The sequence below is a fragment of the Diabrotica virgifera genome, chromosome 9 (genome assembly GCF_917563875.1).
Source record: "Diabrotica virgifera virgifera chromosome 9, PGI_DIABVI_V3a".
Taxonomy (NCBI): domain Eukaryota; kingdom Metazoa; phylum Arthropoda; class Insecta; order Coleoptera; family Chrysomelidae; genus Diabrotica; species Diabrotica virgifera.
Window position 1 is genome coordinate 33,195,533 of NC_065451.1, and position 144,179 is coordinate 33,339,711.

At 32.5% G+C, this 144,179-nt stretch overlaps 3 protein-coding genes across 3 annotated transcripts; 1 reads left to right on the forward strand and 2 right to left on the reverse strand.

Moving 5' to 3' along the window:
• Positions 1-40,676: 40,676 nt before the first annotated feature.
• Positions 40,677-41,381, forward strand: LOC126890916 (zinc finger BED domain-containing protein 5-like). Its single transcript, XM_050660083.1, has one exon. It carries the CDS (start codon positions 40,677-40,679, stop codon positions 41,379-41,381), a length of 705 nt encoding a protein of 234 aa, XP_050516040.1.
• A 2,087-nt stretch (positions 41,382-43,468) lies between these two features.
• On the reverse strand, positions 43,469-62,731 carry LOC114329943 (APOBEC1 complementation factor-like). Its single transcript, XM_028279230.2, has 3 exons — positions 62,220-62,731; positions 55,507-55,681; positions 43,469-43,687 (listed from the first exon to the last, which is right to left on the reverse strand). Exons 1-3 carry the CDS (start codon positions 62,729-62,731, stop codon positions 43,469-43,471), a joined length of 906 nt encoding a protein of 301 aa, XP_028135031.2.
• Positions 62,732-89,247: 26,516 nt separating this feature from the next.
• Positions 89,248-124,656, reverse strand: LOC114329942 (uncharacterized). Its single transcript, XM_050660084.1, has 6 exons — positions 124,404-124,656; positions 118,134-118,138; positions 110,780-110,963; positions 106,913-107,018; positions 101,928-102,123; positions 89,248-89,277 (listed from the first exon to the last, which is right to left on the reverse strand). The coding sequence occupies exons 1-6, from the start codon at positions 124,654-124,656 to the stop codon at positions 89,248-89,250; spliced, it is 774 nt and encodes a 257-aa protein (XP_050516041.1).
• Between the last annotated feature and the right edge of the window lie 19,523 nt (positions 124,657-144,179).

The window sequence follows — 144,179 nt, forward strand, 5'->3', positions numbered from 1 at the left end:
TGTTAGCGAAAATTGCTTTATTAATTTCGTTTTAAAAAAAATCTCGTCGTTTGATTAAGATCACACAGTAACGATCAACAGGTAGCAACAAACGTGGTCCAAGATTGCGAAAGTTCTGCGAACTTTCAAAAGTGAGGCAACAGTGCGTCAGTAATTCTACACTGACAGTGACGTTTATACTAGCAAAAATAATAATTTTTATACACATAGGCGCGAAATGTTGCCAGTCAGTGACGTTCGATTTTTTGTTATAACGAAATCGATTTTTAGTAGTTCCAATGTGACACAAAATCTAGGCACGGGATAAAAAAGTTTATTTAAAGAAAATTTATCTTTTGTCTTTCTTAATGGCGGTACAGGCTCCTTTTTTCAATATTTTATTTAGTTATAAAGTAATTTCCACATACTAACATATTTCTGAAATTGGGCTCTGTACCGCCATTCTTTATTATATTACGAATGTGTGCCAAATATCTCGACAAAATATTCAAAATTAGAGCCGCAATCTTGGAACGCGTTTGTTGCTACCTGTTGATCGCTACTGTAGCCTCTTAAAGATGGGTATCAACTCCACCGTTATCCAAGGTTTTAGTATTCATATTTTTTTATTTAACCGTTGTATCTCCCTAGAGGTTGGTATGCAATTTTTTAATTTATTTTTAAATTATCTATTTTGTTCGTATAAATATCATTTCAATGTTCATTTTTTAAAAGCTCTGTTAGTTTTCCGATATTAAGGTTTTTAATTATGACTGGATTGTTACCGATTCTAATATGAATATCCTTAACGATGGAAGAATCACAAGGTTCAATATTTCCGCCGGAAATGGGTCACCAGTAGATTTATCCCTTTGTGACCCTGTCTTACAACCAACTCTGTCGTGGGATGTGACATCTCATTTGCATGGAAGCGATCATTTTCCTATCCTAATTATTAACAATAACCATATCTCCTCGTCAGTTCCGTCCAATAAATGGTATTTGAAAATGCAGATTGGTCTCTTTATTCCTCTTTAATTTCACAAAAAATTTCTCAGTTGGTTTAGCCCTTCGATACAGATATTGATATCAACTCCAAAGTAGTCCATTTCGTACAGTTTTTAACGTCAATAGCTCACGAGTCCGTAAGTTATTCAAAATTTCCAAAAAAACGTGCCCCAGTCCCGTGGTGGAATTCTCATTGCGAGGCAGCAATTAAGGAGTCAAAAAAGGCATTTTATAAATTTAGAAGGCACCAACTTTAAATAACCAGCTAGAATTCATAAGATTAAGGGCGTACTGTAGATACACCTTAAAGAAGAGTAAGAGAGAAGCCTGGAAAAAATATGTATCATCTTTAAATTCATCTACCTCGACTTCTGATGTTTGGCAAATGATAAGCAGAATGTACGGGAAAAAATCATTTAACACCATTCATTACCTAGAACATGAAAACCATATTTATTCAACTAAGCAAGAAATAGCCTCCGTACTAGCAAAGGTATACCAACAACATAGCAGTGACGAAAATCTATCTACAAGTTTCCTAGCCCATAAAAATGAAGTTAATAATGCCTGTATAAATCTTGATGATCACAATAATTTACCTCTAAATGTTACATTTACGATGGACGAACTGTTAGAAACGTTAAACAAAGTTAAAGACACTAGCCCAGGGCCTGACAACATACCTACGACATTTTTAAAAGCTATGCCAACGGAAGACAAACAATATCTTTTGGCTCTCTATAATTTCATTTGGACAAATAATGTTTTCCCAATTGATTGGTACGATTCCATTATTGTACCAGTTTTTAAACAGGGCAAAAATAAATCGGACCCAGAGTCTTACCGACCAATCTCTCTGACTTCTACTATGTGTAAAGTACTTGAAAAAATGGTAAGCAACCGACTAACGTGGTACCTAGAAGATCGACAGCTACTTAGCTATATACAAAGTGGATTTAGAAAGTCCTGGTCTACATTAGACAACATAGTGGATATTGAAACCGTAATTCATGAGTCATTTGGATGTGGTCAAGTATGTTTGGCTGTATTTTTTGATATAACACGTGCATATGATACAATTTGGAGATCAGATATCATAAGAATTCTGTCAAGTTGGTCGATTAAAGGAAATATTATCAAATTTATTAATAATTTTTTATATAGGCGAAACTTCAAAGTTCGAATACATAACTTTCTTTCAGACTCCAAAATCCAATTAAACGGTATTCCTCAAGGGTCTACTCTTAGTGTTGTACTTTTCCTTATTGCCATCAATGACATCGCTAAGTCACTTAGCCCATTAGTCAAAGCCCGTCTATTTGCTGATGATCTTGTTATATTCTGTCGTGGTAAAAATATATCAACAATGACGACCCATATACAGCAAGCCATTTACAAATTAGAGAACTGGTCTAATAGTACTGGCCTAGAATTTTCACCTACTAAAACGAAAGGAATGATTTTCAGTAAAACTCCAAAGAAATACATAAATCCATCTAAACTGTACCTAAAAAATATACCAATAAGGTATTCAGAATCGATTAACTTCTTGGGAGTAAAACTAGATAGCCGACTATCTTGGCAAGACCACATCCACTCTCTCCGTCTCTCAGTTCAAAACGGCCTTAACTTAATGAAAAGTATATCTCATAAACAATGGGGTGCAGATTTCCAAACTCTTATAACTGTATACAAAACCCTAATCCGTTCAAAACTAGATTATGCTGCTGTTGCCTACAACCCAGCCAAAGGTTCACTATTGAAAGTGCTAGACACAGTTCATAATTCAGCAATTAGAATTGCACTGGGAGCACACTACACAAGCTCAGTTGAGAGTATGTATGTTGAATCAGGTGAACCATCCCTTCAACTCAGGAGAGAATACCTTAGCCTCATGTATGCCTCAAGAGTATCAACTAACCCACAGCTACCTGTTTATAAAAACACATTTACAGATAAATTTCCATCGTCATTTAATAGGGGGAAAAGATTGGATCCTCCGTTTTATCATCGAGTAAGAGCAACGTTACAAAGCTTAGACACAATAATTCCACCCACATACAATATTTTTAAAGTCAGTCAAAGCATGCTACCATGGACAATTGCTCTCCCTGGTTGTAATACAAACCTATCTGCATTCAAGAAATGTGACACACCAGCAAAAATATTCAATCAGAAATTATTAGAGGTATTAAATGTAGTAATGAAACAAAGACTTACTCACAATCATTTAATTATACTTTGACGACCGGTTTCGATCTCTACATTATTCAGATCATCTTCAGGTCGGCGTTACAAGTAGTTAAATGCTACAATTAAAGAAGACCAGAGTTAGAACATTGTCTGGTTACACAAATGTTAATAGAAAGCTAAACCCGAAAACATTTTTTTGAAATAAAGGTTTGCAACTGTTGACATTTCAGAAATTCGATACATACAAATGCACACTTATGAATAACAGATACTCATAAGCATGCATAAGCAAATAGGTGCTTGCAGTTTATGAATATTTGTTGAAAAATTTTTTAAATAAAAACTAATGAAAATATTAATCAGAATTAGATATGCTTCCAGAATTCAAAAAATAATAATAATAGATAGTAATATTGCTCTGATCTACTTACATGCCGTTACAAGGGATGCGTTGCCACTTAGTTGTTAACATGTTAATACGTCCAATTTATGCTAATAGATTAGCTGGGAGAGGTATAGGGCAAACAGATATGTTACGTAGTTCAAAACACAGTAAACTTTTGAAATTTAATTTAATTTAATTTTTTAATTTAATGGCGTAGTTGGCAGAGCGGTGGGACAGAGAACGGAAGCACACGGAAAGTCGCGGGTTCTAATCCTGGACGATTCATACTTTTTTTTATTTTTCGTTATTTTAATAAAAATTTTTTGAAAGTGGTAGATAAGAAAGTTAGTTTAATTTTTAAATAAAATACAAATAATCTGTTAAGTATATTTACTTCGTTTAAATTACCTATATAATAGAAGAATATCTTCTTACGTGCGTACAAAGTACACACACATTCTTTTTTTTTATCTCTTTGTCTAGAAACTGATACGCAACGTAGTCTTTCCGCTTGGATTCTCTTCTTCTGTCCATCATCTTTAATATACCGTCGTTCATCCATGGTTTTTTCTTTTCTGTCTTTTTCGGTCGCAGGTATTGGTCTAATATTTCCTTCCCAATGGTTTCTAAGTGGTTTATTTCTGTGTCAACATCATAAACTACTTCTGACTTAGATATGTTGTTCTTCAGATATTCCCGTACTTCTTGCTTTATGTCATCATCTCTTAGTTATTTGAGATCGTATCTTATAGGATTAGGTTTACGGATTTTTTTAAATTTCAGACGAAACTTACCGACTAGTGGGTTATGGTCTGACTTAATATCTGCACCAGGGTAGGTTTTCACTGATGTTATTGAGTTTTTGAATCTTTTATTGTGAAATGGGTCCTAGTAGATGATAAATATCCTTGCCGAAAAGCATTCACGACTGGACCAGGTTAAACACACCGACGCTTTTCAGAAAACCAGAAGACAGAGACGAATTTGCAGTACTTATAGCCAACCTTCATTAGTGGAGTCGGCACTAGAACAAGAAGATTTTGATTCAAAGACAATACTTACGTTAGCAAGATCTCTGGAGCTCCTTCCATAAAATCTTCCCATCGATGAGCGACTGCTTCGTGGTTCGGCGTCTGATTGTGTTCTGGATGTTGTAAATATAGGAGAGTTTGGGTACGATTCTCCATGTCTATATCTGTAAAACTCACGAGGAAGGTGTCCAGCAGGAGTTAGTTCTACACCATTTGACCAATCATCATTCTTCCTTACCGGAGTACTAGTGTGCCGTACGCCATGTTCTGGACTTCCTAATGATGATGAAGCAGATGGAGATAGTGTTGAAGGTCTTGCCGTATTAGATGTTATTTGACTCCTAAAAGATTTTAAAAAATTGGTAATTGTATACTACTGAAACTAAACTCAGTGATGTGTGGAAAAACAAAAAATAGCAATAAATCTAAAGGAAAGGGTTGTATTCTACCAGTTATGACGTATGGAATGGAAACCCTGACACTTACAGAGTTGTAAAAACAACACAGAGAGCCATCGAACGAGCTATGTTGGGAGTATCTCTGAGAGACCATATCGACACCTGATATGAAAAACATTGTAACTCCCCTTACAATGTTTTTCAACTATAGCTTAAATGATATCTATAAAGGATAACCTTCATTTTGACCTAAAAAATTTTATCCTATCTTATGTAAATATAAAGTTATTTATTAAAATATCCTCATTGTAAGTGCAAATTTTACAAAAGACAATATTTATGTAGATATGTTCTCAGACAAGAGACAAAGGTTGCAAAGTTAAAAGAGTCCAGAAGAAACTGGACATATGCATATAATTTGCAGTTAGCAGAACATCGACAGCGACTAAAAGTTTGTAAGACAACGCCATTAAAAAAATCATAGTCAGGAAGGTGGAGGGGGTATATCTGGAGATATGCGTGGTCGCCATAAGAATAGAGCAAATACTGTAGACAGGAAAATTCACAGCAAAACCATACGATTTACACGGTCTCAGTCAAAATGATATCTAGGTTTTTAAATCAATGTTAAACAAAATACCGAATTGCGATTTAGACATAGATAAATTCCATGTTATCAATTTATACAAATAGGTAAAGAACAACCCCATATTCTCAATTTTCAGTACAATTTTACTTCTGAGCAATTATCATTTAGAAACCTAGAATACAAACCAAAATTAAGCAAAAGGGCTACCAAATCCGGGAATAAAAATATAAGTAGGTACAAAATTTATGGGAACTTCAAATGCCTTTAGCATAGAATGGATTACCTCCCATAACAACTTAAAAATATAAAGATCTTGTTGCTTCGTGCTCTAGGAAAGCTATACCCGAGCAATATTGCAGTTTTTATTTGAATCTTCCACACTCTCAACAAACACAATATTTGGATGATGACTGAATAAAAGTTTGCTGGGGATTAATTTTGTTTTTTAACGAAAATAATATAAACTGTTTTATACAGTTGAGTCCCTGAATCTTTACCCGTGCGTCGTCGTTTAAGGCACACAAAATAAGTCGATGATAAGTCGGAAATTGAAATTTACTAAACGCAACAGCAAGTCACTTTCTCTCGATCTCCGGGACCTCTCGATCTCCGGTCACACGCTCTACCACTGAGCTATATTCCGTTTGCTTTGACAGGTTACAAGATTTCTCATACATAGTGACAAATTTAATAGACCAAGTGAAGCATACAAAAATACTTTAAATATACTTACTATTATTATAAAATATTTTATTCCCGAGGAAGACAAATCCAAAGACACAAAAATTATAAAAAATATTACATTTACTAAAAACACTAATACAGTAAAACCTCTGTTAACCGAAATAATTGGCCGTTTCGGATAACAAGAATTTCGGTTAAAAATAACATTGTTTTTTGTATTCTTCTTGTATCAAATTACATGATATTGGAGATATATAGCTGCAAAACCTCGTTGTCAAAGGAAAATACAAAAGAAAATAGAAGATTTCTTAAAAAAACACTCTAAACATGTTGATTTTCCTTAATTTTATTGATTTTTTGAAATTTACATTTTATTGACAAAATTATTGAAACTGTCAGCCATTTCGGTTAAACGATGTTTCGGTTAAAAAGGTTTCGGTTAACGGAGGTTTTACTGTATATCCTTTTAATGACTTATTTGCGCTGACAGCGCTGATACATACATATCTTGAAAGATTAGCAACGACCTACATACTCTCTGTGTGCGCATGCGCCCAGTAATATAAAATTTCACTCTCGATCGTAAAGAAGTATAACTTCAAAAAATCACGTTTTAAGTAAAATCAATTAAAAAACTAATAATAATCTCTTTATTTTGATATTTACTCATTAGTTACCATTTATATGCACCTAATCAAAGACACATACTTTGTTGAAATATCATTATATATGTTACAGTTCAAGTTGATTCTCAGTTAGAGTTGACTCCAACTAGTTGGAGTCAACTCCAACTGAAACGAGCAGTAAAAGTTGATTTTAAAAATTTAAATCAACTTTTACTAGTTGGAGTTGACTCTTCCTGGATCGATTCAGTAAATGTTGATTATACGAGAATCTCAAGTGCATTTTTGACGAGTGTGCGTTTCTTTGTTTTGACCGTTTCAACTACTTATTAGTCCAGCTGTACCGTCGCCCCCGTTAGGTAAATTATTCTGATTCGATTTTTTGCACAAACTTACTCAAAGAAATACATCCGTATAACAATCCTTATAACAAATACACAGGGGGTCACGCGGTACCGCGGTCGAAAAATTGTTTAACCAATTTTTGTTAACCAAATTCACAAAAATAATCTTTATCTACTCTATCTCATATTATGTAAAATGTAAAGGTTTTATTGTGTGAAAATTGTAAATATAGATAGCAGTACTTGAAGGGTTTAAAGTGTGTCTGAAGTAACAATGTATTTTAAATCGGTTTTACTTTTTCGCACTGTTTTTTAGCACACTTTCATATAATTAAACATCCTTAACTTTCGCCTTCGGGAGGAAATCAGACACGCCCTTGCAACGGCAACTGAAATGCTCACATAACAGCGACCACGGAAGCAAAGATGGATGACAGAGGAAATATTGGATTTAATGGACGTCAACTAAAAAACAACAAATCTGTAGGAAAAGATGAAATACCAGCTGAGCTATTGAAGTTAATCAACGAGGAAAACTTAGACCTTCTTCTTGGACTATTTAATAATGTTTACAATACAGGGACTATCCCTAAAATATGGCTTGAATCAGTCTTCATACCACTGCCTAAAAAGAAGAATGCCAAATTATGCCAGGACTTCCGCCTTATAAGTAAAGACTGGATTATATGCAAAATGCATATGCATATATATGCTGCATATTTCTCATGTTTTTCATAAATGCATATGCCTTGCATATTTGGAGATTTAAGAGCATATAAATGCATATTTTGATGGGAATTTACTCTACCCCATTTAAAAATAAGGTATATATTAGTAACATCAACATCCATTAAAATAAAATGTGAAAGTAAATATTTTGCTGTTAAGCTCCTTTGTTGTTGTACCCATAAACATAATGGGCGTTATTTATAGCTGCAGGTATCATTATCCGGATATTTAAGATTTATAGACTTCTCAGAATTTACAAATTACCTAAGTAAATACCGATTATATTTTGAATAATATTACAAATATTACCTGTACTTTCTGCTGGTGTCGGCCAACTATGAATTATTCTGGGAAAACCAACCAAAACGAAATTTTAAGCATTTTAAGGGTAGGATAGATTATTTTATTTTATGAATGGTTAGTCTTAAATCAATCGCCGATTATTCAACTTTTGTGATTGCAAGTTATTGACTATACTGTGTAAAAAAATCATTTTATTATTATTGTGAAAATGCCTAAAGTAGCAAGGGAAAAATCAAGTCTTCTCAGAAGTTGGATTGGAAGTAACAATCATCTAAAAGTTATCGACAGTGAAAGTATGTTTTGCACCATTTGTGATAAAAAGGTAAGTTCTCCACTTCAATAGATTTTTAAACTTATCAAACTTCTTTGCACATCTATGTGTCTGTCTATTCTAAAATGACAAACCGTCCCATTTCTTCAAAAACTGTTTTTTAAAGTTCGCAACGGTTTGGCTTATACAGAGCGAGGTGTTGAGAGTGGCCCACCCTGTATACTACGGTACACTGACTGTACTTTATTGTTTGACGATTTCAATTTCACTTTGAGAAATAAAAAAAAATTGGGGGAGGTTTAAAAAGTTTGATCATTTTAATGTAGGTATCTATTTACGAAAACATCTAAAACATCATTATCATTATATTCCAGATTCCATGTCAAAAGAAATTCCAAGTAGTTCAACACATAAAAACTTCACTTCACCAAACTAAGCTATCAAAAAATGATAATAAACCTCGCCAGCAGATTCTACAGAACAGTTTGCAGATTCAGAATACGTCAGTTGGGCAAGAAACCTTTGCAAAGGATTTATGCCATTTTTTTTTGAACTGCAATATCCCTCTGCACAAGTTAGAACATAAATCGTGTCAAAACTTTTTAAAAACTTATTGCAAGATTAAAGATAAACCAGCTCAAATACCAAGTTCTTCAACTCTTCGGAAAAAATATGTCAGTGCATGTTACAAAGATGTGATGACGAGTATTAAAAATCAGTTAAAAGCCGAATATCTTTGGATTTCCGTCGACGAAACAACGGATACAAAGGGTCGACAAATTGCGAATCTAATTGTTGGAGTTCTTAACGACTCTGGCGATTTTAAAAACTCATACTTAATTAGTGTAAAATGTTTGGAAAAAACAAACTATGCTACAATAGCTAGATTTGTTAACGAATCCCTAACAAATTTTTTTTTACCTGATCAAGTACCATTTGAAAAAATATTATTAATGCTTAGTGATGCCGCCTCATATATGATGAAAGCTGCATCCAATCTTAAAATCTTTTTCCCTAATTTAATTCACTGTACATGTTTGGCGCACGGCCTAAACAGAGTTGCAGAGAAAGTTAGAATTGAATTTCCCAATGTAAACACCTTAATAAATAATGTAAAAAAAGTATTTCTGAAAGCACCACTACGTGTACAGGTATATAGGGAGATGCTTCCCGATATTCCTTTACCACCAGAACCAGTATTAACCAGATGGGGAACTTGGCTTAAAAGTGCTATATTTTTATCTGAACACTACGACGACATCAAAAGCGTTATTTCAAGTTTTGATCCGACTTGTACCGCTATTGATAACTGTCAAAATATTTTTAAAGAAAAGTCTATTAAAAATCAATTGTTGTATATAAAATCGAATTTCGATATCATTGAAAGTTCAATTACAAAATTAGAGGCTCAAAATTTATGTCTTCACAATAGTATGTCTATTGTTGATTCGGTTAAACAGAAAATAACAAATCTGAATGGGGAAATTGGAGTAAAAATTAAAGATAAACTTGATGACGTTTTAAACAAAAATGAGGGTTTCACTTTATTGCGTTCAATAAATAATATAATCAATTTTGGAAACTTCGATGAAAATATTAATATGGATCCGTCTCTAATAGCAAAGTTTAAATATGCCCCAATTACATCTTGTGACGTTGAGAGATCTTTTTCTGCCTATAAACAAATATTAACAGATAGAAGACATAATATTAGTTTAGAAAATATGAATCAATATATGATTATTTATTGTAACAATAAAAATATGTAAATTTGTTTTATTGTACTCTTTTTATAATATTAGTTTAGAAAATATGAATCAATATTGTAACAATAAAAATATGTACATTTATTTTATTGTACTCTTATTTATCTTGTGGTCAAAATAAAATATTTTGCCGTTTTATTTGTCACAAAACCTGAAGTTAAAAAAATATATTAAGAAATAATAATACAATTTGGTTTAAATTCAAACCTATTTATTTATTTTTATTATTTTTTATTTATTTATGTATTTAACGTAAACCATAAAATTATTCATATAAAAATAAGTGCATATATAAATGCATATTTGCATGTTAATTGTGCATATTCAGCTTGTTTTAAAATGCATATTGCATGCATATTTTAGACATTTTTTAGTGCATATTTTCCAGTCTCTACTTATAAGTCTATTAAATAACATTCTGAAGCTTTTCTTGCGTATCATACAGAACAGAATATATTATAAAATATGTGATGAGGTCACCGGTCAAGAACAATTTGGCTTCAGGAAAGGTATGGGGACACGAGAAGCAATATTCTGTCTTCAAACTCTGGCACAAAGATACAAAGATCAGCAAGCAGACCTTTTTATCTGTTTCATAGATTTTGAGAAAGCGTTCGATAGGGTGAAGCACAAGACCTTGATAGAGAGATTGAACGACATCGGAGTCCACAAAAGAGATTCTAAAATTATAGAGGCTATTTATTGGAATCAGACAGCAATCATAAAGACCAATGGTAATACCTCAAGGCCAATTGAAATACAACGAGGTAATAGACAGGGTTGTGTGCTATCACCCATACTTTTAACGTCTACTCTGAGGTAATATTTGCAAACTCTTTATCGCATTCTTCAGAAGGAATCAGGATAAACGGGCAGAGAGTAAATAACATCCGGTATTCAGATGGCACAGTATTAATGACTGATTCGGACCATAGTCTGCAGATACTGTTGGATAGGGTTACTGAGAGTTGGGAAAAAATGGGGATGAAGATCAATACTGCGAAAACCAAAGTTATAAGAATATCAAGGAACAAAAACTTACCTCTTCCAATAAATATGTGAAACACCAACAGCTTGAATACGTAAGCCAGTACAAATATATTGGTTGCTGGTTCAACAATCAACTTGATTATAAACAAGAAGTCAAGAGCGAGAATAGAGGTAGCCCGACAGGGGTTTATCAAAATGAAAAGCATATTTTGTAACAGTAGCATTAATATCAGCCTTAGATGTCATTTTCTGCATTGCTATGTGTGGTCAATACTTTGGTATGGAACGGAGGCCTGGACACAGCACAACACTGATGAACAAGTTGGACGCCTTTGAACTCTGGCTTTATAGAAGAGACTTAAAAATACCTTGAACAACCCACACCACCAACGAATATGTTCTGAGGAGAATAGGTACAGATAGGGAACTGCTAAAAATCATTAAAGTCAGAAAAGTTAGCTACCTGGGACACATAATGAGAAACAAAAAGTACCGCCTCACGCAACTGATCATCCAGGGTAAGATTGAAGGAAAACGGGGTCCCAGTAGGCGCCAGATTTCATGGCTTACAAATATCAGAGATTGGACCGGCCTTGATTCAACATCTTTGTTTAGAGCCGCATTGGACAGAGACAGATTTGCCAGTGTAGTTGCTAACCTCCGCTAAAGGAGAAAGCACCACAAGAAGAAGAACTTTCGCCTTGTCATGGTGATGAAATGTGAGCAATAAATTACGAAAAAAGTTTTGACAGTTTTGTGGTTTGACAGAAGTTTGAATTTTTAAATGCCAAAATGGTGCAATGGTGCATCTCACTCGCACTCACATTGATAGCTGCGTCAATACGCTCCTAGCACTCATTGTTAATAATTAAAAATAACCGCTTATTAATAAAATAATAACAAAAATTTCTTCAGTATCTTGTAGGGGGGTCGTTAAAATTCGTATGACAGTAATGACAGATGACTTTTGCATATTGTATACCTACCTAATTACTAAATCTGTAAAGTTTTGATTTATTTTGTATGAATATAATTGCGAAACACTACAGAATTTTACTTTTTGACATAAATTTTATTAATAATAAGATAAATTTTGTACAATATTTTTAATAATTAAAGTAAATAAATTTTAATTTCACTCAAATAAATAATCGATTGCTGCCATTGACCACTTACATTCAATCTCGGTTAATTTGATTAATAATCGCGGCCGGTAAAGTAACATTCTTCTTTCAATACAACAAAGTGTTACTTTACTGCCGAAAATGAGGCAAATGAGTACAATAATGGTTGATTTTAGAGACGTTTGGCGATAAACAATGATTTTAAACAAATTCGCTAAAATAATTTTTTCACTTCGTACAATTTTTTTTTAGCTCCTTTGGGCCTTTTTTCTCTAAAATTGACTGTTGTCGAGTGATTAGCGACTTAAATTTTGAAAAACGCCAAAATAACCATTTTTAAGGTTTAATAACTCGGTTAAAGAAAATTATTGTGAAAGTCGAGCGAGCGGCTGTGGAGTAACGGCATAATTGCTGGCCTCATACGCCAGTGTACGTGGGTTCGAGCCCTGCCAAAGACAAACCATTTTCATTTCCAATAATGACACGAGCCGTCTCACCGTGCCTCGGAGAGCACGTTAAGCCGTCGGTCCCCCTGGGCTAGTGTACATCGACACTAGTTACTTGAAACAGGGTTAAAGATGTAATTGGCGCTGGAACTGTCCAAAAGGCAAAAATGCCATACGATATTATATATTATGAAAGTCAGAAACTAAAAAAAATCAAAGATTAAAGCTACCTCTATAAGATCCTGAAGAAATTTTTGTCATTATTTCATTAATAAGATATTATTTTTAGTTATCAACAATGAACGCTAAGCGTGTATTGAGGCGGCCGTCAATGTGAGTGGGAGTGAGATACACCATTGGACGGCCGGAATGGTGCATCTCTTTAGCACTCATCATTGACGGCCGCCTAATACGCACTTAGCACTCATTGTTAATAATTAAAGATAAAGCTTAGTAATAAAATAGTGACAAAAATTTCTGCTGGATCTTGTAGAGGGGGCTATAAACTTTGGTTTGGTCACTTTCTGACTTTCATAGTAATGGATTTTAACCGAGTTATTAAGCCTTGAAAATGGCTATTTTCGCATTTTTCAAATTTTAAATCGCGTATAACTCGACAACAATCAATTTTAGAGAAAAATCACAAAATACCTTTTTTGCTCAGAATAACACAAATGATCTAAAAAAATATTGTTCGAAGTGAAAAACTTATTTTTGTGGATTTGTCTAAAAAAAATTGTTTAAACAATTTATCGATCAAGGTACTGCCTGGCACCCAGTAGATTTGTTATAAGGACCTCTTTTTGAGTAAGTTTGTGCAAAAATTTCGAATCGGAGTAATTTACCTAACGGGGGCGACGATACAGACTAGACTAATGTGAACATTTTCAGTAACATTTAATTTCTAGAATCGGCTGTTTGTATGAATCAGAATCAACTTTTACTAAATGGCATTGGGAAGAGTATACTTTTCCTAGTTGGAGTCTACTTTTACTAGTAAATGTTGAATATAAATCTTCATTTTATATTTATAATCAACTTTTACTGAAACCAGCCGTTAGAGTTGACTCCAACTAGTTGGAGTCAACTCCAACTAGTTGGAGTCAACTCCAACTGGATAATCAACTTGAACTGTAACATATATACCACTTACAATGATCTTCACCTAAAATTCTTTAAAAAAGTGGTGTTGTAACTCGACCTAAATCAGGACCAGTAATGTTAACAACAATGTGATACCATTGATTATAGACACGGATAATCCGTGTCTATACTCAATGGTGATACCTAAAAGCAAAAAGCTGTGAAAAAGTTATAAAATATGGATTAAGAACATTACAAAAAATATAAAATCTGACGCATTAAAAAATAAAATGTTTCTTTAAATCGCTCTCCTGTAAACTAAGCAAAAGTGAGTTACAATGTTTTTCATATCAGGTGTTGATATTATACGAAACGATGACGTGCGATGCAGGACAAAGGTGTAAGATGTAATTGGAAGAGTTGAGCAAATGAACTGGAACTGTGTAGGACACGTGGTACGACAAAACAATGACAGGTGGATGTGAAAACTTGTACATTGGAGACCACGCGAACACAGCCGTAGTAGAGGAAGAGCGCAAAAACGATAGCTAGACGACATCAAAGCCATAGTGGGGAGAAACTGGCACCAGATGGCACCAAACAGAGATAGTTCAGAGAAATAAGATTTTTCTCGTGACACATCCCTCTCCAGGCCGAGACCAAATTTTTTGAGTAGTATCATTGATTAATAACTGGGTTTGTTTATAATCAATGGTAGTATGGACATCTATATTATTAACCTATATGTTTCCTGCAGCCGATTTTGATGATATACATAGTTATAAACAAATGAAGATCAAAAAACGGTAAATTTTCGCATTTTTCGTCTATTACCAAAAAGTTAAGCACTAAACAAATTTGAGAGCAAGAAACTCATAAATCGTATAAAAAACTTCAATATAACGTTCGCTGAATATGTCCATCCTTATTGGTTGCTTAGAAAATTGCAAAATAAATAATAAATTTTGAGTTTTTATAAATATTCATAACTTATGTAAAAATTAACTTAGAACCTTCTTATCACACGGAATGCTGGGACTTCTTGTACTTAAATTATATTTTAAATTTCAAAGCAATTGGTCAAATAGTTTAAAAGTTATTTAATTTGTTTCTCCCAAATTCATCTTTTTGCAACACCAAAGTCAGAAAATTATGAGGTTATGAATACAGTAATACTTCGGACAGTTTATGAAAGAAGAACATTTATACTATTACCTTAATTAAAAATAAATGACAAAATATGATTTTAGACAGTGTAAAATTATTTTGCAACAACATGTCGATTTTTTGCTTGCTTATAAACAATTAGAATAACTTTTTTTAACCCGTAGAAAAATTGTTTTTTCATATTTAGAAAGACTGAATTTTTATACACATTTAGAAAGAAAAACAACTGTCCTAGGACAATTAGGAACAAAGTTAGCCCCCCCATTTTTTTAATTCACATGTTTTTGCAAAATAATTTTGCAATATTTATAATTATTTTTGTCATTTTTTTTTAATTAAATTAACACTGTAAATTTTCTTCTTTCATAAACTATCTAAAGTATTACTGTAACTTCATCATTTTCTGACTTAGTGTTGCAAAAAAAATTAATTTGGGATAAACAAATTAAATAACTTTTAAACTATTTGACCAATTTCTTTGAAATTTAGGGTATGATTTAAGCACCATAATTCTCAGCATTCCGTGTAATAAGAAGGTTCTAAGTTAATTTTTTACATAAGTTATGAATATTTATAAAAACTCAAAATTTATAATATTTTTGCAATTTTCTAAGGAAGCAATAAGGATAGACATATTCAGCGAACGCCATATTGAAGTTTTTTATACGGTCTATAAGTTTCTTACACTCAAATTTGTTTAAAATGCCTAATTTTTTAGTAATAGAAGAAAAAAGCAAAAATTTACCGTTTTTTGATCTTCATTTGTTTATAACTATGTATATCATCAAAATCGGCTGCAGGAAACAGATAGGTTATTATAATAAATGTCCATACTACTCAAAAAATTTGGTTTCGGCCTGGAGGGGTTGTGTCACCAACAGGATATTTTTTTCCTTATTTCTCTGAACTAAGACGAGTGGAGAGCTCTTGCGAAGGCCTTTGTCCAGAATGGGATGCAAACAGGCTGACTAAGAAAAATGAACATATCTGTTTTTGAAAAATAAACATATTCGCCCGCGAATAACTCGAAAAGTATGGACTTGGTGAAAAACTGTGTAGAACAAAAGTTGTTTACAATCAAATCAATCAGATAATCGATTTTCGGACTTATTTTGAACGTATTTTTTTTTCACCCCGAGAAGGGCTGAAACTTCTCCCCTGGGCAAAAGCACACATCCACCAAATATCATTTTTTTTCTTTGAGATGTTAGCTGTATGCTGTATGTATGCCAAATGTCATGTTTGGGGCAAATTTTGCAGCAAAAACCATGAGTAAATGGACTAACATAAATAAATAAAACTAAAAACAAATAAATCAACTTCATACCTGTATGTAGAAGTAGTAGTAGAAGTCGGTGTAGATTGATTGTACCATTTATAATCATTCCCGAGAAAATCTAAATATTTTTCTGTTTTTGTTGAATCCTAAAAACAATAATGAGTTGAAAATTAGTTAAAGGTCTCAAAGGTATTTTATCATATCATATCAAGATATTTTACCAAATATCGTATGGATATCGTATCGAAAACCAATACGATACCGATACAATACATACCCTAGCAATTAATATTAATGTCGATACGATACTCATCTGAAATCAATGCAGTGGCGTACTGAGCATGGTTCCGCGGATTCCCGGGCTCCTCAGGGGCCCGCTCTAACCCGATTTTTGCTCCTTTTTCTTTCTAATTTGATGGGGACATTTTGAACTACACAAGTACGCACTACGAAATGTAACTGCTTAATAAATTTTTATTTTTGTGTAGGTACAATACTTATAAATAAAAACGAAGAATCAGGCCTATTTTACCACTAGACCCTTGATGTCCCTTCCTCGGGCCCGCATTTTAATGAGGCTCCGAAAAGATCATCAAAAGAAAATTTTTATTGCAAACACAAAATAAATTTTTAAAATTATTTCATTTTACGAACAGGAAATGATATACATGAAATAAACAATAAGAGTTATATCCTTATATTCATAAACCATAAAACATTCTTATCATAAAACTGCAATAAGGGTAGGTAGACTGCCTTGTCGGCAATATCGGCAATAAGCAAATTTGTTAGACACCACTCCGAAGGATTAACAAGAGGTAAGATTATAATAGGTATTGTCACGTTTTGTCATAATATTGATTCAGAATGAACTTTTAAATTTAATAGTTACAATAGTTAGATTTTGATGCCGTTTTCTGCAAATATAAAGTATTGCTTGCTCGTGTTATTTTTCAGTCCTGTGATTTTTAAGTTAGTTCAATTAATCAATCCATTAATCATTTAGTCGTTTTATTAAATTTCTTAAAAAACTTATTTTTATTTACTAAGTAATCGTTTCGTTATTATCATAAGTTACAAACGTTTAAGTGGCAGTGAAAAGCGAAAAAATCAAAAATTAAGAAAACAAGAACGGCATGCAAAAAAGATGCAATATTATCATATTTTATGGTTGATGATCAATTTATGGTGACTAGTGAAAGTGATAGTGAAGATAAAATGTGAAGAAGGGCGAGTAGCAATCAAAGAAAACTATGACTCCACTGTTGATTTTCAAGCGACTTCACCTGGTACAAGTACATCTCCGTGGCGATATAGCGGATTGACCAAAACATTTAAATCTTGAGTTTCAACAATATTTTATAAATAATAATCAACCGAATCAAAATATTGATAAAATTGGTATGGTGAGTGTGTTACACAATTCGATAATAGTAAAACCAGACATTTGCAAAGTGCGATTTTTTATAAAACGAAAGCTAATGGGGAAAAAATTCTTCTCGAGTGGTTAGTGTAGTCCTAAATGTAGCCGTGTTTATTGTTAAGTTTGTAAACTGTTTTATACGAAAATTGTTCTTCTAACTTTCGATGGGTATGACTTGAAAAATATCATGAGGACAGCAGTTATTCAACATAAGCGATGTGCTGAACATATTTCCTCAATTGGTACGTTAGTCAAGAGAAGTAGTATAGCAAGTCAAATTGTAACATTAATGGAAAAAAATTATTTAGAAGAAAATGAACATTGGACAAATGTTCTTGTGCGTCCCTTTGACGCACTAATGTGAACATGTGTCTCCCTTTTTTTCGAAATCTTAAAAAAAAACTAGTTATTTTTGAAAAATTTTAACGCAGAATGAACGATTACATTATTACCGAGGGCCAAAAGTCCCTTAGAATAAATAAAAAATTTCTTTTGAATGAGACATTTAAAATTAAAAATCACACTAAATCTTCTCTTTTTTTTCACCCCTGTAGCTGATTAAATAAACATTAAAGAAGTTTTCAAGGACTTTCGGCCCTCGGTAATAACCTAATTTTTCATTCTGCGTTTAAATCTTTTAAAAATACGCATTAGTTTTCTCAGGATTCGAAAAAAATTAATGGATTTAAAATGAATTGGAGCCGAAATTTGCACCTATTCCCTTAAGGCGAAAATTACTTTATTAATTTCTTTTTAATAAAATCTCGTTGTTTGATTAAATATAGATATCAACCCCACCGTTATCCAAGGTTTTATTTTTGCTATTATTTTTTTATTTGAGCTTTTTATCTCCCTAGGAGGTTTGTATGTAATTATCTAACTTATTTATAAATGTATCATACATAATATATTCAATTTGAGAATCTATTTTGTTCATTTCTCAAAAGCTGTTTTGGTTTTATGATATTACGGTTTTAATTATGATAGTCCTGTCGCCAGTGGGGGTACAACGGCCTCCTTAATTCAGATGGACTTAACCAATTTTTTTTATGTATTTTGATCCGTAGTACACGAATTTTTTGGGTAACAGTCGATCCGGATGTCGATAAGACTGTTATAAACAATGAACTTGAGGAATCACATAACAGCGATTTTTTGCAAAACAAAACATTTTTTTGTATTTTTTGGGTCAATCTAAGCAAAAAATGTTTTTACAAGTTTTTTCGTAGGATGCATAGTTTTCGACATAAGCGCGGTTGAACTTTCAAAAAATCGAAAAATTGCAATTTTGAACCCAAATAACTTATGATTGAAAAATAAAATAGCAATTCTGCGTACCGCATTTGAAAGTTCAAGTCAAATTCTATCGGTTTTGATTACTTTCATTGCTAAAAATTAATTTTTTTATTGTTAAACAAAGCTATAAACACATAGTGATTGAATCATGTTTTCAATGCATTTCTCATTTCAAAATCCAACGAGTAGGCGTGCACAGAGAATTTCTACGTTGATTACGTACATTAAAACGCATGCATTGGGCACGGGAAACACTATGTGTTTATGGCTTTGTTTGACAAATAAAAACTTAATTTTTAGCAATGCAAATCATCAAAACCGATAGAATTTGACTTGAACTTTCAAATTCAGTAAGCAGAATTGCTATTTTATTTTTTAGTCAAAAGTTACTCGGGTTCAAAAAATTGCACTTTTTCGATTTTTTGAAAGTTCAATCGCGTTTATCTCGAAAACTATGCATCTTACGAAAAAACTTGTAAGATCATTTTTTGCTGAGAATCACCCAAAAAATACAAAAAAATGTTTTGTTTTGCGAAAGATCGCTGTTATGTAATTCCTCAAGTTCTTTGTTTATAACAATCTTATCGACATCCGGATCAACTGTTACCCAAAAAATTCGTGTTCTACGGGTCAAAATACATAAAAAAACTTGGGTAAGTTCATCTGAATTAAGGAGGCCGTTATACCCCCCCTGGCGACAGGACTATGACTGGAGATTTAGATGTAGAAAATTTTTGAGTTTCATTATTTATAAAAACAGCTGGAGTAAAGTGATCAGTCATGTCAGTATGGAAAACGATAGGATTAATTTACTGTTTTAAATTAGTTTGAGTTTTTATAAATATATGATGATGTATATTTAATGTTTATTAAAAACATTTGATATACAATGTGTGTTTTTATTGGGCGGGGGGCCCGCATCCCAACTGGAACCAGGGCCCGCTGATATATCGGTACGCTACTGAATCAATACAATATTATTGTATTGTCGATACGCTTGCCCCGATATTATTGAAAATATTGATATCGAGAAAAAACAATAAAACGCCACAGTTTTGTTTGATTATATTATTTTGTGGAATAGGTATTTACATAAAAGTATGAGTGATCTGCAACCCAAGCATCAGCTGTTAATTTTACAGTTGTGCCTGAACTTGAAACTCTTGAGAGTGAGTAAGTATGCTTACACTGTTTATATCATGTGGCATTTGTGGCAATATTATGGAAGTGAGTGATGATGACGCAAAAATAATTTTCAACAAATACTGAATTGCGATTTATTCCGAATCTCCGGGAATTTCCCTATCTTTTCAAAAGTAGTTTTTAAACAATACAGAATTAGTAAGTATTAGTCGACTTTCAAACATTTTAAAGAAGCATTCAGCCATATTCAATTTTTATAAAAATCTATGTTATATATAAGAAATATTCGTAATATTTTTAGAATAATGTCCATTTGCCAAGCATGCAAAAGAGGACATAAAGAGCCTACACAGCTCAGATGTATAATCCTTTTTATGTCGATATTTTATCGAGTATTGTATGGATATCGTATCGAAATCAATATCAATACGATATTTTTATAAGAAAGTATTGCCGATATCGATACTCGATACGATACTTCATTGGCACAACCAATACAATACTCAATACTTAAAAAGTATCGATATTGTATCGTATCGTGAAGCTCTAAATATTTGGTTAAGTTTTGGCATTTCTCTCAACATTTATTAAAATTATCTACATTTAGATGCTTTCTTTAAATTCATAAAATTATTTTTTCTATGGCCGTGCTAAAACAGCAACTTTTCTCATGCATTTCGTTTTCGAAAATTACATACATTACACCAGTGCGGGAAAATAATTATTTCCGCACTGGTGCGGGTAAGTAGAATACCTTGTATTATGGCTTTAATAGTATATTATAATACATGCAATGCAATAAACTAATATTTAGATATTATTTTACTAATTTATTTCAAATGTATCTTATTGTGTTAATGTTTTAATGAAATTAACGCGATTATTTCATTTATAGAGATTATGACCAATAGAGAACTACAGAAATAAAAATTAGTGATTATTTTTTAATGATTTTAACTTCCAATCGTATAGTAAGATTTTTGATCACGTGATTAATTCTGTCCAATCAGATTATTGTTACATTGGTAATGTTCTACTGTAGAAAATTACAGTGAGAATTTTTTACCGCTATCGCGTCGTTCGGGTCCACGGCAGTCTCGTGCGGGAAAGTATCACTTTCCGCACTATTTAAGAAAATAACTACCTATTTCCTGCGAATGGAAACATTCCAAACTACACCACGTTCATTTATTATGTTAATTACCAAGATGAGTTCAGACGCAAGGTTCAGACACGTGCAGGCCCGGCCTCAGGGGTGGGCGAACTGGGCGTCTGCCCAGGGCGGCAAATTTAGGGGCGGCAAATTTTAATTTTTTGAATTAAGAAATAATAAATTATGTTTTTAATAGTATAAAAAATCAATATTATGAACATGAGCGGCAAAAATGCAACTGTAAAAACGAGAATTAAATAAGTCAAAAAATAACAATTGCAAGGTTCATTCGACGGGAAATCGACAACACCGCCTTCTTCTTCCTCGCATAAGAATTGTGGGTTCAGAACTACCCCTCTCAGGATATTATTAAGTGTTTAGTGTTATTAAAAATAATTGTGTACGTGCAGTAATGGATGATAGAAAACGTCTTTCTGGTAGTCAGTACAGGAAAAAGAGGGCAGAGAACCAGAGAAGGAGATTGAATCAAAAAGGCTTAAAATTTTTATAGGTAAATTTTTAAAGCCGTTACACACTGATTCAGACAATATTGCTCAACCTAGAGAACATGCAGCAGTTGCCGCTCCTTTTGAGTCTGTCAATATTCACCCAGACCTAGTCCTATCATCTGCATCCACGTCTGCTGCCGCCCCTCCCAGTCCAACGACAGTCACCTAGGACATCATCAGCATCAACGTCTGATGCCGCCCGCTCTCAGTCTAACGATAGTCATCTAGCTAGGACAATCATCAGCATACACGTCTGCTTCCGCTCCCTCTCAGTCGAACGAGAGTCATTTGAGACAATGATCAGCATCTATGTCAGCTACTGATGACACGACTACTGTCACAGGTAACAATGTTATTATTGATGTGATGAATATGTGATGCTTTAACTTTTGATGAGTCAAAAGATCTAAATTATGCTGATCTAAAAGATGAACTTAAAGTACTTTCCACGATTGTGAAGCCCAAGAGTACACCCTAGAAACTCTGAAAATGATTAGAGATTATGATTTTGGTTTCGCACCCAACGTTAGTGTTGCTTTGAGAATTTTATTAGCCCTACCAGTGACAGTAGCCTCTGGACAGAAAAGCTTTTCAAAAAGCTTTTCAGGAACGTTTAAGTGTTCTAGCGACAATATCTAACGACACGAAATAGCTCGAGTCCTTGGATCTTGGAGAATTATTAAATAATTTTCTTCCCGTGCCAAGGAACGAAGAGTTATACTTACTTAAAAAAGTAAGTGTGTAATTATTGATATGGATAGTGAGTTTTTGGATATTAAAAGATGTTAATTTATAGTAATGTAGTATCATTTCATGAAAATATTGCAAATAGATGTGTTTTTAAGCGTGTACCGTTCAAATAAAGTGGAAATGGCGTATTAAATAATTTAGCACAAAGCACACATCAATAAAAATACAATCGCAAGTTGGCGAACGCTGAAGGAAGGTGGTGAGTCATGGATCTACCAAGGGGGAGCGGGCAGCGGTCGCCAATCTTGCCCAGGGCGGCAAAATCCCTAGGGCCGGGCCTGGACACGTGATCGGTGGGTTTGTCATCATCACAGATTGTTATTGGTTAGAAATTATTTCTATCTAATCTTATGGTAGGGGAGCCCAAGCGGGGATTTTCGCAGAAACCTGGTACCCTGCAGATCTACCTCTACCATATATTGGCTCTTAACACAGGGGAGTTCGTTAAGGGGGGCCCGAAAGAAAAATCGATCCTTAAAAATACTCGAAATTGTCAAATTAAGATAAGGTAAGTTAAGTTGAAACAGGCTAGAAGAATCACAATCTAAATATCGCAAAAGTCCGTCTCTGTCGTTATAGATAGAAGTAAGACGAAATGTACTTCCCAACGCGTTTCTCTTAGGCCACCCACAAGAAAGCGGAAGGATTAATATTTTAAGAAATTCTAGACGCCTAAGCTGATAATTTAGCTATTGCAGGCAGTAAAATCACAAAGACACTTTAGAGCTCGGAGACAGCTTTCCTAAAAGTATTTACTTTGCACAGGATATGCCTCATAAAAAGAAGAATAGGAAAGATTGCTAAATGTTTGAGTGATAGAAATCTAGGAATTCCACAAAATTACAACGCAGTAACTTTCCTGGGAATCCTTAAACGGTTACAAAAAGGACACTCGTGGTGATTGGCCGAAAAAGAAACGTATGATCATAATAAGGCTGGTCTAAACATTATTTTCCAGCTATGTGATTGGTACGAAAATTTCGGAATGATGATTATTGGTCAAATTAGGTGATAGCTGTGAAAAAGGGAGGTGAATATAGAGAGCAGAGAGGAATCTTGTCCGAGATTAGGACAAGAATAAATCAATTAAGTTCTAGCGGTCATGCAGTGAAGACCTGCATTTTTTCTTGTCTGTGCCTAAATAGGTAAAATGGAATCTTAAAGATTCTGTCGTGAAAATCGCAAGTGCGATATGTTGTCTTAAATACCATACCGGTATATTCTCTGTGTTGTGTCCGGTACGATAAAATAATAGTTTTCTTAGTACGGCGTGTAATATGTTTCGTTCAAACAGAACTTAGTTCAACTTTTGCGGATAAGATTTTCGTTTAATATGTCTCATATAAACCGCAATCTTCGAGGAACGCAGTTCCATTTTTCTTTTGAAGACAATGGTCTAAATAAAATATGTTTAATTATCAAGTCAGTGAGAAGTATCACTAATAATCATGAATGCAGTTATTTTCTTTTCATAAAACAAAATGAACTATGGAATTTTTATTTTTCGTATAATATAATAACAATTATGTAACAGTACTTTAACTCTAAAAATGAAAGTGAAAAGTGAAAGTGATTTCGTCGTATCCACAACTCTGGCGAGCTAACCCGATTCCAGCAATTCAACAACAATGGATCATCACCAGGTATTTTGCAATAAACTGTTTCGTTCCTTTTTCTTTTTTTTTCGAACTTTTAAGATGAAACGCGAAAGACTTATTTTTTTTTATTTTTCTAATCAACTCAGTTTAATGACAATTTTCTATCTAAATAAATGGTAACTATGTTAAAACTTATTTCGTCTTTTTCTGTTCGCACAATCCATCTATGTATCCTTATTGTATTAGGAAACGCAGCCTACCACAGACAACAAGGGTAAGTACCATTACTAGCCAAAGGGATACCATTTTTTTCGTAACATTTTTGTAATTTTTATATAGATAAATAGCAATAGATTCTGATCTATTAATGGCGCCCAAAAAATTAAGAATTTCTTTTCTTTAGCTTAAATATTGTTGTATGAACTCACACCCTAAAATCTCTTGATGATTAGAGCCGCCGGTGCGATTTTAAATTATGTAGTACGAATTTTTTCAAGTTTATGTACATCACATGTTTATCTAATTTGTCGTGCATCATAAAATGGCGCGCAACATGTGGGGCTATCTCTTGTCTAATTCTTATTAGTTTGTTTTCTTATTTTGTCCACGTTGTTCTGCTCATTATTGATTCATAAAATAACGCTAAGTTTTTCATCTAACTCTTAATTAGTAATATCACAAAAAGGCTTTTTTATTTTTAACGCAACCTAAGTTTTATTCATAAAACGGCGACCGCACCTAGAGGTTTCTGTCGTTTTTTGTTTCTTTTTGCTCCGTGTTAACGAGTACTTAAAAACAACGTCATTGCATTCCTTTTTTTGTTTTACACGTAAATGGTATTTTTCCCAGCACTAATTTAAAATGTGGCTCCTTGTTGTCTAAAGGTGTCTGAATAGAGATTTTATACTGTTTATAAAATTTCGATGGATGCGCAGATAAGAAATAAGATAGTAATGTAAATATGAAAAGAGAAAATTCCAAAGGTAAATAAAATAACTGCTAGTTTTCAATTCCAAGTTTACAGTAAATTTTGAGTTTAAATATTTTTGTTGAATTTTTTTGCATAATTTTTGAAAGTATATAATTCAAAATGGAATCCTCCGTGGTTCAATATTTAAAAAATGACGAAATTGATTATGAATTGTTTATACGAGGGGTTAAGACTAAGAAAAATCTTAGTGACAAAAAAACAATGCGTCGTAAATTACTTAGTAAAAAGGCCGTTATTGATTTAGAGGAAAATAGGTTAATATTCAACGATGAGAAGAAGCAGATAGACGAAACTGCTGTTGACATCCGTAGTTTAATTGGAGATTTCGAAGGAGACGTTAGAGATTCGGTCTATCGTAGGGCAAAGGCTCATCTTACGCATTTATCTTTTAGAATAGCTAGGTTACCCGTAGAATTTGAGGAAGAAGAAGAGTATAAGGCAGAGGCTTCTGCAGATTGTTTACTTTTAGAAGGGCAATTAGATGACAAAGTCGTTCCTGTTGGGCCATCAGTTTCTTCGAATATAATTCCTTCACAGCCGGTCGTTAATATTCCAGCTCCCGTCGTTCAGGTGTCGCATCCAACTAATTTAGCTGATTGGAACATTAAGTTTAGTGGAGATTCTAAAGGAGTTTTCCCTTTCATAGAAAAAGTTAGAGACCTGGCTGAATCCCGTAATGTAGGACAAGAGGTTCTTTTCAGATCAGCTGTCGAGTTATTTACAGGTAGCGCTGCTGTGTGGTTCAGGAGTGTTCGTAGTACCGTTTCTTCATGGAACGAATTGATTGGTCTTTTGAAGGCTACGTTTCTTCCCCAAGACTACGACGAGGATTTATGGAACCAGATCAAATCCAGGAAGCAGAAGAAAAATGAGTCGTTCGCTTTATTTCAAGCACAGGTTATGTCTTTGGCAAAACGGCTGACGGTGCAGCCTTTAGAGAAAACTATCGTGAAACACTTGAGGCAAAATATTATCCCTGAATATATTCCGTTGATTGCATTAGTCGATACCAATACTGTTGAGGAGTTGTCTGCTGTTATTCGTAAACTAGAGAATAATGTGGTCGTGCCTAGTGTCAAGAAGGAAACGTCCGTCGCTTATGTTAATCATGAGTTCCCCGGTCCCTCCAGAAAAGCCAATGTTCCTAACGGAAAAGCAAATTTTAAAAATAATGACGACCGCTCGGCTCCGCGAAATTCTGAGGCGAAAAACCCTAGTAAAAGTACTTCGAATAAATCGAAGATAATCGTTTGTTTTAATTGCCGAAGACGCGGGCACAATTTCAACGACTGTAAACAGCGTTTTGATAGATATTTTTGTTTCCGATGTGGCGCAGATAATGTTACGGTAAGGACATGCCCAAACTGTGTCAAACCTTCAAAAAACGAATAACCAACACCCTTAAGTTCGGTAAGAGTGTTCACAATAAAATTTCAAACCCCGAACATTCATGTTTTGCGGCCGATAATAAGTTTCCAGAAAATTTTAATGTCTCTGATTGGTACAAATGGCTAGGTACAGTAAAAAATTTTTATAAACATTCGTCAAAATTATCTCCGGTCATTGCTTCAAAGCCATTCGATAACAGACCTTACTTGGAGGTTCAAATTCTTTCGCAACCCTTTACGCTTTTATTAGATACCGGGTGTTCCACTACTGTAGTCGGATCCAAGGGATTGGATTTTCTTGAGAGAAACAACATTGAGATCGATTTACCGTGTAGTCAGAATGTGTCTTTAGCCGACGGATCGAGTAAAAAGGTTTCTGGTATTGTAGATTTGACGTTTGTGGCGAATGGAATTTGTCATGTGATTAGTTGTCTTGTAGTGCCATCGCTACCAATAAATTTTATTTGAGGAAGTAACTTTATTTCAAAATTTTCTTTAGCGATAAATTTCGAACAAAATAAATGGAGTGTCAGAAATCCTTGTTGCGAGATAGTAACTTCAAAACCTGAAGGCGATGTTTCGTTCCCACAATCTTTGTGTTCGATTGATTCTCTTGCCGCCGAGTTATGACCTCTAGCGGATGCTGTCATCCATAGTTTTCAGGAGGTAAACAAAAAGAATGGTATAGGAAGAACAGATAAGATCAAAATGACTATCGATGCGGGTGACGCAAAGCCTTTTCGACAACGTCCTTTTCCTATGTCGCCATACATGTCAGATATTTTAAATCGCGAATTAGATGAGACGCTCAAACTTAAAGTTATAGAACCGAGTAACAGTCCTTGGTGTAGTCCAGTCTTGCTTGTAAAGAAAAAGACAGGCGAGTTTAGGTTTTGTTTTGATGGCAGGAATCTTAATGAAGTTACTCGTCATGACACATATCCTCTCCCCAATATTGACCGAATTTTGTCATTATTGCGTAACGCTAAATATATAAGTTCGATAGATTTGAAAAAAGCTTTTTGGCAGATCCCTCTTGATCCATCTTCGCGAGAAAAAACTGCTTTTGCTGTTGTTGGCCGTAGATCTTTTCAATTTACTGTGATGCCTTTTGGTCTTTGTAATAGTGCTCAAACCCAGCAAAGATTAGTAGATCAAATTTTTGGACCAGAATTCGAACCTTTTATTTTTACTTACTTGGATGATATTATTGTTTGTTCTTCCACTGCTGAGGAACACGTTGCCTTGTTACGACAAGTGCGAGATAAACTAAAGGATGCTAACCTTACGATAAATGTAGACAAATGTGAATTTTTCAAAACAACTTTGAAGTATTTAGGCTATATCGTTGGTGATAACTCTCTTCGGTCGGACCCCGACAAAATTTCCACTATGGTTAATTATCCCCGTCCAACTAACACAACGGAGATTAAACGTTTTATTGGTCTTTGTTCTTGGTATAGACGCTTCGTCAAAGATTTTTCTACCCTTGTTTCCCCTATCAATGATCTTTTGAAAGGAAAGAAAAAGAAAGAACCTATAGTTTGGACATCAGAAGCTGAGAATGCTTTTATCGCCATAAAGGAAGCTTTAGTATCTTCCCCAGTTCTAGTACAACCCGATTATTCTCGTCCCTTCACTATTCAGTGTGACGCAAGTAACACCGGTCTAGGAGCTGTATTGACTCAAGAAATAGACGGTGGAGAAAAGGTGATTTCCTATGCTAGTCGGTCTTTGACAAGAGCAGAACGTTCGTATGGAACCACCGAGAAAGAGGCCCTTGCAGCTTTGTTTGCTGTTGAAAAATTTCGTCCTTACGTAGATGGTTTTGAATTTACCCTCATCACTGACCATTATTCGTTGTTATGGCTTAGAAATTTAAAAAATCCCACAGGCCGTTTAGCTCGTTGGGCTATGCGTCTCAAACAGTTTGATTTCCGAATCGTCCATCGTAAAGGAGCATGTCATAAGGTGCCTGATGCACTTAGTAGGATTCATGAGAATGATCAAATTGCTTATCTTGAAGTTGATACTGATCGCATCGATCCCTGGTACGATGATTTGCGTACAAAGATTTTGTCTAACCCAGAAAGTTTTCCACAGTGGAAAGTAGAGAACGACCTCATATACAAATTTATTCCAGCTTGTCTTCCTTTTAATTAAAATTTAATCGAGTGGAAAGTCCTTGTTCCCAAACCTCAACGTGAGGATGTTATTAAGTCGTGTCATGATCCTGCAACTTGTGCCCATCCTGGTGTTTATAAAACTCTTGCTCGAATCCAAGAAAATTATTACTGGCCAAAAATGCGAAGAGATGTTGTTAAATATGTCCGTGCCTGCAAAACGTGTGGAGCACAAAAAGCACCAAATATGGCGCAAATGGTAAAATGGGTAAAGAGAAAAAAGCCGAATACCCATGGCAAATTATCGCCGTTGATTTAATAGGCGCTTTAACCAGAAGTAGAAACGGTTTTACGTGGTTGCTGGTGGTCTCAGATTGGTTTTCTAAGTACACTTTGTTACATCCTCTTCGCAAGGCTACTGCTTCAAATATCTGTAAATTTTTAGAGGAACAGGTGTTTCTCATATTTGGAGTTCCACAACATCTTATGTGTGATAATGCCTCTAATTTAAATTGTAAAATAATGAAAGATCTTTGTGAGAGATATACAGTCCAAAAAATCTGGTTCTCTGCGGTTTATTCTCCCCAAGTAAATTTTGTTGAAAGGAGCAATCGTACTATTGGTACGGCAATCAGAAGTTATATTGACGAACACCGCGATTGGGACAAACACAAACATGAAATTCGGCAAGCCATAAACGCAGCGAAACATGAAGTAACCAAATATTCACCGGCATTTTTAAATTTTGCTAGACACGTACCGTTGTCGGGAAATTATTACGGTCAAATACCCCATGATTTTGTTGATATAGAAATCCTACCGGGTGATCGCGATAATTACGCGTCCGAAGTAACGGGAATAAAAGAAGTTTTCACGGCCGTGCGTAAAAATTTGTCTCGTGCATATCAGAGAAATGCAAAAACATATAATTTGCGTAAACGCGACGTACAGTTTAACGTTGGCGATCAAGTTTGGAGAAAAAATATGGTTTTATCTAGCGCCCCGAAACATTTCATGGCAAAATTGGCTCCCAAATATATTTTATGTACCATAATTAAAAAACTATCCTCTTTAGTTTACGTTCTTAGGAATCCAGATGGTTCCAATGCTGGAAATTGGCATATTAAAGATTTAAAAGCTTATTCATCCGTCAATGTTTCGTCAGATGCTTCAGATTTGTCCGATAGCGAATAGAAATGTATATTCCGTTATTTACAGGGCGATATGAACCAACTTTAAATATAATTTTTTAGATATTTTTGATTTTTTCTATTTTATAGTACAGGTGCTTAAAGTTTTTTTTGAGAGAAATAATTTTTTTGTTTTGTGCACCAAATTTTTTTATTAGTCGAAATTCTTCAATTTTGGAAAGTGTGATTTCAAATAAATGATTTTGGACATATGAATTTTTGATCTGAAAGCCTATTATAATCTAAATACTTCGGTAATTTTTTTTAGCGACACCCCATTTCCTCCGTGGTCCGTGTTAAAGGAAAAGTCGTGCAAATTGCGAACTTTTTCCTGGAAGGGATTTGTTTCTCTTCCAACAAATTTTGGCGTGGGATCAGTAATGCACTGATACCCTAGTACGTAGTACGTTGAATACAACTTTGCTTCGGCAAAACCGTCCCCAAGTGCCTCGTTCCCTTCAGGACGAGAGACGCGCATTAATTTTTTTTAGAGCTGTCTCGACAACCTTTTTTTTGATGTGTGGTGTAGACCAATAGTAGGGAATTGTCCCGCTGCGGTCAATGTTTATCTATTTGATATATTTTTTTTGATGTTGTCGCGAAGGAGACGAGCCTCTGGAAGTAGTGTAGGGGATTCCGCACGTTGATCTCCAGAGCAACTCAGTTTGGCTCACACCCCAGTTCTTTGAACTGTTTTACCTAGTTAATAAAAATAAATTTTTTTGTTTTGTTGAAAGGACATATTAAAAATCCTTCTTCAAATGTTTTTATGTCGTGCGTTAGTCCGATATAGAAGTAAAACTTTTTTTTATAATAAAAGGTTGATTTTTTATTTTTTTATTTTTTTTATTTTTTTGGTATCCTTCTAGGATATACTACCTTCGCTTATATGCAATCCAACTTAAGCTTAGGGAAAATGTTTTTTATATTTTTTTTGAAAATCGTTTCTTATTTTTTTTGGTATCTAGATTGATATCAGAAGTCCTTAGTACAGTTACTAGTGATAGTTCGTAATAGAACCTATTTGTTTTGCCTAAGTTTATTCTTACTTCAAGGACCTATGAATTTCAGCCCCCTCTATTAAAATATGTTGTCTAACCCCCTTTACGGTATGGATGGCCAGACACTGAGAAAGGCTAGGGATGAAGTGAGCGGATTCCCGCCAGTTGACTCGTCGGAATGAGAAGCCATTCATAATCGCAATTTAGCCACAGACCTTAGGTGATGACTTCCTATGTCATTTCCTAAAACTTCCGTTTGGTTGTGTAACTTTGAATAATAGACTCTACCGACTATGACCCTACCTTAAGTTGACCCCACCGAAAATGTTCCTATGATAGGCGTATGATACGCGTCAGTTATCGCTTGTTCTGGTTACCACAACGAAGTTAAAATATCAATATTTTCCTAATCCCCCCTGTTCTTGAATGAGTAGTAAGTTTCTGAAAAGCAATGTGTCCATTTTTCCACAATAAACTAATTACAGGCTTATCTTTATAGAATTACAAGGTCCAACTTAGAACTATCAGTAACTCCCTTTTTTTTTGTTTTTTTTTTGGTCCGTAAGTAATAACTGCTTATGGCGTTATTATATTGTGTTATCTCTGGAATAAGTCATGAATGAGAGACTTTATGCATCCAAGTCAAGGATAACATGTTATTTTTTTTTTATGGCGTTAATGATGCTAAGACATCATTATTCTTATGTTATTCGTGGTGTTAGTCTAGGTTGAAAGAAACCTATGCATCCGAAAAAACGTTAACATATCTTGCCCTATTTTTGTGTTTTTATTTTTTTTGTGTCTACGATGACGAATTGCGTCGTTGTATTCTTGTGAATTTTTTGTGTTATGATTAACGCGTCCATGTCTAGATTGTAAGACATGTATTGATCGTTAGAGAAAGCCTAAGGCCTCTGAACGATATTACGATATGGTGACTAACAAATGTGGTTTTCATTTTTTTTTGCTGTTTCATTTTTTTATTTCCGTTTCCGATTTCAAACTGGTTAGCACGAAGTTGAAATCGTGGGGGAGGCAGTGAAACAGGCTAGAAGAATCACAATCTAAATATCGCAAAAGTCCGTCTCTGTCGTTATAGATAGAAGTAAGACGAAATGTACTTCCCAACGCGTTTCTCTTAGGCCACCCACAAGAAAGCGGAAGGATTAATATTTTAAGAAATTCTAGACGCCTAAGCTGATAATTTAGCTATTGCAGGCAGTAAAATCACAAAGACACTTTAGAGCTCGGAGACAGCTTTCCTAAAAGTATTTACTTTGCACAGGATATGCCTCATAAAAAGAAGAATAGGAAAGATTGCTAAATGTTTGAGTGATAGAAATCTAGGAATTCCACAAAATTACAACGCAGTAACTTTCCTGGGAATCCTTAAACGGTTACAAAAAGGACACTCGTGGTGATTGGCCGAAAAAGAAACGTATGATCATAATAAGGCTGGTCTAAACATTATTTTCCAGCTATGTGATTGGTACGAAAATTTCGGAATGATGATTATTGGTCAAATTAGGTGATAGCTGTGAAAAAGGGAGGTGAATATAGAGAGCAGAGAGGAATCTTGTCCGAGATTAGGACAAGAATAAATCAATTAAGTTCTAGCGGTCATGCAGTGAAGACCTGCATTTTTTCTTGTCTGTGCCTAAATAGGCAAAATGGAATCTTAAAGATTCTGTCGTGAAAATCGCAAGTGCGATATGTTGTCTTAAATACCATACCGGTATATTCTCTGTGTTGTGTCCGGTACGATAAAATAATAGTTTTCTTAGTACGGCGTGTAATATGTTTCGTTCAAACAGAACTTTGTTCAACTTTTGCGGATAAGATTTTCGTTTAATATGTCTCATATAAACCGCACTTAATTCAATCTTCGAGGAACGCAGTTCCATTTTTCTTTTAAAGACAATGGTCTAAATAAAATATGTTTAATTATCAAGTCAGTGAGAAGTATCACTAATAATCATGAATGCAGTTATTTTCTTTTCATAAAACAAAAAGAACTATGGAATTTTTATTTTTCGTATAATATAATAACAATTATGTAACAGTACTTTAACTCTAAAAATGAAAGTGAAAAGTGAAAGTGATTTCGTCGTATCCACAACTCTGGCGAGCTAACCCGATTCCAGCAATTCAACAACAATGGATCATCACCAGGTATTTTGCAATAAACTGTTTCGTTCCTTTTTCTTTTTTTTTGAACTTTTAAGATGAAACGCGAAAGACTTATTTTTTTTATTTTTCTAATCAACTCAGTTTAATGACAATTTTCTATCTAAATAAATGGTAACTATGTTAAAACTTATTTCGTCTTTTTCTGTTCGCACAATCCATCTATGTATCCTTATTGTATTAGGAAACGCAGCCTACCACAGACAACAAGGGTAAGTACCATTACTAGCCAAAGGGATACCATTTTTTTCGTAACATTTTTGTAATTTTTATATAGATAAATAGCAATAGATTCTGATCTATTAATGGCGCCCAAAAAATTAATAATTTCTTTTCTTTAGCTTAAATATTGTTGTATGAACTCACACCCTAAAATCTCTTGATGATTAGAGCCGCCGGTGCGATTTTAAATTATGTAGCACGAATTTTTTCAAGTTTATGTACATCACATGTTTATCCAATTTGTCGTGCATCAAAGTACATGCAAAAGAGTGTACATATATTTAAAAAATCTGGCTATTTGAGTGGGGCGTATGGAAATGGGTGAGTCACAAAGTTTCACAAAATAAAAGCGAATATTTCGCGAAATGAACGTCAGATCGAAAAACTAAAAACTTCGTTTTCAATATTTTTCAAAATCTATCGAATGATACTATACATGACCCCCCAAGGAGAGGGGTGGGGGGTAAATTTAAAATCTTAAATACAAATCCTGCAATATTTCGCAAAATAAACATGAGATCGAAAAACTGCAAAATACACTTATTCAATATTTTTGAAAAATCTATCGAATGGTACCAAACACGACCCCCAAAAAGGTGGGGTGGGGGGTTACTTTAAAATCTTAAATAGGAGCCGCCAAATTCTTATTGCAGATTTGGATTCATTACGTAAAAATAAGCAACTTTTATTCGAAACATATTTTCGAGTTATGGATAGATGGCGCTATAATCGGAAAAAACGATTGTTGGAAATGGAAAATTAAATTAAAAAATGACAAGTCCCCACTAAAATGGAAAATTTTACTTAACTTTTTTTCGTTTTATGGCCTCCTTTTCACAACAAAATAGGTCCCCAAAGCGCGAGAGTGACTGCACATTTAGCATACTTTGCTCCCCTACCATTATTTAAATGACTTGTCAAACAAAATTTAAACTTACCGGTGATGCCATTGGTTTGAAATATTGATTGTAGAGTGATAGTGATCCAGTAGGAGATGGTGATTTATTATAATATCCTGGGTAGTTCACTCCATGTCTGTTTTGTGAAGCTTGTATAGGTGAGGGTGAGTTTACCATCAGGCCAGAATTACTTCTTGAATCTTTTTCGGGTGAATTGGAAGATGTTGAATTGTATCTCTGACCACGTGTCAGGCTGTTCCTTCATAGAATTATATAAATATAAGCAATTAAATTAAAATAAAAAGAAAATAGATGGGAAGAATATATAAAAGAGCTATTTGAAGACGATTAAAGAATGGAGAAGACCGACTAGAGGGAAAGATGAGGGGTGGAAGGAGTAAAGGAAGAAGGAGAATGTCATGGTTGAAGAATTTAAGGGACTAGTTTAAATGCAGTTCGATATAACCCTTCAGATCAGCGGTAGATAGAGTAAAGGTAGAGGATGATGATTTCCAACCTTCTATTGGGAGACCGCACTTAAAGAAAAAAGAATGGGGAGAGTAGAACCAAGAGGTAGAAAAAATGGACATATAATTACCAAAGGGGGAATCAAAAAATCACTAGAACCTAGAAAAAATATAAAGAATAAAATATTTGTAAAGCCATGGGACCGAATGAAATACCTACAGAAATTTTAAGATTACTAACAGATAGCCACATGGATATCTTCTTCTTCTTCTTTTGCCCTTTAATTCGTCCAATTTTGAACATAGGCTTCCCCCTGTTTCCTCCATTCGCTTCTGTTTAGTGCTTTCTATTTCCAATGCGTTCCTCCTATCTTTTTAATATCGTCTCCCCATCTTATCTGGGGTCGTCCTCTTGCTCTCTTTCCTGTCCATGATCTCCATTGTTGTATCGTGGTATTCCACCAATTGTCCGTTTGTCTAGCGTTATAACCTGCGAAGCTCCATTTTAGCCTGGCTATATGTTGTCCTGCGTGTTTGATTTTGTTTTATTTCTTACCCAGTTGTTTTGCTTTTTGTCTGTCAATTTTACTCCTAACATTGCTCTCTCCATGGCTCTTTGTGTCTTCATTATTTTATCCATGTTTGTCTTGGTCAAGGTCAATGTTTGACATGCGTATGTGAGAATTGGAAGTGTGCACTGGTCAAACACTCTTGTTTTAAGTATTGTAGTATTTTTTTATTCTTCATTTTACCTCCGCTGTTTGGTTTTCCTTATTTATTTTTATCATCTGTCCCAAATATATATAATCATTAACCACTTCTATTGTGGTGTCGTTTAGTATTACGTTTCTATTATCTTGTGTGTTCGTCATTGTTTTTGTTTTGGCAAAATTCATTTTTAGACCTATTTTTCGGATTCATTTGCCAGTTCGGTTAGCATGGTTTGTAGTTCTTCAAAACTTGATGCTATGACTACTACATCGTCTGCATATCTTAGGTGGTTTAGTTTCTTTCCATTTATGTTTACTCCCATGTTTGTCCATTCCATTGTTTTGAAAACATCTTCCAGTGCTAATGTAAATAGTTTAGGAGAAATAACATTTCCCTGTCGCACTCCTCTGTTAATTGGTATGGGTTTTGTGGTTTCTTCCAATTGTACTGTCATTGTTGCTTTCTTATATATATTGTGTATTAGCATTCTGTATCTGGAACCTATTCTACAGTTGTTTATAGCTTTTTCTATTGCCCACATTTCCACGCTGTCAATTGCTTTTTCGTAGTCAACGAACGCTAAGTGCAGATCTATATACTATTCATTAGCTTTCTCTATTAGTGTCCTAATTGTTAGAAGATAGTCAGTGGTGCTATAACCCTTTCGGAATCCTGCCTGCTCTACTGATTGATACGAGTCTAATTTGTGTGTTAGCGTGTTGTTGATAATCCTCATGAATAGTTTATACGTTTGCGACAGCAGTGAGATGGGTCCGTAATTTTTATCTCCTTTCTGTCGCCTTTCTTAAATAACAGTATTGTAAGACTTTCGTTCCATTCGTCGGGTATTTCTCCTTTATATAGACACTGATTAAATAGATTTGTTAATGTTTGTAACATTTTTTCTTTGCCTTCTTGGGAAACATAACTTAACATGGATATACTAGTAGAATTATTCAACGACATTTACCATACCGGGGAAATTCCAAAAGAATGGCTAATATCTGAGTTCATCCTAATACGCAAAAAATCCAATGCAATGAAACCCGAGTTTGATGAACCACATTTTATAAGTTTTCTTGAAAGTGGTCCGGGAACGCGTCTACAAAAAACTAGACGATAGCATAACAGGAAACCAACAGTTCAGAGAAATAAGGAAAAAATATCCTGTTAGTGGCACAACCCCCTCAAGGCTGAAACCAAATTTTTTGAGTAGTATGGACATCTATAATAATAACCTATACCCTATGCCCTATACCTATCTGCCGCGCTTAGCCAAAACCCCGTATTTTCAGAGACATCACATTCGAGTAAATTTTAGTTTAAGAATTCGTATACATATACACAGGATACGGCATAAGACATAAGACGCGGTGTGTTTAATGTGTTTTAGTTTAACTGACGTCATTTTTAGTACGCAAATAAGATAGATATGCACATTTTTAGAAAGAAGTAAAAATTTCATTTTTTCAGATTTTTGCAGATACGGCGTTTTCGCTAATACACGACAGCTGTTTCCTGCAGCCGATTTTGATGATATACATAGTTATAAACAAATAAAGATCAAAAAACGGTAAATTTTCGCTTTTTTCGTCTATTACCAAGAAGTTAAGCATTTTAAACAAATTTGAGAGCAAGAAACTCATAAATCGTATAAAAAAACTTAAATATGGCATTCGCTGAATATGTCTATCCTTATTGGTTGCTTAGAAAATTGTAAAATAAATCATAAATTTTGAGTTTTTATAAATATTCACAACCTTCTTATTATACGGAATGCCGAGACTTCGGGTACTTAAATCATGTCCTAAATTTCAAAGTAATTGGTCAAATAGTTTAAAAGTTATTTAATTTGTTTATCCCAAATTATTTTTTTGCAACAATATAAGTCAGAAAATGATGACGTTACAGTAATACTTTGGACAGTTTATGAAAGAAGAAGATTTACACTATAAATTAATTAAAAAAAATTACAAAAAATAATTCTAAATATTGCAAAATTATTTTGCAAGACCATGTGAATTAAAAAGGGGGAGGGGGTTAATTAAGTCAATAGGATAAATGTTCTTCTTTTATAAACTGTCCGAAGTATTACTGTAACCCCATAATTTTCTGACTTAAGTTTTGCAAAAAAAATGAATTTGGGATAAACAAATTAAATAACTTTGAAAATATTTGATCAGTTGTTTTGAAATTTAAAATATAAGTTAAGCACAAAAATCTCAGCATTCCGTGTATTAAGAAGGTTCTAACTTAATTTTTACATAAGTTATGAACATTTATAGAATCTCAAAATTTATGACTTATTTTGCAATTTTCTAAGCAACAAATAAGGATAGACATATTCAGCGAACGCCATATTGAAGTTTTTTTATATGATTTATGAGTTTTTTATTCTCAAATTTGTTTAAAATGCATAACTTTTTGGTAATAGACGAAAAAAGCGAAAATTTTCCGTTTTTTGATTTTCATTTGTTTATAACTATGTCATCATCAAAATCGGCTGCAGGAAACATATAGGTTATTAATATAGATGTCCATACTACTAAAAAAATTTGGTTTCGGCCTGGAGGGGGACGTGTCACGAGAAAAATCTTATTTCTCTGGACTACAACTGGGATTTAGAAAAGGATTTGGGCACTAAAGAGGCATTATTTACTGTACACTCATAGAATGGTGTTGAGATGTCAACTGTGGCGTATTCGTATGTCTGGTTGACTTTGAAGAAGCTTTCTATAAAATACAACACAATGAGGCTTTTGAAATGTGGCTTTATCGTCGAATCCTGAAGACATCTTATACCAACCACATTACTAAAGTAATTAAGGTGTTTTGCTGAAAATTCCACACCTGTAATTTTGAACCAATCAAAATACGTTATTTTGACAGATCACCATGGCAACGGAGGTATTTTATCGGAAATTTTTTGCTCGTGGGGTACCCAACAGCGAATTATAGTGGAAATTTTTTGACGTTTACAATAACAGAACATTTTTGACAGACTGGTTTTTATTTGTTTACATAATTTAGTTTTGATTCATTTTCTATCACTTGTAGTTACTCAAAACTTATGTAAAATTGAAGAATATACTATTTTCTATCTTGAAATGGTATTCCCATGCAACTACAATGAGTAGAAATTACGAATTTGAAAGCCTAAATCATTGCTGACAAAGCTATGGCGCGCTATTAATCTGTTCATGCAGCTTTGGATTTTCAAATGCAAATTTGGTGTGGAATTTTCTTACCGAATACCACGCGAAGTCAAATTAATATCCGGAAATTTTTTTTGATCATGAATATTTTTAGAAAATTTCCCTCGTCTGCGACTCGGGAAATTTTCAAAATATTCATGATCTCAAAAAAATTTCCGGAAATAATTTGACCTCTAGTGGTATTACTAGTGAAAATTCCACACCTGTAATTTTGAACCAATCAAAATACGTTATTTTGACAGATCACCATGGCAACGGAGGTATTTTATCGGAAATTTTTTGCTCGTGGGGTACCCAACAGCGAATTATAGTGGAAATTTTTTGACGTTTACAATAACAGAACATTTTTGACAGACTGGTTTTTATTTGTTTACATAATTTAGTTTTGATTCATTTTCTATCACTTGTAGTTACTCAAAACTTACGTAAAATTGAAGAATATACTATTTTCTATCTTGAAATGGTATTCCCATGCAACTACAATGAGTAGAAATTACGAATTTGAAAGCCTAAATCATTGCTGACAAAGCTATGGCGCGCTATTAATCTGTTCATGCAGCTTTGGATTTTCAAATGCAAATTTGGTGTGGAATTTTCTTACCGAATACCACGCGAAGTCAAATTAATATCCGGAAATTTTTTTTTGATCATGAATATTTTTAGAAAATTTCCCTCGTCTGCGACTCGGGAAATTTTCAAAATATTCATGATCTCAAAAAAATTTCCGGAAATAATTTGACCTCTAGTGGTATTACTAGTGAGAATGCAAAAAGAAAAAGAGCTGTTAATTAGAATAAAAACAGCCAAAATGGAATACCTCGCTCACATCATGAGGAACAGTGAAATATATGGACTGCTGCAACTAATTTTACAAGGAAAAGTAGAAGGAAAGCGAGTACCAGGAAGGCAAAGGATTTTGTGGCTGAAAAATCTACGTACGTGGTTCAACACGACCACTACAAATCTTCTTAGAGCAGCAGTGTGTAAGTACAGATTGCCATGATGGTCTCCAACATCCGAAACGGATAGGCACTACAAGAAGAAGAAGACAAAGTAATATCAAACTAAATAAACTAATTTGGTATGGCCACGTACAACGCATGAACAAGGAAAGACTACCAAAACAGATTTTGGAATGGTCACCAAGAGAAAAAAGAATGAGGGGAAGGGGGAAGATCTAGGAAAAATTGGAGAGAAGGCATAGACAGAATATAGTATTAGAAGAAGAAAAATCTTCTGGCTGAAAAATCGAGACCATGGTTTTCACAAATAGGTATGTACTACACGGCCTTTCTACAATACAGTATGTTGCTACAAAAGGTTGCTATGTTGATCGCCAACATTCAGTTATAGAAAAACAATGATGAAATATTATACTTACACTCTTTGGCTTCTGTATGATGGTGAGGTGTATTTTGATGGAGGTTTCGCCCACTCGATTTCAATTATGTCGTCTCTATAATGCTCTAAAAGAATATAGCAAACATTTCTAACAAATATCTAGTTAGATCCATTACATAAATTAGGTATAAAGTGGTCGCTAATATTTGCCAGAATGACTAAGTAGTAATGGACTAAAATATGAAACAATGATATAAACAAACTTTAATGAAAAATAGTTATAACCTTAGACCAGTGATTCTTAACCAGTGTTCCGCGGAACACAGGTGTTCCGCAAATGTGTTGCAAGTGTTCCGCGAAAAATATACGTTAATCTCGCAGACCGAAGTGAAATTACATCATATTTTAAAGAACATAATATATCATGGAATATGTGCGTTGGTATTTGTACAGATGGGGCACCATCAATGTTAGGCTCTATTAAGGGATTTGCTACACTTGCGAAAACGAGAAACCCAAACGTAATAATTACGCATTGTTTCTTGCACAGAAAATCACTAGTATGCAAAACGTTGCCAAATGTTTTAAAAGCTCTGTTAGATCAAGTAGGGGGAATGGTCAATTACATAAAATCAAGGCCATTAAAAACACGCCTTTTTAAACAGCTTTGTTCTGCAATGGAATCACAACATGAAGTTTTGATTTTGCATACTGAAGTTAGGTGGTTAAGCAGAGGAAAAGTCTTGAATCGAGTTTTAGAGCTTAAATGCGAATTGTTAGCATTTTTTCAAGGAGAAGGTGCAGTAACAGATAAATTTGCAATATATTTAGAAAATAATATTTGGCTTGCCAAATTAGGACATTTGACTGACATTTTTAAATACCTCAATAATATTAACACGAGTGTCCAAGGAAAATCTGAAAATATTTTGTCTTGTACTGAAAAATTCTCAGGGTTTCAAAAGAACATATCTCTTTGGAAAAATCGCATATTAGAAAAAGGTACATTGGATATGTTTCCCAGTATTTGCGCAAATATTGAAGAGATGAAATCCGTTATCATTGAACATTTGACGCTATTAGAAGAAAAAATTGATCACTACTTTCCTTCCCTAAATACAGATAATTACGATTGGATTCGAAATCCTTTTATCTCGATTAATATGTCGAAATACCAGCTATCATTACAAGAGGAAGAAGAGTTAGTAGGCTTATCAACGGATCGCACTCTGAAACTAAAGTTTTCTGAAATGTCACTTGAAGAATTTTGGATTTCTGTGCAAGCTGAATATCCACTTCCTTCTACAAGAGCATTAAAGGTATTACTACAGTTTGCAACTTCATACTTGTGTGAATTATGGTTTTCAACTTCACAAACATAAAAACAAAGAAACGTGAAAGATGGGAATATTGATAAAGAGATGAGGGTAGCGCTATCGCATATTAGACCGTACATTGCTAAAATTTGCAAAAGTTCAAGTGTCGCACTAAATTTGTGTAATTTTTATGTTATTATGTTAGTTATACCCATGCATGTAATTGTAAAATAAAATGTAATAAAATGTATTTACTAATCTACATTTTTTTTGTTAATTTCTATTGTTAGAATATGTTTTTATTCTTCTTATATTTTGTTTTTGCATGTATTTGCAGTTAAAACACGTGTTTTATTTACATTTGTATTTACATTTGCACCCCTTATTTAGTGTTTCCTATAAAATACCACAATGGTGTTCCGCGACTTTTTCAAAATTTGTCAAGTGTTCCCCAGCTTTGAAAAGGTTAAGAACCACTGCCTTAGACCATAAAAACTGATAGACACGCCGTAATGCTATTCTCTCGTCTCGAAGAGTGAAGCCAACATAAAACGATTCATACAGCTGTGCGTGACGTCAGTTTACGGCAGAAAACGTTAGAGATTAGAAGTGTTTATAGGCGTTGTAAACTTTTTAAAGTGTTCCAATTTAAAAATTTTCCAATACACGAATTTTTTAATTATGGTGTTATCTTGCAGAGCATTTAATTGTACGCAGCGACAAAAAAAAGGGAAAACACCTAAAATCCAGTTTACAGCAGCATAATAAACAAGCGATTTTTCAAAAAATTGAAGAATTTATAAAGTATCTTAATTCACTCAAATATTCCAACAATGGTGAACCACTGCATCTAAGCCAAAAATAAACGGGTTTTATTGGTATGATGCGAATGCGAATTTGGAAAAATTACGTGAAGGATCATATGGATGGAGGTCTGAAGTATCTTTCGGCCTATAAACTTTCTCAGTATCACTTAGAAGTTTTCTTTAGTTCTATTATAGGAGTCATGGAGGTTACAACAACAACCCAACGGCAAAAAAATTTGAAGATGCATATAAAAGACTCTTAATGCACACAAGTGTTACAGGATCTACCCAGGCTAATTGTATAGAACAGGCACCTTCCACAATTTTAGCAATGAGCACAATAAATACTGTGAAAATGAAAACTGTTGATCATCAACTCATTGACAACTCTAGAACTGATGAAAATAATAGGGAAATAATAACTAGTAACCATGATTATACTGTAAATAATTTAAGTTTTTCAAAAAGAGTCATCTTATGTTTGTGATGTTGTTGACTATATCGCTGGGTTTGTAGTTAAGAAAGTTAAGAAACCATTACATTGTGACATATGTTTGTGTGCAATTGAATGTGATAATTTAGAATGTCCATTCATAAACACAAAAATTATAGCATATCAAAAAATTTTTTAATTCAACCTTCTAAAGACGTCATTCATATTTGCAAAATTGCTGAAAGCGAAATTAGAATTATGTAGGTACAATTCAAAAAAATTGAACGATTCTAAATTATTGACAAAATTGATCTTAAACGTGCATGGTTCTGTGTTTAGCGAATACAAAAAACATGTTTGATCATGATTTTGAAACAAACCATTTGTTTAATCGAATAAAGATAATTTGTTCGCATTATTGATACATCAGATTGTACCACGAAGGTGAAAAACTAAATAATATAATAAGAGTTAGAAGTAAGTTAACAAAAGGTATTTTGTTTTGTGGTCATTAATTAATAGATTTCCTACATATTTTTTCACCTAACGTGAAACTAACACCCAAAAGAAAATTACTCTCCTTTAAATTTATTTTTGATTATCAAAGAAGAAGAGATATACCAACGATATAATTTCAAATAAAATATTTATTTTTACAAAATTACTTTAAGTCAAAAATATTTATTAATTACTTTGCTAAATGATTTTTCTTCCATATTTTTTACAAAATATTAAGTTATACTACAAAACTACTTATATTACAAAAGTTATACTTTAATTAATCTAAAATTGGGTAATTTTATTAGTGCTTTGCTAAGAATCCAAACGAGTTCTTGCCGTATTGTGACGTCACTTTCGCGGAAGGTCTTTGCTTCAACAGTTCGGTACAAGGCGTGTCTATCAGTTTTTATGGTCTAAGGTAACCATAAAGTTATCTGAAGCTTGATGTCATTACCTTGTAAAATTTTCATTAATTCTTCAGCTTGAGATCTCTCGAACAAGTGAACAAAAGCGTAGTTTTTGAATTTGTATACTCTTTGGATATTTTCTTTACGCATCAACTTATAAAGTAATTGCTGAAGCTCCTCTCTGCCAAACGTGACAGGTAGATTCCTCATAAAAATAGTTGTTGCCTTAAAATTAAGAAAGTAAATTACATATTGGATTAGCAATTACAGCTATAGGGAAGTCAATCGACTTTTTGCTTACGGAAAAAATCAAACAAGATAGAACTTTTTATAATTTCATTAAGAAATGAATAATAAACAACATATCAAAAGGGTCTACTCCAAAAGTGGGTGCTTAATTTTTTATTAAGCGAATGAACGGCGAAAATAGTTGTTTTTTAAATAGGTATGCAAAGTCCGCACAAAGTGTGTTATTTTGTTTATTAACAAATTTCTTCTCGACAAAAATTGTTTATAACGTTTTAAAACGTTCCTGGGGCTGTTCAAATAGTCTAATTTCAATTCTGTAAAGTACGTTAGATAGATATGTAGCCATTTAATACAAAAATCATAGTTGTTCTAAATTGGGACCCTAAATTCTTAATTTACAATTTAATTATTGCTAAACTGTTTGTCCGATTGTCACCGGGTTCCGCAAATCAGGACCTCGGAGGTAAACTACACTATGTCATTTCAAACAATTTTGTTTAACGTATGTTTGCAACAAAGTTTAGAGCACTTAGGATGTTAATAAAAATCTGATGGATCCCATAATTGGTTGAGAGACAATATGACAATATTTTAGAGATAATAAATAACCAATTTGTATAATCCAACTAATAAAATAAGTGGTTTAAAAATACTTATTCAAAAAAACGCTATGTCGACATAGTGTAGTTTACCTCCGAGGTCCAGAAATATAATCTACTACAAAAAGGTTTTTGTCACAGAGTTATTTAATTATTGATAAATAATTACTTAGTCCATAAAGACACTGCGCATTAGCTAGGAAAATATTCTGATTCGGATTTTTTGTACAGTCTTACTCAAAAATGACCCCTTTTAACAAATTTGCATGTTGCCAGGTTAAAAAGTGGGTCAAATATTTTTGAACGTTTTTTTTTGTTTTTTTCCTCAAAATTATTTTTTTTCGTAAGTTTTTTTAGATTTTTTGGATCATTCCAAACAAAAAAGGTCTTTAGTGACTTTTTTTAAGTTGACAGTTTTTGACATATAAGCGATTAAAAATTTAAAAATTGCTACTCAACTACTAAAAAACTATCACATTTAGAGAAAAGTCTCTCAAGATCTTTTCTATTTGGAATGATCCAAAGAAGCTAAAAAAATTGTGCGACGCAAAAAAATTAGTTTTAGGAAAAAAACAAAAAAAAAAACGTTTAACAAATTTTTGATTGCTTTTTGATCCTGGCAACATGCAAATTTGTTAAAAGATAGTGAAAAAAAAATTGAATCAGAATATTTTTCCGCACATATATTTACGCACATTGCATATACATTAGGGATGGGAAAAACCTATCAGTTATAACATAAAACCGGTTTTTTCCTCTGCAATAATCGATTTTTTTTGTGCCGGTTATAACCAGTTTTTTTATTTTAAAGTAATAACCGGTGAACAACCGGATAAGTGAAAAAGATACCGAATTCAGAGAAAAATGAGAAATTTTAAGCTGACTGAAACCGACTTCACAACACTGATGACTGATTTCTATACTGATATGGACTGATATCGATTCGAATGGAGTATCGCAAACTAAAGCGCAATGTAAATGTAACCTACTGGGTACTGACTATGACTAAAAAAACCGAACACCGGTGTTTGGAATAACCGGTTTTTTTGACCGGTTATAACCGCCAGGTTAAACCGTAGATAAAAAAACGGTATAACCGAAAACCGGCGTTTTGTGAACAACCGCCGCCATCCCTAATATACATGCAACAGTTGAAAATAGTGCCGAGTCCGATTGATTAGCAATTAGGAAACAAAGGGTTTTCGATATTGTATTGCAGAAAACTCTTAGATTTCATCAATCGATGTTTAGAGAATGTGTACCTAGCTTGGTAACATTGAAATTTTCACCCGTGTTGAGCTGCCCCCCCCCCCACTTGCAAAAATTAAAAAACAAATAGCCCTGATTTATGAGCTATTTATGAGCTCTCATATTCCGCAAACTAAAAATTTTGAGCTCGTTCCACTGAGCAGGAATTTAATACCCTAGTGGGGGGGTTGAGTCAGCCCCCCCCCCACTACTTAAAAATAGGAATATTGAATCGGTTTTTGCGGCAGAATTACGAGCTATTTATGAGCTCTTGAAATTATATAGTTTCGATTTTTGAGCTCATCCCCTTCACCCCCAAACAACCCTTTAATTGATTTAACTTAAGAGAAAGATGCTGAGAAAACTTAAAATATATCGTATTGCGGATATAATTCCTATAGCTTATATACTCTAAGAATAAACTAATAAATCAAGGGCATTTCGATTATTGAGCTACAACCCCTTCGCAAGAAAACCACCCTATCTTCCCGGCTTAAGAGAAAGTTGTACTTAAAATGCGTTAAACTAATTATTTGGCGACTACATATCACTTAATAATTTATAAGCTTCCAAATTACGCGCATTTAGATCAGTAAATTGCAATTTATTTTGTATAGTGCAGTCACTGAAGGTAAAAATCAACGATTACCTTCAATTTCGGTGAACCTTCATCGATTTTCACGAAAATTGGTCAGTGGTTAGAGGATACGCAAGAAACAAAGGTGACATGATACCACCTTGCGCCTTTACCCTGAGTGTGGATACCGCCCCTTCTCCGGGGTGAAAATTATTTTATAAAAAATAACTGCACAAATCAATAAAAGAACAAATTAAAAGCAAAATTAATTATATAAAGTTAATAAAATAAGTCAATACTTTTTAAGTTATGAAAGATCAAAGATTTTAATTATTTGTGAAAAAAAATGCATGTTTTGAAGAGGTTTTTTGTAAATCACTGAAAAACTGTAAGTTTTTACAAAAAAGTTAATAGTAGTTTAATTCGTATAGCTTATATTCTAAGAATAATCTCTAAAATCACGCGCCTTTCGATTATTGAACTACAACCCCTTCGCAAGAAAACCATCCCATATTCCCGGCTTAAGAGAGGGTTGTACTTAAAATAATTTAAATTAATTATTTGTCGACTATATATTGTTTAATAATTTATGAGCTCGCAAAATATACGCATCTCAATTATTCAATTGCCATTTTCTTTCTATAGTGCAGTCACTGAAGGTAAAAATCAACTATGACCTTCGATTTCGGTAAATCTCCATTCATTTTCACGAAAATTGGTGAGCGGATTTGGATACTATCAACTTTTTACTTAGTACCTAAGTGTTATAAATTGCATCTTTTTCCCGTTATTTAAGCTTGAACCCTTAGATTTGAACAGTCGCGGAAAAAAATGTACATTTAATTACCAATAACTTACTTTAAATTAACATTAAAAGTTTTTCAAGTAAGCAATTTATTATATTTTTTATTAGCTTCAATTTTGGTGATGAAAACTTTTTTGTAAAAACTTACAGTTTTTGAGTCATTTATGAAAAATCGCTCTAAAGCATGCATTTTCTTTCCAAAAATTAAAATATTTGATCTTTAATAACTCAAAAAGTATTGATTTATTTTAATCACATTATGTAACAAATTTTGCTTACAATTTGTCCCTCTCTCGATTTGTGGGGTTATTTTTAATAAAGTAATTTTCACTCCCGAGAAGGGGTGACATATACCCCAGGCTAAAACCCCAAGTTGTTATTGTCAATTCGTGAAAATAAATGGAGATTTACCAAAATCGAAGGTAATAGTTGATTTTTACCTTCAGTGACTGCACTATAGAAAGAAAATGGCAATTCAATAATTGAGATGCGTATATTTTGCAAGCTAATAAATTATTAAACGATATGTAGTCGCCAAATAATCAATTTAAATTATTTTAAGAACAACTCTCTGTTAAGCCGGGAAAATGGGGTCGTTTCTTGCGAAGGGGTTGTAGCTATATAATCGAAAGGTGCGTGATATAAGAGTTTATTCTTAGAATATAAGCTATACGAATTAAACTACTATTAACTTTTTTGTAAAAATTTACAGTTTTTCAGTGATTTACAAAAAACCTCTTCAAAACATGCATTTTTTTCACAAATAATTAAAATCTTTGATCTTTCATAACTTAAAAAGTATTGACTTATTTTATTAACTTTATATAATAAATTTTGTTTTTAATTTGTTCTTTTATTGATTTGTGCAGTTATTTTTTATAAAATAATTTTCACCCCGGAGAAGGGGCGGTATCCACCCTCAGGGTAAAGGCGCAAGGTGGTACCATGTCACCTTTGTTTCTTGACGTATCCTCTAACCACTGACCAATTTTCGTGAAAATCGATGAAGGTTCACCGAACTTGAAAGTAATCGTTGATTTTTACCTTCAGTGACTGCACTATACAAAATAAATTGCAATTTACTGATCTAAATGCGCGTAATTTGGAAGCTTATAAATTATTAAATGATATGTAGTCGCCAAATAATTAGTTTAACGCATTTTAAGTACAACTTTCTCTTAAGCCGGGAAGATAGGGTGGTTATCTTGCGAAGGGGTTGTAGCTCAATAATCGAAATGCCCTTGATTTAATAGTTTATTCTTAGAGTATATAAGCTATAGGAATTATATCCGCAATACGATATATTTTAAGTTTTCTCAGCATCTTTCTCTTAAGTTAAATCAATTAAAGGGTTGTTTGGGGGTCAAGGGGATGAGCTCAAAAATCGAAACTATATAATTTCAAGAGCTCATAAATAGCTCGTAATTCTGCCGCAAAAACCGATTCAATATTCCTATTTTTAAGTAGTGGGGGGGCTGACTCAGCACTAGGGTATTAAATTCCTGCTCAGTGGAACGAGCTCAAAATTTTTAGTTTGCGGAATATGAGAGCTCATAAATCAGGGCTATTTGTTTTTTAATTTTTGCAAGTGGGGGGGGGGGCAGCTCAACACGGGTGAAATTTTCAGTTTTTCACGTAGTTTTTAAGGTTTAAAATGGCCGATTTCGCAATTTTTAAATGTTTAATCTCTTAATCGTCAAAAACTATCAACTTATACATATAAAAATTTTATCGTGGGATAGTGGACGGTTCAATATAAAAAAATAAATTTTACACAGTCAGTATGGTGCAAATGAAAGGAATAAATTCGTAATGTCACAAGCTGGCGACTTTAGGGAAAAATCCCGAAATAGGTCGATTTATAATTTTAAATTGTAATTTTTGGCATATATATCATCCTAGTGACGTCATTCATCTGGGCGTGATGACGTAATGGATGATTTTTTTAAATGAGGCTATAGGTCGTGTGTTAGCTCATTTAAAAGGTTATTGAATTCTCTGTTCAGCAATATAAACAGTAACATATTATTGTGTTTTCAATTTATCAATCAAAAGCAAAATAAAAATTAACTTAAATTTTTTTTAAATAACGCGGGCACATAAATTTGATACACCCTGTATATTGAGCTGTAAATATTTATTAGAATTTAGTTTGGATGTAAGTGGATTTCTCTTTTAATGAGCTTTCCGATGAACCATTAAAGACTTTTGTGAACAATTAAAGTGAAAAGGTCGATGTATTTAGATTTAAACTGGAAATAGATTGTTTATTACGAGAACTATAGAATCCACAGGTAGAGGTAATTATCAATTTCTAGAAGAGTGGTTTTAAAAGAAAGTTTGGAATTTTAATCTTTGTTTCAAACCGAGTAAATATTGTAGGGTTCTCCGAAAGTAATTAGGATGGTCGGAATAATTTTGAAAATGACTGTTTGTTTGTCGAATGGAAAAGTCGATGTTCCTGATTCTTGGCAATGTGGAAGGGGAAAAGTGGATTGGATGATTGAGAGAGTTTGAAAAAGAAGTCAGTATGTTATTTGGTAGCGCTGAGGAGCGGTCGACGTTTTGGTGGATAAGTAATTAGCAAATACCAGTGGTTGTTTGATAGTGGAGAATAGTGTTGAAAAGTGGAACGAGAGACAGATCAAATTGAGACGAAATACCTCTTTGATTCTGGATTATTGTGAGAAGGAGAGCAGAGAATTTTTGGAGTTTTGTTTGCATCGAGTACGTGTCAAAAGAGGCCCGGCTTGTTGGAGAATTGGTGCTGGTATGCTGATAGTTTTGAAGCTGGAGAACGGAGAGGGCTTTGATGAGTAGCCTTTAACATAGTCAACGAGGGAGAGCTGTTTTGGGTCACGAGAAGACATCAGAGTGAGTGAAGCAAAAGGTCAGTCAACTTATGTGAAAGATATTTTTATGTTCGGAAACTAAAATTTTGAGTAAAAGTCATATGAATTAAAATTCCAATATTTCTAAAAGTAAATAGGAAGTATAGCTAATCTTGCGAATACATAAATTTGTTTTGTTTAGTTTGTTTTACCAAAGACATTGGGAACAAGCCGATAAATTGTTTTTTTTAACTATAATAAATTTAAGTGGTAAAGATTTCATTCGGACATCTGTGTCCACAGGTTTTAGATTTGATAGATTTTAGAGTATTGATTTTGACAAATAAAAGACAATTCTGTATGTTTATTTTAATATTTTGCTTTATTTCTTTTCCCTATTTTATCCCGATTAGGATCAACTAAGAGATACTGAACCCACGAGAGAAGATAAGTATAACGTGAGATAATTTAGATTTTTTTTTAATAGTATAAAAAGGCACCCTGAGATTTTTTATTCATTTTTATGTATGATTTGCGACAATTAAATAATTAATCAGATAAATAATAATTAATATAAAATTAATAAAAAGCAAATCATAACAATATATATTTATATAGGGCGTGCAAAAAAATTTTTTTAAATTAAATTAATTGACAAATAAGAAGAATGTATGTAATTTATCTGTTTCTGGCAACAGTAAAATCTATTTTAAATTAAATAAATTTCTCATTCTTAAAGTTCCCTCTCCTATCGGAGGTTGGATATCATAATGGCTATGGTCACTTTGTTGGCTGCTGCTCTGAACAGTTGTAATTAACTACAGTTAAACCATTCTCAAAGGTTCCTCAGTCAGGAGATGCATCTTCTTCCTTGGATCCTTCCTTGCATAATAATTCTCATCAACTCTTATTTTTCTCCTCTGGTAATGTGACCCAAATATTCCAGTTTTCTAGTTGTTATACTGTTCATAATTTCTAACTCCTTATTTAAACGTCGTAGCACTTCAACATTGGTAATCCTTTGAACCCACTGAATTTTTAATATTCTTCTGTAACACCACATTTCTTCTTCTTCTTCTTCTTCTTCGCGCGACTAGGATTACTCCTGTTTGTCTGCCTCTTATTCTGCTTCAGTTGTTGTTTACTGTATATTGTCTTTCCACCTTTCCATCTATCTGGTTCCATTCGATTTACATGTTCGTTCCAGTTTTTCTTTCTTGTTTTTATCCACCTTTTAATATTTTGAATTTTGCATCGTTCTCGTATACTTCTGTTGCTTTGTCTGTCTCTTAATGATATGCCCGCTATTAATCTTAATACTTTCATTTCGATATTGTTGATTTGTTGTTTCGTCTTTCTTGTATTGGTCCTTGTCTGCGCTGCATATGTTAGGATAGGTCTTACTGTTGTCTTGTATATTTTGATTTTGCTTTCCGTGGTCAGATATTTGTTTCTTCATATGGTTTCTCGGAGGCAACCACTTACTCTTGCCGCTTTTGTCGCTTGTGTTGTGGTCTCTGTTCTTATATTCCTGTCACTAGTGATCTCTACTCCTAGGTAATTGAATTTCATTCCTTGTTCTACAATTTTGCCGTCTATTTCTAACTTTCATCTACGCGGCTCTTTACTTATCACTATACATTTAGTTTTTTCTACTGATATTCTCATATTAAGTTTATTTGCTGTGATATTGAAAGTATGGAGCTGCCTTTGTAGGTCATCCTCGTTATCAGCAATTAGTACTGCATAATCGGCATAGCATAGTATCGTGATTTTATGGGCTCCCATGTGGTATCCATGTCGTTTTCTGACTTCGTGAATTATTTGATTCATCATCATATTGAATAACAATGGGCTGAGCGAGTCTCCTTGGCGGATTCCTCCTTTTAGTTCTATGCGTTCTGTTTCTCCTGTTGACATTATAACTCTGGTCTTGTTGTTCCTGTTAATTTCCTTAATTAGCCTTATTATCTGGTGGTCTATTTGTTCAGCTTGTAATAAATTTAAGATATAATTTCGCCTCACCCTGTCAAAAGCACTTTTTAAATCTACAAAGCACATGTATGCTGGTTTTCCATATTCAATAGACTTTCTTGTCTATTGAATATGGAAATTGTTCGCTTTTTCCTCGATTTTATCTTTTATGACTACCGTCAACAATTTTAATGTGCTGTTCATCAGACTAATGCCTCTATAATTTTCAGGATTTTTTGAGTCTCCCTTTTTGAGTATCGGTAGCAGGAGACTTTTCTTCCATTTCGCTGGTACTACTCCGATATTTATTATATCGACAAATAATTTTGGGAGCCATTTGAGTAGTGTTCCTCCTCCATATTTGCAGTTTATTATTTATCTTATCATGACCAGGTGCTTTTCTATTTTTTTATTTTTTTATTCGTTCTTGTAGCTCTTCTTCTGATATTAGTACTCTATCGTGGGTTTCATTAATGTTTATTTCTCTGTTCTCTTCTTCTCCTTCTCCATATAATTTCGTGAAATGCTCAGTCCATTGTGTCTCCGTAATGTTAACTATCCGTGTAAATTCATTCATTTCTGTTTTTTGTCTCCTTATCATCTTCCATACCTTTTTCTGGGATCCATAGAGGTCGTATTCCATATCTTTGGTAAATTTCTCCCAGTGTTCCTTTTTGATGTTATCTATTTCTTGGTTTACTCTATTCCTGATTGTCACGTAGTCGTCTCGTGCCTCCGGTGTCTTCACTCTTTTGTATGTTAGGAAAGCTTGTTTCTTTTGATTTGCTAGTGCTTTCACCCTTTCGTCGTACCATGGAGTTTTGTATTCACGTATTCACCACATTTCGAACGCTTCTATTTTTCTTATGTGTTGTCTCTTCAATGTCCAAGCTTCCATTTCGTATAGTAATAGAGAAAATATGTAGCGTCTTAGAGCCCTCAATCTTAGAGGCAACTGAAGGTATTTGTTTGTAAGCAGTATCTTCATTTTTATAAATGCTTGCCTTGCAGTTTCAATTCGGACTTTTAATTTCTTTGCTTTGGTCATTTTTGTCATCTACCCAGGTTCCCAGATATTTGTATTTTTGTATAAATAAATAAGATACCTTCGTCTTTTTTTTTGTTAATTAATTTAATAAAAAAAACTTTTTGCCACCCTGTATAAATAATTATATTATTGTTTATTCATTACTGAATAGAGAATTGAATAACCTTTCAAAGGAGCTAGCACATGATAGCTAATCTCATTTAAAAAAATCATCGATCTCGTCATCACGCCCAGATGAGTGACGTCACTAGTGTGATGTTATGTATGCCAAAAATTACAATTTAAAAATAAAAATTGACCTGTTTCGGGATTTTTCCTTAAAGTAGCCAGCATGCGACATTACGAATTTATTCCTTTCATTTGCACCATACCTACTGTATGTGTAAAATCTATTTTTTTTTATATTGAACCCATCACCATCCCAAGATAAAAATTTTATATGTTATTTACAACAGTACTATGTATTTGTAGGAATATTATGAAAATTTTAAATTATGTACTTATTGGAAAAAAACCTAATGAAAATATATTTTTTTGTTTGAGAAAAATTTGTTTATCGTATCATCATACTGTATATATCACTGTAAAGAGCTTTAAAAATGCTGCAAAATGACACCTCTCCCAGCATTCTAGCTTAATTAGGACAGCTTCTACAGCCATTCCAATAAAGTATGGTCGCGGTGTTTTGGATTTTTTTGGAAAACTTTACATAACCATATTTCGGAAACGGCTTGAGATAAAAATTTAAAATTTTGTATTTTCTTCTAAATTTTAAGAAAATCTAAATAGATCAGGAAAAAATAATTCAAAATGTGTTGATTTGACCTGGAGTAGCACTACAATAAAAATTTTTTTATTGTTTGATAATTAAATAAATTGATTACTAAAACGGACTTGTGCAATTTTCATATTATACTTAATTGTGTACAAGTGGAGATATGCACAGTTAGTTTTTTGTTTCTCCTGTAACATCAGGTATGTTGGACTTAAGCACTTTTCACATTAGGCCGATATGAATAGGTATTAGGTACTAATGCAATAAGATTCGATTCCAGCAATAAAATAACTGCTAAACAACTTTTCCTTACTTTTTAGTAATTTGCCAAGAGTAATATTGGATTAGCAATACAGCTCATAGCCTAATAAATGCCCGTTTTGGAGTTTAATTTTCAGGGACAACTCCGAATTGCATGAAAATTTGGATTTAGGTTCTACCGTTGATTGAATACACGGATCCGTGGATATAATCAATTGTTCTACTTACCCTCCAGTTCAAACTTGAATTTGTGCCGTTGGTTGCTTTTACTTGTGGGCTAACAGTCACCCCTTCTCGGGGGTGAAAAACCCGTATTTAAAATAAGCCCGGAAATGGATAAATTGACAGAATATAAGCAACTTTCGTTCCATACAGTTTTTTATATAAGTCAATACTTTTCGAGTTATACGCGATTGAAAATGTTGATTTTTCGACAAAAAAAACTACGTTTTCAGACGGTTTTTCGCATATAACTCAAAAAGTAAATATTTTATCGAAAATTCCTCCGAGCAAAAGTGTAGCTTATAAAAAAGCGAAAAAATGGTGTATCAGTAAAGTCTATAAATTGAGTAAAAGCTAAGTTGTAGCTCATGAAAAATACGTTCTTATTCGTCTAATTCCAGATCGAATAACTTAACGTGAAATCACCGAAAAATTAAGCACTTTTCGGGAAAGTTTATTAACCTTCTTAAAGCATTTAAAAAAGCTTTATATTTGTTTTTACAAAAGTTTCGAGCACCAAAAACAAACGAGTTACACTGAAAAAAACAAGTTGGCCCCTTTTTTGGTAAACAAATCTTGAAAATCTCCCCATATTTAGCACCCTAAATAAATTAATCGTTACCGCTTTACCATTTACTTCAACTGTATGTATATTGTTTATATGATCTGTAAGTTTGATTGGTTTGAAGTGCTTATTAAAAAAAAATTGATTTTATAAAAAAATTTTCTAAACATTTTTGAAAAATTTCCTATTTTCAAAATAACTTAAAAAGTATTAGTGATAAGAAAAATCTTTAAGAGTACCTAAATAAATGTAGATTTTGCTATTATAAATATTCTAATTTCATTTTGTTTTTCCGTAAGACAAAAATTTGTTAAGGTATGGCTGTTCAAAATTTGCATACACTCGTGATTAGTGACCCGTTCAAATTTTTTCAACTATACCCCTTTCAATAATAATCACTTTAAACCGGTGAAACTGGGAGATCATATAAATAGATGTAAATTGTTTGTAAAGCGGTAACGAATAATTTCATTTTGGAGAGTTAAACACGGGGAGATTTTCATGATTTTTTTACAAAAAAAAAGGGGGTCAACTTTATTTTGAGCGTAACTCGCTGATTTTTAATACTAGAAACTTTTAAAAACAATTAAAATAAAGTTTTTCTTAAACACTTTAAAAAAAGTTTAAATGGGTTTTTCCCGAAAAGTGTTTAATTTTTCGATGATTTCATCTTGAAATATTCAATTTGGAATTAGACGGATAAGAACGTATTTTTCATGAGCTACAACTTTGTTTTTTACTCGATTTATAGACTTTACTTAAACACCATTTTCGGTAAGTAGAACATAAATCCAAATTTTCATGCAATTCGGAGTTGTCCCTGAAAATTACACGGTATCGCCGTATTTCCCGTTTATGTCCTGGGCCATCAATAAAAATATGTTAAGTACCTGATCTATTTTAGAATCATCAACAATGGGTAGAGGAACAGACCAATCAATGATAATTTTCTTGTCCCACAGAAACAATTGGTTTTCGAACCTGGCACGGAATCCAGCGGCTTGCTCGTGTCCTTCAAACTCCACAAAGACAAATCCTCGATTTTGAGCTCGATCTGCATATCCCCTAAAATAGTGTTCGCCTTTTGTACATTATGTTAACAAAATACTATATTTTAATATATGTGAACCCACGAGAGAAGATAAGTATAACGTGAGATAATTTAGATTTTTTTTCAATAGTATAAAAAAGCACCCTGAGATTTTTATTCATTTTTATGTATGATTTGCGACAATTAAATAATTAATCAAATAAATAATAATTAATATAAAATTAATAAGAAGCAGATCATAACAGTATATTTTCTAGGTCTGCATCTCCATCCCTATTTATAAAAAAAAAACAACATTTATAAATTACAAAAATCTACTTTATACATTTAAAACAGGTTTATCTAGTCTTTTAATATAAATTGTGGCGAATGGATTTAGTGTCCGCAGTCATATAAACCCAAACAAACAACAATATAAATTGGCTATTGATTATGTATTTTAGAAAGGAACTACATAAAACTTTAACGGGGTTTTATTGTTTTGTAGTCAATGAACCTGTAGGTATGAAAAACCCGCGGGGTGCTACCATTTAAAAGGGTGCGTTTTTGAGAAAAGGGTAAATTAGTCCATAGGCACAGGGCGAATTAGGTTGACTTCTATGCACTTTTGGTACAAACACGTCTACAGGAAAATTTTTCCAGGTTAAATTTACTATCGAAACATTACATTATAAAGTCAAAAATATTTTTTTTTACAAAAATATATTCAAAAGAAAAGCAAGAAAAAACACGAAAGATAGCAATTTTGTTTCTTGCTCCATAACTTTTTTCCACGGAGATATAGGTTCCGGTATTACTTCACAGAAAAAAAACTTCCATCCTTTCTCTTTAAAATTACGTTTAGAAGAAGTCTCTGTGATATACAGTTTCCAAAATATGACTTTTCAAAGTTCGCCACTCACAGAGATTTTGGCCCATTTTCCTTGTTACTTCTCAAACATTGATTTGTAGCTTTTTTTCTACGTAGCTTTAGGTATGTATATGCAATGTTACATTTAATAGGAAGAACAGTCAATTACCTTTACAATGGTCGATTGTAGAAGGCTGTATGGCTATTTTTAAGCAAGATGTGGTTGTTCAAAATTTTATACTTTTAATGATTTTTGATATATTCTACGATTATTTTTAAATTTCTCATTATAACTTTTTTTATTGTATATTTAGGTATATACATTGTACAATAAAAAATACAGCTTATTTTATTTACGTTAAAACTGTGTATTGTAAAAAATTCTAGGACTATTTTTAAACAAGATATGCTTTTTCAAAATGTGACATACACCTGCAATAGGTCCGACTAATTTGGAACCATATGGAAAACTTTTATTACCATTATACAAAAAATATTATTTAGAAAATGCTTTGCATAGTCTTAAACCTAAGATGCAATCATCAGATATCAAATATTATCAATAGTGTACGAGGTATGTCAAAAATGATGAATTTCGCTCTAGAGTAAAATACATCTATATTTCACAATATCGAAAAGGGTTAAAATTACGGATACCCTTGGATTTCATACGGATATCTTATTTAAAAACAGTTCTAGAATTTTTTGCAATACACCATTTTATAGTAAAGAAATTAAGTTTTTTTTCGTTCGACAATATATATACCTAAATACAAGAAAAGAAGTCATATGGAGAAAGGGTACTCCCGTTAAGATAGGCAAAATGCCCTCACTCTCAGAATTCATTTTTTTTAATTTTTTTACGTTCTGTGCAATTAAAAAATGAGATAACGCGGATTTTTAGCTCGCCACCCCCCTTACCCCTTCCCCCAGAGCCAAAAACGTAGATTTTTAGAATAAATTTTTTTTAGTTGAGTTGCAATTGATTTAAAAATTCCAAAAAATTCACACGTGTAGCTGAGGCTTTTACAAAACATGTCCATTTTTTATGGACCCTTAGGTCGAGTGTACATAACCTCAAATTTTTTTTTAACTTTTTAGAACCTATAACTTTTTTTTGGAGGGGGCTACAGGTCCAATTTTTTTTGAATTTTTTGTATTTTATCAAAACCTATCTCTCTGATTTTTTTCAGATTTTTACGTCAGGTGCGCCCTCTTGAAAAATCCGGAAAACTGTTTTTTTAGGGGGTTTTTTGGTATTTTCTCCATTTTATAGACTGCAACATAGATCAACTCAAGGTTTTGTTAATAGATTATGTATAATTTGAAATAACTGATATATTAGGATATTCAAAAATTGGGTGAAACACTTTTAAACCCCCCAAAAACCATGTTTGTTTAAAGATTTGTAAGGATTTTGAGGGTCTAATTATTTTTTTTTGAGGTCGATACAGCCTGAATATTTTTTAAAATTTTCTTACGTTCTATATGATTTTAAAAAATTAGGACTCAACGCAATTTTAGCTCACTTCCCCTATTCCCCCTCCCCCACAGCCAAAAATGTCAATTTTTCGATTTTATTGTTTTTTTAAGTTGGTTTGCAATTAAATTATAAATGTTGTTCTGAAGCTATTTCTTTGTGGCATTTTTGTAATTAACTATTCTAAATGGGAAATAAGCCACAATTTAACTAAAAAATGATTTTATTTTCCATCTGTAATGCGATAGAGAGAATTCGATAATCTGTGACACACTGAAAAAATGGTTTGGGACGATCTATATAAATAAGTCAGATTAAATTAAATTAGAAGATTTTTTTACCAAACAACATTTTTGTTTAATTTATTAATATTTTGTATTTTGACAACGATGTCCGTGGCGGACATCGAAACGTTAATTAAATCATTTTTTAGTTAAATTGTGGCTTATTTCGCATTTAGAATAGTTAGTAATTATTAAATTATAAATTATAAAATATTCACACGCACAGCTGAGGCTTTTAGAGAACATCTATTTTTATGGACCCGAACGTCGAGTGTACATATTATAACCTCATTTTTTTTGTTTTTTAATAGGTACGTATAACTTTTTTGGCGATAGCTGCTAATTTTTTTGTGTTTTGTGTATTTTACAAACTATCTACGTTTGTCTCATAATGCAAATAGTCCCCGCAGTATGCTTGTTCCGTTAGGTAAATTATTCCGATTAATTTTTTTGCACAAACTTACTCAAAAACAGGTCCTTATAACAAATTCACAAGGTGCCAGGCAATACCGCGGTAGGAAACTTTTTTAAACATTTTTTTAAACGAATTCAAAAAATCAATTTTTTCACTTCGGACAAATTTGTTTTAGATTTTCTGGATCAAGCTGAGCAAAACAGGTGTCTTGTGATTTTTCTATAAAATTGACTGTTGTCGAGTTACATGCAATTTTAAATTTGAAAAACGCGAAAAGGGCCATTTTCAAGGCTTAATAACTCGATTAAAAATTATTATTATGAAAGTCATAAAGTGACCAACTCAAAGTTTAAAGCCCCCCCTGCAATAGCCTAAAGAAATTTTTGTCATTATTTTATTACTAACTATTATTTTTAATAATTAAAAATGAGCGCTAAGCATGTATTGAAGCGGCCGTCCGCGAGAGAGAGATGTACAATATTCATTGGACGTTTTAAAAAATATCGATTGGAAGTCAAAAATACGTTTTAAAAAAATAAAAAAGGAATTTTGAGGTTATATGTATTGTACACTCGACCTACACGGGTCTATAAAAAATAGATATGTTTTGTAGAAGCCTCATAAAATTTTAAATTAATTGCAACTTTAAACAAAAAAAAAAAGGAAAATTGACGTTTTTTGTAAGGACAGGGGGAGGGGGTGGTGGGCTAAAAATGCGATTAGTCTTATTTTTTAATCCCATATAAGGTAAAAAAATGAAAAAAAAATATTCAGGCTGTATCGATCTCAAAAAATATCATTAAGCCCGCAAAAACCCTTACATAACTTAAAAAAACATGTTTTTTTGGGGGGGGTTTAAAGGTGTTATGCACAATTTTTGATAATCCTTAAATACTCATTCATTTCAAATTATACATAATCTATTAACAACACCTTGAATTTATCTATGTTGCAGTCTATAAAATGGAGAAAATCCCTAAAAACCCCCTAAAAAAACAGTTTTCGGGATTTTTCAAGATGGCGCACCTGACAGAAAAATCTGAAAAAAATCTGAGAGATAGCTTTCAATAAAATACACAAAATGCAAAAAAAATTGGACCTGCAGCCCCCTCCGAAAAAAAGTTATAGGTTTTAAGAAAGTTAAAAAAAAATTTGAGGTTATGTACACTCGACCTAAGGGTAAATAAAAAATGGACATATTTTGTAAAAGCCTCAGCTACACGTGTGAATTTTTTGAAATTTTTAAATCAATTGCAATCCAACTAAAAAAAAATTAAATCTAAAAATCTACGTTTATTTTGAATAAAATTTCATAATTTTTATATAATTGGAGAAATAGGGGAGTGCATATAGATTTTCACTTCGGAAAAATCAAACAAGATAGAACTTTTTGTAATTTCATTAAGAAATGTTTAATAAACAACATATCAAAAAGTTCTACTCGAGAAGTGGGTGCTTCATTTTTTATTAAACAAATTAACTACGAAATTCGATGTTTTTCTAAATAACTCCGAAAATATAAATTTTAGAAAAAAAACTGACTTGACCATTGAAAAATTCAGAAAATTTTACAAAAAAAACCTTATATAAAGAATTTTCTAAAGTTAAATATGTATCTTCTATTTGAAGAATTTTGCAAATTGAGCATGGAAGAAGAATAATTAAGCTATCTTATGCTTATAATAGAAAGAAATAAAATGTATGGGCATAAGTTCGGTGTGGGCGGAAAGTGAGCCTTACATGAATTTTGTTAAAAATGATTTAAAAATGTGTAACTACATAATTCAATTTTTCTTAAAAAACTCTCAATTTTGCACAACTTACCTTTCAATCATCTTACTAAATGATGTTTTATTCAAAAAAAATCTTAAAAATTTAATTCAAATGATATGACGTCTCAAAAAATGTGATTTTTGAAATTTTCGTAGTTTTATAGAATTACCGCCATTTTAAGACGGTATTACTAAAGTTTGAACAGATCTATTACACTTTTATAAGTGCTTTTTTAAAGAGTAGGATGTAATCTTTAAAATGCACTAAATTATTTTACTTTAGAAATAAAATAAAATATTTCTTTTTAAGAAAATTAAGAAAGATAACAAAAATGTAATACAAAAACCGAAAATTACCAGCTACAAAAATGTTTATACAAAGTGATCAAAACTTTTTTCTGTAAAACTTACCTAAAATATATTTAATAATAAGCTTCAACAATAATAAATGTTCAGCAAAAAAATTTTTTTTAGCTCTTATACAGTACATAATATGTCTGCGTATCTTGGAACCTATTGATAACTTTTTTATTATCAGTTTTACGAAAAAAAGTTATTCTTTTTAAAACACTCTGCATCGTATATAGTCTAAGATGCAATCATCAAATATCAAATTTAATTAATGTTATACGAGTTATGTCAAAAAATATGAATTTCACTCAAGAGTAAAGTACCTTTACATTTCACAATATCGAAAATTGTTATTAAGAAAAGTTGTTTGTAATTAAAGAATTGTTTTAGTGTTCAATTACACCCTTCTAATTAAAATATAGTGAATAATAAAGGCACTTAACTCCTAAGAAAAATTCATATTTTTTACATACCTCGTATACAATTAAAAAAGTTTGATATCTGATGGTTGTGTCTTAGATTTTAGACCAGGGATAGCATTTTATGAAGAATAACTTTTTTTCGTAAAAGTGATAATAAAATAGTTATCATAAGTATAATAAAATGATGATGAGTATCCGTAAGTTGAGAAAAAATTGATTTTTGTTTTTGATTAGAATGATGTAATTGTATATTTAGACATAGTTTCTAATTTCAAACAACTTTTCACAATAGCATTTTTTTATATTCTGGAATAAAAAAGTACTTTACTCTTTAACGAAATTCATACTTATTTTTGACATAACTCGTATAAACTTGATAAAATTTTATATCTATTGGTTGAGATTTAGATTTCTGACTATCCCGAGCATTTTATTAAGAATGGGTAATTATTTATTTTCGTAAAATTGAAAATAAAAAAGTTTTCCATGTGGTTCCTAGCTAAGCAGACACACTGTATAAGAGCTTCTGTATAAGAATTTTCAAACAGCAATACCATAGTCGGATTCAGCATAATCAAAAACAAAATATAAACATATTTGATCAAAGTAAAATGATGAATTTAACGATATTTTTAAAATTATTTATACAAAAAAATTGTTGTAAATGGCGCTAATAATTATTCCAATAAACAACAATGTAATTTGCAATTTAGTTTCGTTCTTCTTATTTTGCACAGTAAAATATTCGTTGTCGAAGTAATCCAAAACAGGCATATGTTCGTGGAATAGGGTATAAACAATTAGCGGCCAAATCTGCGAGTAGAACTTTTTACTTTAACATGTATATAAACTAACAAAACAGTTTTAGAAAAATATAAGTTGTTTGAATTTTTCCGAAACAATGCATGTTTTCGTTCTAATTGCACTCCCCTATATCGGATCCTCTAGTACTTATTACAAAAAAAGGAATAAGCTTACCTGTACATAATGACGTCTGTGATATTCGTAACACCATTTTTCACCAATTCTTTCCACACGTCGTCTCTACTCTTGGATAATGGAATATTTCCCAGGAAAATACGGCGATTATTGTACGATATTGAAATTCGCAGAAAACAATCAGGTCTAAATGGTACACAGTTGAGATAGAGGCTGCTCTTAGCCACTTCAGAGTTCATGAAAGTCACAAAACAAAAGCCTCTGTTTGTATTACCATTAATCAACATCACTTTCAGCTTAAAAATGTTTCCACATTGTTGGAAAAACTTCATCAGCTCGGAATCTGTAGTGTCGCTTGGTAAACCCTGAACATATATCTCGGAGTTTGATTCTGGAGTATACCCACAGTTCTTCAGAGGATGGTACACAACTCTTCTACACGCTGATGACATATCGCACGTGTAACCAGTGAGATGTCTGATCTCTAGATTATCGGTGAGAAGAAGTAATGTGGGTGGATCCTTAAAATCCATATTGTCATATACAACCATTGTTATTGGTAGGTAAGTAGTAGTAACCTAAAGGGATTTCTCTCACCTCGCAATCACTCAAGTGGTTGTTAAAACTGGTTTCTTCTACGCTGAAAATGAAATGGACTGCTTGCTTTACTAAAAGAATGTAAATTGTATTAGGTCTTATTTTAAAGCATTTTTAATAATTGTTATACAGGATGTTTAACACCGTCTCTAGGATAGATAAAAAAACTGAAAAATAATTGGGGTTTACTTAGTAACAACACATTTTTGTAACGCCGTCCGTTTTCAAGATACAGGGCGTCGAAAAATAAAATTTGACATATTATTTTACGATTTTTCCGAAACTACTGGCAGCATTGTAATGAATTCGGTGGGTTTTAAGAGGTAGTTTGACACACATTTAAGAATTTTGTATTCATCATTGGCGTATGCACGGGTAATGGTCTGAATTTTCTAAAGAAAAAATACTAGGCCACTGAGATATTTCAAATTGGAAATCATTTTCGAATTCCTCGTTCAATTTGTTACAAAAACCTATTATTTCATACGACGCGCCGTTTTGATGCAAAAAAATAAAATATCTTATAGTCCATGTTCAGAAATTGTTTAAACAATTTTTTAAACAAATACAAAAGATCACGATCTTTTGCTCTAGAACATATATTTTTAGGGTTTTTGGGTCATTCTAAACAAGAAAGGTATCTTGTAATTTTTCTTAAAAATTGATAGTTTTCGAGTTATATGCGATTTAAAATTTGAAAAATGCGAAAGTACGCATATTCGAGGCTTAAAAACTCATATTTAAATTAGTATTTTTTAGGTTGCCAGATACTTAAATTGAAGATTAAACATTCAGCTTCAAGATTCTGAAGAATGATCGCGTGTAACCTTATTATATACTTATTGAATTAGCAGTATACGAATTTACAACACTTCTTCAAGAAGCTGCTTGGAATGCCACTCCAGAATGTAAAGATACACAGAATAAAAGAAACAATCCTATTAATATAAGAAATAAAATTAAAGAAAAGAGGAGACTAAGAAAGATATGGCAAAACACAAGACAGCATCAAGACAAAATGAACTACAATAGAGCCGCAAGACAGCTGAAAAATACAATACTACAGCACAAAAACTCCTACATCGAAAATTGTCTTCAAAATTTAACGCCAACAGTAGATACCGATTATTCACTTTGGAAGGCCACCAGGAAATTAAAACAACTCAGTAAACACATACCAGCATTAAGAAATCCAGATGGCTCATGGTCGAGAACAGATCAAGAAAAAGCAGAGGCATTTGGAAAATATCTTGAACAAGTTTTTCAACCTCTACCCTCTGTCAGTGTTGAAGAAGATGAGGCTATCTATGAAAGTCTAGCAACAATCCAACAGCCAAGTGAGCAAATTAAACCAGTAACAAAAAGAGATGTAAAAAATACTATTCAATATAGATTAAAAACCAAAAAAGCTCCTGGCTATGACCTTATAACAGGAACTATCTTAAAAGAGTTACCAGATAAAGGTGTAGTTATGATAACACAACTATTCAACGCCGCACTAAGGCTCAAAATTGTACCAACGCAATGGAAAATTGCTGATATAATAATGATCCATAAACATGGTAAACCACCTCACGAACATACCTCTTATCGTCCTATTAGTCTCTTACCGGTACTAGCTAAACTATTTGAGAAGCTATTAGCGGCTAGGCTAATGAAGATAATAACTGATAATAATCTTTTTCCGGATCACCAGTTTGGTTTCAGAGAGAAGCATTTAACAATAGAACAAGTTCATGGAGTCGTAGATGTAGTAAATAAAACTTTTGAAGAAAAAAAGTACTGTTCTGCACTTTTTCTTGACGTCAGTCAGGCTTTTGATAAAGTCTGGCATGAAGGGTTGCTCTTCAAAATAAAAATGAACGTTCCTGATTCAATGTTTACTATACTAAAATCATATTTAGAAGAAAGGTACTACCGTGTCAAGCATGAAGCAGATACATCAAAAATCTACCCTATACGATCTGGAGTCCCTTAAGGTAGTGTTCTGGGTCCTATATTATATCTAATATTTACACACGACATCGCCTAATCATCATCATCATCATCATGGTGCTACAGCCCTTAGAGGGCCTCGACCTTCTCAAGCGTTCTCGCCATTCTGTTCTGTCCCTTGCCTGCACTTTCCAGTTGCCAACTCCGATCTTCTCGGCATCTTGTGTTACCCCGTCCATCCACCTCAACTTTGGTCTACCCCGTCGTCTCATTCCCACAGGTTGAGCTGTTAGAATCCTTTTTATCATGTTCGATTCAGGGGCTCGGGCTACATGTCCTGCCCACTGCAGGCGATTTCGCTTAATTATAGTGATAATATCTTTTCCACCGAACGTTTGCTTGTAGATATTCTGCAGTTCAAAGTTATATCTACGCCTCCATATTCCGTTCTCACAAACCGCTCCGAATATCTTGCGTAGTACCTTTCTTTCAAATATCGCCTAATATAGAAATAAATAACAAAGCAATTCCACAAACCGAAAGCGTTAAATACCTTGGTATGCACCTGGATAAAACTTTGACATGGAGAACACATATACGGAAAAAGCGCCAACAGTTAAATTTAAAATTTCGTAAACATTATTGGATACTGGGCAGAACATCGAAGTTGTCTATACGTAATAAACTGTTGGTATACAATACAATACTTAAACCGGTCTGGACCTATGGGATCCAGCTATGGGGTACAGCAGCAAAATCCAACATATCCATAATGGAAAGATTACAATCCAAAGTGTTACGCTCTATAACAGACGCCCCATGGTTCGTGTCAAACAAAGACATTTATTGTGATCTAGAAGTACCTACGATCAGTGAAGTGATAGTTCAGTGCAGTGTTCGATACATAAAACGCCTAGAAAGCCATCCAAATGCCCTGGCAATAAACTTGCTTGATAATAGTCAACAAACTCACAGACTAAAACGTAAAAATCCACTGGACCTTATTTATAAATAAGTTTTATACATCACCGTAATTGTGTTTATATTTTAGATATATGTATTGTTTGTAAAAAATGTAAAATGTATGTTTGTATGTAGCATATTATCGGAATGTCATGTTTGTTCCATACTAGAGGTCCAGTCATTGGACTGACCTCTCTAACGTCAATTTTTTTTAATTCAAACCCCTTAAGACGCTTATTGTTAGAATTTTTATAACTAACAGATTGCTGAATAAACGTTTCAAAAAAAAATTTACCGTTGTTTTTTAATTGTTAAATATGCGTGTTTATCCGATTTCTTTGCCGGTGCGGCGCGCTCTATTTCAAAAATCTCCTATTTACCTCCGAAAAATTTTTTTTCTAGATTTTTGGGATATTCTAAATAAAATAAGTTTCGCGACATTTTTCTCAAAAGTTAATAGTTTTAAAGTTATAAAGCGATTTAAAATCCGAAAAATGCCAAAAAACGCGTTTTTGGATTTTAAATCGCTTATAACTTTAAAACTGTTAACTATTGAGAAAAATGTCAAGAAACTTATTTTATTTAGAATGTCCCAAAGAATTTAGAAAAAATATTTTTTGAAATAGAGCGCACCGCACCGGCAAAAAAATGGCACAAAGACCTAGTGGCGAGATAACCTAGAAAGGATGCCGAACAAGAAGTCTCCAAAAAGGATACTTAACTATACTAGCCTCAAAAGAGAGAAAAGGAAGACCAAAAAATAGATGAAAGCCAGAGGTCGAAAAAGATATGGAAAGATTGGGGCCAGAAAAGAAAAATTAATAACAGGAAGGGGTGGAGAAAAATCACATAAGTAGGTATATTGTTGTATTATAATATGTGTATCAGTAAATATATTGTAATAAACTGCTCGTCAAAAGTTAGGGATATAGAAAATTCTGATGAATTTTTATAGTAGATTATTTCGTGAACAGATTAACGGATCCCGGTAATTTTTTTTACTATTTTAGATTTTTCTTTAATATTTACACAGTTATGCAAATGTTTACTCAAACTTATTTTTTGTACTTATACCGGGTGGAAGAAAAAAATATGTTTTTCTTGTGTTAAGTTTGAGACACCCTGTAGGGAGATCGAGGTACAAATATGAGTATACATCAGAATAATATTGTAGTCTTATGTTTTGTGAACATGCTATTGTTTGAATGTCCCTGATATCTTTAGAAACAAAAACAATAGACGGTTTTGTAATTTAACATGTGTTTTAACCGAAACAAAAGTTTGAGACACCTTGTAGGGAGAAAAACGCACAAAGGTGAGTATACCTAGATATTTTGTTGTAGTCTCATATTTTGTGAATATTTCATTTTTTTAATTTCTCTGATATCTTTAATAACAAAGAAACTAGACGATATTACTAGCCCAGTAAATGAACGGGAATTTCGGCGATACCGTGTAATTTTCAGGGGCAACTCCAAATTGCATGAAAATTTGGATTTGGGTTCTACTTACCTTCCCAAGGGCGGATCCAGGGAGGGGGCCAAGGGGGCCATGGCCCCCTCCGAGAATTTAAAAAAATATAAATTTAAATATTTGCAGCTAAAATGTTTTAAGTTTTAAACGCATATATATTTATAAAACAGAGGATAAATATGTCTTCTGGACTAGAATTGAACATGAGCAGTAACGGAAGCTTCAAGAATGCCATAGGATGCTTTGTAAATCAAAATGTTGATAATTTTACAGAGTGCCGATTTTTAGAACGACCTTGGCAGCCCTTAAAATAGTATCAATTTCCACATTCTGTACACATACAGAATAAAAAAGAAAAGAAGCGTTTCACCAGCACTGATAACAAAGAAGTTGGTTGGTACTTTCGCACAATCAAAAGGGATAGTTCTGCAAGTATTGCGTTTTATTTTTCTAATGAAAAATATGGTCACAATAAAGGGATGACAGCCCAAAGCCTTGTCACTAAACCTTTAACATCTCTTGGCAAACTCATGGACAAAGACGGAGGCATACAAACCCATGAAAAAACATCATACTACGACGAGTTCGTTCAGGTTGGGCTGGATTTTCTACAAAGTTATCGCAACCCGCAAAAGTCATTAACCAGGTAGACTCTTAGAGGTCTAAAGAGATACAAGAAAATTGAGAAAGACTACGACCAATAGTAGATCCTACGGCCTATAGGGTTCTTAGGTCGACAAAATATTCCTCTAAGAGGTCATCGTGATAATGGCCTTCTGCTTCTGGACGAAGATGTTGGACCTAGAAACGAGGGAATTGTTAAGGTTTAAAATCGCATCAGGAGATCAGACTCTTAAGCAACACCTATGCACAGCATCTTCCTGAGCAACATACAATTAGTAGCACCATTCGAAATAAATTGATAACCTGTTGTGAAGAAATAATTGAACAAATAATGAATCAGGTTCAAAGTGCAAATTATTACCCTGTCATATTTGCCGAAACGACTGACGTATCCCACATGGAAGAGCTTTGTCTAAATTTGAGGTACATAGTGGATACATACACAATAACAACATTCGTGAAGACTTTGTCAAGTTCATTGACGCTTACTTATGAGAACATAAAAATAATTAGTGAAAATCAAGAAAGAAGTCCTGACAGGAGAAGCATTGAAAAAAATAGTATTAAACTTATTGAATGAATTGCAGTTGGATCCGAAGAAATTTGTAGGAATCGGTACTGACTTTAATATTAATACTTTATTAATGTTACCTTTTGAATATCTTTATGGCCCTCAAAAGTGTGTGAAAAGTGTCTTAAAACTCGCCATTGCAACAATTATTTTTTTAAATTACCACCAGACCCCCTGGTACTTCTCTCCAAAAAAAGGTCATGGCCCCTCCCGAAGATCGGTCCTGGATCCGCCCTTGTACCTTCCACTTCAAAGTTGAAATTGTGCCGTTGGTTGCTTTTACTTGGGGGTGACAGTCACCCCTTCTCGGGGGTGAAAAACATTCGTTCAAGATAAGACCGGAAATGGATAAATTGACTGATTTTAAACAACTTTTGTTCTATAGAGTTTTTTACTTAAGTCAATACTTTTCGAGTTATTTGCCATTGAAAATGTTGGTTTTTCGCAAATAACTCAAAAAGTAAACATTTTATCGAAAAAAATATCCTTAGCAAAAGTGTAGCTTATAAAAAACCTAAAAAATGGTGTATCAGTAAAGTCTATTAATCGAATAAAAACAAAGTTGTAGCTCATGAAAAATACGTTCCTTATTCGTCTAATTCCAAATCGAATATATATTTCAAGGTGAAATCACCGAAAAATTGAGCATTTTTCGGGAAAAACTCATTTAAACTTTTTTAAAGTGTTTATAAAAAGCTTTGTTTTAATTGTTAACAAAAGTTTTAGCATTAAAAATAAGCGAGTTACACTCAAAATAAAGTTGGCCCTCCTTTTTTTTTGGTAAAAAATCATGAAAATGTCGCCGTGTTTAGCTCCCCAAATGAAATTAATCGCTACTGCTTTACAAACAATTTACTTACCTATCTATTTTTTATATGATCTGTCAGTCTCACCGGTTTAAAATGTTTATTTTTGAAAGGGTTATAATTGAGAAAGAATTGGGTCACTAATCACGAGTGTATGCAAATTTTGAACAGACATATCTTAACCAATTTTTGATTTACGGAGAAACAAAATAAAACTAGCATATTATTGTTTATAATAGCAAAACCTACATTTTTTTACTCTATAAGATTTTTCTTATCACTAATACTTTTTAAGTTATTTTGAAAAAATGAAATTTTTTAAAAATTTTTAGAAAATTTTTTTACTATAAAACCAAATTTTTAAAAAAATAAGCACTTACAACTTACAGATCATATAAACAATACACATACAGTTAAAATAGATGGTAAATCCAAACGATTAATTTCATTTAGGGTGCTAAATAGAGGGAGGTTTTCACGATTTTTTTTACCAAAAAAAGGGGTTAACTTTTTGTTTCACTGTAACTCGTTTATTTTTGATGCTGTAAACTTTTGTACAAGACAAATAATAAGCTTTTTTTGATAATTTAAAAATGTAAATAAGGTTTTCCCGAAAAACGCTTCTCTCTTCGGTGATTTCGCGTTGAATTATTAGATTTGGAATTAGACGAATAAGAACGTATTTTTCATGAGCTACAACTTTGCTTCTTCTCAATTTGTAGACTTAACTAGTACACCATTTTTTTCGTTTTTTTATAGGCTACACTTTTTCTAAAAATATTTTTTTTGATAAAATATTTACTTTTTGAGTTATTTGGAAAAAACGGTCTGAAAACGCTGTTTTTTGTCGAAAAATCAACATTTTAAATTGCGAATAACTCGAAAAGTATTGACTTACCTAAAAAACTTTATAGAACAAAAGGTGCTTAAAATAAGTCAATTTATCCATTTCCGGCCTTATTTTAAACACGCGTTTTTCACCCCCGAGAAGGGGTAAATGTTACCCCCAAGTAAAAGCAACCAACGGCTGGTTAAGCCACAGGATGGTTACTGCAAAACTCGAGGATGAAAAAATAAAGGAGGTGGAAAGAAAAGATTACCAAAGAGTAAAAGTAAATAAGCTCAAATTAGAACAGGTGCGCGAACATTACAAAAAAGAAACAAATAGAAGATTAAGACAACTAGAAAACCAAAAAGAGGCATGGACACTGGAAGAAAGATGGAACGCCTTCAAAGTAGTCATAAAGTCTACAGCAACAGAAATATGCGGAATCAGAAAACATAACAAACTCCATAAAAGAACGAGATGGTGGAACAATGAAGTTAAAACAGCAGTGAAGAAAAAGAAAATAGCATGGAAAAAATACATTGAGACCGAACTGGAAGAAGATAAAGAAGAATACAAAAGGCTGAGACGATTAGCGAAAAACACCATAAAACAAGTAAAAACAAAAACGTGGGAAGAGTTTGGAGAAGAATTACAACAAAACTATGTAACAAATAATAGAAGCTTCTGGACAACAATCAGACATATGAAGAAAGGAAAACATAAAGAAATAACAGCCGTAAGGGATACAACAAACCAAATCCAAACAACTCCAGAACAAATAGCTAAAGTATGGAAAGAATACTATGAAAACAAATTTAGAAATGCAATAATAGATGATAGAAATGAAACATATCAAGATAACGAGAACAAAGAATTAGAGCAAATAAATAGAGAAGAAGTAATATTGGAAGTATCAAACGTAAAAATAGGTAAAGTTGGAGGGGATGATGACATAGACCCGGAAATGGTCAAGTACATGGGAGAAGAAGGGATAAACTGGTTGTTGAAAATATACAAAGAGGCATGGGAAAAGCAGCAAATCCCAAAAGACTGGCAAAGTAACCTTATAGTGCCAATATACAAAAAGGGAGAACACGTCAACTGCGAAAATTATAGAGCAATATGTTTATCATCGGTATGTTTTAAAATATACACGAAAATAGTAGAGAAGAGGCTAAGACAAGAGGTAGAAAAAGAACTGGGAGAAGAACAAGCAGCGTTTAGACCAGAAAGACAGACAAACGATAACATTTACATCATTAGAAATATAATAGAAAGAAGTATTGACTCGGGGGGAAAGCTCATTCTAGCATTCATAGATCTAAGGGCAGCATTCGACTCTATAGAAGACAAATTATATGGAAATGCTTGCAGAACATGAAAGTACCAAGTACACTGATAAAAATAATTGAAAATATATACGGAGTAGTAAAAGGACGTGTACAGATAGCAGGAGAAAGATCTGAAGAATTCAATTGGGAAAGAGGTATCAAACAAGGAGACAGTCTTAGTCCGCTACTATTCATAATAGTCATGAATGAATTGACTAGAAATACTGGAGAAAGAACGAACCAAATACAGACAACAATAGGATACCAAAGATTACAGCCAATAAAAATAGAAGCCCTATTGTATGCGGATGACATAGTCCTTATAGCAGATTCCGTGACAAAAATGCAAAAACTCATAAATATATGGACAGAAGAAATAGAGAAATTAAAAATGGAAATAAACATCGAGAAAAGTAAAATAATGGTCATCGGCGAAAAGGAAGAAAATGAAGTAATTATAAAATGCAAAAATACTCAACTGGAAATAGTTACAGCATATGATTATCTTGGAAGTATTATTACCAATGATGGGAAAATAGACCTCGAAATAACAAACAGAACTAAAAAATCAAATAAACTGTACTACGCACTAGCGCCAATTCTGAGGAAAAAAGAATTGTCCCACGAAACAAAAATTAAAATATATAATACGATTGTGATACCGACGATACTGTATACAAGCGAAAATTGGACTTTACAGAAGAAGCATAATAGTAGGATAAATGCAATTGAGATGAGACATTTACGTGCTATAGCCGGAAAGACCAAATGGGATAGAATAAGAAATGAGACAATAAGAGGGATAACTAAACAGGCACCAATAATGAATAAAATAATAAAGAGGCAATTAAACTGGTATGGACATCTGATGAGAATGAAACCTAGTAGACTAGCAAGGAAAATTCACGAAACAAGGAATATTACAAAAAAGAAAAAAGGCAGGCCGAAGAAAAAATGGATACAGCAAATAGTAGAAGCAGGAAAAATTAAACAGAAAACGCTAGAAGAAATGAAACTAATAGCACAGGACCGAAAAGAATGGAAGAGATGGGTGAATATGTAGCTAAATTAAACCCAAATCCGACACCTGAAAGGGTATAAGGAAGGGGAGAAAGAAAGAAAAAAGAAAGATAAAATATTTACTTTTTGAGTTATTTGGGAAAACGGTCTGAAAACGCTGTTTTTTGTCGAAAAATCAATATTTTAAATTGCGAATAACTCGAAAAGTATTGACTTACCTAAAAAACTTTATAGAACAAAAGGTGCTTAAAATAAGTCAATTTATCCATTTCCGGCCTTATTTTAAACACGCGTTTTTCACCCCCGAGAAGGGGTAAATGTTACCCCCAAGTAAAAGCAACCAACGGCACAAATTCAACTTTGAAGTGGAGGGTAAGTAGAACCTAAATCCAAATTTTCATGCAATTCGGAGTTGCCCCTGGAAATTACACTCCAAAACGGTCATTTATTGGGCTACACTCTTTAAAATGTGTTTTAACTGACGACATGCGTCACATCACACATGTGAAACATATGAAAGAGTAATACCGTCTAGTTTCTTTGTTATTAAAGATATCAGAGAAATTAAAAAAATAAAATATTCAAAAAATATGAGACTACAACATAATATCGGGGTATACTCACCTTTGTGCCTTTTTCTTCCTACAAGGTGTCTCAAACTTTTGTTTCGGTTAAAACATATGTTAAATTACAAAACCGTCTATTTTTTTTTTGTTTCTAAAGATATCAGGGACATTCAAACAACAGCATGTTCACAAAATATAAGACTACAATATTATTCTGATGTATATTCACATTTGTACCTCGTTCTCCCTACAGGGAGACTCAAACTTAACACAAGAAAAACATATTTTTTTCTTTCACCCGGTATAAGTACAAAAATAAGTTTGAGTAAACCTTTGCACAACTGTGTAAATACTAAAGAAAAGGCTAAAATAAAAAAAATAGCGGAATCCGTCTGTTCGCGAAAAAATCAACTATGAAAATCAGAAGAATTTTCTATATCCCTAACTTTTGATGGGTAGTTTATTATAGGTCTCGATCCCCCGTACAAAAAAAAGTTTATTAATAGCAAGCTGATAATTTGTTAATAGCTTAACGGTGTCTAGTCGGATAAACTTTGATGTACAGGAATACTGGAACTGGAAAAGTTTTAATTGTGAAATAGGTTACATGTTTCGAACATCAGACTACGAAAACGTCCCATGTATTTTGTCGGACACAACTTCCAATTGAATTGTTACCTTTTCATTAAACTCTCATACAAAAATCAGACTGCTATTTACCACCAATATAATTCCTGTCATTTGGCATGTTCTACGTGTCGGACCTATTAAAAAGCCCAAAATATTTGTCGGACAAAAATTTTTTCATATATTATAAATTATATTATTAAGTTTGCTATTGAATAATCTTAAAAACAACCTGCTAATTTTTACAAGCATAAACTTTGTCAGGATGACACGTTTCACAATTAAAATCACGTTCCACAATTAAAACTTTTCATATTCCAGTGTTCCCACACATCAAAGTTTGTCCAACTAGACACCCTTAATATAAGCTATTAACAAATTTTCAGCTTGCTATTAATCAACTTTTTTTTGATACGCGGGATCCAGGCCTATTAGTCATAATATAGCTTAATAAAAGAAATAAAACTTACCTTTTCAAGCTACACTAACACCAAATACTAATTATGTATATAATCCTATGGTCACCACTTAAAAACCACCTGTTCTTAACACGGTGAAACTTACAAGTGAACTATTTGAATTGAAGCGTGTCAATGTTTAAAAAGGTAGATAGTCTTACTTTGCAAAATATTATCTATGGCCAAACGATATTTGTGTAATAAGGACAATAGCAGTGTCTTTATTATTTAACGAACTTTTTTCGGCTCTGTTTGTGGTTATCTATCGGCTCGAGCCACCCTGGCCTGTCTAAACAATAAAGTCACTGTTTTAACAATGAAGGTATTCATTCAAAAATACTGGACATTTCTCAATTGTTTCATGTTCTTTATATCCCTATATAATATAACATAATATAGTTATATCCATAATATAGAGATATTAGAATTAGGATTAGTATTACCAGAAAATCAAATAGTGGAGGGTAAGATGAGATAAAAGTTTATTCAAAGCAAAAATAATAGAAACATTTTTTATTAAAACCCATTTATAGGGGATTGATTATGTATTTTAGAAAGGAACTACAACGTTAACGGGGTTTTATTGTCTCATATAGTCAATGGACCTCTATATTTGAAAAAACCGCGGAGTGCTACCATTTAAATTGGTGCGTTTTTGAGAAAGGGGTGAATTAGTCCCTAGGCACAGGGCGAATTAGGGTGAGTTCTATGCACATTTAGTGCAAATACGTCTATAGGAAAATTATTCCTGGTTAAATTTACTATCGAAATATTACATTTTAAAGTCAAAAACATGTTTTTTTACAAAAATATATCCAAAAGAAAAGCAAGAAAAAAACATGGAAGATATCAATTTTGTTTTTTGCTCCATAACTTTTTTCTACGGGAATATAGGTATAGGCATTGAGTTACACAAAAAAAACTTCCATCCTTCCTCTTTAAAATGGCGTTTGGTAGAAGTCCCTGTGATTTACAATTTCCAAAATATGATTTTTTAAATTTCGCCACTCACAGCGATTTTGGGATATTTTCCTTGTTACTTCGCAAACATTGTTCTGTAACTTTTTTCTACTCATTTCTAGGTATACGCAATGGTACATTTAGTAGAAAGAGAAGTCAATTACCTTTAAGATGTTCTATCGTAGAAGGCGGTATGGGTATATTTAAGCAAGATATGGTTTTTTAAAATTTTATACTTTTAATGATTTTTGATATATTTTAGGATTATTTTTAAATTACTCATAACTTTTCTTATTTTATATTTGGGTGTATTATGAATTGTGTAGTAAAAAGGAAAGCTCGTTTTCTTTACTTTAAAATGGTGTACCAGTGCCGGTTTATCCACTGGGCGCTTGGGGCTGGCGCCCAGGGGCCCGGGGCCCGAAGGGGCCCGTTCCTTTTAATTATAAAAAAAATGAAGACGCTAAATAATCTTCATATTCTCCGAAAAAAACCTCATACGCAGATACGCCAATAAAAAGCCTATGTTCTGTTATTACATTTCTTCACGCCTATACACAGTGGCGTAGCCTAGCTCTACAGGGGCCCCGTGTCAGTGTTTGTGGCGGGCCCTTTTCCAAAAACTACAGAAAGTTATCAGATTTAGCTATGTCTCGAATTGTATTCAAAATAATCGCATAAACAGAGTTTTTTTAGTTTCTAATAATTTCATTTTGAATTGTGGGGCCCAAATAATAATAGGTATATCTCACTTTTCGGCTTTAAAATAAGTTCTCTTTTAAAATAGGAACAAAATAAGTTCTTTTAAAATAGTTAAACGAAAGACAAAAATAGATGTACATACATCTAATTTATAGATAAAGAATAGATTATTCTCGAAAATGACATATACGCAAACAATAGTACACACCCTTTCAAACATTCAAAAGTAAAGTGATTAAAAAAATTGCAATTTGGCATTATACAGTGGCATCTAAGGCTAGCACTCCACTTGCGATTTGTAGTCGCGGTGACAAAGAAATCGCTGTCGCAGAAAATTTAGAGTCTAGAAAATTAGTCGCTGTTTTCAGAATCGCGAATTGAATGCTACAAGGGTGTGACATCAGCTTTTAAATGTTTTTTTACTCTAGATAAAGAAGATGTTAAGACGTCAATTAATACTTTATGCGAGAAACATAAAAACGATGTTTATGAAACCAAAGAGAACTTGCATAATGAAATTACCCATTTTGTAACGTTATGCCAAAATTTGAATAAACATATTTTATGAAAAATTTTATGTCATCCAGGATGTAAAGGCAACTTTTTCTTATTTGACGCGTCAGGTGAGCGGTCTTTTTCGGCTTTAAAAAGAATAAAAACATATTTAAGGTCAAATTTGGGTCAAAAAAACCTAGACGCATTATCACTATTGTATAATACAGGGTGTAACAAAAAAAAGGTCATAAATTAAATTACATATTCTGGGACCAAAAATAGTTCGAATGAACCTAACTTACCTTAGTACCAATATGCACATAAAAAAAGTTACAGCCCTTTGAAGTTACAAAATGAAAATCGATTTTTTCGAATATATCGAAAACTATTAGAGATATTGTATTGAAAATGGATATGTGGAATTCTTATGGCAGGAACATCTTAAAGAAAAATTATAGTGAAATTTGTGGACCCCATAAAAATTTTATGGGGGTTTTGTTCCCTTAAACCCCCCCCCCCCCCAAACTTTTGTGTACGTTCCAATTAAATCATTTTTGTGGTACCATTAGTTAAATTCAATATTTTTAAAACTTTCTTGGCTCTTAGTATTTTTTCGATAAGGCAGTTTTTATCGAGATGCGGCTTCTTTTTTAATATGTTTACATAAAAATTTTATGGGGATTTTGTTCCTTTAAACCCCCCAAATGTTTGTGTACGTTCCAATTAAACTATTACTGTGATACCATTAGTTAAACACAGTGTTTTTAAAACTTTTTTGTCTCTTTGTATTTTTTCGATAAGGCACCTTTTATAGAGATGTGGTTACTTTTTTAATATGGTTCAAAATATACCTAAAAATGTAAATCTTCAGATTATTACCAAGTCTCCATAATCGTACTTACCCATATACAAATATGTGGTGGATTTGACAAATATTCAAAATATCTCGATACATACTAACTTTTCGAAAAAGTACTAAGAGGCAAAAAAGTTTTTAAAACATTGTGTTTAACTAATGGTACTACAATAATAATTAAATTGGAACGTACGTAAAAGTTTGGGGGGTTTAAAGGAACAATACCCCATAAAATTTTTATGGGGTGTCTAAATTTCACTATAATTTTTTCTTAAGATACTACTGCCATAGTAATGCCACATGTCCATTTTCAATAAAATATCTCTAATAGTTTTCGATATATTGGAAAAAATCGATTTTAATTTTGTAACTTCAAAGGGCTGTAACTTTTTCTATGTGCACATTTGTACTAAGGTAAGTTAGGTTTAATCGAACTATTTTTGGTCCCAGAATACGTGATTAAATTTATGACCTGTATTTTTGTTACACCCTGTATAGTATATAGGGAATGAAGAACTGGAAAAACTGAATTCTGATAATATTATATGGAAGTTTGCGAATACCAACTCAAGAAAAAAAATGATCTAATTTTTGTCTTTATGTATTTTTTAGAATATGTTTTTTTGCTTGTCATGTGTTGTTTTGTGGAACTTTCTATTTTTTATTTATTTTTTTGGATTATTTTTTACGTTTGCTATTCTTCTTGCTTGTTTAAAAAAATTACTGTATGGATTTTACAATAAACCTTTATGGTTAATGCATGTGCTTTCTTGTTAATAAACTGACAACGAATAGCAATGAAGGGGGCCCCTAAACCGCCAGCGCCCAGGGCCCGAAGTTAGGATAAACCGGCACTGTGGTGTACTGTAAAAAATTCTAGGTCTATTTTTAAACAAGATATGCTTTTCAAAGTGTGACATATTATACACATGCAATAGTTGGAACCATATGGAAAACTTTTTTAGTATTAATTTTATGAAAAAAAGTTATTTTTTATAAAATTCCCTGCCTAGTCTGAAACCTAAGATTCGATTATCAGATATAAAATTTTATTAATAGTGTACGAGGTATGTTAAAAAATATGAATTTGCTCAGGAGTAAAGTACCTTTATATTTCACAATATCGAAAAGTGTTATTAAGAAAAATTATTTGGAATTAAAAATTATATTATAATATGCAATTGTATTCTTCTAATTAAAAAAAATAAAAATTTTTAATTTTTTTCAAGTTACGGATACTCTTGGATATCCTACGGATATCTTGTTTAAAAATAGTCCTAGATTTTTTTGGAATACACTATTTTAATGTAAAGAAAATATGCTGTTTTCTATTATACAATGTATATCCCTAAATGTATAAGAAAAAAAGTAATAATGAGAAATTTAAAAAATAATCATAAAAAATATCAAAAATCATTAAAAGTATGAAATCTTGAAAAAGCAGAACTTGCTTCAATATAGTCAAGAAACCTTATACAATAGACCATTTTAAAGGTAATTGACTTCTCTTTCTAATAAATGTACCATTGCATATGCCTAGAAATGCGTAAAAAAGAGTTACAGAACAATGTTTGCGAAATAATGGGGAAAATGGTCCAAAAATGCTGTGACCGGCGCATTTTGAAAAATCCTATTTCGGAAAATATAAATCCTAGAGACTTCTACTAAACGTCATTTTAAAGATAAAGAATGTAAGTTAATTTCTGCTAAAGCAATGTCTATACCTATATCCCCATGGAAAAAGGTTATGGGACAAAAACCAAAATTGCTTTCTTTCGTGTTGTTTTTTTGCTTTTCTTTTGAATATATTTTTGTAAATAAAAATGTTTTTGACTTTAAAATGTAATATTTCGATAGCATATTTAACCTGGAACAATTTTCCTGTAGACGTCTTTGTACCAAAAGTGCATAGAACTCACCCTAATTCACCCTGTGCCTAGGGACTAATTCACCAATTTCTCAAAACCGTACCCATTTAAATGATAGCACTCCGCGGTTTTTTCAAATTTAGAGGTCCATTGACTATATAAGACAATAAAATCCCGTTAACGTTGTAGTTCCTTTTAGCTCTCTTATTTTGAACGTAATCAATAGCCTATTTTCCCAATCTTTTCCTTCCATTGGAGCAATATTAAGTCAAATATATGTCTATTATATAATGGTCATAATATGACCATTAGCCATAATAGGCCTATATTATAGGGAGAGCTTTCAGTGAATTTTCCCGTTAACTAAACAATGATATTTATCAATCATTTCCTCAATAATGACAGAACATAAATTCAATTAATATCATTAGCCGTTTTGAGTCCACTGCTGAACATAGACCTCCCCTCCCGTAAATAATTCCATTGAATCCAGTTATGCTGGATACGATTAACCTTAACCGATCTGTTTAATGGATAAAATTGGATATGTAATTTAGTATAAAAAATATAAAAAACAAGGGGTGCACCCCCTTGTTTTGTTCTGGCCAAAATTAATTCATATTAAAAAATTACTTTTTTATGAATTAAAAAATTTTTTTCGGCCCAGACAGATTGCCAGATTGATATTATTTTAGATTTTTTGGATTATTCTAAACAAAAAAGATCGTTTGTAATTTTTCTCTAATAGTCCAGAAAGCCACTGCGCATCCGCTAGGAAAAATATTCTAATTCGGATTTTTGCACAATATTACTCAAAAAGAACCCCTTTTAACAAATTTGCATGTTGCCAGGACCAACAGTTGGTCAAAAATTTTTTAAACGTTTTTTTTTGTTTTTTTTTCCTAAAATTATTTTTTTTTGCATGGAACAAAATTGTTTTAGGTTTTTTGGATCATTCCAAATAGAAAAGGTCTTCAGTGACTTTTCTCTAAAGTTGATAGTTTTTGATATATATGCGATTAAAAATTGAAAAATTGCGAAATCGGCCATTTTTAACCCTCAAAAATGTGAAAAACTGAAAATTTAAATGTAGCCAAGGTAGGTAGATATTCTTTAAACATCGATTGATGAAATCCCGAAAAGTTTTTTGCAATGCAGTATTCAAAACTCCTTTGTTTTTTAATTGCTAATCAAGCGTGCGCGACACTATTTTCCACCGTTGCATGTGTATGCAGTATGGTGCAAATGAAAGGAATAAATTCGTTATTTCGTAAACCGGCGACTTTAAGGAAAAATCCAGAAACAGGTCGATTTTTATTTTTAAGTTATGATATTGTGACATATATGGTATACTAGTGACGTCATCCATCTGGGCGTGATGATGTAATCGATGATTTTTTAAATGAGAATAGGGGTCGTGTGCTAGCTCATTTAAAAGGTTCTTCAATTCTCTATTCAGTAATATAAACATTTACATAATTATTTATACAGGGTGTCCAATAATTTAATTTTTTGGTCAATTTGCCAAATGATTTAATTTAATAAAAATTTTTTGGACACCCTGTAAAAATAATTATGTACATGTTTATATTACTGAATAGAGAATGGAAGAACCTTTCAAATGAGCCAGTACACGACCCGTATTCTCATTTAAAAAAATCATCGATTACGTCATCACGCCCAGATGGATAACGTCACTAGTATACTATAAATGCCACAATATCATAACTTAAAAATAAAAACCGACCTGTTTTGGGATTTTTCCTTAAAGTCACCGGTTTACGAAATAACCAATTTATTCCTTTCATTTGCACCATACTGTATACACATGCAACGGTGGAAAATATTGTCGCGCACGCTTGATTGGCAATTAAAAAACAAAAGGAGTTTTTGATATTGTATTGCAAAAAACTCTTCGGGATTTCATCAATAAATATTTAAAGAATATCTATCTACCTTGGCAACATTCAAATTTTTAGTTTTTCACATAGTTTTTGAGGGTTAAAAATGGCCGATTTCGCAATTTTTCAATTTTTAATCGCTTATATGTCAAAAACTATCAACTTTAGAGAAAAGTCATTTAAGACCTTTTCTGTTTGGAATGATCCAGAAATCTTAAAAAAAATTGTTCCATGCAAAAAAAAAAATTTTAGGCAAAAAACAAAAAAAACGTTTAAAAAATTTTTTACCAACTTTTGGTCCCGGCAACATGCAAATTTGTTAAAAGGGATCTTTTTGAGTAAGATTGTGCAAAAAATCCGAATTAGAGTATTTTTCCTAGCGGATGCGCAATGGCTTTCTGGACTATAAGTTAATCGTTTTCGAGACATTTTTATATATTGGCCTGTTCCAGGAATCTTCCAGTTTCTGATCTGTTTCGTAATTTTTTTTCAATGTTTTTTATTTTCACGGTTGTTATAACATTTTCTATTAGTTCTATGTATTTCAGCTTTGGTCTTGTTCTTGTTCTTTTTCCTACTGACACTTGTTTGCTTGTTTTATTTGGTATTTTATATTCTTCTATTCTTTCCATACGTCCCATCCGACGCAGCTGTCTTTTTTTATTGAATGTGATTTTTCTTTCAAATGTGGCTAATAACCTTTTGCAATTCCACAGAGTGTCCAGATTTGTTCACATTGGATGATTCATCCGCGATGCATCCCCTAAAGAGAACAAAAGTAGAACTCGGTTTAACTTCGTTCAATATTCATTTTGAATGATCATATTCGATGATTAATAGTTTACACGATTCATTTGTTTTTCACTTTGGATGATTCATCCGGGATGATCATCCAAAGTGTACCGTGAAAACGCACCTTAAAGACGCGTTTTCACGGTACACTTTGGATGATCATCCCGGATGAATCATCCAAAGTGAAAAATAAATGAATCGTGTAAACTAAAAATCATCGAATATGATCATTCAAAATTAATATTGAACGAAGTTAAACCGAGTTCTACTTTTGTTCACTTTAGGGGATGCATCGCGGATGAATCATCCAAAGTGAACCATGTAAACATGCTTTTATTGCTGTGAGTCATCGGCAGTGACTAGTGAAATGCGGAAACAGGTCCACGTGGATGTTTATTGACGTGTTACAAGTGCGTAGTTGTTGTGTTTGTACGTTTTTAGATGGTTTTTTAACATGTCTTGATCTTCTGTAGATCATTCCTTTAACAAACACGTTGACGCCCCCATTTTGTAGCGTCGATTTATCCACGGGCTTACCCACCAACGTCGTTTTTTTCTAATCTTCTGTTTTTCAAGTGAATGTCTAAGTTCATTTAAAAGACATTCACATATTATGCCAATTCCAGCACGTACAACTTCAGTCGGCGCCATTTGTAAGTGAACAGACTAATTCAGTCTTAGTGATCCATGTAAACGATAATAACTTTCATCACCGCAATCACTTTGGATCATTCATCCGGGATGATCATCCAAAGTGTACCGTGAAAACGCGCCTATAGATAACATGATGATCTCTTGTTCAGTGGTATATTTATATACAAAATTCTCTTGGAAATAGGAGTTAATACTCTGTATGGTTTTCTCGTTTTCTGTTTATTAATAGGCCTATTCTTCCAGGTACCGATTCTATTTCTCCTTTATAGTAGACTGTGTTGCCTGATTTTGGTTTAACTCCTATACATTCTGATAGTATTCAGAAAAGCAACATAGTAAACAAAGCAAATAGTTCTTACTCTTACTAATGCCATGGTTTTATCAAAACTTTTCAACGTTTGTTGGATTCCAAATAAAAGACCAAAATATTGAATAAAAATTTAATGTTTGATTAAGCGAAATGTATAAAAATGTTACTTATTATTAAATGCAATTTGGAGATTATTATTTAAAAATGTTGAATACCTGTCTTACAATTCTATAATTTTACAAAAAGTAAAAAAGTATTTAAAGAGTAGGTATACAGTAATTATTATTCTTAAAATTAAATTTTAAACATCAGAAAAATGTATTCTAATAATCTAAAATTATGCTACGAAACCATTAACAGATAGCAGCAAATGAACACCACATAGAAGTAATACGAAATAAACAACTACAAGAAGCAACAATTAGAATATAAGTAAAATATTTTCTTTTTCGTAGGTAACTCAATAGTTTCACAATGCGAAATTACGAAACTTGCTTCTAATCATAAAATGCTAATGAAAAAATCCCAAAATCCCTCATATGATTTAAAACCTAGATTTGTATTTGTATGAATCTAGTTCTTGTGTTTTAAAGCCGCATCCAACGGAACCCAGCGTGGCACGCCTTGCGAAATAAAAAATATGTAACAGAAAAAGGTAAAAACTTAACACGGCAATCAACGCAGCGTAAAATAGCATTATTTCCCTCAGAATTAGTGATTTACGTTCCTTGGACAAAGACCAAACCCCCTATTTATGGCCAGAGCGGAGTGGCGTGGACTGCCCGGTCGTTTGTCGGTAAATGAACACAGTTTAAAGAAAATGAGAAGCTGAAAGCTGAAATAGACTCTTTCAACTCGGCATCAGCTGGTACGGTACGGTCAATGTTGTGATAATTTTGTGGTCTAAGGATGTTGTGTTCTAAATTTTATGATTGTGTGAATTAACCAACTTACTAAAATTTCTACCGCCAACACTGGTGGTGTACCTTCTATACTCGAGCGGATAAAGTGGTCCGACCTACTTTATCGAAAAGTAAATACAGGGTGGGGCATTAGTGTGACAAAGTCCAATTACTCGTTTGTCGTAAAAGATACGAAAAGAGTTATTTAGATAAAAGTTGGGGCACAGATAGAACCATAATATAAAAATATTTTCAAACATACAGGGGCGTGAGTATTGATATTGTGACACAATCTTTTGTTTTTTTAAATGGAACACCCTGTATATTCTTACATTTTTGGATTGTCCTCAATGTTTCCTTTCTTAAAATATAGGGTTTTGTAATAGTATACGAGGTAGTTTAAAAGATAATTACGTTTTTTTGTTAATTTCGTAGAAATATTTACACCCTGTAGAATTGTAGTGATTTAACATCAAATTTTTATTTTATGTTCAAACGATTTTTAATATACTCTACCATTGTTAAACATTAACGGTAAAGCGAAATGTTTAATTTTAGTATACAGGGTCGGTCAAAACTCGGAATGAGTATGTTCTGAGTTTTTTTAAATGGAACACACTGTATTTAAGTATTGTAATGAAATGATATTTTATGGTACTTTTTTATTTATTAAGCATTCCCTATACGTAAGGGCCGTGAAAATATTGAATCAAAAATAATTTTCAAAAAAATACATCATAATCTAGTCTGATCCTTAATTTATTAATATTGGATGAGATATCCAAATAAATTCGTAGTTCAGAGTGTTGGTGCGCAAAATATTAATAGAAACATATACCTCGTCCAATTTACTTACCGTTGCACGTCATCCGCGCCATAGCCTGTGACACGATACCAACACGAAATATTTAGGCGGTGGGTGTGTTCTTTTTTAGAATCAAAATGATTCTAAAAGGGAACACACCTACCGCCTAGATATTTCGTGTTGGTATCGTGTCACAGGCTATGGCGCGGATGACGTGCAACGGTAAGTAAATTGGACGAGGTATACAATATTCTACCTAGTCGGCTATGACGCTAAATTTGCTTAAAAATTAGACATTATACTATTTTTATAGTTCCAGTTGCTTTGTTACCATTATTAATGTGAATTTTTCTAATGAAGAACTGATTAATAAGATTTTTGTGCTAGTGGAGTATAACAAGAATGTGCTACTAGCAATAAGAATGTTTCATTAGAAATTCCCTGATAGACGACAACCAAGAAAAGAAACGTTTGAAAATATACTATAACGGTTTCAATGGACTGTACACTTAGGTTATGAAAAATCTTATAGAACAAAAACTATTTTAAATGAAGAAAACAGGAATTAAATGTAATCCTTAGTGTCACTGAGGATCGGCATATTAGTACAACCGTTCTTACAATCTAAGTATCTAGTCTGTTGAGACCGTTTTAATATATCAAAAGTTTCTCTTCTTGGTTGTCGTCTATCAGGGAATTGCTGATGATAAATTTTTATTTCAAGTAGCTTATTTTTGTTATACTCTCCTAACACAAATCCATTTTAATCAGTTCCTCATTAGAAAAATTAATATTAGTAATGGTAACAAATCAACTGAAACTATATAAATAGTATAATGTCAAATGTTTAAGCAAAATAGCCAACTAGGGAGAATTTTGTATGTTTGATTAATATTTTAAGCACCAACAACTTTAACTACGAATGTATTTGGATATCTCATCCAATATTAATAAATTAAAGAATCACGAATAACTTACAAATTAAAGCACTTAGGTATATTGAATTCTTAAGAAATAAAAAAGTACCATAAAATATCATTTCATTACAGTACTTAAATACAGGGTGTTCCATTTAATAAAACTCAGAAAATACTCATTCCGAGTTTCGACCCACACTGTATACTAAAATTAAACATTTCGCTATACTGCTAATGTTTAACAATAGTAAGACTAACAAAGTAGACTATATTGAAAATCGTTTGAACATAAAATAAAAATTTGATGTCGAATCGCTACAATTCTACGGGGTGTAAATATTTCTACGAAATTAACAAAAAAACGTAATTAGCTTTTAAACTACCTCGTATACTATTACAAAACCCTATAAATTAAGAAAGGAAACATTAAGGAGAATCCAAAAATGTAAAAATATACAGGGTGTTCTATTTAAAAAAACATAAGTTTGTGTCACCCTGTCAATACGGACACCCCTGTATATTTAAAAATAATTTTAAATTATAGTACTATGTGTGCCTCAACTTTTACCTAAATAACTTTTTTTTGTATTTCTTACGACAAACGAGTAATTGGACTTTGTCACACTAATGCCCCACCCTGTATGTATTAATTACAACCGTGTTCTCTTTTCTTTTCACCGTTATATATTTCCCATTTCTCTTTGCCGTCGCGTCGTTTAAATTGGTAAACTGGTAAATCCTGTCACGCCACCGTTGGAGGCCGTCTTTACCTCTAGATTTTTCTGATGTTTACTCATAGTAAATAGTTCGTGTTTAAAACAAATGAAGATTGGAAACCGCTTATATAAATTTTTGTTAAATTACAGATTTGAGGAAACATAATTTTGAACAATTACTTACATTTAATTAATATCGATAAATCATAAATTCATAACAATTTGCCCAAAGTTATGTATATTAATAATAAAAATTAACTAATGTGAAATCAGGTTGTTAGGATATCACTAATTTTTTCAGATTTTTCCGTAAGGTGCGCTACCTTTAAAAAATGTAAAAACTGGTTCTTTTATGGATTTTTTGGGGATTTTCCCAATTTTCTAGACTTTCCCAATTTTCAAAATAGATAAGATTAAGGTTTTTTATAGGTCAAATGTACCTTAAAGTAACTGAATCCTTTAGAACAATAAAACCTGGTAAAAACACGGTCGGACCCCCCAACAAACCCCCAAAAAATCCCTACGTTTTTGGGGGATTTGAATTTTTGAATACAAAGGCTTAGTTACTTTTAGTTATAAATAACGTATAAACGTTATAGGTAATAAAAAATCTTGATTTGATCTACAATTTGTAGTTTGAAGTCTTTAAAATGGAGATAATACCCAAAAACCCCTTAAAAGTCAGTTTTTCTAATTTTTGAAATTGGCGTACCTTACGAAAAATTAAAAATATATTTTTTGTTAAAAACACAAAATAAAATAAAATTAGACCTGCAGCCGTTAAAAAAAAAAGTTATAGAAAATTCCGTTTCCATGTCCGCTTCTTTCAAGAAGAAAAAATAACATTTTTTTGAGCTTATGCACACTGAAGCTACGGGTCTATAATTATGGACATGTTTTGTAAAATCCCCAACTATGCGTGTAAATTTTTTGAAATTTTTAAATTGATTGCAACCCACCTAAAAAAACAAAAACGAATGGCGTTTTGGGTGGAGGGGAAGGGGAAGGGGAGGGTTAAAGTTGCGGTGAGTGTTTTTTTAATCACAAAGAACGTAAAAAATGAAAAAAATATAAAATATCCATAAATAGGTATTAAATATCTTTCAAAAATTAATTGAAAATTTATTTTAAAAAAATTAGTATTAAAACCTATATCAGAATCATGCAAAAGACACAAGGACAAAAAGTCGACCAACCAAGATACCTGTATAAAATTAATGATAAAAAATGAGTAAAAAAGCCAAATTAAAGATAATTTAAAAATTCTAGAAAAAACTCATGTTCTGGAGAAAACTAGAAAAAAATTCTAGTTTCCAAACTTTTTATTATAATTTTCAGTAAGTCGAAAATTTGGATAGGCGAAGTTAAACACAATGATGAGAAAAAATATGCTGAAAATAGCTAGAATTATCCATAGAAAAAAAGCAAAGATATATCCAAAACATCAGGACAATGGCGGCAATATTTCAAAATCAATGTTAAAAATATTTAAATTTCGATATTTCAATTTTATTTTTTGGAAACTTACGGATAAAATTATGAAATATCCATAAATATTACATATATTTCAAAAATTTAATTGAAAAATTATTTTAAAAAAATTAGTTAAAACCTATCGCAGAAACATGCAAAAGAAAAAAGAACAAAAAACCGACCAACCAAGATACCTAGGTATATAAAATTAATGTTAAGTAAAAAATGTGCAAAAAAGTCAACTTAAACATAATTTAAAAATTCTAAAATAATTTCAGTTTGCAAACTTTTTATTTAGTCCATGTGGTGAGACCGCTCCCGTCTGAAAAAATTTCTGATTCGGTTTCTTTGTGGATTCCTATTCAAAAATGTCCCCTTTAAACAAATTTGAAGGGTACCGGGTGGAATTTTTGGGGAGAAATTGTTTAAATAATTTGTTTAAACAAATATAAAAGATCAAGTATTTTTGAGGTTACCAGATACTTAAATTAAAGATTAAAACATTCAGCTTCAAGATTCTGTAGAGTGATCGCGTCTAACCTTAATTTATACCGTTGTTTTTTAATTGTTAAAAAATATGCTTGTTTATGCGATTTTTTGCCGGTAAGGCGAGCTCTATTACAAAAATCTCCTATTTTATCCTACAATAAAATAAGTTTCTTGACATTTTTCTCAAAAGTTAATAGTTTTAAAGTTATAAGCGATTTAAAATCCGAAAAAGGCCAAAAAACGCATTTTTGGAATTTAAATCGCTTATAACTTTAAAACTCTTAACTTTTGAGAAAAATGTCAGGAAACTTATTTTATTTATAATGTCCGAAAGAATCTAGAAAAAAAAGATTTTTGAAATAGAGCACGCCGCACCGGCAGAAAAGTCGGATGGACATGCATATTTAACAATTAAAAAACTACGATTTAAATTAAGGTTAGACGCAATCACTCTTTAGAATCTTGAAGCTGAATGTTTAAACTTCAATTTAAGTATCTGGCAACCTCAAAAATACTAACTTTAATACGATTTCTTAGACCTCGAAAATGCGTAGGTATTTTCGCATTTTTCAGATTTTAAATCGCCTGTAACTCGAAAACTATCAATTTTTGAGAAAATTTACCAGATACCTTTCTTGTTTAGAATGACCCATAAAACTTAAAAATATATGTTACGGAGCAAAAAACCTGATCTTTTGTATTTGTTTAAAAAAATTGTTTAAACAATTTCTGCCCAAAAATTCCGCCCGGCACCCTTCAGATTTGTTTAAAGGGGACATTTTTGAATAGGAATCCACAAAGAAGCCGAATCAGAAATTTTTCCACACGGGAGCGGTCTCACCACATGGACTAATTCAAGCTTTCAATAATTCGAAAATTTTGATAGGCGACGTGAAACAGAGGGATGGTAAAAATAAACTGCTGAAAACAAGATAGAATTATCCATAGAAAATAAAGCAGATAAAGGTACTCACAACATAATGACAATGGTAGCCATATTTCAAAATCAATGTTAAAAAATATTTAAATTTAGGGATTTCAAATTCATTTTTTGAAAACTTATGAATAAAATTATGAAATAATTATGAAATATTATATTCCAGAAAAATTGAAAAATTTATTTAAAAAAATTAAGTATCTATTAAAATCTATGGTGAAAAGATGCAAAAGAAAGAAAGACAAAAAGCCAATCAATCAAGATACCTATATAAAATTAATAGTAAATAAAAAATGTGTAAAAAAGCCAAAATAACCATCTAAAACTTCTAGAATAAGCTCAGTTTCCAAACTTTCTTTTAAAAACGCAAATAAAAATACATTGAAAATAAAAATCACGACCTCATTTACTATGATATTATAAAAAGATATTCTAATACTATTATAAGATTATTATTACTTAGATTAAGAACTGATAGCTGCATAAAATATTAGTACCAGTTTTCTTCGTTGGAATATACCTAAAAAAAAATAAAATGTAAAGTACCTATCACAAGAATAAAACAAAGCTTAACCCGGTAAAAATGAGTGGCGCACACAACATTCCAGCAACAAAAGAGCTGATATTTATACACTCACCGGCACAAAATTTCGCCACTAAAAATTTTTTATTAAGTTTGACAATTTATAACTTTATTTGTACTCCGATTTTTCAAGATTCTAGCATCAGTTTGTAGGTACCTACATGTATTGATATCGTTTGTTATTATTGCGGTAACAAAAAAAACTTTGCTTACAGGGCATTATACATCAAATCACCCCTTCAATTTTTCCACAGAACTTTTTAAAGTTAGGAGAAAATACAACGCTTACATTCCCTCCCGTATAATGCCACTAAGCAAAAAATTTTTGTTACCGCAGTAATAACAAACGACATCAATACATGTCAATACCTACCTACAAACTGATGCAAGAATCTTGAAAATCGGAGTACCTACACATAATAACGTTATAAATTGTCAAACTTAATTAAACATTTTGAGTGGCGGAATTTTAAGTGAGTGTAAGTATAATACGTGGCGTAAAATAGTATATTGTACAACAAGTGAGAAAAAACACATATTTCTCACGAGCGCAGAAGTTTGTTGCCACGAGCCGAGGCACGAGGCGAGGGCCGAAAATCAAGCGAGGGAGAAATATGTCATTTTCTCATGCATTCATCTGCATTCGCGAATATCCGCATCTTTTTTTGCGTATTCGCATTCACGTTCGCATTCGCAAAATTTGTGCGAATGTTTTGCGAATATGAATATCAGAGAAAAAATAATTTGAAAATAACGTTAGATTAATAAAATCAAAATCTATTCTCTTTCTCATCTTTTTTTATTAAAAAAAGGTAACTTAACCTCGTATAATCAGATTAATCAGCCTTTACGTTGTTTTATTATTTGGTATAATGTAATAAAGCTTAAGATTCAGATTGATTTACACTAAATATCAATTAACTTCTCATTATAAATTTAGAAAACATTTCAAAAATAGAAACAAATTAAAAAAACTTTACATTCGCATTCGCATCCGCATTCGCGAATGTCGTTATTAGATATTCGCATTCCTATTCGCGAATGTTCAAAAAACGACATTCGTTACATTATTGTACACTGTACTTTTTCTATAGATACGGTTTTGTCAAGAGTTCAAATATCAAAATTAAATAATTTAGGTGCTTTTAGGTATATTATATGCATAAATTGAAATAAAATACATATACATGTAGGTATTTAATATTCTTAAAATTCATATACCTTATTTTTTAAAATTACTCGTGTTGAGCTGCCCCCCCCCCACTTGCAAAAATCAAAAAACAAATAGCCCTGATTTATGAGTTATTTATGAGCTTTCATATTCCGCAAACTAAAAATTTTGAGCTCGTTCCACTGAGCAGGAATTTAATACTTTAGTGGGGGGGGGGGGGCTGAGTCAGCCCCCCTCCTACTACTTAAAAATAGGAATATTGAATCGGTTCTTGCGGCAGAATTACGAGCTATTCTTGAAATTATATAGTTTCGATTTCTGAGCTCATCCCCTTCACCCCCAAACAACCCTTTAATTGATTTAACTTAAGAGAAAACTTAAAATATATCGTATTGCGGATATAATTCCTATAGCTTATATACTCTAAGAATAAACTCTTAAATCACGCACCTTTCGATTATAGAGCTGCAACCCCTTCGCAAGAAAACCATCCCGTATTCCCGGGTTAAGAGAGAGTTGTACTTAAAATAATTTAAATTAATTATTTGGCGACTACATATCGTTTAATAATTAATGAGCTCGCAAAATATACGCATCTCAATTATTGAATTGCCATTTTATTTCTATAGTGCAGTCACTGAAGGTAAAAATCAACTATGACCTTCGATTTCGGTAAATCTCCATTCATTTTCACGAATTGACAATAAGAACTTGCGGTTTTAGCATGGGGTATATGTCACCCCTTCTCGGGGGTGGAAATTACTTTATTAAAAATAACCCCACAAATCGAGAGAGGGACAAAATCTAAGCTAAATTTGTTAAGTATATACTGTTATTAAAATAAATCAATAATTTTTGAGTTATTAAAGATCAAATAGTTTAATTTTTGTGAAAGAAAATGCATGCTTTAAAGCGATTTTTCATAAATAACTCAAAAACTGTAAGTTTTTACAAAAAAGTTTTCATCACTAAAATTGAACCTAATAAAAAATATAATAAATTGATTACTTGAAAAACCCTTTAATGTTAATTTAAAGTAAGTTACTGGTAATTAAATGTATATTTTTTCTGCGACTGTTCAAATCTAAGGATTCAAGCTTAAATAACGGGAAAGAGATGCATTTTATAACACTTAGGTACTAAATACTTGTCAAAGTACTTAGAAATGCCTATCAAAAATGAGCTCCAGAAAAAGTTGATAGCATCAAAATTTATACTTATAAAGTATATAGCTATAAAACTGTAAAACATTTAATCTTTCAAATATAAATTATTTTAGATCATATTTAAAATAATAACTCCAACAATACACGATTGACGTAAAAAATGATAGATAACAAAATTTGAGTTTTTTTAGGTATATTAGGTATATTTTAGATCATATTTAAAATAATAACTCCAACAATACACGATTGACGTAAAAAATGATAGATAACAAAATTTGAGTTTTTTTATTAGCAAAGATTTTACTTGTCTTTTGATTTATGTATGAATCAAAATAACGAAGATAGAAACGTTTAAGTCTAAATTTTACTACAAGAACAATGTAACTGGAGCCCTTTAACCTATTATCCTAAAAAATAAAGTATTTAAAAGATTAAGCCAGTACTTTATGTCTCGGTTGACAGCCGGTTAGTTAACCGGAGTTTAATCGGGACCTCTTTAGGGTCTCATGCGTTGTAATAAATGTAATTACAAGTATTATTATTATTATAAATAAGAATAATAATAATACTTATAATTGCATTTATTACAACGCAAGAGACCCTAAAGAGGTCACGATTAAACACCGGTGAACTAACCGGCTGTTAATCGAGGCATAAAGTATCGCGCCTAAAGGTAATACAGTTTTATAGTTCTTGAAATTACCTTTCAAATAGTTGGATGTGCCTGATATCATAAAAATTAACAGAGTGATTAAAAAAAATTCATTTTTTTTGACAAAATTTTTGGAGTATAAATTTTGATGCTATCAACTTTTTCTGGAGCTCATTTGATAGGTATTTCTAAGTACTTTGACAAGTATTTAGTAAGTGTTATAAAATGCATATCTTTCCCGTTATTTAAGCTTGAATCCTTAGATTCGAATAGTCGCAGAAAAAACTATACATTTAATTACCTATAACTTACTTTAAATTTACATTAAAAGGTTTTTCAAGTCAGCAATTTATTATATTTTTTATTAGCTTTAATTTTAGTGATGAAAACTTTTTTGTAGAAACTTACAGTTTTTAAGTTATTTATGAAAAATCGCTTTAAAACATGCATTTTCTTTCACAAAAATTAAAATATTTGATCTTTAATAACTCAAAAAGTATTGATTTATTTTAATAACATTATGTAACAAATTTTGCTTAGAATTTGTCCCTCTCTTGATTTGTGGGGTTATTTTTAATAAAGTAATTTTCACCCCCGAGAAGGCGTGACATATACCCTCGCCTAAGTTGTTATTGTTAATTTTCTTTCTTGACGTATCCTCTATCCGCTCACCAATTTTCGTGAAAATGAATGGAGATTTACCGAAATCGAAAGTCGATTTTTACCTTCAGTGACTGCACTATAGAAAGAAAATGGCAATTCAATAATAGAGATGCGTATATTTTGCGAGCTCATAAATTATTAAACGATATCAAGTCGCCAAATAATTAATTTAAATTATTTTAAGTACAATTTTCTCTCTTAAGCCGGGAATATGGGATGGTTTTCTTGCGAAGGGATTGTAGCTCAATAATCGAAAGGCGCGTGATTTAAGAGTTTATTCTTAGAATATAAGCTATACGAATTAACCTACTATTAACTTTTTTGTAAAAACTGACAGTTTTTCAGTGATTTAGGAAAAACCGCTTCAAAACATGCATTTTTTTCACGAATAATTAAAATTTTTGATGTTTAATAACTTAAAAAGTATTGAGTTATTTTAATAACTTTATATAATAAATTTTGCTTATAATTTGTTCTCTTATAGATTTGTGCAGTTATTTTTTATAAAATAATTTTCACCCCCGAGAAGGGGCGATATCCACCCTCAGGGTAAAGGCGCAAGGTGGTACCATGTCACCTTTGTTTCTTGAGGTATCCTCTAATCACTGACCAATTTTCGTGAAAATCGATGAAGGTTCACCGAAATTGAAGGTAATCGTTGATTTTTACCTTCAGTGACTGCACTATACAAAATAAATTACAAGTTACTGATCTAAATGAGCGTAATTTGGGAGCTTATAAATTATTAAATGATATGTATTCGCCAAATAATTAATTTAATGCATTTTAAGTACAACTTTCTCTTAAGCCGGGAAGATAGGGTGGTTTCCTTGCGAAGGGGTTCTAGCTCAATAATCGAAATGCACGTGATTTAATAGTTTATTCTTAGAGTATATAAGCTATAGGAATTATATCCGCAATACGATATATTTTAAGTTTTCTCAGAATTTTTCTCTTAAGTTAAATCAATTAAAGGGTTGTTTGGGGTGAAGGGGATGAGCTCAGAAATCGAAAATATATAATTTCAAGAGCTCATAAATAGCTCGTAATTCTGCCGCAAAAACCGATTCAATATTCCTATTTTTAAGTAGTGGGGGGGGGGCTGACTCAGCCCTTCCCCCTCACTAAAGTATTAAATTCCTGCTCAGTGGAACGAGCTCAAAATTTTTAGTTTGCAGAATATGAAAGCTCATAAATAGCTCATAAATCAGGGCTATTTGTTTTTTAATTTTTGCAAGTGGGGGGGCCAGCTCAACACGGGTTTTAAAATTCTAATTAACAGTTATTTTTGAACAGTTTTGAAAGGTAATTCCTGGTAAGTTTTGCTTTAACACATTTATTTGACAACATTAATTGTGTTTGTATTGTGCATGTTACCATGGAAACGGTTATCATAGTATGGAAAACCGTACGAGAACCCGTGAGAAAAAATATTTCTCACTGCAATGGCCGAGTTTTCTCACTGCGTGAGGAATTGTTCGTTTTGAATGTATGTAAGTAATGAGAGATGTTGCATATTGTATAGCATCCATAGAAAAATATATTTTCCTTTTGATGGAAATAAAATTATAGCTTTATTTGTTAAATTTGAAGTAAAACGCGTCACAAAGAACCTCAAACTGCAAACTTTATCAAAAGTGTCTACTTGTTTTTGGCGCGTCAAATTTAGCATATTTATACTAATGGAAACATCTTTCAAAATAAAACTATAATTTTATTTTCCTTCAAAGTGAAAATGCATTTTTGCGCCACGTAATATTCAAATCTGGTCTTTTAAACATTGGGAAGCTGGAGTATTGTGTGTTCCAGGCGCGGATACAGGGGGGGGTCAAAGGGTCTATAGATCCCCCTATTGTATTTAGTCTGTAAGTATTTTTTTATTATTTATTATTTTTTTCTGTCAACTCTAAACTTTAAGCCATCAGTAGAACACTTAATTCATTGTTTTTGTACCATTCTAACGTACATAATATTCATTTATGCCATAATTTGATGAATTCCAAATTCGTCTCTATCTTCTGCTTTTCTTAAAAGCGTCTGTATGTTAAACCCGGTCCAGTCGTGAATGTTTTTAGCCAGGGCATTTGTTGTCTGCCAGTACCCATTTTTCCTTCGATGTTACCCTTCATAATTAGCTATAACAAATCGTATTTATCATTCTGTTTTCCCCCTTTTAATGGTGTTTAAAGGTTCTCTGTCTCCTCCGGTTTTTGCAACACCATTTCGTTTAATATGATCAGTCCATGGTATTTTCAAAATTTTTCTAAGAAGGCACATCTCAAAAGTCTCCAACTTTCTCATTATGCCAACATTAGCAGTCCAAGCTTCAGTACCGTAAAAGAAGAATAGAGTGGACATTTTACCACTCGATATAGGAGTTGCAGTCTGAGTCTTTGGTTACTCATACTCAGCAATTTCCTTATCTTTAAAAAGGCTGCGTTTGATTGGTCTATTCTTGATTAAATTTTTGATTGCGTATTTAGATTTTCCTTATCCAGACTTCTAAATATTTCGTTTTGTCCATTTGTTCAATATCTTCATTTTTTATCTGGATTCTTATGACTTTATGATTGCTTACTGATAACCTTAAGTTTTCATAAATAAACTAGGATAACTTAGTTTTGTTTTCTTTATGTTTATTGTTAAACCAAACTGTTCCCAGTATCACAAATTGTGTTTAGTAGCGTTATGTATTGATTTCCTTAAATCTGGTTTATAGTTACTTTATTCACAACTTGTAAAAACCATTATATTAATACAGGGTGTAACAAATATACAGGTCATAAATTTAATCACATATTCTGGGACCAAAAATAGTTCGATTGAACCTAACTTACCTTAGTACAAATGTGCACATAAAAAAAGTTACAGCACTTTGAATTTACAAAATGAAAATCGATTTTTTCCAATACAGTAGAACGTCGATAATCCGAACTAATTGGTACAGGGGTAGTTCGGATTATCAAATTGTTCGGATTATAGAACATATGTTCAAAATACATACAAAGCTCTTAAACATAGTACATATTATGGACCCACATACGTTTTAGTTACAACGAATAAAACACCTGCATAATAAACAAATATATTGTATGTATTTCTGCATAAACAAAACAAAAATCCGCAGTCATATTTTGCCCATATTGTCATATTAAATCCAAAAATTCAGTCCGTGATCATATTTTTTAATTTTATAATTTTTTTTGCGTTCGTATTAGTCATCGTTCGGATTACCAGGGTTCGGATTATCGACGCTCTACTGTATATCGAAAACTGTTAAAGATTTTTTATTGAAAATGGACATGTAGTATTCTTATGGCAGTAGTATTTTAAAAAATTATAGTGAAATTTGGACAGCCCATAAAAATTTTATGGGGGTTTTGTTCTTTTAACCCCCCCCCCCCAAACTTTTTTGTACGTTCCAATTTAATTATTATTGTAGTACCATTAGTTAAACACAATGTTAAACACAAAAACTTTTTTGCCTCCCAGTACTTTTTCGAAAAATCAGTTTATATCGAGTTTGAATATTTGTCAAATCCACTACATATTTGTATATGGTTAAGTACGATTATGGAGACTTGGTAATAATATGAACATTTATTTATGATTTACATTTTTAGGTATATTTTGAACCATATTAAAAAAGAAGCCACATCTCGATAAAAGATGCCTTATCGAAAAAATACAAAGGAACAAAAAAGTTTTAAAAACACTGTGTTTAACTAATGATATCGCAGTAATAGTTTAATTGGAACGTACACAAACATTTGGGGGGTTTAAAGGAACAAAACCCCCATAAAATTTTTATGTAAACATATTAAAAAAGAAGCTGCAACTCGATAAAAACTGCCTTATCGAAAAAATACTAGGAGGCAAAAAAGTTTTAACAATATTTAATTCAACTAATGGTACCACAAAAATAATTTAATTGGAACGTACACAAAAGTTTGTGGGGGTTTAAGGGAACAAAACACCCATAACATTTTTGTGGGGTGCACAAATTTCACTATAATTTTTTCTTTAAGATGTTCCTGCCATATGGATGCCACAGTTCCATTTTCAATAAAACATCTCTAATAGTTTTCGATATATTCGAAAAAATCGATTTTCATTTCGTAACTTCAAAGGGCTGTAACTTTTTTTATGTGCATATTTGTACTAAGGTAAGTTAGGTTCATTCGAACTATTTTTGGTCCCAGAATATGTAATTTAATTTATGACCTGTATTTTTGTTACACCGTGTATATTTGTCTTTATTGTTATATTATTCCCAACCTTAGATAAAGACTTTTGTCACATTTGTCACTTCATATTTAAAATTGTGTATATTAATAATGATTTAATATTAAATGTAGTTATGATAATTCCGTTTTATTTTACTTGCAACTACGGCTTGATAATACGGAAAGAGTCCCATCAGAGCTCAATCTTTTTGATACTGTAGGTCTGGGATTATAAATATAGTGTATTTTATCGATAGTGTAAGTGTGAGTCGGAAGTATGGCTAAATCTGGAAAATATAATATTTGATGTAAGTCTGACCCCCCTATTATGAATTTCTAGATCCGCGCCTGGTGTGTTCCACTCATTTTCACCGCGTGTGGCGGTTTTATAATCTTGTATCGGAAATGGAGGTGGGAAATTTAGCGATAAAAACCTATTAATTTACATTATATTTATTATTGTTTCCCACCTTTAGACGTATCAGAGGAGTATGTCAACTAAAACTGTTACTGTCTCAATGGCAGTTGTTAAACTCCTCCGATACGTCTAAAGCTGGGAAACAATCAATATAATGTAAATCTATAGGTTTTTATCGCTGAATTTCCCACCTCAACAAGTTTCATGTCTGTTTATCTCACAACTTAATATGTATTCCATCTTTTGCGTTATTTTGCCGATTATTAACGCGCTCATCACTGTACAAATAATGGTTCCATGACATCTCGTAACGCGACAGTTCGTAACCGGACAAATGGTAACGGACAGTTCGTAACAGCATCAGTTCGTAACGGCGACAGGTCGTAACGGCGACAGTTCGTAACGGACAATTCGTAACGTTCAAATTGAATTATTCTGTTTATTTTTGTTAACGTGGAAACTAACTGGTGTTACAGTTATAAATGAAATTATGTTTATCAATTTAACGAATCAGTATCAGGATAAACTTTTTAAGGCATTTCATATTTCGTGTTTCAGAATATAATAAAAGTATTTAAACCAATTATTAAAGTATTAAAAGTCATCCCTCTTATAAACTATAACCGTTAATTGAATACCCAATCACAAGGTTTATTAATTGATGGATTCGACCGTTACTTGATGGAAGTTCATTTTATCTAACAATAAAAAACTGAAAACGTTTGTTTTCTATACTTCCACAAAATTTATTATATCTAAGTGACTACAGCTGTTTCGGCGGAGTGCCTTTCTCAAGTAATATAGTTTACAATGTGTTTGCCTTTTTAATCTTCAACTGAAGAGGTTGAGGAGTGGGGAGCTGTTTGTCTCGAGTTGGTCATTCAGAATTATATCTGTATTTTTCAGTTTATTAATTTCCATAGATTCTAAAAAAGATAGCTTAAGGCCTTTATTTTGAATATGTAGAATTTTAAACTCTTCATTGAAAGAATGATTATGATCTAGAAGGTGAAGTGCGTATGTAGAAGTGTCTGTTTTTCTATTGTTGAATGCCCTTTTGTGTTCTGCTATCCGTTTGTCAAAAGTTCTGCCAGTTTGACCGATGTACGTTTTCGGACAGTCACCACAAGTTAGTTTGTACACACCACTCTGTAGTTGCTTTCTCTTTCGGCTTTTATTGTTCTTAATATATTTGCTTAAGTTGTTGTTAGTTCTGAAAGCTGGTGTTATTCCTTTCTTTTTTATGTATCTGGCTATTGTTGTTGTTATCTTGCCAGTATATGTGAGAGAGCAGAAGGTACTGGGTTCTTTCTGTGGTGGTGGATACACTAATTTCAGGGCTTTCTTATGGAGTTTTTGGTTTAAAATTTTGTTAACTGTTTGTTCGTTATAGCCGTTGTTTACTGCTATTTGTTTAATGATGTTTAGTTCTATTTCGAAGTTATTTTTTGTCATGGGAATTTCTGTCAGTCTATGTATCATGCTATGGTAGGCTGCTAATTTGTGTTGTGTAGGATGGGATGATGAATTGTGTATAGTTGTGTCAGTATGGGTAGGTTTATGATATATGGAGAACTCATGTTTGTTGTGTAGTCTGGAAATCGTTACATCTAGAAAGTTTATAGAGTTATTCTGTTCTGTTTCTACTGTAAACTCAATATTATTATGAAGTGAATTAATATATGATAGAAATTGGTCAAGTTGTCTGTTAGTTCCTGTAAAGCATACTAGTATATCATCCACGTATCTCCACCAATATAAGAACTGTTTAAATACGGGATGTTTAGAAATTGTTGTTTCAAGTTGGTTCATAAATATATCTGATAGCAATGGGCTTAGAGGATTACCCATAATAAGTCCTGCACTGTTGTTTGTGTATATTTGATTATTGAATTCAAAATAGTCTTGATTTATGCAAATTTCAAGAAGGTGTAAAATTTCAGATGCAATGATCGGATTTGTACTATTATGGTCTAAAAGATTCTTAACTAAAACAAAAGTTTCTGTAGGAGGAACACTAGGAAAAAGATTTTTTACGTCAAATGAAATTAGTCTGGAGTTTTTGGGCAATTGAAAATGTTGTATTTTATTAACTAGTTCTAGTGTATTTTTTACGGTGAATTTAGGTGAAAATTTAGTGTATTCTGTAATACAGCTCCGTCATATAAAATTTCAAAAAAACTGTCAGATATTATTACAGAATACACTAAATTTTCACCTAAATTCACCGTAAAAAATACACTAGAACTAGTTAATAAAATACAACATTTTCAATTGCCCAAAAACTCCAGACTAATTTCATTTGACGTAAAAAATCTTTTTCCTAGTGTTCCTCCTACAGAAACTTTTGTTTTAGTTAAGAATCTTTTAGACCATAATAGTACAAATCCGATCATTGCATCTGAAATTTTACACCTTCTTGAAATTTGCATAAATCAAGACTATTTTGAATTCAATAATCAAATATACACAAACAACAGTGCAGGACTTATTATGGGTAATCCTCTAAGCCCATTGCTATCAGATATATTTATGAACCAACTTGAAACAACAATTTCTAAACATCCCGTATTTAAACAGTTCTTATATTGGTGGAGATACGTGGATGATATACTAGTATGCTTTACAGGAACTAACAGACAACTTGACCAATTTCTATCATATATTAATTCACTTCATAATAATATTGAGTTTACAGTAGAAACAGAACAGAATAACTCTATAAACTTTCTAGATGTAACGATTTCCAGACTACACAACAAACATGAGTTCTCCATATATCATAAACCTACCCATACTGACACAACTATACACAATTCATCATCCCATCCTACACAACACAAATTAGCAGCCTACCATAGCATGATACATAGACTGACAGAAATTCCCATGACAAAAAATAACTTCGAAATAGAACTAAACATCATTAAACAAATAGCAGTAAACAACGGCTATAACGAACAAACAGTTAACAAAATTTTAAACCAAAAACTCCATAAGAAAGCCCTGAAATTAGTGTATCCACCACCACAGAAAGAACCCAGTACCTTCTGCTCTCTCACATATACTGGCAAGATAACAACAACAATAGCCAGATACATAAAAAAGAAAGGAATAACACCAGCTTTCAGAACTAACAACAACTTAAGCAAATATATTAAGAACAATAAAAGCCGAAAGAGAAAGCAACTACAGAGTGGTGTGTACAAACTAACTTGTGGAGACTGTCCGAAAACGTACATCGGTCAAACTGGCAGAACTTTTGACAAACGGATAGCAGAACACAAAAGGGCATTCAACAATAGAAAAACAGACACTTCTACATACGCACTTCACCTTCTAGATCATAATCATTCTTTCAATGAAGAGTTTAAAATTCTACATATTCAAAATAAAGGCCTTAAGCTATCTTTTTTAGAATCTATGGAAATTAATAAACTGAAAAATACAGATATAATTCTGAATGACCAACTCGAGACAAACAGCTCCCCACTCCTCAACCTCTTCAGTTGAAGATTAAAAAGGCAAACACATTGTAAACTATATTACTTGAGAAAGGCACTCCGCCGAAACAGCTGTAGTCACTTAGATATAATAAATTTTGTGGAAGTATAGAAAACAAACGTTTTCAGTTTTTTATTGTTAGACAAGGTTTATTATAATAACAGATAATTATAATCTTTCCTTTACAAAATGTTTTACTTAGAAAGTTGGGAATGTCTAAAGACGGTTGTTGGCTTAAAGATTTCACGCATTACTTCATTATTCCTTTGTGTAGGTAGGTATATGCAAATTTAAGGAACAATAAAAGTGATAAACTTTTAAAAATATTGTTAAAAGTTTGTTTGTATTTAAATATTTGTTTGCTCTTAAAGACAAATAAAAATACATATCCCGAAACACGAAATATAAAATGTGTTAAACATGTTTATCCCGGTACTGATTCGTTAAATTGATAAACATACTTTCAATTATAACTGTAATAACAGTTAGTTTCCACGTTAACAAAAATAAACAGAATAATTAAATTTTGACGTTACGAATTGTCCGTTACGAATTTGTATAGTTACGAATTGCCGTTACGAAGTGTCCCTGTTACGAACTGTCGCCGTTACCAGTTGTCCGGTTACGAATTGTCGCGTTACGAGATGTCTGGGCACGACAAATAATATAGTGTCGCATGTAGGGGAGGGGGTAAGTACGCTACTATATTAAACTTTGTATAAATTGAAATAAATTTCAGTTAATACTATTGGTTTCCAAATATAACTGTTTATTTAAATTTACTTACCGAACGGGGTGAGGACGAAGCTTCACTACTATTGGGCGTACTATTATTGGGTGTATTACTATTGGGCGTACTACTATTGGGCGTATTACTATTGGGCGTACTACTACTGGACGTAGGTCCAGAAGAGAAACTTCCAAATTTCTTTTTTTCAGTTTTCATCGCAAAAACTTTCTTTCTGCGCTGGATAGATACAGATCTGAAAACACAATAGAAACTTATGGTGAAAATGACTGTATACTATCCATTACGTAACAAACATTAAGGTCGCGAACTCGAATCTATAACAGTTTATGTCAACAGTCTACGTCTATCGAACGAAACAATGGCTAATATCCCACCACCCCAATAAGTAGGTACATACATCCCACTATTAGTCGAGGCATTGAAGCACAAGGCCTTACTCTCGATTTTTGGCGCAGTAAGACGGATTTTAATGCAGTTTGGTGCGTTGGATTCGTGAGAATGTCAGGAAATTTTGTGAACTCATGTAATGAATAAGAAATCTGAAATTGCATTTGTGCATAAGAAAAATGCATTTCAAAACTGCATTTTGAAATAGGAAATTATTATAAATTTGCAACTCGGTAAATTTTCTTACTCGGGGGTTTTTGATGTCGCTGAAAACGAATACGAGGTCGGCGAGAGTGTGCAAACTACCTGGTGTCTGCAGCGGGTGTAATAAACGTCTTCCTATGGCTATGGAGTATTGTGGTAATTTATCATATAATTGGCTTAAATTCATTACTCGGAGGTTTTGGAGTCGCTGAAAATGAATATCAGGTCGGCGAGAGTGTGCAAACTACCTGGTGCCTGCAGCGGGTGTAATAAACGTCTTCCTCGGGAGTATTGTGGTAATTTATCATATAATTGGCTTAAACTCATTACTCGGGGGGTTTTTGGGGTCGCTGAAAATGAATATGATATCGGCGAGAGTGTGCAAACTACCTGGTGCCTGCAGCAGGTGTAATAAACGTCTTCCTCTGGACTATTATGGTAATTTGTTAAATAATTGGCCCAAACTTGTTACTCGGGGGTCTTTGGGGTCACTGAAAATAAATATCGCAACGACTAAATTCTAATTTCATAGGATATAATAAAAAAACATGATTATTTTGTTCAGGATCTCCATTTTTTTTAATTGTCGCTTAAAATTAGGTTGGCAGTATTGATACATTCTTGACTAATTTCATGTAGGATTTATTGCCTTTCTCTCTAACACGTTTGTATACACTAATATAACGGTTACACTGTAAGCAAAACAGAACACGTTTTTTTTTCTTATTTTGTTTTCCTGTTATTTAAATAATTTATTATAAAGAAGTGTAAAAAATATTTTTTTATTTATTTAAATTAACGTGTCTCAGCAACGCTGGCCATTGACACGGTTACAAAAGTAAAGTTTACAATATGTTTAAATTACAAGAATTAAGAAAATTAAGAATTTAAATTAAGAAATGACAATATCAGCAAAATGATAAAAAACAACATTTATATGGCGTAGTATAACCGAGAATCTTTGAGAAACATTATCACAATATTAAAGTTACTATTTTCACTAAGAGTGGTAGTTTGGTCTTTATCCAGTTTATTTTGTCTTCGGGTGTTCGTGTATAGCTGGCACTAAACTAGTATGTGTTTGACGGTGACACGAGTGTTGCAGGTATGACACCAAGGAGGATTTCCCTGGCTCATCAAGTAACCATGTGTAAGACGGCAATGTCCAATTCTTAGTCTTCTCATGACAACTTTGTCCCTTCTACAAAGTGCTGGAATTTTTAAGACAGGTATTCTGGCTTGAATATTATGGAGTTTTGAGTTTCTTCTATTCCAGAGGTTTTGCCAGACTCTCAAGCACATTTGGTTTACTGTATGTTGTACTCCTTAATGAAATTATTGACCACGGCTGCCAACTTCTTATGGCTATCGGCTATGTACAATGCCCCGATAAGTTTCAGGAAACCGATTATTCTTGAGCAGTTTTAACTGAGTAATATACAATTAGCTAAAACTGACCGATACAGATTGTACTTAATGGCTATTGCTAAAAATAAAAAGATTGTCATTGGAAAAATTCTTTCATCTGTTGATGTATTTACCCAGCATTTAAAAAGGGTATATTTACAAACACAAATTTGGCTGCATGGAGAGGACAGTAACATGAACCTAACCGGTTGGGGATGAGAATTACAAAATAATGTATTATTTCCAGTTAGTATGACTCAGCCATCTGGTCCTCTGACTAAACATTTTAAATTTAATATTCTGTAGTTGTAAGTCAGACTGCGGCAACCCATGCGGGTGCAGGGAGCATGGATTAGTTCAGTGATACTCAACCTGCGGCCCGCGGGCCGCATGCGGCCCTCTAGCCTTTTTTATGCGGCCCGAAGGCTAACTAAAGGGCCCTGTGATCAAATTATTTGTCAAATTTCAAGTGTTTTTCAAATTATTTGATAGTGTGCCGATGTGTTTGAGGCGTGTTTGTGCGTGAGGCAGACAATTTAATGACTTTAATTTTAAATTATATTGGCATTTTTAAGAACTCTGATTTAAAAGCAAGGTATTATTAACTTTTAATAATAAATTATTAAAGTTAATGAACAAATACTCATTTTAAAAATAATCAATACTTATTTACTACATTATTGCAACGACCCATTTAGTAATCACACGAAAAATTCAGCTCCAGATTCACAAAAAAAAAATTAAAATAATTGTGACCTTGAAACAACACCCTCTATATTAAAATTTTCAAAATTAGTCTGCACATTTGAAAAGAGCACAAAAAACTAAGTTTAATTGCTCGCTTCAATTTTTTGCGATAATTTAATGGAATTATCATTGAATTGTAATGGAAGCTCCATTAAAGCTCTGTCTAAATGTGCAAACGGGTTTTGAAAATTTCAATATACAGGATGTTGTTTCAAGGTCACAATGGATTTATAATTTTGTTTAATCCGACCCTGGATTTTTCTTGTGATTAGTAGTTGGGTGGTTTGGTGGTTATAAAGTTATGGGTCCAGAAAGAAATGGGCAAAATCCATAAAACACCCTGTAACTCAGTTATAAAGTCGGTTGAGCTATAAATTTAGTATGTCTAGAACCGCCTCATTTACCTCTATTCACCATTCAAGTATTTCCGTTTCCCAATGAAACACCCTGTATACTACTTCATTTTGATTGCGGTCCGCAACCTGTGGCAATAGCTACTATGTAGCCCAGGAAAGAAAAAGGTTGAGTATCGCTGGGTTAGTTTGTAATTTAGCCTGCAAAAATTGTGCAGGCTCTGATTGCACAAATATTTCATTGGACTCGAGAGAGGAAGGCAATAATGAAGAAGATGATAATGATGAAGAAAATGAATTTTAAAGATATATTACGATAAATTTTGTATAATGAACTTTTTTAACTATAAATACATATATTATAATAATAAAAATTTATGTTTATTTATAATAAAAATACCACCCTTTTCGATCACTATAATTACATCGAAGAAAATAGATTACCCCAAAAGAGTAACGAATTTAAACTAATTATATGATAAATTACCATAATACTCCAGAGGAAGACGTTTATTACACCCGCTGTAGGCACCAGGTATTTTGTACACTCGCACCGACCTCATATTCATTTTCAGCGACCCCAAAAACCCCCGAATTTCAAGTTTTAACCAATTATTTAACAAATTATCATAATACTCCAAAGGAAGACGTTTATTACACCCGCTGCAGGCACCAGGTAGTTTGCACACTCTCGCCGACCTCATATTCGTTTTCAGCGACCCCAAAAACCGCCGAGTAAGAAAATTTACCGAGTTGCAAATTCATAATAAATTGCCTATTTCAAAATGCACTTTTGAAATGCATTTCTCTTATGCATAAATGCAATTTGAGATTTCTCATTCATTACATTAGTTCACAAAACTTCCTGACATTCCCACGAATCCAACGCACCAATCCACATTAAAATCCGTCTTACTGCCAAAAAATCGACACTTCAATCCTTCAATGCCTCGACTATATGAGAACCATGTTTAAACAGTTTAAACAGTGCGGCAATAATGTGTCAGCAGTACGACAATCTACTTTTCTATCAAAAACAATAATTATTATACTCACAGGCGCGCTAAACGCTGCCAAGTCAGTCAAGTTCGATTTCTTGTTATAGATAATCTATTTTTAGTAATTCAAATGTGACACAAAATCTAGGCATGGGATAAAAAAAAGCTTATTTAAAGAAAGTGTATTTTTTTATTCTTAATGGCGGTACAGGCTCCTTTTTGTAATATTTTATTTAATTATAGAGTAATTTCCACATACTAACATATTTCTCAAATTGGGCTCTGTACCGCCATTATTTACTACAGGGGTCGGCAACCTTTTTCAGATGGCGGGCCATGTTCAAAATAAAAATTTTTATGCGGGCCGCATATTCAAATGTAGCTTAAATAGTCTTCTTCTTCAGTCTGTTAGTCTGTTTGCATCCATCCCTGGACAAAGGTCTCCCCATGAGTTCTTCACTTCTCTCTGTTTTCTGCTATTTAGTGCCAGTATCACTTTCATACTCTTGATTTTCCCTATAATATTTTCGATTTCTTCGGTATTTTAGTCCCTGATGTCTTGTCTTATCCTTTTTTATTGCCTTATTAAGTTCCTTATATTTTAGTGAATTTCGGTCCATGAAACTGTTGTCCTGAAGCGTCTGTTGTCTTTCTGTCTTTAATTTATTATTTTTCATAAGTTTGTTGGTTTTTCCTAAAATTACATTAGTGCATTGACGGGCCGCGCAAAAAGTTTCAAAGGGCCGCATGTTGCCGACCCCTGATTTACTATATTACGAATATGTGAGCCAAATGTCTCGACAAAATGTTCAAAATTAAAGCTGCAATCTTGGAACGCGTTTTCAGCGCGCTGATGTTGACTCGTAAAGGAAAATTTTTTTTCGTTTTAACAACGATATCTTAATTGTTCTATTTGGATACTTACGTGCAGAAATTTGTTGGTGTAGAATTCAAAATATTACTTTTACTGTAACATTGCGGTCTTGCCCATTCAAACGTGATCCTTTGTCCCTTTATCGTAATATCTGATTCTGAAATAAAATTAATATGAATTTTAAAAAGATATTAAATGAATCATTAACCCTTAAACGCCCAAGGGTGGGTAAAAAATGTCCACCTAATGCCTATTCCCTTGTAACATATTTATTACGTGTTTAAAAATTTTAAAAAAATTATTTATTGTTAAAAGGACAGCCCTTTATCGAATGTTAATTTGGTTCTACCGATATTTTTGAAAATAAAAGTAGCATCTTGAATTAAATATGGGTGGGCATAAAAAGTACACTCTTGGTAAAACTTGTTACTAAAGGTTTCTATGTAATTTCTCGTTGGCAGGAAGATAATCCATATAATTATCGACGTATAATTACATAATCTAGATAATTATCCGCCAATGAGGAGGTTGAAAAGAAGAATGTGGAGAAAATCGACAAATCTGAATTGTTGGCTTTTACCGGTATGTTAATTTTGAGGTACATTTTAATTTTGTTGTAAGGTTTGTAAATTGTTTATATTAATATTTTAGAAGATGCTGTGTTTATTAAGCATAAGATTCTTAAGTTTAATCCATTTCTAACAACTCTCAATAAATATATTATCTATTTTCGAGGTGGACATTTTTTACCCACCCTTGGGCGTACATGGAACCTAAAAAAGGTTGGGCGTTTAAGGGTTAAGGGATAGGCGCAAACTTTCGGCTCCAATGCTTTAAATAGAATTCATTTTTTTTTCGAATCCTGAGAAAACTAATAAATATTTTTGAAAAATTTAAACACAGAATGAAAGATTACGTTATTACCGAGGGCCTAAAGTCCCTGAAACCTTCTATAATGTTTATTTTAATAAGTTACAGAGGTGAAAAAAAAAAAGAGAAAATTTAGTGTGATTTTAATTTCAAATATCTCATTCAAAAGAAAGTTTTTATTTATTCTAAAGGACTTTCGGCCCTCGGTAATATTTAGTCAAAAATATGTATGATTTTTCAGGTTTCAAAACAGTGAACACCATGTTCGTGTTGATATTTTCCAAATCGAACATTCGCTATCTTCGTCGACGCACTCAGTCGAACAGAATATGCTGACAAAACAGTGACAATTTTAAATATTTGACACGGCTTCAGGAATATTTTGAGTTGTTTATTAAATAATATTGAGAGCGTATTTCATAAATAATTGATTTAAGATGTGAAATTAATAAAAAGTTATTTATTGTTTATTATTTATGGAAAATCTGCCAGAGAATACAACAGGATATATTCTGTGATCCAAGTTTTTGTTGTTAAAGATGTTCAAAGTTTATGTAAGCGTTCCATAGTAACAATATACACTAAGCATCGAAATTAACGCACCACCTTAAAAATGGGACATTTTTTATGTCTCTAAACCTTTTGTTCGATTTTAGTGATTTTTTTAGTATATTATAGCTTTATTTTTCAAGAATATCGATGTGATAATATTATTGCTAAAGAGGTAAGTGTCATTGTACACCGGGTGTAACAAGGATAGTGTGTTTTTCCTCAAGAATGGAACAACCTGTGGAATATTCTAGCGTATATAAAATATTGAAATTAAAACTCAACTGTAGCCTTAGGCAGGCCGCACATCAAAGAAACATGAAACGTAAATCACGTTTCATGGAAATAAAACACTGCTAAAAAAATAGACGTCCGGCCATTTATGAAACTCTCCGAAAATAAAAATATTTCATGAGCATGAATCACACTCGTTTCATTGGTAGGCGGACTTCAAGATTTGTTTACCTGTGTTTTATTTTCATGAAACGTGTTTTACGTTTCATGTTTTACGTTTCATGTTTCTTTGGTGTGCGGCTTGCCTTAGGCATTCTTAACATTTTACTTTTTGATTCATTCGCTTATGATGTATAATAAAAAAGTTAGGTACTTTAACAACTAGCAATGTTATTCATCAATACACGGTGTTTCTAAATAAGTGCGACAAATTTTAAGGAGTAATTCTGCATGCAAAAATAATGACCGTTTGCTTTATAAACATCTGTCCGCAATTGATTTGTTTCCGAGATACGGGATGTTGAATTTTTTCTTACAAACTAACGATTTATTTATTGCTCTAAAACTGGTTGAGATATGCAAATGAAATTTGGTAGTTTTTAAGAGGTAGTTATTGCGCATTTTTTGACATAATATTAGGAATTTTATATTCACCATTGGCGTGCATACGGGTATAACCATTTTAGATACATCTTATTTTTTTAAGCGACTTTATCGTAACTTTTTTTTAGAGACATATTAGTACAATATAATATTACAGTACAGTACAGTACCTATAATATTTATAATATTTATGGATTACCGTTAAAGGCCGATATGATCAACCAAAAAAGAAGATCTATTTGGTGATATTATTAGTGACTTTCTTGGGTGTGAATCTGTCTTTTTAGTTTACTCCTCTTAGTTTAAAAACAAAGCTTAGTAACCGATTTTTTGTTACCTCGTGTAAACACACCTTTTACGTCAAAGTGACTTTACCAGTGGCGACCCAGAATATGTCGATTAAAGTTAAAAAATCAAAACAAAATAAATCTATTTTACAAAAAGTAACAAAATGGAAATTATAGAAAGAAATTTTTTTGAATCAAATTGAGTCAAAATTATTGAGTTTAGGAATTGCTCTTGTTGTTCAATAGCTTTTTATTTTATTTTTTAATATGCGCGGAATTTTTGACAAGCACTTTGGCACTTAGCAAATCCATACCACAATACGATTTTACAGAATTACAATGTAAAAATGAAGGTGTAAACTATTCAGTGACCATACAGCTGTACATTAGCTAATGTTTAATGTTAGGGGAGCAAAGTATGCTAAATGTGCAGTTACTCGAGCGTTATGGGGACCTATTGGATTGTGAGGAGTAGGTCCTTAAACCAAAAAAAGTTAAGTAAAGTTTTTCATTTTAGTAGGGACTTTCCATTTTTAATTTAATTTTCCATTTCAAACAATCGTTTTTTTAGATTATAGCGCCATCTATCCATAATTTGAAAAATGTCTCGAATAAAAGTTACTTATTTTTACGTAAGGAATCCAAATCTGCAATAAAAAATGGAGGCTCCGATTTAAGATTTTAAAGTAACCCCTACCCCACCTCCGTGGGGGGTCGTGTTTGATGTCATTCGATAGATTTTTCAAAAACATTAAATAAGTGTATTTTTCAGTTTTTCGATCTGATGTTCATCTCGCGAAATATCGCGGGATTCGTATTTAAAATTTTAAATTTACCCCCCACCCCTTTCCGTGGGAAGTCGTGTTTGGTATCATTCGATAAATTTTTGAAAAATATTGAGCACTTATTTTTTAGTTTTTCGATCTGTCATTCATTTCGCGAAATATTCGCTTTTTTCTTGTGAAACTTTGGGACTCACCCATTTCCTTACGTCCCGCCCCGCTCAAATCGTCAGATTTTTGAAATATACACTGCTTTGCATGTACTTAACTTACCTTATCTTAATCTGACGATTTCGAGTTTTTCCTGCATTAAGAGCCAATATATGGTAGAGGTACATTTCAAGGGTACAAGGTTTTTCCCCATGTAGGTAATAATCTGACGCGCTCGAGTAACTGCAAAAATCCCCGCTTGGGCTCCTCTACCAGAAGTATGAAATTATTGTAATATTATTAGGTATAATAGCGATGTTCCACTAATTGACATATTTAAATTCTTTGATAGATTTACTGTTGATTGAGACTGGCTGGCTGAATGACTAGGTGCAAGCAAAACGTATAAGAACTGCTTGCAAAAAGGAAGAAGAAGAACTTACCTTGCAGCAATTCTAAAGCGCTCTCGGCACTGAATCTATCATCGAAGTGGACAAACGCGTATCTCCGTTTTCTGAATACACGAGTGATGTGGTCAGCAAGCGCATCTATTCTTGAAATTATTACACGTTTTAAATTCCCAGAGCTTGTTTCGGCTGGTATGTTGCTTACATATAAAATGCGTACCTGCAAAAGAGAACGAATATTAGAACTACAGTAACGATTTCTTGACATTTCCCATTAATTTTGAGGAAGCAAAAAAATAGCGCCATCTAGCGGTATGAGTAGGATAGCCAAAGCAATCTAACCTTACATTTATAAAATTGCTTTATTGTTTTTGTATAAGTGTTTGAACTATTTTTATTTTAATTTAATTTAGCAAAATTAGCTGGTTATTCAAAAATTTATAAAATTAAATTTGAATGTTTACGTAAAATTTTACGCTGTCAAAATGTAGTTCAACTCAAGCCAACAGTGGCGCTAGTGGCAAGGTGCTTCCAGATTTCTGTGGGAGTTGGATGTATTACAGTCAATAGTATTTGATTATACTAAATTTACAATCACGATGCAGTAGAAATAAACAAACTAGATGCGTTAAATGCTACAAGGAGCACTACCGAATAATAATTTACAATGTACCTATGAACTTTGGAAATCATGATTTAGGATTTACAATGTATACTTACAGGGTGTGTAACAAAAATACAGGCCATAAATTAAAGTACATATTCTGGGACCAAAAATAGTTCGAATGAACGTAACTTACCTTAGTACAAATATGCACATAAAAAAGTTACAGCCCTTTGAAGTTACAAAATGAAAATCGATTTTCTCGAATATATCGAAAACTTTTAGAGATTTTTTATTGAAAATGGACATGTGGCAATATTATGGCAGGAACATCTTAAAGAAAAATTATAGTGAAATTTATGCACCCCCTAAAAATTTTATGGGGTTTTGTTCCCTTAAACCCCCCAAACTTTTGTGTACGTGCCAATTAAATTATTATTGTGGTACCATTAGTTAAACTCAATATTTTCAAAACTTTTTTGCCCCCTAGTATTTTTTCCATAAGGCAGTTTTTATCGAGATGCGCTTGTTTTTTAATATGTTTACATAAACAATTTATGGGGGTTTTGTGCCTTTAGATCCCCCAAATGTTTGTGTACGTTCCAATTAAACTATTACTGCAGTACGATTAGTTAAACACAGTGTTTTTAAAATTTTTTGCCTTTTTGTATTTTTTTGATAAGGCACCTGTTATCGAGATGTGGCCTCTTTTTGAATATGGTTCAAAATATACCTAAAAATGTAAATCATAAATAAATTTTCGTATTATTACCAAGTCTCCATAACCGTACTTAACCATACACAAATATGTGGTGGATTTGAAAATTATTCAAAATATCTCGATAAAAACTGACTTTTCGAAAAAGTACTAAGAAGCAAAAAAGTTTTTAAAATATTGTGTTTAACTAATGGTACTACAATAATAATCAAATTGGAACGTACACAAAAGTTGGGGGGGGGTTTAAAGGAACAAAACCCCCATAAAATTTTTAAGGGGTGTCCAAATTTCACTATAACCTTTTCTTAAGATACTACTGCCATAAGCATGCCACATGTCCATTTTCAATAAAAAATCTCTAATAGTTTTCGATATATTCGAGAAAATCGATTTTCATTTTGTAATTTCAAAGGGATGTAACTTTTTTATGTGCATATTTGTACTAAGGTAAGTTAGGTTCAATCTAACTAGTTTTTGGTCCCAAAATATGTGATTAAATTTATGGCCTGTATTTTTGTTACACTCTGTATATGTTACCGTTAAAACCCGATTTCAGTTAAAGTCCGAATTTACTAGGAAAAACTAGTTTTAACTGTGCGCTTTAGACAATTCTAGTTTTAACTAGTCAAAACTACATTTGACTGCTAAATTCAGTTAAAACTAGAAATCTGAAACGAATTTCAGTTTATAATAGTCCAAACTAGTTATTACTAGCACTACTTACTAACGAATAGGTACCAGTAAAAATCGTTGCGAGAAGAGACAAAAATATGATTTGGCTTGTTTGGTGTAGCGCTAATGACGAAGACGGAATATAGTCCAGAGAAATAAGGTTTTTGTCGGGACACTTGAGCAGCCAGGTTGCAAATGGATTTTTTGGGTACTGTATACCTAATACATTATAAATACAAAAATGCCCGTCACAGTTCGGACGAGGAACTTAGTTATTAACAAATAAGGGTAAAAAATTGCAGTTTTTTCGTTTAAATCGCTACAGGTAAAAATAGGGTAATTAAATATCTTCTTTATAATATTTTTCTTTTAGCAGATGAGCCAACGTTTAAAATGGCACTTTTTGAATTTTGGTCCGATCATTTTTTGCTTCAGAAATTGCAAAATAAAACTAAAATTCCGAAAATAAAAAATTTGCTATAACTTTTGCGAAAATCGCCTTGTAGACAAGGCGAAAACGGCGGGTTCGAAGGGAAAAATATTCCCATGAGATTTTTTTGCATAATCACATTCTTGAGACATCCCAGAATAAGGTTCAAGAAGTCGCCCAAGTGAAAAGTGGGCCAATTTTTTTTAACAATTTTTTTTTAATCAACTTGCAAGAATCAATATTTTTGGCCCGAACAATTTTTTCTTTAATTTTTTGGACCATTCTGGACAAAAAAGGTCTCTTATAATTTTTCTCTAAAGTTGATCGTTTTCGACTTATAAGCAATTTAAAATTGAAAAAAACGAAAAATAGCGATTTTCAAGGCTTAATAACTCAGTTAAAAGTTATTATTATGAAAGTCAATATATGACTAAATCAAAGTTTGAAGCCCTTCCTATAAGATCCTGAAGAAATCTTTGTCATTATTTTATTACTAAGCTGTTATTTATAAGTAATAATAATAAGCGCCATGCCCGTGTACGGGGCTGTAAATGCTGAGTGCGAGAGAGAAGCTATTCCAGCAGTCCAATTGTGCATCTTACTCGCACTCACATTTACAGCAGCGTCAATACGATACAACCACTCATTGTTATTAATTAAAAATAACAGCTTAGTAGTAAATTAATGACACAGATTTCTTCATGATCATGTAACGGCGACTTTAAACTTTGATTTAGTCACTTTCTGACTTTCAAAATAATAATTTTTGACCGAGTTATTAAGCCTTAAAAATGGCCATTTTCGCGTTTTTCAAATTTTCACTTGCTTATAACTCGAAAAAGATCAACTTTAGAGAAAAATTATAAGAGACATTTTTTGTCCAGAATGGTCCAAAAAACCTAAAAAAAAATTAGTCCGGGCCAAAATATTGATTTTTGCAATTCGATTAAAAAAAAATTGTTAAAAAAAATTGGCCCACTTTTCTCGTGGGCGACTTCTTGAACCTTATTCTGGGATGTCTCACGAATGTGATTATGCAAAAATATCTCATGGGAATATTTTTCCTAACGAACCCGCCGTTTCCGCCTTGTCTATTAAGATTTTCATATTGCATGAAAAGTTGAGTCAAACAATCCTTATAATGTACAAAAAAATATAAGACGATTCGTTAATTAGTTTAAATTTTATTCGATTTGTTTATCGCAAAGAGCTTTTTTTCGCAATATTATTGTTCAGAAAATAATTATGATATAGCAATTTTGTAGAAATCACGTGCAAGAAGAATATTTTCAAAGTATTGAAAAAAATCATTAAAAAGTTGGTTTTTTTCACTCCGAAAACAGTTTAGTAAAATAGAGTCATTTTTGGCTTATAAACAATTTGAATAGCTTTGTTATTATTGACTATAGAGTAAATCTACTTTAGGATTTCAAACGCTGGTATTTTTACACGAATTTTCGGAAAAAAACTTTTTGCCTAGGTTAATTAGGGTCAAAGTTAGCCACGTTTATTATTTAATTCACAGTTACTTCTGTATACATCAAATTCTCCTGTAACAGTGTTAGTTACCATATTACTCAGAAACGGCTTGGCCGATTTTTATGAAATTTTACACGTAAGTATATCTTATAGGACGGAGAATAGGTTTAAATCTATTTTTTATACCCATAAGTTATAAGGGGGGTTGCCCCCCTGACATTTTTTTTTATTTTTTTTTGACAAAATTATCTACCTTAATTTTATATGATGTAGAATTAAAAAATACATACAACCCTTAATTTTCACTCTTCTATCACCAACCCCTATTTATTAATAGCCATCTATACTTTTAGTCCTGTCGCCAGGGGGGGTACAACGGCCTCGTTAATTCAGATGGACTTACCCAAGTTTTTTTTATGTATTTTGACCCGTAGAACACGAATTTTTTGGGTAACAGTTGATCCGGATGTCGATAAGATTGTTATAGACCAAGAACTTGAGGAATCAAATAACAGCGATTTTTGGCAAAACAAAACAATATTTTGTATTTTTTGGGTCATTTTAAGCAAAAAATATTTCTACAAGTTTTTTCGTAGGATGCACAGTTTTCGAGATAAACGCGGTTGAACTTTCAAAAAATCGAAAAACTGCAATTTTTAAACCCGAATAACTTTTGATTAAAAAATAAAATAGCAATTCTGCTTAGCGCCTTTGAAAGTTCAAGTCAAATTATGTCGGTTTTGATTATTTGCATTGCTAAAAATTTATTGTGTTATTGTTAAACAAAGCTACAAACAACTAGTGCGTGAGTGATGTTTCTATGATTTCTCATTTAAAATCGAACGAGTAGGTAGAATAGGTACTAGTGCAATCAAGACTATTTCTACGTTACATGCGTTAAAACGCATGTAAAAGCACGGGAAACCCTACGTGTTTATAGCTTTGTTAAACAATAAAAAAATAAATTTTTACCAATGCAAATAATCAAAACCGATATAATTTGACTTAAACTTTAAACTTTAAACTTTTAAAACTTTTTAAAACTTTTTAATCAAAAGTTATTCGGGTTCAAAAATTGCAATTTTTCGATTTTTTTAAAGTTCAACCGCGTTTATCTCGAAAACTGTGCATCCTACGAAAAAACTTGTAGAAATATTTTTTACTTAAAATGGCCCACAAAATACAAAATATTGTTTTGTTTTGCCAAAAATCGCTGTTATTTGATTCCTCAAGTTCTTGGTATATAACAATCTTATCGACATCCGGATCAACTGTTACCCAAAAAATTCGTGTTCTACGGGTCAAAATACATAAAAAAAACTTGAGTAAGTCCATCTGAATTAACGAGGCCGTTGTACCCCCCCTGGCGACAGGACTATTTTACATCTATAAAATTCTCCTGTCACAGTGTTAGTTTCCATACTCCTCCGAGACCGCTTGACCGATTTTTATGAAATTATATATGTATATTCGGTAGGTCTTAGACTCGGTCGAAATCTATTTTTCATATCCCTGAGTGATAAGCGGAGTTCCCCCTAACATTTTGTAATGTTAGGTGGGGATGTGCTTACATAACGTACTCTATAAGAGTATGAGTACATACAAATTAAAAAAATTATATATAGTAAATATAGTAATGAAACACAGACCTACTCACAATCATTTAATTATACTTTGACGACCGGTTTCGATCTCTACAATATACAGATCATCTTCAGGTCGGCGTTACAAGTAGTTAAATGCTACAATAAGAGAAAACTTGTGTTAGAACAGTGTCTGATAGAAGAGATGTTAATAGAAAGCCAAATTTAAAAATTTTTTTAAAATTTATAAAATTTTTTGAAATAAAGGTTTGTAACTGTTGACATTTCAGAATATTGGTATATACAAAGGCACACCTATGAGTAAAAGTGCTCATAGGCATGTATGTGCAAATGGGTGCATACAGTTTGTGAATTTGTTGAGATTAAAATTTTTAACCATTAAAAAACAAAATAAACATAAGCTGACTTAAACATGCTTCCAAATTCAAAGTAGTAATAATAAAAGAGATAGTAATATTGTTCTAATCTACTTACATGCCGTTACAAGGATTGCGTTGCAACTTAGTTGTTGTCATATTAGTACGTCCAAATTATGCTAATTGGTTTGTTGGGATAGTGATAGGGTAAACAGACATGTTACGTAGGTTAAAACACAGTAAGATTTCGAATTTGGAATGGATCCTGAAGGAAGATGCGTATGTGAAACGGGTGATGTTTTGTTCGAATGGAGAAAGACAATGCTCCAGGGCTTGCGTACCAATTGTAGCAAAGTATGAAATGTTATTCTAGACTCTTGTACAAATGTGATGGTCTTAGCTCGTAGATGTTATACGATTGCCCGCATCGTATAACATCTACGAGCTAAGACCATCACATTTGTACAAGAGTCTAGAATAACATTTCATACTTTGCTACAATTGGTACGCAACCCCTGGAGCATTGTCTTTCTCCATTCGAACAAAACATCACCCGTTTCACATACGCATCTTCCTTCAGGATCCATTCCAAATTCGAAATCTTACTGTGTTTTAACCTACGTAACATGTCTGTTTACCCTATCACTATCCCAACAAACCAATTAGCATAATTTGGACGTACTAATATGACAACAACTAAGCTGCAACGCAATCCTTGTAACGGCATGTAAGTAGATTAGAACAATATTACTATCTCTTTTATTATTACTACTTTGAATTTGGAAGCATGTTTAAGTCAGCTTATGTTTATTTTGTTTTTTAATGGTTAAAAATTTTAATCTCAACAAATTCAAAAACTGTATGCACCCATTTGCACATACATGCCTATGAGCATTTTTACTCATAGGTGTGCCTTTGTATATACCAATATTCTGAAATGTCAACAGTTGCAAACCTTTATTTCAAAAAATTTTATAAATTTTTTAAAATTTTTTAAATTTGGCTTTCTATTAACATCTCTTCTATCAGACACTGTTCTAACACAAGTTTTCTCTTATTGTAGCATTTAACTACTTGTAACGCCGACCTGAAGATGATCTGTATATTGTAGAGATCGAAACCGGTCGTCAAAGTATAATTAAATGATTGTGAGTAGGTCTGTGTTTCATTAATATATTTAATATGGACTCACATATGCAACCCATTCAATATTTAAAAAAAATTATGATCAAAATCCATCAACCAGCTCCGGCGATATTAATCGTAGCATATGTTTAAAGAATCAGTTTCATTTTTTGAGTGCACGGATTTTAATAATTCCCCTCCACCGACCACGAATCCGTTTCGTTAGGATGCCTTTTTAAAACTTTATTAACCACTTTATTGAGGTTAAAAGTTTACTCAAACTTTTACACATAAACTATATACCTTTAACTTCAAAATGGCTCTAGTTAGGTTGCTTAATTGTTATACACAAAGTAGCCATCAATTAAATAAAAAGAAGTGGCTCACTTTGACCGTAATTACCCTAGCTAAAAAGTTTTGTTTTGAAAATTCGTACAAAAATACAAATTTTTCAAATCCCATTGTAGTTTTAGCCTACAGTCAATATTAACAAAGTTATTCAAATTGTTTATAAGCCAAAAATGACTCTATTTTAGTAAAATGTTTTCAGAGAGATAAAAATGACTTTTTAATCATTTTTTAAAATGCTTTGAAAATGTGACTAATCTTCTTTTGTTGTTTCCACAGAACTGCTATATCATTATTATTTTCTGAACAATAACATTGCGACAAAAAGCTCTTTGGGATAAACAAATTGAATAAAATTTAATCTAATTGACGAATCGTCTTAAAAATTTTTGTGCATTGCGTGGACTGTTTAACTCAACTTTTCTTGCAATATGAAAGTCTTAAATTCAGTTTCGCAAAAGTTCAAATTTTAACGACCCCTCTACAAGGTACTGAAGAAATATTTGTCATTATTGTATTACCAAGCTGTTATTTTTAATTATTAACAATGAGCGCTAGGAGCGTATTGAGGCGGCTGTCAATGTGAGTGTGACTGAGATGCACCACTGGACGGTCGGAATGGAGGATCTTAAGCGCTGGTTTCCTCGAAAGTGGCACCGACAACCTGCGACCGTAGCACTGCGATGAATTACGTCAGATTACGGTGAAAAATTCAAGGTTCTTCACTGCGGCAATGGAATGTGCAAACTCAGCAAGCGATGGCTTCCAACGCATCCTTGGAAACCACCGCTATTATTTTGCATGGTACAGTTTTTTATGACGTCATTCATCGCAAAGCTACGGTCGCAGTTTGTCGGCACCGCTTTCGAGGAAACCAGCGCTTTACTCGCACTCACATTGACGGCCGCCTCAATACGCTTTTAGCGCTCATTGTTGATAATTAAAAATTAACAGCTTAGTAATAAAATAATGACAAAAATTTCTTCAGGATCTTGTAGGGGGGCTTTAAACTTTGATTAGGTGACTTTCTGACTTTCATAATAATAGTTTTTAATCGAGTTATTAAGCCTTAAAAATGGTCATTTCGCATTTTTCAAATTTTAAATCGCGTATATCTCGAAAACTATCAATTTTAGAGAAAAATCACACGAGACCTTTTTGCTCCGAATGACCAAAATAATCTAAAAAAAATTGTCCGGAGTGAAATACTTAGTTATTTATAAAACAGTTCGTGACTTATGCTTTTTACGCACGCACGCGATGTTTAGAGCACGAGCGGGCCGAGATTTTTTTTTGGTGCTACGCGCAGGACAGCGGATACGTTTGCTCTGATTGGGCATTCCAATGACCTGGCAAAAATGATCGAATATTGCGGCTGTGGACAAACAAATGTGTTGTTGTTAATCATTGTTAAGTTGGTGTTTTAGTTTTTATTGTTTTGAAAACAGAGACAAAATAAATTGATACTTGTAGCTTGTAGTGACTTTTTAAATAGTTTTTAAAACCAATAGGTACTTAAGTTCTGGTAGGTACATACTTTTATTTTGCAACAAACAAATTTATTTATTAAAAAATGTACTAAAAATTAAAATTTATCAATCATCAAAGGTCATTGGAATGCCCAATCAGAGTGAACGTATCCGCTATCCTGCGCGTAGCACCAAAAATTAATGTTTATTTAAAAAAATTCCTGACGCCTTGCTAGTTAACCGATTTTAATTTTTCAAATTGAAAATAAAAGGTACACTATTCTTCTATATGTAAAAAATCTCAACTTGCTGTCTGCTTTATTTATAGTCCTGTAATATTTTGAAAAAATGTTTTTTTTGCGAAAGCTAGATTGCAAAATTGATTTTGGAAAATCTATTGATAGACCAGTAGGATCTGCGAAAAAACGTCTATTTTTGGATGTGAGAGGTGGCATTCGGATTTTTGCACATAAAGTTGGGTGACACCTTCAGTAATAATAATTGACTTATGCTCCTTCTCAAATATGCCCGGAACATTAATAAAAAAATTAAAATATTTAAAAATTTCGAAAAACATCGATTTTTTTTCTGCTTTCTTTGCTTATAACTTTAAAACGATTCGTTTTGGAACAAAGTCGTACAGAAATAAAATAAAAATAATTGAATTTTGTATGACATACGACTGGTAGAAAATGTCTTAAGGTATTACCTTTTCTGCAATATAGCAATAAATACAAAATTAGGGGGCAAAATACGTCTGTTGTTATTCAATATTTTTTAACCACTTTGGTGGCACTTAGAACCTTAGTAATTCACTTAGGAAATTCTTTGTAACATACTTAAATCGTGTACCAAATTTCATTAAAATCGACCTAATAAATTTTGCATAATAAATTTGCAATCTAAATGTTTTTAAAAAAGTTCAAATTTTTAAAAATCTTTCTGAACAAAAAGTAGACCATTTAGAAGTTGGCTAATTTTTCTACATATAAAGAGGTGCTCTACCTATCTAATACACTTTACAGAATTAAAATCGGATTATCTAAGGGGCCCCAGCAATGTTTTAAATTTATAAACAATTTTTTGGCTTATAAACAAATAGCTTTGTTTAATAATAAAAAAATTAATTTTTAGCAATGCAAATTATTAAAACTGGTATAATTTGACTTAAACTTACAAACCCTGTCAGCAGAATTGCTATTTTATTTTTTAATCAAATATTATTCGCGTTCAAAAATTGCAATTTCTCAATTTTTTGAAAGTTCCACCGCGTTTATCTCGAAAACTATGCATCCTACGAAAAAACTTGTAAGAACATGTTTTGCTTAGAATTACCCAAAAAATACAAAAAAAAATGATTTATTTTGCGAAAAATCGATTTTATGTAATTCCTCAACTTCTTTGTTTATAACAATCTTATCGACGTGTTCTACGGGTCAAAATACATAACAAAACTTGGGTAAGTCCATCTAAATAAAGGAGCCCGTAGCACCCCCTCCTGGCCACAGCACTAATTTGTTTATAAGCCAAAAAATTGTTTATAAATTTAAAACATTGCTGAGGCTGCTTAAATAATCAGATTTCAATTCTGTAAAGTGCATTAGATAGATAGAGTACTTCTTTATATGTAAAAAAGTTGACAAATCTTTCTTATGTTCTAGTTTTTGTTGTGCAAGATTTTAAAAAATTTAAATTTTTTAAAAAAAGTTTAGATTGCAAAATTATTATGTAAAATCTAGTAAGTCAATTTTAATGAAATTTGGTTTACGGTTTTAGCACATTACAAAAATTTTCTAAGCGAATTAGGAAAGGTTCCAAGTGTAACCTAAGTGATGGAAAATCATTGAATAAAGACAGGCTTGTTTTGCCCCCTTATTTTATATTTATTGCTATTTTGAAGCAAGGGTGATAAATTAAGACATTTTTAACCAATCGCATCTGATAGAAAATTTAATTATCTTTGTTTTATTCCTATAGTACTTTGTTCTAAAATTAATAGATTTTAAGTTATAAGCAAAAAAAGTAGAAAAAAAAACGAAATTTTTTGAAATTTTTAAATATTTTATTTTTTTATTAATGTTCCGGGCATATTTGAGAAGGAGCATAAATCAATTATTATTAACGAAGTTATCACTCAACTTTATCCGCAAAAATCTGAATGCCACATCTCACATCCACCTAAAAACAGATCCTTACTGGTCTATGAACCAATCTTAATGAAATTCACAGTGTTGTGTTACTAGGTATATCATAAAGTTTTTCTAGGTGAAATATGAAAGTCCTAAGTCTAGCATAAATGTTTAAAAAACGTAAAATGTGAATACTTGTTTTTTATGTTTTTTCGCAATTATTGCTATTTTGCAACAAGAGTAACAATTTTTAAAATTTTTAGCTAATCCTATATTGTAGGAAATTTAATTACGCAACTTTTATGTTAGTACAACTTTTCTCAGAAATGTATACTTTTATAGGTATAATCAAAAAACGAAGAAAAAAATCGATTTTTTTCATTAAGTTTTTGACATTTTGATTATTTAAACAATGTTCTGGACCTTTTTGAGCGCGAGGATGACTAAAATATTATGATATGAGTTATTTTCAAGAAATTTGTGCAAAAAAATTTGAGTCACCTCTCAACGTCCAAAAATGTACTAATATTTTTACAGATGCGCCCTGGTCTAAGGAGCATTGGTCGACCGCACAAAATATGGAGTGACAACCTCCCATAGAGGTATATATTCGCCAGAGGCGTGCGGTCCATGGAAGCGGGGGAAGCGCCGCTTCCCTATTTATTCGTCGATATAAAAAACATATTATTAATTAATATTTAATAAAAATTTTTCCCTAATCCAAATAATCTACATATTACCTAGCCAATAGGCATTGAAAAATATTAAAAATTAATCGCGTACGAACGAACTCAATATGCACACAATTCACCTATTTGGTCCACTCCCGGCAGAAGCGAATCTCAAAATCGCCGCTTGTCATGCAGTTGTCCCTTTTAAAATTGGTCAGGGTTCAATGACCGCAGCCACTAGTCGCGCGAATTTTGGTATGCCATGGAAGCGCTCGTCGTATCGCCTTCCCGAAAGTGAGATGCTCCAACTGTTACTGCTGCTAAGGGGTGCCTAGGTATTACATACATTCGCTTAAAGAATGTTTCGATTTAAATTTTTTGCAGAGATATTTCCTTTTACTGATCCTTTATTTGACATTTTACAGAAATCAAATGGTATTGCATTTTGTATAAGACAAATTGATGACTTTATTAATACGATAATTAAAAAAACGAGAGCAGTTTAAAAATATTTGGGATAAAACTGAACATATGGGGTTTGAACATGAAAGAAAAATAATGAAGATTGATAATTTCGGAGACAGAGAGACAGAGAAAACAGAGGAAACAAAGAGACCTTTTGATAATATTCTACAACAAATGAATTTCAAATTTTTAACGATTTAAAATTTGTAGAATTATATATAATCTTAATATTTCTAATTATAATTCATCTAAATTTCCCACAGAGTTATGTCATTACGATTAAATAATGAAAATTTTTTGATATCCCAGCTTTGCATTCTCAGTTAAGTATCATTTATGAAACAACTGACATGAATGATAAAGAAATACCCAGAAATCTGGGATTTCTTTATAACTACTGGTTTAAACAAGTCGCTGTGTGAAGTGGTCAAGTTGTGTGAATTAGTACTACTAACTGTCCCAACCACAAGTGCATCAGTTGAACGAAGTTTTGCAGTATTAAGATGCATTAAAAGTTTCAAATTAAGAGTTTAAAAGAAATTCAACAAGCGAAGACAGACTTTGAAAGTTAGCCCTATTATCCATTAAAAAAGACTGCATTCAACAATTATCAGAAGTTGATAGGAGAATAGACCTCGAGTATAAATAAGTGTCATTTTAGTGAAAGTTGTGTGTTGTGGAAAATGCCTCGGAGTATATATTTTTTTTAAATATGATTCTTCTTTAGAAAACCAAGCCCGGCGCGAGGACTCAAGGCCCGAGCTAGCAATACAGATCAATGATAGGTCACTAGTCACTAGAAATAGCGGGAATAGAGTGCCTCACGCATTCACACGTCACGTATTTAGTGTGTGAGTCCTTGTACGCAGGACGTCTCACATAATTAAGTACTTTGCTGATAGAGAGCCCCTGCGCATTAGAGTGTTATCAGGTGGAAAGTTGCTCGACCCTCGATCCTTAAGAAAATATTTTTATATCCTTATTGAATCGCTTCCCCTTTCGAAAAAGTCACCGCACGCCACTGATATCCGCCAATGATCAAGCAGATTTGTTTATAAAGAGAAGAAGAAGAAGATTAGGATCAAAAGCAGTCTTTTTATTTTATATTATAGAGCTTTTTATCTGTGTATTATATTATTTTCGGTGACTGAAAAAGTTACCAAAGTGTTCTAATTTTTAACAGTGTATTTGAGGCCAGACTTACAAAGAAATAAAGAAAAGGTGTCTTTATCTTTAGAGAGTTATCAAGTAACTCGAGGAGAATACGGTAACGTTATTTTAGCAATGGAGCATGCGCAGTATGAATATTGAATAACGGAAATGATTTTAACGTTAACGTACTCCGTTACGGTAGGTCGGATAGCGGGCTTGAAATACGGTAACGTTAGCAGCGAATCGCACCAATTCGGCAAGACTCGGAGTGACTCGGCCATTTCAGTTCTGTCATGTTCATGTAATAAATATGTTGTGTTATGAAATTTTATTTCTGTATGTTAAAAGGTGTTTTGTTTTTGTTTTCTTGGCTTGGTTTTGGTTGTCTGTTTTGGTTTGGTTGAGTTTAAAGTTTTAGTTCCTCTCAGCATTACTTACCAGTACAGGTATGGCCAGTTTCTGTTACAATTATATCTGGTATCCCTAACAATTGTACAAGCCTTGGAATATCCTGTTTTTCAAACCGAAAATACTGTTTGGCTTGTTCAGGTTCTAAGGTATCGAAATTAAAGACAGGATGTACATTTTGATTTTGAACGTTATCATCATTTAAAACGAGATTTAGTATTAAGTACTCTATATCATTGTCATTGGCTTCAAGTAACATTGCCTGTTCTAAGATCTCTTCCATATGTTTTACAAAAATTTGAAATCCAAATTGTACAAAACAAGGCAAAATTACAAAATACTATGTATCTTGGGTGAATGAAAACAAAAGCAGAAAAAAAAATTAAACAAATTTAATTATTTTGCTGTCAAATACGAAATTTGACTGACAGCTGCCAACTATTAACGTGAAGCAGGAATTCGACCACTTGATAACTCTAAAATTACATATACGTTAAAACTTATACCGTAAAAAAATAGCGTTTACGTGTCAAAATAACGGATGGATAGAATTTTACTTGATAACTCTCTTTTATTTACAAAAGCCACGCTTTAAACCGGTCGCACACGTGTTTTCAAACAACATGATGTAGATAGACCTTGTTAAGCAAGTACTGCTGTAATACTATCATTTTCAAAACTTGTCATTATACCCAATGATGTTTTTAAACAAATTTGAATTATTCTTTGTAATTTAGGTAGGTATGTAATATTAGTAGATAGTAGCAGAATAAGCACATACCTACTGAGCTTTTATTTTTCGTTACAAAGTAAATATGAGGCGTTCAGAACCATAGTGGATCAACTCCACTTTTTACGAAAATTAAGTTAGCGGTGTATCTATGTTCTACAAATAGTCTGGGCTGATTATCGGAGAATAGACCATTTTTGGGAAAAGTTATTTACCAGCAATTTTATTACTGGAATCGAATTATAAGATCCTATATATTAATAATATAGGTATGCAAAGTCCTCAAATAGTGTGCTACTTTTTTTATAAACAAAATGGCGCACGAAAATCGTGTTTTTTTTCAATTATTGCTCTATAACTCCGAAGATTTTAACTTTACAACAAAAACACTCAAATAAAAATTCACCGTGATTAAATTCTGCATAGGGACGCGTTTTTCCCGATCTGCTTCGACGAAAATGCGGGTTTTCCCAACAAAATCTTTAATTTTCAAATAAAGTGTTAGATAAGTAATTATCTACCAATAATTAAATAATTTGGTGACTTAAAAGCCTTTTTGGTTTAGATTATAGTTCCAGAAGCGGATGAAAATTAAACGAATATTTCAGCAACAATTCAATTGTTAATTAATAATTTACGGTCGCAATAATAACCAAAATAATTATGATACACTGATCAAGCTTTGAAATCTTATAAAGATGAGATGCCTATTTAACATTTTGTCGACAAAATATGAATTTTTTATTTTTTTGCATAATCTTTAAATGTTTAAAAAAAATAGTTATAAACAAATTAACGTTTCTCAGAAAGTTTTTATTATATTATAATTTTAAAAAATAGCTAAAATGCGCATTTCAAATATCTTGAAAATGAATGCTTTAAAACTTTTTTGCAACCATTAGTAAAAAAGTTATGAAACAGCAAAATAAACATACGATTACTACTGTGTTTATAATTTTTTTAATTCTTTCAAACCGTAGAGGTGAGTTTAAAGTACAAGTTAATTATTTACAAAAAAATGTCGATTATCAGTTTCATGGTTATATTTTAATTAAAGATTATAAATATATTTTTTTATAATTTACACGCGTGAAAGTAGAGTAACACAGTACTGTAGCTAAAATTTTCACTCGGAGCGACGACCGGCCGCGTGATGTACACTTTTAATAAATAATGTATGCTGCGTGTCAGTCGCTTCGAGTGAACATTTTAGCTCCGACTCTGTATCAGGCCTATGTTTGCGCTAAAAATTACAAAAAAAAGTATTTTTAATATTTGATTAAAATATAACCCTTGCACTAATTTTTGACATTCTTTGTGATTAATTAGGTTGTACCATAGACTCACTTTTAAGATTTGAAACAATTAAAACAAATTATAAACAACGGAGAATTCGTATATTTATTTGGCTATTTCATAACTTTTTTGCAAATGGTTGGAAAATTTGTTTAAAGCATTCATTTTCAAGACCTATGAAATACGCATTTTAAGTATTTTTTAAAATTAGAATATAATAAACAATTTCTGAGAAATGTTAATTTGTTTATAACAATTTTTTTAAACATTTAAAGATTATGCAAAAAAATGAAAAATTTATATTTTGTCGACAAAATATTAAATAGGCATCACACCTTTATAATCTTTCTAAGTTTGATCAATGTCTCATGATTATTTTGGTTGTTATTGCGACTGTAAATTGTTAATTAACAATTGAATTGTTGCTAAAATATTCGTTTCATTTTCACCGGCTTCTGAATTTATAATCTATATCAAGAAAGCTTTTATTTCACCAAGCTATATAATTATTAATAAATAATTACTGGCCCAAAAAATTAATTTGAAAATTCGAGATTTTGTTGGGAAAACCCACATTTTCCGAGGAAAATTTTCGTGGGAGCAAACCGGGAAGAACATGCCTCTATGCAGAATTAAATTGGGGTGAATTTTTATTTGAGTGTTTTTGGTGTAAAGTTAAAATCTTCGGAGTTATAGAGCAATAATTGAAAAAAATACGATTTGTTGGCGCCATTTTGTTTATAAAAAAAGTAGCACACTATATGTGGACTTTGCATACCTATATTAATAATATATAGGATCTTATAATTCGATTCCAGCAATAAAATTGCTGGTAAACAACCTTTCTTTGTACTTTACTAATTAGACCAGCGTATTATAACTATTTTTTTTTTCAAAATTTAAAGATTATGCAAAAAAAAAGAAAAATTTATATTTTGTCGATAAAATATTAAATAAGCATCTCATCTTTATAATCTTTATAAGTTTGATCAATGTATCATGATTATTTTGGTTATTATTTCGATCGTAATTTGTTAATTAACAATTGAATTGTTGCTAAAATATTCGTTTAATTTTCACCGGCTTTTGAAATTACAATCTATACCAAGAAAGCTTTGGTGTCACTAAGTTATTTAATTATTGATTAATAATTACTTACCTAAAACTTTATTTGAAAATTAGAGTTTTTGTTAGGAACACCCAAATTTTCACAGGAAAATTTTCGTCGGAGCAAATCGTGAAAAACATATCTCTATGCAGAATGTAATTGCGGTGAATTTTTATTAAGGTGTTTTTGTTGTAAAGTTAAAATCTTCGGAGTTATAGAGCAATAATTGAAAAAAATACGATTTGTCGGCGCCATTTTGTTTATAAAAAAAGTAGCACACTATCTGCGGACTTTGCATACCTATATTATTAATATATAGGATCTTATAATTCGATTCCAGCAATAAAATTGCTGGTAAATAACTTTTCCATGAATTTTGCTAATTAGCCCAGAGTAAAATAGAAATCTTTTCGGTACTATATATAACAAACCACTTTCAAAACTACCGCAATAATAAACGTATGGCGTTTATTGTAATAGTGGAGATATGCAATAGTGTAGAAGTTGTTAACTTTAACTCTAAATATCTCTGATTTATGTATTATGGACTTGATCCACTATGGCAGTGGTCGGCAAACTTTTTAGCCAAAGAGCCAAATATGAACATTACAACAATTTAAAAAAAATTGGGAGCCAAATCGGCTTGTTCAGCAAACTTTTATTACACGAAATAAAACTACTACCTAGCCCCATCCATAACGCCCAAATAATTAAAAGGTGTTTGTTTTCGTTTTTTTGGCGATATTTTCGTTTCTAATCATTAGTCCTGTCGCCAGGGGGGGTACAACGGCCTCCTTAATTCAGATCGACTTACCCAAGTTTTTTTTATATATTTTGACCCGCAGAATACGAATTTTTTGGGTAACAGTTGATCCGGATGTCGATAACCTTGTTATAGACAAATAACTTGAGGAACTACATAACAGCGATTTCTCGCAAAACAAAACATCTTTTTGTATTTTTTGGGTCATTTTAAGCAAAAAATATTCTTACAAGTTTTTTCGTAGAATGCATAGTTTTCGAGATAACCGCGGTTGAACTTTCAAAAAATCGAAAAATTGTAATTTTTGAACCCGAATAACTTTTGATTAAAAAATAAAGTAGCAATTCTGCTTACCGCATTTGAAAGTTTAAGTCAAATTATATCGGTTTTGATTATTTGCATTGCTAAAAATTTATTATTTTATTGGTAAACAAAGCTATAAACACCTAGTATGTGAGTGATGTTTTCTATGATTTCTCATTTAAAATCGAACGAGTAGGTAGAGTAGCTACAAGTGCAAGCGAGGCAATTTCTACGTAGCATGCGTTAAAACGCATGTATTAGGCACGGGAAACACTATGTGTTTATAGATTAGTTTAACAATAAAAAAATTAATTTTTAGCAACGCAAATAATCAAAACCGATATAATTTGACTTAAACTTTCAAATGCGGTAAGCAGAATTGCTACTTTATTTTTTAATCAAAAGTTATTCGGGTTCAAAAATTACAATTTTTCGATTTTTTGAAAGTTCAACCGCGGTTATCTCGAAAACTATGCATTCTACGAAAAAACTTGTAGGAATATTTTTTGCTTAAAATGACCCAAAAAATACAAAAAGATGTTTTGTTTTGCGAGAAATCGCTGTTATGTAATTCCTCAAGTTCTTTGTCTATAACAATGTTATCGACATCCGGATCAACTGTTACCCAAAAAATTCGTATTCTGCGGGTCAAAATATATAAAAAAAAACTTGGGTAAGTCCATCTGAATTAAGGAGGCCGTTGTACCCCCCCTGGCGACAGGACTACATCGTAGAAACTTCTATTTTCTTTCGTTTTGTAAGGTTTTATTTCCTACAGCACTGTACTTTTTACAAAAATTTTGGCGCAAAATTAATTTTTTTTTTAAATGTTGATATGTAGAACCAAAAAGGGAAAGAACAGCAAACGTGAGCTTTTTCAGCTGATCATAAGAATCAGGAATAGTATTCCAAGCGTTGAAAATGATCATGTCTTCGGTCTTCCTTCTCCAGGTCATTCAAAGCAGACCACTTGTGTTGTAAACATCTTTTTCTTCTCCAATATTTCCAATTCAACACGAAGACGTTCAAATTTAGAGCGCCATACCTCCTTGTTCTTAAATACATATTTCAAAGCTATTAATGCAAATGTTAAAAGGAGAAAATTTCAACTCGGATATCGACGTATTAAGAGAAATTTTGACAAATGCTAAAGTTTGTAAGTTTGATAAAAGCTAATTTATCAGAATAAGAATAGTAGCGTAACTAGTCTGAATGCGCCCCAATGCAAGTATTCCCCGTGCGCCCCGATAATACGACATTCGTATTTTGTACATTCCATGTCAAATCACTCAGGCAACAACTTTTGGATCTCCGATTTTTCTGAAACTTGGTGGCTTCTGCGGGATGTAAAAAATAAGACATTTAAGGTCAAAAAGTCTTCTTCTTCTTTTTTTTTCTCAAAATGATATTTTATGCGATTTTACAGTGATTTGGTGTTTATTTAAACAAATTTGCATTTTCTATCCTAAAGTGTCAATGAAAAAAATAATGTTTTAATAGAAGGGACTCAAAAATGTCATTACAAGGAATTATATCAAGTTATTACCATTTCTGATAGAGATATGGAATGAAGAACACGTACCTACAGAGTGGAATAATGGAATCATAATAAATCTCCCAAAAAAAGGTAACGCGCAGCTATGCGAAAACTGGAGAGGAGTAACACTATTGTGTTCTATAAATAAAACACTAGCCTATATTGTACATCAAAGAATTAACGTCGAAATCGATAAAAATCTTCGCAATGAACAAGCGGGTTTTAGAAGGGGAAGATCCTGTATTGACCAGATTGCTACATCACGTATCATCATAGAAGAAATTAAAGAAAAGAATGCAGCACTGATAATGACGTTTGTAGATTAAAGAAAAGAATGCAGCACTGATAATGACTTATGTAGACTTTGCCAAAGCGTTTGATAGTATAAAACACAAAGCTCTTTGGAACATTTTAAGCCACGCGAAAATTCCACCTAAGATCATTAGAATAATACAAATGATGTATAACCGAACAACATTCCAGGTATTACATAAGGGTCAAATGACGGACAAAATAGAAATAGAGAAGGGGGTAAAGCAAGGCTGTATACTTTCACCTCTACTCTTCAATATATGTCTCAACTACATTTTACAAAAAACCATAGACAGAAAATACGGAATCCCTTGGAACTACTTAGATGGTAAGAAACTGGCTGATATGGAATATGCAGATGATATATGCCGGTATCCCATACAATAGATGATATGCAGAACATGCTAAGTAAACTGGAGAAAGAGGCGGCAGAAATTGGTCTCCGAATAAATGTCAATAAGACAGTTGAGCTGAGAATAGGTCAGTTCCGACAGGCAAAATTATATATCAATTAAGAAGAAGTAAAACAGGTACAAGAATTTTGCTACCTAGGAAGTATAGTTGGCGTACATGTGGAGTCGAGGCGGACATTAAACATCGATTTAGAAAAGCACAACAAGTATTTGGAACACTCTCAAACATATGGAGGTCAACACAAATTAGTCAAAACACCAAAATAAGACTGTTTAATAGTAATATTAAAACAGTATTACTGTATGGATGCGAGACCTGGGCAATAACAGACGGAACTGTCAAAAAACTTCAAGTATTTGTAAACAGGTGCCTCCGAAAAATTTTGAAAGTATACTGGCCCAACATCATAACAAATCAAGAACTCTGGAAGGAAACCAAACAAGAGCCAATTGAAATTGCAATTAAAAGGAAAAGATGGAATTGGCTGGGACACAACCTGAGGAAGGACAACTCAGATATAACAAAGAAAGCTCTAAAATGGACAGTAGCAGGACGAAGAAAGCAAGGACGACCCGCAACGACCTGGAGAAGAACAATTGAAGCTGACTACAAAGGTATGAGAAAGAGCTGGGGAGAGGTAGCAGCTATGGCCAGAGACAGAGTCCAATGGAGAAGCTTCGTGGATGCCCTATGCTTCTTTACGGAGTAACAGGAAATAAGTAATATCAATTTATTATGATTAAAAACAAGTTTTTAATCAAATTTTAGTGTAGAAAACGTTAAAATATAATACATTTGAATACATAAAATACATTTTCCTCTAAGTATTCCCAAAAATACATCATATTTGACTGCAGACTATCATTTGTTCCACACATCACTAATATCGTTGCGGGTGCGTTTAGTACTCTAGGTTTCATTTTACGAAATGCGAAAGAACTTACCGATATTGACACTTGCAAATTTTTATATTCATCTCTTGTTCTCCCCAAACTCGATTATGCATCGATAGTTTGGTCTCCAATTTATCAAAATCACACAACTGTTTTGGAATCAGTACAGAGGCGGTTTTTAAAAAGTATGCACTTTAAATCCACTGGCATTTATCCTGCTAGGGGATTTTCTGAAGAGCTACTTCTCGATAAATTTAAGATGCAAAGTCTTCAGCGTCGTAGAATAACTCAATCTTTATGCTTTTTATTTAAAATTATTAACAATCAAGTAAATACTCCTGAGTTATTGCAACTTCTTAATCTCCACGTACCACGTGTTGCTTCTCGTACTTCACAAACGTTTTATGTTAACAGAGCCAGATCAAATATTTTGGTGCAGTCACCTCTAGTACAGATGCAAGCTCACTACAATGCGAACTCTGATCTCTTTGACATCTTCAATTCTAATTTACGCATCATTAAGAATACTGCTAACGATATTAGTTTGCAACCAGTCACTTTTTAACATCTTGCTGTTATATTATATATTTATTCTGTATTTTTGTATTTAATTGTTTTACATACTATGTATTTTCTGTTTTTCTTTAATTACTTTATAAGTTTTTGTTCGTCGTTGTTCGTATGTGAGTGTGTTTTTCTCATTTTGAGTTTTTTCACACACTTACATATAAACGGCGTTTATGAAGTCTATGTATTTTATACTGTTTTGTTGTTATGTTTATGATCTGTAAACGGTAAATTTACTAATACGCTTAATACACTAACCCAGATTGTAATTGGTCCAGTACTGTTATTTGGGTACTAAATAAATAAATAAATAAATAAATAAATAAATATTCGATTTAGCTGAAAATTTGCCAACAGATAGCCAAAAGATACATGCAGGGTTTTAAGTACATGCAGAGTTAAAAGGATTTAAATAATATAGTTTTGCAATACAAAAAAAGTGACATGCAATAATATCATACTCAAAAGTATATTAGTCCAGTCGGGATATAATTTGACTTTGCATGCCGAGCTGCCCAAAATTTTTTTTCTAATCTTTAGGGGTCCATAGTAGACACAGCAGTAGTAGTAGTTTATTATCAATAGTAGATAATTTAAAATCGTGAATAAATTCCTTCGTTACGTTAGCCACCATCTTGATTTTAAGGAAGAACCGACAAAAATGGTAGGAACTGAAATTGTTCCAAATAAATCGTATTTACAATTATTATAATTGTACGTACAATAGACACCTATAGTTTTGACTATGATATTGCATGTAGGTCTAGACGGTGTAGTTAGCTGAGGCGCAGTCGATCGACAAGTTTAGTGGATTTGCGATCGCTGGTTCGAGCCTCAGCTAGGTCATGAAATTTATAAAAGGCCAACGCCGTAGTATGAAACTCAATAGAGTCTACGACTTGGTCTGGAATACACTAGTGTATGACCGGCCTATGGAGGAGCGGTATGGCAAGGGATAAGGGCTTGCGGCTTGGTGATACTCCTCCATAGATCCCTACCGAAGGGCGTTAACGCCTAAGAACGGTGTATATATATTGCATGTAACTTTTTTTGTATTGTAAAATTATTCAAATTCTTTTATCCACTGAAAGTACTTTGTTTTGGCTATCTGTGGACAAATTTTCAGCCTAATCGAATATGATGTATTTTGGGATGGAGGAAAAGGTAAAAAACGGTATTTTAACGTTTTCTATACTACAATTTGATCAAAAACTGGTTTTGAATCAAATTAACTTATTATAATGGCATAATGACATTTTTGAGTCCCTCTTATTAAAATATTATTTTTTCCATTGATACTTTACGCTAGAAAATGTAAATTTGTTTAAATAATAAGTACCAAATCACTATAAAATCGCTTAAAACAAAATTTTGAGAAAAAAAAAGAAGAAGAAGACAATTTGACCTTAAATATCTTATGTTTACATTCCGCAGATACTATACACCAATTTTCAGACAAATCGGAGATCCAAAAGTTTTTTTGATCCAAAATTGAGTGATTTGAAATGGAATCACCCATTTATATTTTACAGAATATCAGTTTTTTGCGCCCCCTTAAGGCCTGCGCCCCAATGCACCGCATTGGTTGCATTGGCGTTAGTTACGCCACTGAATAATATGTAGGTAATGTTTTTCCTACCAAGTTTTTTTTTAAATGTAAATATTATTGCGCTTTTCGTGGATATTTGTGCCAGAGCCGTACCTAAGGAGCCAAAGAGCCACATGCGGCTCCGGAGACTCACTTTGCCGACCACTGCACTATGGTTCTGAACGCCTCATATACAGGGTGAGGCAGATAAAGGGCCTATTAGAAATATCTCGAGAACTAAAGGCAACAGACTCATGAAAATTGGCATGAAGGGGTTTTAAAGAGTGATCTATTTAATGAAAATATTTTCATCTATTTGCTACTTCCGGTTATACCGGAAGTTGCTTATAACTTCGTTTTTTTAAATGGGACACTCTGTATATTTTTACATTTTGGGATTCTACTCGAAGTCTTATTTCTTAAAATATGAGGTTTTGTATTGTCATACAGGGTAGTTTAAAAGATAATTACGTTTTTTTATTAATTTCGTAGCAACTTTCACACCCTGTAGTCTGGTTTGGAGAAGTCACTGGAGAAGTTTGACATCAAAAACTTTATTTATGTTCAAATGATTTTTAATATAGTCTACTATTGTCAGAAATTATTAGTATAGCTAATTGTTGAATTTTAGTATACAGGGTTGGTCGAAACTCGGAATGAGTATTTTCTGAGTATTTGTCTATTTCTTAAATGGAACACCCCGTATTTTAGTATTGTAATGAAACGATGTTTATGTTACTTTTCTATTTCTTAAGCATTCCCTATACCTAACTGCTTTAATTTGTGCTTAATTGTTAATCGCACCAACAATCTTAACTACGTAAGTATGTTGATAGCTCAACCATTATCGGGAATTTTAACGATCAGTCTAGATTAATATGTATGTATTTATTTCCGAAAAATTATTTGTGACTGAATATTTTCAAGGCCAACCTAATAAAATTTCACGTATTTTTTGTTGCAATTAATGTTTGGTTTGAATCACCAATAACTCACAAATTAAAGCAGTTAGGTATAGAGAATGCTTATAAAATAAAAAAGTACCATAAAATATCATTTCACTACAATACTAAAATACAGGGTGTTCCATTTAAGAAAACTCAGAAAATATTCATTCCGTGTTTTGACCAACCCTGTATACTAAAATTCAATATATAGCTATACTAATAATGTTTAACAATAGTAGACTATGTTAAAAATCATCTAAACGTAAATAGAGTTTTTGATGTCAAAGTACTATAGTTCTACAGGGTGTGAAAGTTGCTACGAAATTAATAAATATACGTAATTATCTTTTAAACTACCCTGTATAATAATATAAAACTCATATATTAAGAAAGGAGACATTGAGGAAAATCCAAAAATGTAAAAATATACAGGGTGTCCCATTTAAAAAAACGAAGTTATAAGCAACTTCCGGTATAACCGGAAGTAGAAAATAGACGAAAATATTTTCATTAAATAGATCACTCTTCAAAACCTCTTCATTCCAATTTTCATGATTCTGTTGCCTTTAGTTCTCGAGATATTTCTAATAGGCCCTTTATCTGCCTCACCCTATATCAGGGGTGGCCAAACTGCGGCTCGCGAGCCACATGCGGCTCTTTGAAGGATTACTTGTGGCTCTCGATTGTACCCGAGTTATTTTTCAATTTTGTATTAGATATGATTTAAAAAAATTATTATCGTTCCATAATATGTGTTTCAAAATGTCTTTTAATTTACTGACAACAAACATGAAAGACTTTGTAACAAATTCCATTTCCATCCAAGATAAGAATGATATATGACACATCGAAAACTGCGCTAACGAACATTACATAAGAGTGGCGCAATGTAAAAGTCAGTAATCAACCGAATCCAGACCGATTTTTGTATAACTCTTGCTACAGATGTAATTTGTATTAGGTACACATTTTGCATTTAAGTCATTTTACTCGACTTAGAAAAAAATTTTTACAATATTATACTAGAAAAACTTAACGAGTAGGTATATAAAAAACCGGAAGGAATATTGACCGAACTCCAAAATAGATTTGAAGACTTAAAATATGTTAAATCGTCTCTTCATTTTTTTTCCGAATTCATTTGAAATGAACATAGTTCATAAGGTGAATTTTTTATTATTACCAATATATGACCCAAACAACATCTGGAGAATTAAAATTAATAGAGACGCAAGAAGATCAAGCTCGAAAATAAAACTATAAGTCGACGCCGAATACCGAATTTTGGAAATTTTTACCAGAATCCAAGAAGGTACCCTAAAAAAAGAATGCTTGTCGAATTATTTCCATATTAGGAACAACGTACTTGTGTGGACCATTTTATTCCATTTTATAATTCGTGAAATCCTAACACCGATCAGTATTACCTAACCAGCATCTAAAAGAATTACTGAGAAGTCACATATTAATCACCAAATTCTAAAGAATTATCAAAAGAAGGAAAACAAAAATGTAATTAAGTTTAAATATTTCGTAATTGTATATCGGTTTTCAGTAAGTAAAAGTTCTGTTAAAAAAATTGTAAATACCTTCTATACATAGATACTTTTTGAATAAGTATTTTATTGCGGCTCGCGAAAAACTTCAACTTGTGAAAAGTGGCTCGGACTATTAAGAAGCTTGGCCACCCCTGCCCTATGTAGACGAGGGCATTTAGCACAAAATAAATAAAGTTTTAAATACAGCACATAGAGACTTGCAGTTTTTTGCACTATGTTTAGGATGACGTCAGGAATAAAGTCTACTATTCAAAAATAGATGGAAATGCATAATTGCACTGTAAAGTGCATAAAATGCATCAAAAATTGCATAAATATAAAAATAAAGTCAAAATCAGTATACTAAGGAACAAAATTTATTACTTTAGGGGTTTTGGAGTCACTGAATAAGATTACGCCATCAGAACTGACCCCCGGATCACCTGGTGTCCAAGGTCAGTGCAAGAGGCGTCATCTTCTGAAATTTCGATGGTTTTCGGCATTAAATCGATGCAAACGGATTTCTCACGGCTTTTAGGGGTCACTAAGTACTGATATGCCATCAGAATTGACCTCCGGAGTACCTGGTGCCCAGGGTCGCTACCAAGGCACGTCATCTTCCGCAGTTTCGAGGGATTTCGGCACTAAATTGATGCAACTGGACTATTCGGGGAGTTTTTGAGGTGGTTAAACACGAATATGCCATCAGGGCAGACCTCTGGATCACCTGGTGCCGAAGGTCACTGCAACGAACGTCATCCTCTGGACTTTCGAGTGCTTTTGGTATTAAATTGATGCAAACGGATTACTTACGGGCTTTTGGGGTCGCTAAACACGAATGTGCCATCAGAATTGAATTCCGGAGTACCTGATGCCCAGGATCGCTACTAAAGTACGTAATCTTCTGGAGTTTCGAGTGTTTTCGGCATTAAATTGATGTAAACGGATTTCTCACGCATTTTTGGGGTCATTAGAACTAAACTCCGGAGTACCTGGTGCCCAGTGTCGCTACTCATATTCTAGGGTTTCGAGGGTTTTCGGCATTTAATTGATGCAAATGGATTACTGGAGGGTTTTTGAGGTCGCTAAACACGCATATACCATCAGAATTGACACCCTGTTCACCTGGTGCCCAAGGTAGCTGCAAGAGACGTCATCTTCAAAATTTTGAGGGATTTCGGATTAAATTGATGAAAATGGATTACTCGGAGGTTTTTAAAGTTGTTAAACACGAACATGCGATCAAAACAGACTATCGTAGCACCTGGTGTCCGCGGTCACTAAAAGGGGTGTCATCCTCTGGGCGAGGTTTTTCGATACTATATTGACGCAAACCGATTACTTATAGGTTTTTGGGGTTGCTGGATACGAATATGCCATCAGAACAGACACCGAACCAGCTGGTGCCTAGGGCCCGCCATCTTCTGGAGTTTCGAAAGTTTTCGGTACTAAATTGATTCAAACGGATCATTCATGGCTTTTTGGGGTTGCTGAATATAAATATGCCGTTAGAATACACACTTTAGCACCTGGTGCCTAAGGCACGTTATCTTCTGAGGGCGTGAGTTTTCGGTACCAAATTCATGCAAACAAATTACTTTTGGGTTTTTGGGATTGTTGAACACGAGTATGACTTAGATGAAGGATTCTGAAGTACCTAGTGATTACGATGATCAATAATAACGACAACGCATACTAACATTGTCCTATTAGAATATAGTAAACCGATCTGGAAATATATAAATTTATAGTAATATATCATATTATATTTTATTTAGTAAAAATTTTAAATATACATAAGTAAGACAATTGAATAGCACAGTGACGTCGCTTGCAGTGACCATGGTTACCTACCAGGTGCTCCGTGGGTCTGTTTAATGGCCTATTTGTGTTTGGTGACCACAAAAACCCCCGAGTAATCCATTTTCATCTATTTTATGCCTAAAACCCTCGAAACACCAGTAGATGATGTGCCAGAATTAAATTCTGATGACATATTCGCGATTAGCGACCCCAAATACCCTCAAGTAATCCGTTTGAATCAATTTAAAATGTTTTTGTATTTTTTGTTAAAAAATAATGGTTATTATAAAATATATTAAATATATTATATATTATAATGGTTATAAAACTAAAATACAGGGTGTCTGCGTAACTTGGAACCACATGGGAAACTTTTTTAATATAAATTTTACGAAAAAAAGTCATTCCTTATAAAGTGCTCTGCATAGTCTAAAACCTATGATGCAATCATCAAATATCACATTTTGTCAACAGTATACGAGGTATGTATGTCAAAAAATATGAACTTCGCTCAAGAGCAAACTACCTTTATATTTCAAAATATCAAAAGATTTTATTATGAAAAGTTATTTGTAATTAAAAACCATATTCAAATATGCAATAACAGCCTTCTACTTGAAAAAAAAAAATTTCTGAAATTTTCCTAAATTACCGATTCCGAACATCATTTTTATTTATTAGACATGTAATAACTCTTTTATTAATAATTTTAGGAAAAAAAGTTATTCTTCATAAAAATCTGTGCATGGTCTAAACCTCAAGATGCAATCATCAGTTACCCAAGTTTGTTAATTTTATATGAGGTGTGACAAATAATATATATTTAGAAAGAATTCTAGAATTCTTTTATTTACTTATACTTTAGAATTATAAATAACTTTTCATATTAAAATTTTTTGATATTTTGAAATATAAAGGTAGTTTGCTGATGAGCGAAATTCATATTTTTTTATATAGGTACCTCGTAAAAAATTGATAAAATTTGACATACGATTTTAGGTTTTAGACCATGCAGAACTTTTTATTAAGAATCACTTTTTTCGTAAAATTGATAATAAAAGAGTTATCTGAATTGAAATAACTGAAAATAATATTAGTTATCCATAATTTAAAAAAAAATCCAATTAAAAGGATGTAATTGCATACTAGAATATAGTTTTTAATTCCAAACAACTTTTCATAAGCCATTTTCAATATTGTGAAAAATAAAACTACTTGACTCTTGAGTGAAATTCAAACTTTTTGACATACCTCGTATAATAATCAAAAATTTGATATTTGATGGTTAAATCTTAGGTTTTGGACCATGCAAAGCTTTTTATGAAGAATAACTTTTTTTCGTAAAATTAATAATAAAAAAGTTTTCCATCTGGAGACACACTGTATCAAAAAAGTATTTTTTATTTATTTTCTCACTTTTATTCATTTATATCTTATCCCTGCATATTCAAGAAAATCAAATTTTATTGCCTTTGCTTTTTTTAATTAATTTTCTAACTATTACTTTTAGGTATACTGTAGGTATACCTATTTATTTTTTTAATTACACGTTTTTTATACTGCTCTTTGAAGTCGCCTCATCAATTTTTTCAACTCTCCTCTGCTCTGATATCACAATAAAAAAAGTATTATAAAAGGAAATATTTGTCATTTTGTTTACTTGTTCAGACAAACAAGCTGGAGGGGCCTTGGACCATTGCTCTCGTCCCATTGGCGATGCTCTTTTAGATTTGACAGATGTTCTCAGATCTGACTGTGACCAATATGGCGGCGAGGCGGTAGTCTCTTTTTGTTTTTTTGTTTGTTTTAAGTAGGTGAGGATACAGAAGATGGGATTGTCAGAGAAGAATCTTTTTTAAGTTTATCTGAATCAATTTATTTTCAAAGCATATTTTAAGTTGGTTGAAGAACGCGTGGTGAGATGGACATAATATGGACAATAAATTCCATAGATACAGTGAAGCAAATAATTAAAAAATCGAGAGAATATTATATTATATATATATATATATGTATTGTTGTGATCTTGATTATTGATATGAGATAATAATTTTATATGTCATTTAATTTAATCAATGCTTTAATAATAATCTAATTAATTTACCAGATCACATATCAATATGTTTTCAATCTCAGGGTTTTTTTATAAAATTAATTACTTACATACGTGGCTTCTAAGTATTTCTTAATGGTTCCTAATCGGGATAGGAAAGAAAAGAGTAAAATAATAACACATATGGGTTACAATTGTAATCAAAATATAGTTTATTTTATTTAAATGGCAATCACTGCTTAATATTTGCTATATCTTATTATTCTTAAACATAACATTTATACATGGGAATCTTATTTTCTTTTGATTTCCAATTGAAAGTTTTTATTAACATTTAACTATTATGATTTATCAGCAACAATTCTATTTAAGTTTGATGAAGCTTTTCTGATATTATTGATTATGTTTTTTCAATTTTAAATGTGGTATTTACTACGAAAAACCCATACATTCATGTCCAAACAAATGAGACTGACCTTTTTCTGGTGCACTGAGAATGTCTTCACACAAGACCCGTTTCCTGCTATCCTTGGCTGCAATCAAAACCTCGTCCTGGCTTCCAGTAATGTTCTCCTCCGAAACTAGCTCGTATAGCTCTCGTTTCCTGCTTCTGTCGTGATGCTGTGTTCTACCTTTTTCGAAACTGCAATCAGCTACCGGGAACTCTTGGCTCAAGGAGGTTCTTTTACTCTCAACTTGGCCTACCTCTCGTTCTACGATAGATACTCCACACTCACGGAACTACACCGGCTTTCTCATCTCCGTACACTACCGTCTACGACTCGACTTCACTTCTCGACAGTTCAAAACATTCTGCTCTCTATTTGTCATTCATTCCCCTACTTTCTAAATATCCCTTCCAGATTCACAAATCAAAATTCCACCACCAACTCTCATTCGCAGTATTCCTCAAAACCAATTTTTAAACTTTCTAAATATGCTTAATGGATTTCAGAGAAAATAGTTAATTCCCATTCTAAAATTACTTTCTACTATATACAAATTTTAATGACCTATTCTCTATTTCCACTTAGTCTTATTTAGCATCGGCTAATGATGATAACGAACGACCTTCCGCGAACAACGATAATGACCTATTAACGATTTCACTTGAGTCTTATTTAATCACTTCTTAAAATTAAATATAACAATTTGTTGTATACAGGTTGTTTTAAATTTATATGCCCGTGGTTGAGAAAATTGAAAATATTTTATATTAAAGTGAATTTTGTTTATAATTATCAAATTTTAATTTTTATATCAAATAGAAATATAACAAATCCCCGCCTTGTATTCGATAAAATTTATCTGCATTTTTAAATAAATTTTCTCGAGGCAAAAACCAACTCCCTGTATATTTTCTTACTTTAATCTATGTCTTATACCCTAACTTACTATCTACTTCATGTAATTCTGTCTTTTATTCGTGATATTTGTATACATCGTGAATATTATAAATTCCTCGGATCTTTTCCGAGTTCCTGTGCCTCAACTCATAACTATTTATCCCATTTTCATTATTCACGATATACGGGCCTTCGAAAACAGGCATCAACTTTGCGCAAATGCCCCCAGGAAGATTTGATACTCGTAATGCCCTCACGAGTACTTTTTCACCCTTTTGGAAAGTCACTGGTCTTCTTTTTCTATTTTGTTCCTGTCTTTGGATATATTTTTCGTTGCTTCGCCGTAATCTTCTCTGTACGGTTTCAATCACCTGTTGATATTCTTTTGGCTCTTGGTCTTCCCATGGCCTTATCGGCATTACACCCTTCATGATGTATTCTGGGGTCTCCTTTGTTACTGTGCTCGGAATTGTATTTAGATACCTTTCTATTTCCGCCATTTTCCTGTCCCAGTGGCGATGTTGACCATCTGTTGCAATGCGAAGAAATTTCGTCACTTCCTGTATGAATCGTTCCGAAGGATTACTCTGTGGATGCCTGATGCTGACAAAATTTGTCTCTATTCCTCGTTCTCGAAGTTGTCCTTTGAAACGATCATTTCGGAAATACGTTGCATTGTCCAGTAGAATCTTTTTTGGTGTTCCTACTATGGCTATAAAATTGTCGATTTTTCTTAATATTTCCTCCCCCTTTGTGGTGCGGCAACTATATAATTTTACGTATTTTGAAAACACATCCACCATTACCAGAATATGTTTGTTCCTTTTAGTGGTCATAATTAGATCGCTTAACATATCTATTGCTACAATGTCTAGTTTGTTTCGGGCTTCAATATTTTTGGCAACATTTTCGTTTTTGAAATTCCGACTCTTATATTTTTGACATACATCGCACTTCTGGGTAATTTCCTTTGCAATGCGGTAATCCTGTCGGCTGATGTAATTTTCCCTAAAAACGAGCCAAACTTTTCTGCTACCGATATGCCCATTGTCCTCATGTAATTTCTTTATTATCTTTTCGGCCAATGTCTGTGTCACTAAATATAGTTCCTTTCCGTCTATTCTCTTAAAATATATGTCATTTTCTACTTCCGCTCTTCTTTTCTCTCTTTCCTCTAGGTCTTCTTGGTTTGTCCTTATCTCATTTAACGAATATATCCCTTCTTCTTGTATTAATCTATTTAGTCCCACCTGTAGAGTAATTGTTTCCTTTTTTCCCGTGTCCTCATCCCGTGTTAGAGCGTCGGCTATTATGTTGTCTTTTCCTTTTATATATCGGAACTCAAAATCATACTCCTGTAATAATAGAATGCCTCTATGTATTCTATTATTTACTAATCTATTCTTCATGATATGTACTAAAGCTGCATGGTCTGTTTCGATTGTGAATTTTGCTCCCAATAAGTAAAACCTCAATTTGTTTACGCAATATAGTACACTGGCAAACTCCAATTCTGTAACACTATATTTTCTCTCATGTGTTTTAGTCACTCGCGATATAAAACATATCGGCACTTCTTGGTCGTTTTGTATTTGAGACAGAACTCCTGCAAATTTTTGTATGGACGCATCAGTTCGGAGTATAAAAGGTAAATTGTAAATGGGGTGGTATATTTTCGTTCCTTTTGCGAATTCTCGTTTTAATGTTTCGAAAGCTTCCTCCTGTTCTTCTTTCCAATTCCATTTTATTCCTTTTTTAAGCAACTTTATCAGAGGGATTTCCTTTTGGCTCAAATCGGGGATCAGTTTTTTAAAATAATTAATCGTGCCAAGAAAACCTCTCAATGTTTTCAAATTCGTTGGTCTTGGGTATTCATCTATGAGCTTGACTCTGTCTTCGGATAATCTTACTGTTTTGGTGTCCAATTGAAAACCCAAATAAATGACTTCTTTTTGAAAAAATTGACATTTTTCAATGTTTAATTTCAATCCCGCTGTGTCCAATTCTTCCAGAATTATTTCTATGTGTTTCAGATGACTCTGAGTATCTTGTGAAAAAATTAATAAATCATCGATATAATGAACTATGAAATCTTCGTGGCGATTCAAAATGGTATGTAGAGCTCGGACAAGTGCAGCACAAGCACTCTGCAATCCAAACGGCACTACCTTAAACCGGTAGACAATACCATCAATAGAAAAAGCGGTGTAGTTTCTACACTTTTCAGCTAACGGTATCAACCAAAAACTGTGTTTTAAGTCAATTTTCGAAAATATGTGTGACCCGGTGATTCTTCCAAAAATGGCCTCGATGTTTAGAGGTGATTCATATTGTGATACAGTGTGCTGGTTGATATTCCTGGCATCTAAACATAATCTCAATTCTCCACTGCTTTTCTTTACTATCACAATCGGGTTAACATATGGTGAATCACATCTTTCGATGATTTGATCTTCCAACATTTTATTTATTTCTTCTTTCACCTCTTGTCGATACTTGTATGGAATCGGGTAAGTTTTTGATCGAAAATTTCCCAAGTTTTTCACCTCAAATGAATGTTCGTACTTTTTAGCCACTCTGTTTTCCTCATTGATCAAATTTTCGTAGT

Bases quoted from the DNA above. Each gene is read 5' to 3' on its own strand.
- LOC126890916 (XM_050660083.1), top strand. From the start codon at position 40,677: ATGGAATCACAACATGAAGTTTTGATTTTGCATACTGAAGTTAGGTGG.
- LOC114329943 (XM_028279230.2), bottom strand. From the start codon at position 62,731: ATGGTTGTATATGACAATATGGATTTTAAGGATCCACCCACATTACTT. The intron at 55,682-62,219 runs GTAAGCTTATTC...ACACTATTTTAG, and splicing joins ACAGACGTCATTATGTACAG to GGGATATGCAGATCGAGCTC. The intron at 43,688-55,506 runs GTACTTAACATA...CTTAATTTTAAG, and splicing joins ATGATTCTAAAATAGATCAG to GCAACAACTATTTTTATGAG.
- LOC114329942 (XM_050660084.1), bottom strand. From the start codon at position 124,656: ATGGAAGAGATCTTAGAACAGGCAATGTTACTTGAAGCCAATGACAAT. The intron at 102,124-106,912 runs GTAAGTATCCAA...TTGTGTTTTCAG, and splicing joins ACACCAACAAATTTCTGCAC to ATCTGTATCTATCCAGCGCA. The intron at 89,278-101,927 runs GTAAGTAAATTT...ATTTTTTTTTAG, and splicing joins CTTCGTCCTCACCCCGTTCG to GTATATTCCAACGAAGAAAA.